This window comes from Capsicum annuum, chromosome 4, assembly GCF_002878395.1.
Source record: "Capsicum annuum cultivar UCD-10X-F1 chromosome 4, UCD10Xv1.1, whole genome shotgun sequence".
Classification (NCBI taxonomy): domain Eukaryota; kingdom Viridiplantae; phylum Streptophyta; class Magnoliopsida; order Solanales; family Solanaceae; genus Capsicum; species Capsicum annuum.
Genome location: NC_061114.1, coordinates 184215522 through 184359700, shown reverse-complemented (window position 1 = coordinate 184359700; position 144179 = coordinate 184215522). Strand labels below are relative to the sequence as shown.

The window sequence follows — 144179 nt, the reverse complement described above, 5'->3', positions numbered from 1 at the left end:
AATACCTCCACTTAAGCAGCACAAAAATCCCATCACAGGGATACGACTGACCTCCATGAGTCACACCCTTTGATACAAGTGGTACCCCCCACTCGTATCCTTGACTCAACCCTTGGATCCAATATGGTCCAGTATATGACTCATCCTACTCGAGTCATATCCACAACATACGATCCATACTTCCCATCCATATCCCTGTAAAAATAGAATACCAATAAACTTAAACACTGTCCCCTATACGAGTCTATGATACAACTCATCTCCAACCATAGGACTCGTATCCCATAAGTCATATCCATTCTAGAAAACCATCCATCCCACTAATCAACACTTGTCGGAAGACGTCAGGTCTATATTACTCGTACCCCAACATACGAATCATACCTAAGAGTTGTATTGGGTCTGTAGAACTAAATTCCAGTAAAAATTCCAAGGTCTAAAACCCAGGATGTTTCAGTCATCCCCACTAAGAACATTCATCCCCAAATGATGAACATGGAAGGTGTGACCCTATTTGCATTATCATGCATATTCCCAATCTTTATCAAAGTTCAAAAATAAAGAGGCAAAGATATTAATCATTCCTTTAACAAACTCAGAAAATAAAGATGTGTTCAAGGACATAAACCTTCAGCATGAATTCTAAGAGAAGAAAACAAGAGTGACTATTTGGACTTTATGTCCTCTTTTGATTCCCAAGTAGCCTCTTCCACCTTGTGGTTCCACCATAGCACCTTGACCGAAGCTACATCTTGGTCCGCAAACTATGAACTTGCCTATCCAATTCTCAATAGGGAACTCTTCAAAAGATAGAGAATCTGAGATACCCAGCTCTTCCAAAGGAACAACGAAAGAAGGATCACCAATACATTTCCTCCACATAGAAACATGAAAGACCGGATGAACTAAATCCAAACTAGCAAAAAACTCTGAATCATAAGAAATATTACCAACCTTTCACAGAATCATATAAGGGTCCATAAATTGAGGACTGAGCTTTCCTATTTTGCTAAACTACACTACTCTCTTTATGGGAGACACCTTTAGAGAGCCCTTATCCCTAAAATCAAAATCCTAGTCTTTACGCCTAATTCAACATAAGATTTTTGGCGACTCTGGGTATCCTTAAGCCTATCCCAAATCACCTTTACCTTCTCCATCGCTTCAAAAACTATAATGCCCCAAATCTGGTACTCGAAATGCTATACAATGCGCATGACCCCGAAGGACCACTAGCTAACCCATGAGTGATATCTATACCCAATAACTGAATAATTTGCTATATAAATGCAGAAATAAAGGATGAAAGGCCATATGGTTCAAATAACAGATAAAAACATAACATCTGAGAGTACGATATATCCATACCAAAAAAAAAAAAACTACAATAAACTGTCTGAACATACTGTAGTCTGAAAGCCCCTAAAACTTAACTGTCTGAATAAGGAGTTAAAGGGATATGTCTCCAACTAACTCCAACTACTAAAATAAACTAAGTAATGAAATAATAAAGTAATGATCATGTCCTCAAAAGATGAGGACTCACTGCTAACTCTGACTACTGAGACTGGAATACTATTGATGCTTTAGAGCTCGTGCTTCTGAACCAATGTTATAAAAACACCATACTGCAAAAACGTCAGTACGATTGAAAGTAATAGTATGCAAGTGAGGTAGTCTGAATACAAAAGATTCAAATACTTGAACAATGCTTCCTGACTATATAACATAAACGTGAGTATGCATGTATGAATAACTGGCTGTAACTGAGTTCATGAGATTACTGACTACTAATTCTGAACACTAATAACATGAGTTACTATTAACTGATACAGAGAGACTGTGTCCAATAGTCTAGGGTCTGACAAAACTAGTTGAGTTTTGTATTGTTCTGTAGAACTATTTGAGTTTTATTACTAAGATTGAGACTGAAATTGTAACTGTGGGAAGTAGTCATGTAACCGAAACGCCCCAAATAAAGAAATATAGCTGAATTAGGGTCTAATTTGTAACCCCAATTAGAAGGGTGTCAATACCGCTCCACTAGTAAAGACAAGTTGTGGGTTACCCTCATCTAACAGTATTCCCAAGAGATAATGGTGGGACCCTCATCTAATAGTGTTTATCCACCTCATCAACCCTTATCTGTAAGTTTTAATGTCTCAACCTATGCTAGCTACATAGTTTTGGATTGCAAGGATAGATTCTAAGGAGCGCACCCTCATCTATCAGTGTGTGTACTCATCCTTGCGTTCACTCGGTGCTAAATCCTACTCCTATCTGAATAGACGTCGAACATGATTAACTGAACTGATCTGGACTTAATTGATTGAGTTTTATTGAATCACAAAATACTATTAAGACTACTAAACTACTGAGCATTCTGAGATTACTGGAACTACCGAGTTTACTGAGTTTTCTTGAGTCATATGACTGATGAGAGTATCTTGAAACCATGATACTGGCTCTAGGCACACAGATAAATTTTTGGGTACAAGTACCCCCAGGACTCCATATAGGAAACTGGCAAGGCATGACATTCTTCAATACATGACGAGCATCCACAATCCATAAGATAATAAGTTGGGGATTTCATGAAGTACATGGTTATCATAATCTTATACATGGTAGGAGTACATATAAGCAATGTCATAATTTCATACTCTAATATCATGAGCATTCCAACAAACATCTACGTTGCACATCAATAGCATGGGAGTCATTTGAACATAATTGAGTCCTAATGCATGATTCTTATTCTCTTGGGAATTTTATCAAACACATTGCATGCATATATTTAGGCATAGGTATGAATATTGAAATATTACATCATGGCAACATTTTACAATCCCAATGCAAGAATTTCTACTATATACTAACATATTTTCATGATATTCATTAAAGACTTCAATTTGGAAATCAACCACAACATAAAGATGGATATATTTTAATTCATACCATGGAATCCAAATTTTATATTTCAAATAGGATTTCTTGAGCTTCATGGGTGAAAGGAACCCATGAATCAACACTTGACATACCTGGGTGGATGATTTTCTTTTAGATTGGTGGAGGAGAGCTTGAATTATTGACTTGAAATTAAGAACCTAGTGTTTCTTGTCCTTGTGGATTGATCTTTGAGAGAAACCCTAATTTGGTGTTTTAGATGAATAATGAGGTTATGAGCTTTAGTCTGGTATAATTAGAGGTTAAAAAGGGTGGAAAAAGACCCAAATAACCTTTTTAAAATGTCTGTAAAATGCTGATCGGAAGTGGTAATGGTTTAAGCGATGGTCCGTTACTGGCTCAACGGTCCGTCGGTCCTGACCGTCGTACTTGGCCAGAACCTGAACTTGCTGCCTCGTCTACGACATTTTGGGTGATGGTCCGTCGCTAGTTCGACGGTCCGTTGGTCTTGACAATCTCACTTGACCAGAAGTGGGGTTCATAACCTTAGTCACGACGGCTAGGGCGACTGACCGCCGCTTCCAGGCAGTTCCGGCAGTTCTCTGTAAAACATCTATAACTTTTTACCTCAACACTGAATTTGGATGAAATTGGTATCGTTGGAAGGCTAATTCAATTTCCCACATAATAAAAAGTCGAAATTGGGGAAATTCCATCTGATTTAAACATTAATCATTTAGGAAGTCATCACTAACTCTTCTTGAGACTAGATTTGACTTAAAGAAAGTTTGGGGTAATACACAAACCATATCCGGGCCAAACATATCTACCTCACAAAACTCAAACCAACCAATATGTGACCTGCACCTCCTACCATACAATACCTCAAATGGGGCCATCTCTATTTTAGAATGATAGCTATTGGTTTAAGCAAACACCACCAAAGGTCGATGATCAACCCAATTGCTACCGTAATCAATCACGCATGCCCGAAGCATATCCTTTAATGTCTAAATAGTTCCCTCTGCTTGCCCATCCAACTGTGGATGAAAAGAAGTACTTAGACTAATGTTAGTCCCTAACCTATTTTGGAAATACCGCTAGAAGTGAGATGGAAATTGCCTGACATGGTAAAAAATATTCCAATCAGGCATGTGCCATGGTGAAAAATAATCCAAACAAGCACCCCATGAAGCTTCACAATCTCCTGAAGATGCAGATTTACATAATCCTCTACTGAAAAGGTAGTCCTCAATGGCAGAAAAATAAGCAGACTTCGTCATCCTATCCATGATTACCCAAATTGAATGAAATTAGTTCCAAGATTGAGGAAGACCGGTAACGAAATCCATATTAATCATCTCTCACTTCCATTCGGGAAATTCAATCAATTGATACAACCCACCAGGCCTCATGTCCTTAAGCCTAACTTGTTGACACACTATATATTTGGCTATAAAATTAGTCACATACCTTTTCATTCCCTTACACCTATAGATCTCCTTGAGATATTGATAACTCTTTGTCAAGTCGGGATGTACCACATAGCACGACTCATGCGCCTCAGCAAAAATCCTTTGCTACAAATGATTGACATAAAAAATACATAACCTCCCTTTGTACCGTAATGTACCATCACTACTTATCCAAAACACCAACACCTTTTACCTACCAATATCACTCTTGTTTTTTATCAACACAAGATCAAGCACTTACTTCTCCTTAATCTCTGTACCAAGAGATGATCTAACCACTTCTTGCACTATCATACTACCATCCTTGGAGTACAAGAGGCAAACTCTAATATTAGCCAAACAGTGATTATCCTTCACAAATTCTTACTTTATTTCTTCCACATTAGGAAAAATACCTATGGATAACCTGCTAAGAGCATTACCAACCATGTTAGCCTTACTTCGATTGTAATAAAGATGCATATCATAGTCCTTGAGAAACTTAAGCTATCTCCTCTTCTTGAGATTAAGATTCTTCTGTTTGAACACGTACTGTAGACTCTTATGATCAGAAAATATATCCATGTGAACACCATACATATAATGCCACTAGATTTTTAAAGCAAACACAACCGCTAGCAACTCCAAATTATGAGTAGGATAGTTCTTCTCATACACCTTTAACTTCCTGGAAGCATAAGAAATTACCTTCCCATGAAGCATTAAAACACAACCAAGCCCTACCCGATATGCGTAACAATAAATCAAAAACCCATCATTGCCTTCTGGCAAAGTTAGAGTTAGAGCCAAAGTTAGCTTATCCCTGAACTTCTCAAAACACCCCTCAAAAGTATCCGACCAAGAAAACTTAACCTTTTTCTAAGTTAATTTAGTTAATGGAGTGACTATCAATGAAAGGCTCTCCACAAATCATCTATAATACCTAGCTAAACCCAAGAAGCTCTAAATATCAGATGGAGTGGTGGGTCTAGGCCAGTCCTTTACCGCAACAACCTTTTGAGGATGAACCATTATCCCTCACTCAAAATAATGTGACCCAAGAAAGTCACAATATTCAACAAATACTCATATTTGGAGAACTTAGTATACAACTTTTGTTCCTTTATGGTTTACAACAACACATGGCAAATGACATCACCAAGAACACAAAATGCCCATACGTACAAAAAGTAATCTTAGGGATATCCACCATCCTAATCATAAGATAATGGTACCCAGACCGAAGGTCTAACTTAGAAAAAACCTTGGCACCTTTCAACTAATCAAACAAATCATCTATCGTTGGGAGAGGATACTTGTTCTTGATCATTACCTTATTCAACTACCTGTAGTCAATGCACATCCGAAAGAAACCATCTTTTTTGTGCACAAATAACACTAGTGCATCCCACAAAGAAATGCTAGGACAAATAAACCCTTTATCCAGTAGATCCTTAAGTTGCTCTTTGATTTTCCTCAAATTAGCTAGAGCCATTCTATAAGGAGGAATAGATATTAGAGGAGCGTCTAGAAGCAAATCAATAACATACTCTATTTCCCTATTCCAAGGAACACCAAGAAGATCATACAAAAAGATCTCCAAAAACTCATTAACCACTAAGACTGACTGCAAAGAAGGACCTTTTTTGCAAGAATATCTAACCCAGACCAAATGATAAAGACACCCCTTAGAGATTAACCTTCGAGCTGTAAGTTAAGAAATATAACTTCCTGTAGGAGCTAGAGAATCACCCTCCCATTCTATGACCACTTTACTAGGAAACCAAAAGATAACCTTTTAGGTTAAACAACCTAAGGATGTGTAACAGGAGTTTAACTAATCCACACCAAAGATAACATTAAATCCACCATACCTAACTCAAATAGATCTACCAGGGTCTTCTTGTCACCAATAAATACCACATTCTCCCATAGAATCTTCTAGCAATAATTGAGTCTTCTAGTGGGGTAGAAATAGAAAATAGATACAAAATCACTTTGGGATAAAAAATACAGTCATATAAGAAGTCACGTAAGAAAGAGTGGACCCCAGATAAAACAAACAATATATGTCATAAGAAAAGGGTTGTAATATTTAAGTAATGACATCAAGTGAAGCCCTAATTCTTGTTGGAACATCAAAGCTTATAACCTGTTTCGACCAACACTAGAATCCAGAGCAGTAAAAGAAGTAGACGCAATAGCACTAGGTTTAGGAGTAGAAGATGAAGCCACATGAACATTATTCGCCCCTGTATCAACCTTATTAACTGGATAATCCCTAAGTCGATGACCTGGATGGCCACATCTGAAGCATTTGTCCCACCCTTCTTCACAAAAACACTGATGGGGTTGACCAAAGAACTAAAAATAAGGGCATGAAGAAATTGATTAACCTACACTCACTGGAGATTCAAAACCATATTCCCAAAAAATATCACTACCTTGATGACACCTATCTTCTCACTATTTTAGGTAAGGGGCACAAGCAGTAGAGATTAACTCATGAGTAACTGAAATAAATACATAAGTTTGAAATAATAATAAGGAAGATAAATCTTTTTTGAATATGATCAATACAAAGCTATATTAAAGTGATACATCTTTGATTATACAAAGAAAAACTTGAATCAACTATATCAACTCTACTGACTGTCTATGAACCCGCTACTATACTGAATATAGATGGTTGGGACGTGACTCCAACTACTACTAATCAATACATATGAGTATGAAAATAAAGTAAATGAATAACATCTAACTGAAATCCCTAAAGTAGGAGGACTCATAATCTGCGGGTTAGAATATACAACTATCTGATAATGATGCGCATGATAAAATTTGTACCAACATTATTAAACAATGTAGCACATAGACGTATATGTGTATCAGTACTTTTGAAATGTACTGGGCATGTCGGGTTGAATACATAAGTAAAACAATAATGCCTTATTCATATAATTGTCAAAAACTACATGCTAATTGTAAGTGATTCATCTTGGCTTGAGTAATCAAAACTATAAAATCATAAATCATGAGGAGTAAAGTGTAAAGGTAATTCTGTGAGCCAACACACTTAGTTCTAAAAAGTTGTAGTCTTATTTTGTTTTTAAATCATGCTGACTAAGTGTAAAAAGGACTCACCTTGATTATATAAAAACTAAAAGCTGAACTCTGATAACTGAAATCTTATGTAAGACAATATCTAAGTAAATTTATGAGCCCTTATATTTAGTTTCTAAAAACTGTTATGTTATTCTTTTTATGTTAGGGAATTCTGTTAAAAACATTTTTATCATTCGTTACTAGTAGGGAGGTTCTTCTAACCGACATAAACCTTGTGAGCTATCATGGAGTTCTAGTCTTATTCCCCTAAGGGGAAAACCTTACTTTGGGAAGAGTTGTCATAATTTTGCAAATGCATATAACCTAAGCTATGTGATCCCAATCTATTTCTGCATCCCTATGAATGGGAATAATTTGAATCTGTACTTTCATTTGCTCGTAGTTTTGGGGAAGTAGGATGCGCTAAACCCAAACTTCCCGCTCGGTGCTAAATACTAATCCCTTTGTTATGTGCTCATTCTTTAGGAAATCCACTATAGAAATAGTATAAGTATTTGTAATGAAAACAAAAGATTGTCTTTATCAAAGTTATGATGAATTGTCTCTTAACCTACTTAAGCATTTAATTACCTAATCCTCTCGGACTTAGGGAATTTATGTTTACTAACCAGACTTCACCTCAGGTTAATCAACCTTGTTACAACGTCAATTATCAAATGAAAGTTTAGTGTTTCCAAGTCCCTGTCAATAATTCACTTCCTACTATATTTGATTTCTTATCTCAAGCAAATCAAAGCAGGTGCTATCTATTGTTTGCAAACAATAGACAATAATTAAAATCTCAAAATTATCAAGAAGTCCTATTACCTTTAGAATCTTAAACACATAGCATCTTACCAATAATTAACCCATAGATCCAATAATTCGGGTTAAAGAGATTTAGCCACTCATAATATAATAAGTGAAACAACTAGATGTATTTATAATTTGAAAGATGAACTTACCACAAGATGAATAGTAACTAGTGATTCTCAGATTAGATCACAGTAGAAATCCCAAAATATTGATGAAAATCTCTTCAAAGTTAATTGTTTTTCAAGCCAAGAAACTAGAGAGAAAAATAACAAAAATACGTGTGTGCCAAAATAGGTTCCCCTCCTAATTAGAATACCCTAAACTATACTTTAAATAGTTCACCCTAATTATGTAAAAAAATCATAAAGTTCAGCAATTTCTCAGATTAAATGATGACATTTATGACACCTTATCAGGAGTCTGACGACTTATCACAAATGTCGTCAGCTTCTTCTTTAGATTTAGTACTTCCTACTTAAGGCTGATGATGACACCTGATGACTTATCAACTCTTTGACGACTTATCAGGAAATATCATCACAACTTTCAACTAAGGTCCATTGTCTGCCTAAGGTTGACAGTGTCTCTGATAACTTATCATAGGGATGACGACTTATGATGAATGTCACCATGAACTCCAGCCAAAAACCAATCTTTGTCTAAGGGTGACGATGAAGCAGATAACTTATCAGAGTGCTGACGACTTATCAAGAATGTCATCAGCCACACTTCTCCTCTATTTGCTTCAAATTTCAACTCTTTTGCTTCCATCCTTGTTGTTTCTCTTGCATCTTGGCTTCTACTGCAAAAAAAAAGATCAAAAATGACAAAAGTCTCTTAAGACATTTAAATTATTCTCAGTTAAAAGCCTCAAATATGTTAGCATCTGCTCACACATAAACACCCTCAACTTAGAACAATTGTTTGTCCTCAAGGAACTAAAACACAATACTATGATGCTTAACCAAGAGACACATAAGATACCTATGATAGTTGATCATCAATTTTAGTTCAACACACATTTACCATCTCCAAGGTCAATCATGTCAAACTCAAATGTGTATATTACTAAAAAGCAATAATGCAACACCAAGGAATCAAGATATGGCATCAACTTAGCAACAACAATCATCCATATATCAATATTACACTACCCAAACAAGTTAGTAACTAACAACATAACCAGTGTGCTCTTACAACAAATAAGTCCCTCCTCACTCATATAAGAAATAACATATGTAATCATGGGGACAATCAGTAGACACTCACTCTCAAAAAGAAGTTCCAGTCAATGTATCCCAAATACCATAAGCTTGCCCTTATTTTCATTATCAATGTTTTCAGACAGGTAAGCTAGGATCATTATAGGTATTTTTCTTCGTCTTGTAACATAGGCTAAGGGCAGGTATGAAACACAAAGATATTTAATGTAACTAAGCCTCCTTGGAACTACACTATTTTTTAGGTCTGACTTATCAACCTTTACCTTATTTCTCCTTTTCTTGATTAAGAAAATTCAGGATGGGTATGGTAATTTAGTCATTCATTTTCTATTTTTTACAATTTTTCTTTTCTCATTTTTTTCTATCACACCCAGCCTTGCACACACACACACACACATATATATATAAATATATATTTTATACCCTTCTTCATACTCACTTTACATCACGCACCCCTATGATAGCCACCCTCAACTTAGGCTATTTGCCTAGGTCAAAGTGCACAATGTCCAAGGAGAACTAGGGCCAAAATAGGTTCATTGATACAAAAATGGGAAGGTGATAGGTATAATAAAAACAATAGGCATTCAGGCTCAAAATTAGGATCAAGGGATATTATTCACACATGGAAGGTCATTTAGGCTAAAAGTGGACTAATATCAACAATGGCCTATGATCCTTTCCTAACCACTATCCTACAACGAAGGCAAGACCAACTAGACAAGTTCTAGATTTAACACACAACGAAAACTAGGTAGTATCTTAGACACATATGGCACAAAGGTACATCATAAGCTACTACTCATTCGGTTCATGCAATTGTTAGCAGTTATTATCATATCACTAGTTCTAATGCCATAACAAGATGCACAGTGGTCACACATAAATGCATATCACACAGTTATAAAATAGAACATTGGAGAGGTTTTCAAAAAATAACAAAAACATGTTAACTGCCTAAGGTACTTGTATTTATCCTAGTAGACTACAACATTTAACAATAAATCACAATACGCCTAAACATGCCGGCTCTACTAGGAACAAGACTTCAGGGAAAAGAGGCACAACAACAAAAACCCCAAGAGGACATCAACACCCTCAAGTAGCCCCACCCTCAACTGAAAATCAGAAAATGTCCCCAATGTATCAAACCAAAAAAATAGAGTTAGAAACATACTTGTGGCACGAATACAAACAACAAAATATGTTAGGTTGACACAGAAGCAGCGCCTGATTTAATAACGTGGCACAACCCAACTCAAGTTTTTCCTCCACCTTGAGGATATGAATTTCACCCCCAACATTGAGTCTATCTTCTTTCCTTGCTCAATGGGGGTTGGTACAAAAATTAAGAAGTTAAGTAATGGATTGAGCATGGTAAAACACTCAGTCTTAAAGTGAGGTGTGTTTTCATGTTGCTTATCAAGTGTAAAATAAATAATATAGGATTTTTGTTCCTCATCTTCACACTCTTCCACTATTTGAGATGATTCCACAGACAAGATATCATATAAACATATTGTGGAAAAATTCTTTGAGTGAGGCCTAACTAAATCTACTTCAAAATTTACACTATCTACTGTACAATCACTTTTATTCACCTTCTTAATGTCAGTCTCATGATCAAGACGACAATCGAGTGGTTGCAATTCTTGAATTTTCTCTTCAATTGGATAATGTCCTCCTCATATTCTTCTTTGTTTAGCCACTATAAACATGGTGGGAGTGGTAACTTCTTTAGCTTTGCCCACAGCTATTCTTAATTCTCTAAAATTTGCTTCATCAATTTGTTTCCTTGAATTGTAACCAAGTTATAGTAAGTAGGACAGTATCCGCATCATATTATGAAGGTCCAATCCATGCACTTCAAGGTAAATCTGGACGGCAAGCCTCAAATTATGGTCCACCACAATAATAACAAGAATTATCACAAGAATCGTCATCACTCAAAAAATCATCTATCCAGGATGACATCTACAGAAAGGTGTGATAAAAATAAAAAAAATAATAAATAAACTAAATAAATATTTGCAAGTTTGAATTCAAGAAAGTAAACTAAAATTCCAAACCAACTCAATAGCCAAATTGTTCCCCAGTAACGTTGCCATTTTTGATAATGCTTAACTTACACGTCAATTTAGTGCACGACAGTCATCGTCAATATATTTACCCAACTTTGGAGCAAGAGTCGAATCCACAGGGAACAATGTGAGTGGTAATTAAACTAGTTGAAAACTAAAGCTACAAGTTAAATTCAAACAAATGATATGAAAAGATAAAATGGGGGTTTTTGATGATCAACAAATAATTGTTGGTCGCTTTAGTTTCAGTGTTTGTAATCAAGAGTTTTTGGAAAACCAAAATTATGTTCAATATGGGTTTTGGTACTTGACAGATGCTAATAGTAATTCAAGATTCTCATGATAGGTAGGAACAACAGATTGTCTTTCTCGAAGTTATGCCTAAATGTCTCTCGACCTACTTAGTCATTTAATTACCTAATCCTCTCAGACTTAGGGAATTTATATTTACTAACCAAACTTTACCTCAGGTTAATCAACTTTGTTACAATGTCAATTATTAAATGGAAGTTTAGTGTTTCCAAGTCCCTATCGAAAATTCACTTCCTACTATATTTGATTTCTTATCTCAAGAAAATCGAAGCAGGTGCTATCTATCGTTTGCAACCAATAGACAATAATTAAAATCTCAAAATTATCAAGGACTCCTATTAACTTTAGAATCTTAAACACATAGCATCTTACCAAGACTTAACCTATAGATCCCATAATTCAGGTTAAAGAGATTTAGCCACTCATAATGTAATAAGCAAAACAACTAAATGTATTTATAATTTGAAAGGTGACCTTACCACAAGATGAATAGTAACTAGTGATTCTCAAATTTGATCACAATAGAAATCCTAAAATATAGATGAAAATCTCTACAAAGTTAATTGTTTTTCAAGCCAAGAAACTAGAGAGAAAAGTAACAAAATTACATGTGTCCCAAAAATGATTCCCCCCTATTTAGAAAAACCTAAAGTACGCTTTAAATAGTTCACCCTAATTATGGAAACAAAATCACAGATTTCAATAATTTCTTGGATTAAATGACGACATTCATGACACCTTATCAGGAGTCTGACGGCTTATCACAAATGTCTTCAGCTCCTACTTTAGTTTTAGCACTTCCTGCTTAAGCCTGATGATGAAACCTGATGACTTATCAACTCTTTGATGACTTATTAGAAAATGTCATCACAACTTTTAGCTAAGGTCCATTCACTATCTAAGGTTGATGGTGTCTTTGATAAATTATCATAGGGCTAACGACTTATTAGGAATGTTGCCATGAACTCAAACCAAAAATCAATATCTTTCTAAGGCTGATGATGAAGCTAATAACTTATCAGAATGCTGACGACTTATCAGGAATGTCGTTAGCCACACTTTTCTTCTATTTGCTTTAGATTTCAACTCTTTTGCTTCCATCTTTATTGGTTTTCTTGAATCTTGGCTTCTACTGCAAAATCAAAGATAAAACGATCAAAAATGAAAAAAATTTGCTTAGTACTTTGCAATTATTCTCTGTTAAAAGCCTTAAATGTGTTAGCATCTACTCACATATCACACACCCCTTTGCAAAACCCTAAATTTTCACTTGGGTGTCAGATTAAGGATAAATTTGTATCGATGGAAAGATAATTCAATTATCTATAATTTGATAGGTTTTGAGATGAAAAATTTTATGTACATCAAAATTTATACACGTTCAAAGTAGACCCTTGTAGAATTGAATATCAAACTTTGGATGAATTGAAGGTTCTTAGCTAAACTTTGTTCTAAGTGATTACTATGATCTTTTTGTACCTCGAAATCACTTCGCACACTAGGATAAAAATAATAAAACTTATATACACATGGGCATAAAGTCACTAAGGATGGAATAAAGTATGCAATTTCTCATTTAGGGATTATCCCTAAATGAGCCACGTATAAAATCAAAGGAGAAAGACGATTCATGGAATCACCAAGTACATTTTCTAAGAATAAATCATGAGGTAACTGTACAAAGGTTGTACAAAGGTACCACAATGTCTTAGATAGAATGTAATACCCCGGGAAATTTTTTGTTGAAATTTTGTGCGTAAACGTGTTGGTTCTATCTTCTAGAATAAATTATAAATTTTTCGTATGGAATGTCTTAGATTATGACCAACCATTGCATAGAGTATCGATCAATACTTCCAAAGATATGCGGATCATCCAAAACGGACACTCGAGCAATGAGTTATGAACATTCAGATCAAACCATGAATAGTAGTGAACAGTAAAACGTGCAAGAAAAAGTACTGAGGCCTGACGTATTTTTTCTCCAAATTTAAATTATCATAACTCCTTGTAAATAATGATCTGGGTGATCTACTATATATCAACGGAAATCTCTGCAAGTCCTCTTTCCAATGAAATTGGTTTCATCCAATTTTTCTATCAAAGCAAAAAGTTATGGTCGATCTACTTCAGCCTATCAAAAGAGAATTTTTAGGTCAACTAGAAACGATCATAACACCTCTTATACAATGAGCTGGGTGAGATACTATATATCAACGAAAATATATGAGAGTGCTCTTTCTAATTAAATTAGTTTCATCCAATTTCGATATCGGAGTAAAACGTTAAGGTTGATCTACCTCAGACAATCAAAACGGTCCACCAAAGGACAAATTCGAGAATTATTTGATTTTTAGGGGCGTTTTGGTCATTTACCCTCACCCAAAAACCATCCAAACCCTATATTAAATCCTATTAGAAGAATTATATGTTATATTTCATCAAATTCCCTCAAAAAGAAAACCCTAAGATCCTACATCCAACTTCAAGAACCTCCAAAGTTCACCATTAATTTGGCAAATTTATTCAAGATTCCAAGTTCCTAGTTCAAGAACTCGAAGAACCATCATTCAAAGGCACGATTAACATCTCAAAAATAAGTATCGATCTAAATTTCATCATTCAAGGTATGTGGGGTCTTTCAACAAGAACTTTCTTTCGTACTTGTGCCCAAAAGTAATTTTCTTTACAAAGGCATGATTTTAATTTTATTTTTACAACTTTGAAGCATGAACCTATATCTTATGATTATTATTATGAAATCTTGATGTTTATAATTTTGAAAGATGAATTTACATGTGTGTCGATATAAAACATGAATCTTGAATGATATTTATCTTGATTTTGATATTTGGGTCGTGAATCCCCATTGGAAATTGTGTTTTTTTGAGAATGTGTCTGTTATAAGCACATTGATGTTAAATATTTTAGATAGTTTGAATGATTTGAGCTTTTGGTCTTAATGGAGTTGTTTTGAACTCGAGTGTAAAAGAAATCCACAATGTGGTTGATTTTGATAGATGGGAAGCATGATGGGTCCTGATGTATATTTATATATTACTAAAATTGTTTTGTTGTGGATTGTCTTTGAAATGATCTGAGCTAAGTCTGGGAGAAATCTTTACCACCGAGTGGGAGGCATAAAGCTACCTTACTTTACTAGAACTACGAATCTCCATAGGAGTGATCCTGAGGCTGAATTATATAGTGATCACTAGTTTGTGTGGATTTGACATCGATAGTCCTACTCCGTTGGAAAGGGTAGGATGGCTTTCCCCAACATGGGTTGTCCGTTGGACTCCATGTATCTCACATGGTTTATATCGGTTATAGGATCTCCCAGTGTGTGTGTGTTTCCTTGTGTCTATGGTGAATGATGAAGTAATTTGAAAGTGGAATTGTGAAAGTTATTCTTTTGAAAGATTTAAATGATATTTACAGTATGAGAGTTGATATTCTTGATGAACAGAAAGTGATTGACAAATTATATGATAACTCACATGTGTTATTGTACTTATTTCCTCCTCTCATGATTATGATGATTTTCTTTAGGCTTTGTGAGTCTTTTATACATCCTGCATATTTCTTATAAATATTTATAATAATGATGTTTAGACAATTGCATACACCCCAATATACTCGGTTTCTTTTCATGGTACTGACCCACATCGTTGGATGTGGGCTGTATTTTCTCGGAATGTAGGTTCAAGTGCTCAGCCCAGGTTCGATAGTGATTCTTTGGGCACACTTTTCTACATCGTCTATTATGATGGGTCCTCATGTTTTGAGGACGTGATGTCTGATATTGGTTTCACGAAATTATTTACATTTGATGAATGAGTATGAGTCACTTAGGGCATCTCTCAATGGCTCGTTGATTTTATTGATTTTCTTAGAGGCTTGTCAGACTAGTATAGATATTGGGAGTTGACTAATAAGTTGTATTTTGTTATATTTCTGAAATTCTTTTATTCTTGGATGATGATTACTCTATTGAAATTTGAGGGTTATTTATGGAAACCCCGTTGATTTGTGTTGAACTAAATAAAAATAGCTCAAAGGGTTAGCTTGGGGCTACTCGTAGCCTCAAGCACCGTGTGATGCTCCGGGACCCATATTTCGGGGCGTTACAAACTTGTTATCAACGACTAAGGTTTTAAGGTGTCCTAGGGAGTCTGACAATCTGCGTTAAGTAGAGTCTTGATCATCGGTGTGTAGCACGCCACATCTATGAGTAAGAGGCTACAAGACATTTTAGGAAAAAGTGTGATTCTTTCTTTCAGAAGCCTATCGTGCTTATAGTGTCTCTCTCCACTATTGATCCGTGCTCTCCTCTTTTAGAAATATGCCTTTACGTTAAGTGAGAAGAAATAATGATGGTCAGCAACCTCAACCCACTGACCCATTGAATGAAAACGTGTCTCATGCTGAATTTTGGGCAGCCTTTCAGGCACTGGCCCAAGGGGGAAATGGTGTATTGAGATCGCAGGGTAGATTGTGTGTCCAGAATATTGATGATCTAAGACAGAGGATTATGGCTATAGCGCATGGGGCGCGATATTCTATTCATCCTGGTGCCACCAAGATGTACTAAGACTTACAAGAAATCTACTGGTGGAGTGGCATGAAGAAAGATGTAGCAGCATTTGTAGCTAAGTGTGCAACATGCCAACAGGTTAAGGTTGAACACCAAAGACCTAGTGATATGATGCAAGAGTTTAGTATTCCCACCTGGAAGTGAGAAAAGATAAATATGGACTTCATGATTGGTTTACCTCCTTCCCGATGCCATCATGATTCTATTTGGGTTGTGGTTGATAGGTTGACTAAGTCTACTCATTTCTTGCTTGTTCATACTTCATATACTGCTGAGGATTATTCTAGATTGTATATTTGAGAGCTAGTTAGACTACATGGAGTTCCCTTGACTATCATTTCGGATAGGGGTACTTAGTTGACTTCGCAATTTTGGAAAGCTTTTCCGAAGGGTCTTGGTACCCAAGTGCTTTTGAGTTCTGATTTTCATCCGCAAACCGATAGTCAGGCTGAGCGGACCATCCAGACCTTAGAGGATATGTTGAGATCTTGTGCACCTGACTTTAAGGGAAGTTGGGATGATCACTTACCATTGATAGAGTTTGCTTAAAATAACAGTTTCCACTCTAGTATTGGCATAACTCCGTTTGAAGCCTTATATGGGAGGAAGTTTAGATCACCCATAGGTCGGTTTGAGGTGGGTAAAACGGGTGTGAGTGCTCCTGATTCGGTATTTGAGGCTATGGAAAAAGTTAAGTTGATTAGGGAAAGGTAGAAAACTATGCAGAGTTGTCAGAAGTCATATGTGGATGTTAGAAGGAGAGACCTTGAGTTTGAAGTTGGTAACCTAGTGTATCTAAAAATTTCACCCATGAGGGGGGTGAAGAGATTCGGAAAGAAGGGGAAGCTTAGTCCCCATTATGTTGGTCCTTACAAAATTCTTAGCCGTGTTGGTAAGGTAGCTTATGAGGTCGAGTTGCCTTCTGATTTGTCCTCTGTTCATCTAATATTCCATGTCTCCATGCTTAGAAAGCATATTAGCGATGTTGTGGTAGTGGATTCCTCTGTGAGTGCTGACATTCAAGAAAATCTTTCTTTTGATAAGATTCCTATTGAGATTCTTGATTTCAGTGTTCGAAGACTAAGGAACAAAGAAGTTCCCTTGGTCAAGGTGTTGTGGCAAAACCAATATGTTGAGGCTGAAACTTGGGAAGCTGAGGTGGATATGCGATCCAAGTACCCACACCTATTTTTTGCGAACTCCGATCAAGTCAAAGGTACCGTTCTTTCCTAAATCATGAACTTTTGATAAAAGTTGCAGCGGTTCAGCTGTCATTTATTATGTGTTCAGCTGTAGTTTCTTGAATTTATGCATTCTATGTTGCATTCGGAGTGAGAAATGATGTGGTGATGAGTGTAACGACTGGTTTCAGCTGTATGCTCTGTTCCCTATCTAATATTTGCATGTCTAGCGTCATTCGAGGATGAATGTTTCCAAGGGGGATGATGTAGTACCCCGGGAAATTTTTCGCTGAAATTTTATGCGTAAATGTGTTGGGTTCTATCTTCTAGAATGAATTATAAATTTTCCATGCAGAATATCTTAGATTATGACTTACCAATGAGTACATTATCGAATAAGCTTTCCAACGATATGTGGATCATCCAAAACAGACACCCGAGCGACAAGTTATGAACATTCCGATCGATCTATTAATAGTAGTGAACAGTAAAACGTGCAAGAAAAAGTACGAAGGCCTGGCGTATTTTTACTCCAACTTTAAATGATCATAACTCCTTGTACATAATGATCTGGGTGCTCTACTATATATTAACGGAAATCTCTGTGAGTCTTCTTTCCAATGAAATTGGTTTAATCCAATTTTTCTATCGGAGCAAAAAGTTATGGTCGATCTACTTCAGTCTATCAAAAGAGAATTTTTGGGTCAACTTCAAACGATCATAACTCCACATACACAATGATCTGGGTGAGATACTATCTATCAACGGAAATATATGAGAGTCCTCTTTCTAATGAAATTGGTTTCATCCATTTTGGATATCGAAGTAAAACGTTATGGTTGATCTACTTCAGACTATCAAAACAGTCCACCAAAGGACAGATTCGAGAATTATTTGATTTTTAGGGGCGTTTTGGTCATTTCCCCTCACCCAAAATCTGTCCAAACCCTATATTAAAGCCTATTAGAAGGATTATATGTTATATGTCATCAAATTCCCTCAAAAAGAAAACCCTAAGCTCTTACATCCAACTTCAAGAACTTCCAAAGTTCACCATTAATTCTGCAAATTTATTCAAGATTCCAAGTTCCTAGTTCATGAACTCCAAAACCATCATTCAAAGGCACGATTAACATCTCAAAAATGAGTATCGATCTAAAGTTCATCATTCAAGGTATGTGGAGTTTTTCAACAAGAATTCTCTTTCGTTCTTGTGTCCAAAAGTAATTTTCTTTACAAAGACATGATTTTAATTTAATTTTTACGAATTTGACGCATGAACTCATATCTTATGATGATTATTATGAAATCTTGATGTTTATGATTTTAAAAGATGAATTTACATGTGTGGAGATATAAAGCATGAATCTTGAATGATATTTATCATTATTTTGATATTTGGGTCGTGAATTCCCATTGAAAATTGTGTTTTTTGAGAAAGTGTGTGTTATAAGCACGTTGATGTTGAATATTTGAGATATTTTGAATGATTTTACCTTTTGGTCTTAATGGAGTTATTTTGAACTCAAGTGTGAAAGAAATCCACAACATGGTTGATTTTGATAGATGGGAAGCATGATGGCTCCCGATGTATATTTATATATTACTGAAATTATTTTATTATGGATTGTCTTTGAAATGATCTGAGCTAAGTCCGGGAGAAATATTTAGCACCGAGTGGGAGGTATAAATAGACCTAACTTTTGTAGAACTACATGTCCCCATAGGAGTGAGCCTGAGGCTGATTTATATAGTGATCACTAGTTTGTGTGGATTTGATATAGATGGTCCTACTCCGATGGCAAGGATAGGATGGCTCTCCCCAATGTGGGTTGTACGTTGGATTCCATGTAGCTAACATGGTTTATGTCGGTTATAGGATCTCCCAGTGTGTGTGTGTTTCCTTGTGTCTATGGTGAATGATGAAGTGATTTGAAAGTGGAATTGTGAAAGTTATTCTTTCGAAATATTTAAATGATATTTACATTATGAGAATTGATATTCTTTATGAACTGAAAGTGATTGACAAATTATATGATGACTCATATGTGTTATTGTACTTATTTCATCCTCTCATGATGATGATGATTTTCTTCGGGCTATGTTAGTCTTTCATACATCCTGCATATTTCTTATAAATATTTATGATGATGATTTTTATACAACTGCATACACCTCCATATACTCGGTTCCTTTCCATGGTACTGATCCACATCTTCGGATGTGGGCTTTATTTTCTCGAAATGTAGGTTCAGGTGATCAGTTCCAGGTTTGATAGTGATTCTTTGGGCACGCTGTTCTACATCCTCTATTTTGGTTAGTCCTCATATTCTGAGGACGTGATGTTTGATGTTGGTTTCACAAAATTGTTGACATTTGATGACTGAGTATGATTCAGTTGGGGCATGTCTCAATGGCTTGCTGGTTTTATTGATTTTCTTAGAGGCTTGTCAGACTAGTATAGATATTGGGAGTTGACTAATAAATTGTATTTTGTTATCTTTATGAAATTATTTTATTCTTGGATGATGATTACTCTGTTGATATTTGAGGGTTATTTGTGGAACCACCGTTGATTTGAGTTGAACTAAATGAAAATGGCTCAAAGGGTTAGCTTGGGGCTACTCGTAGCCTCAAGCACTGTGTGACGCTCCGGGACCCATTTTCCGGGGCATTACATGGAATACATGGAAAACTGAGATAATTCACTGAACACTTATGAACTAAATCATTACTATATATCTAAATCTAAAATTAATGCCTAGTACAGGGACTGAGTTGAATTCATAATTTGCATGAATGTGGACATTTACCTCATGGAATGGCCTTACTTCTGAAAATGTGTAGTACAATAAGATGAAAAGTTGGAAATCTAGAGGAGCTTACCTATTTGATTGGTAGACTGAATTGCAGGCTATATGGATTGGATCATATTGAATGCTCATACCCAAATGGAGTATTTATTCAATACTCTTATATAAAATTCTAATAAAATTTATGTAGCAAAAAATCTTGGGCATGATTTGAATACTATATCTGACTAAGGAATCGAATCATTGATACAACTCTATTATATGGACCATAGTCGTATAACTCATAAGCTAGGATAGAATTACTAGGCCTTAGGAATTGTAACTTCTTACAAGCTTAGCAACACTTCTCAAATACGCCCTCAACAATGTAATTCCCCTTGAATACCATACTCATTTGATCAACCTTATAATTCTTACATGGGAATTTATAAATCCATCTACTAAAGTCTGAACTCAACTAAATCCACTTACCATGATCAAGTCTAACTTGAAATCACAAGGTACAACACGCCACACCCTAATACTAGTCTAAACCATATGATTCAATCTTCTATATCTTTTTAGAGTTCGTATCCTAAGCATAGCATGCCTCACCACTTCACTGACTAACTCTGAACTCTTACTATGGATTCATTAGCACATATTGAATTCCACCACTTATATCCTAACATGACATTCAAGTCTATAATTACAAACACGTATAAAGGCATACTTATCATATGTTGTATACCACTATTAACAATAACTTTCTTGCATCACACATAAGAAGACATACCCAGAATTCCAAACTAACTATGAGATATACTATACCTTAAAATTCCTTCATCCTCTAGCCTTAGATAGAAAATCATAAATAATATTCCTTAATAAGGGTCATCAACTCTCTCTCATCTAATATAGAAAGAGATCACTGAAGGGCTAACACTCAAGGACTTAAAGTAAGAAGGAATACTATACATAACTCTGACATTTAACTGAGGCCTAAAGAATAGAATGTCAAAGTCATGGATCCATTAAAGAGATATAAACTGAGGGCACACATGATATAAATTGGATTTCACTAGGATTATGAGTTTTTGAGAATTGATCATACTCTGAAACATGAGTTCATATTTAGCATAAGCTATTCAACATAAGACTATAGTTCATAGTTTTCTGAGGAATAACTTGAATCATAGAGTGAAGCTATTACTATCTTACTAGAAGCTAAGAACAAATTTGAATACGCATTAAGTGTATAAGCATTGGCCCTTGACATGGTTCTATCATGAATGACATGGATTTCGTGTTAAAATGACTGAAATAAATGAAAAACTCCAAAGTAAGAAGGGATCACTACCTAATCACAACTCTCATTGACTTGAATCACAGTTTAATCCGCTAAAAATTATTTGGTTTTTCACTCTACCATCTCCCCCTTAGATCAAAGCTGAATTTCTAAGCTTATGGGTCTACTCCATATCCTCGAGACTGAGTTAAATTTATTTTCTCTAATGGTCTACACATAAATGCTAAACTCACACGGATAAACTATATTTCAAACATACTGACTTAATTCTTGAACAACCTATTCAAATGCTATCCTTAACTTTCTAGCTTCAATTATCATTATCATTGACTTTTACTCGATCAACTCGACAAACATATCTGCCTTACTAAACACATAATAACAGTCTACCAAGATCACACTTCTATGCTTACATTCTCCCCTAACCATAAGAATCAAATTCATACTTAAAAGACTTAACACCATCTATCCAAAACTCCTCAACTTAGCTATTAAGAACACCATGTACTATATAACTAGCCTTCTTACACTTAATAACTCAGGGGTACTACTAACCACACACAACATTCAATAAAATTTGAAAATAATGCAGTCCCATATCACCTTGCACACGCCTCAACATTATATCAACAACATCACACTTAATCTCAAATCAATAAACTTAAATACTTGCATTCACTATTTCAAGCCTATTGGTTCACCTCCATATAACTAGCATCACTAACAAAGAAATTATTACATCCACCTTGGTGACCATCCACTGTTCAAACTTAGTGTCTAGTGCTAGGCATGATGAAAAACACAACCTTAAAGACTATTCTTTCTTGAAAGCAATATTATCAAGAAACACTAGTCCACTAGAACTTCATGACAATAATAATTCGTCATAATCATGTAATATACCTTATTAAAACATGTTAACACATCCTCCTTCTACATATTATGACTATTTACCCATTTATACACTTAAATTACTTTCATAGCTCTTTAAGTTTCAACTAAACTCCTTTTTCCAACCATAGGGAAGCTAAAATTAACAATACTCAACTACCACTTACTTTCATTAATAACCTATACTTTTCTAACAAAATAAATACCATCCAAAACTCGTTAGATACTTCAAGAAAACAAAGATTCACCTTAACTAATTACTCATTCTCTTCTTTCCACTTAACTAACATATAAGGATATATCACTTCACTACTAACTCAATCGTATGCAAAAGTTCAGCTATTTACATTTAACTAATCGCCCTCACCACCTTTCTAGTCATTACACTTATAAACCCATACTTCTATAATTAAGAAGGTTCTATTACTTATAAATCATAACACTATAGGTTTTCAAAATCTCTTGAATGCAAACTTTATTTAACAATCTAGGTTCATACTATCTTCTCTTATGAGCACTATCTATATTGAAGGCTTAATAAGGAATTTGAATACATATCATACTCTGTCTTAACTGAAGGACTTATGGGGATTAGGAAAAAACTTTTAACTTGAGGAACTTTTAACAGAATAGCGAGCTCCTTTCAAACCCTTTGTGTGACTTCTGAGTTACTGATAGTAAGTATGAGAGCATTATCTTAGAAAGAATTAAAACATTCTAATCATGTTATCTCAAGAAAATAGCATAGATGGAGAAGTATGGATTAACACATAAATCGATAGAATTTTCTAAAGTAACAACTTTAAAGCACAATAGAGAGTATGAAAGAAAGGAAACATTTCTTAAATGCCTTGTATCCTCTCGAAGAAAAGTCAGACATCTCTGTACCATTCCATAAGACTCTACTAGACACGGCTTCACAGACATCTCTATACTCTAATACCATGTTGTAATGACTCGAGACTACCCCCTAGTTATCACACAGTGCTTAGGACCAGAAGTGATCCCAAGCTAACTCTTTCTACTAGCATAACTCATAAACAACTAAAATAAATATATAAGTTTGAAAGAATAATGAGAAAGATAAATCTTTTTTGAATATGATTAAAACAAAGCTCTATTAAAGCAATACATGTCTGATTATATAAATCAAGACTTGAATCAGCTATATCAACTCTAATGACTGTCTATGAGGCCTCTACTATACCAACTATAGATAGCTAGAACGCAAATTCAACTACCACTAATCAATACATATGAGTAAGAAGATAAAGTAAATGAATTGCATCTAACTGAAGTCCACGAAGTAGGAGGACTCATCATTTGTGGCTGGAATCTGTAGCTATCTAATCATGATGTGCATGCTTCAACTGGTACCTACATTATTAAACAATGTAGCACATAGACGTATATGTGGATCAGTACTTTTGGAATGTACTGAGCATATGGGGGTGAACGCATGAGTAAAACAATAATTTACTCTTTATACAATTGTCAAAAACTACATGCTAAGTGTAAGTGACTCACCTTGGCTTGAGTAATCAAACCTGTAAAATCATAAATCATGAGATGTAAAGCATAAAGGTAATTTTGTGATCCACCACACCTAGTTCTAAAAAGTTGTAGTCTTATTCTATTTTCAAATCATGCTTGCTAAGGGGAAAAACACTCACCTTTATCATATTGTAACTAACAATTGAAATCTAAGAACCGAAGTCTTATGTAAGATAATATTTGAGTAACTTTGTGAGCCCTTACACTTAGTTTCTAAAAACTATTATGTTATTCATTTTCTATTAGGGAATTCTTTTAAAAACATTTCTATCATTCTTTACTAGTAGGGAGGTTCTTCAAATCGACATAAGCCATGTGAGCTATCATGGAATCCAACATCTTGTTCCCCTCAGGGGAAAACCTCACGTTGGGAGAGGTGTCATACTCTTGGCAAGGAGTATAACCTAAGCTATGTGATCACAATATTTATTTGTATCCTTATAAATGTGGATAATCTGAATCTGTACCTATGTTGGCTCATAGTTCTGGCGTAATAGGATACGCTAAACCTTCACTTCCCGCTCAGTGCTAATATTACACCCTTACTTATATACTCATTCTGTAGGAAATCCACTTTAAAATAGTATAAGTATTTCTAATAAAAACCAATTATGCTTATCTTTACTTTAAATCATAAATAGTCAGAATAGTGTGGATTTCATAATCTTAGCTTGGGATCAAAAGATCAATCTTTGCTTTTAAAGCACTTTTCTAAACTTATCAATTGAACTTGATATTATAATCTCCTTATAAACTTATTACTTGTACTTGAGGATCAAAATAGCAAGCTTTAATGCATCAATAAACATATTTAAACATCATGTACAATAATCATCTTAAAAGCTTTCAACAATCTCAATTAACATAGTGGAATGAAACTCATAATATGAATCTCATGATTTCAAACATGTATAATTGTAAATCTCTTACAATTGGGTATAAACCCTAACCTGCAAAATATGAAATCATAAATAAAGATCATGTTTTGTGCACAAGGATGAAAGGGTATCCTTCTTAATAAACCTCACATACCTTAATGATGACGAAATTGCAGAAAGATTGAACATTCAAGATTGATTGTGTAAGACCTTGTTATTTCTCTCCTCTTGTGTTGTAGATGATGAACTAATGATGCTAATAGGGTTAAAACATGTTTAGTTCTAATAAATCTTGTGTAGTTATGTGTATGTACATTTAAGAGGTGTTAAATGTCTTAGTTGCCCTCGGAATAACTCAATGAAATGTCTAGGTCATTGTGCAGTGGGGTTTACGTCGTACATGCTATAGCAAAATTTAAGGTTTGTGTTGCGCTCCATATGGAAAACTTTACAGTTTGCATCGCACTCCCTATGGCGAACCCTTTCCAGTGAATGTTTGTGATTGTGAGGTGATGCACACCCCTTTACAAAGCCATAACTTTTCGCTCGGGTGTCGTATTATGGAAAAAAATGTTATTGTTGGAAAGCTAATTTGATTATCTACAATTTGGTGTGTCTTTATATGAAAAATTCCACTTACATCAAAAGTTATACACGTTCTAGACCCTTGTAGAATCAAATACCAAACTTTGGATGAATCAAATATTCTTAGCACAACTTTGTTTTAAGTGATTCTTATGAAAATTTTTCACCTTGAAATCACTTAACACACTAGGATAAAGATAATTAAACTTATATTCACATGGGACTGATTTGTATTAGCGCTTATCTGTGTAAGAACAATGGTTAGAATTTAGCATAAAAATATGGGGTGTTACACTAGGACAGCTCACCTCCCTAATCAGAAAACATGATCATCCTTCCTTGTCTATCTCCAAAATCTTCCTGCCTCTTCTTTCATACTTCACCTACTGTATATGGACAGTCAACCTAGAAATATCCATATCATTAATGAGAAAACCAGTCTTGCTCTGAAAGATTGAATCTCTATTCAACCCAGAAGCAAACTTCCTTATTCTTTTCTACATGTAAAGCACCAATGCAGGAGCATAACTTGATAGCTGATGGAACTTCAAGGCATATTCCTTGACATTCATTCTCACCTTATTACGATTCACAATTTTCTCTATCTTAGCCTCCCTTAGCCCTTGAGGAAATAAATTATCTAAGAAGGAATTAGAAAAGGCCTCCCACAAATTTGATTCATCCACATCACCCCTTTTTGTGTCCCATTCCTCATACCACTAATAAACAACATCTTTGAGATGATAAGATACAAAGTTTACCCCCTCCACATCAATAGTCTGCATCACCCAAAATATCTTTTCTATTTTATACAAGAAGCATTATGCATCCTCCTCTACCTTCACTCCAGTAAAAGTAGAAGGACCCATCTTCATAAATTGGCCAACCCTTGTGGCATCAAGATATCCCACCAGATACATACCTTTCATCCTGAACAATAACAAACTGAGCAATATCATGAATAGATTGATGAAATTCCACATTCATCACATTACCTTAAGGGGCATGAGGAGAACTAGTAGGATTAGGAGGAACCCCAGTACCTTTTGAATGAGGTCCCTGAGATCGAAGATTTACCCCTCCTGCAGGATGTACCCCTTAAGCATTATCCCTAGATAGGATAGAAGAATTTTCTTATTTTCCAGATTTACGAAGGATGATCTTTTAGATGAACGAACAAGGATTAAGGCAGATTCCAAGACTCAGACTCCAAGCTTGACAATAGAATACCGAGAAAGTGAAACATTTCTCAATGTCCTGCAACCTCTCCCTTATTAGTGTGTCGCGCTACATACTACTAAAAGAGACTCTACTCCTTACGGCTTTGTGGACTCCCAGTTGACCATGAACCTAATGCTCTAATACCAATTTGACATGACCCAGACTATGTCCTAAATGTAATGCGCATTGCACGTCCAACCAGGATCGAGAACCTCCCCATGTTACCCTGCCTAACCACCCTGTACAACCTCTGATAGGATGAATTTTGAGTGTATAATAAGATAACATAAATGCTCTCATTAAAACTATTAGATAGGGCTACAACTGTTACCAGCCCGACCGATTCGAACCATACCAAGTCAACCACCCGAACATACCAAAGCTAACCAAAGGCATAACCAGGCCATAACCAAATAAGTTCCAAAACATATGATGTTAATCAATCCTGAAATATAACATGAAGGAACAACCAACATTATTTTCCAATGATGTTAGCTCCAACACCAATACCAATAATAATGCTGACACCAATATCGATCTCTCCAGTACAAAACACAAGAAGTACAACAAAGCCTCTAACCAAAAGAGTAAGACTATCAAATTGGGACATTCCCTTAACCATGGTAAAAACTAATTTCCAAAATAAAATAAAAGTATCATGTCAATAACATAAAATGGAGCCTTCCGAATGGATGAAAGCTCACCACTTTTGTCCAAGTGTTGATACTTATCCATAAACTAGACAAGAGGAGGAAGTAAAACCACAATGCATACGACCATACATACATATATTAGTGTTAGAAAAGTTAACCAGGTTTAGTATGCATTTACGACCTTTATCTGGGTTGTGGGCTGTGTAGCTTTGTTGTCATAAGACACCTACGATTAATATGGGTTTAGCTCCCTCTACTGAAAGGGCCCCAGTGCATGTAGCCGCACGACCAGGGAAGTATCCCAAGGGATGACCAGTACTTCCCCCAATATAAGGTGTGACATCATGCCCACAGTCACCAAGACCAAACCTCATATCGAAAAAAATAAGTTTCCAGTTCTGGTCCCCTCGGGGGCTCCACCTTCCAAGTCTTAGCTACACCTCTCTCTTTAATGCTTAATTAAAACCATTTCTAAATAACACCAACCAATCTTTTTACCATTTGTTTACCAAGGACATTTAGTGGTAGTATCGTCATACCGACCATACTTGCAAGTACTATCCATAGTAAACCAATTGTAGATTAAGGGGAATTTCAAGTGCCCTTCTGTTTACCAAGTTAAACCTCTTGGGGATTATGTACCCCACAAGCATACAATTTAGCCATTTTCATTTCAAAACCATTTAAACCATGTATAAATTCTTTACCAAGTTTAAAACAAGCAAGATTTACATTTAAAAGTAATCAATGCAATGAACATATCTTTAAAAGTATTTTATCCAACACATCGGGTCATAGTATATATCCAAAAGAAATTCCAATTACCAATAACCATTCCACGTATTCCGATTAACCAATAAACCATTAATGCATATAAAAACATAATTGAAACCAAGAGAGACCATAACCAGGTATTTATAAACAAAAACCCAAAGCATATAATAATGAAATCATGAAAAACAATAATAAAATCATGCCTTTAGTTGGAACTAAAAATGAGGGAAGGAGTACATGCGTTATACCGAGGAATTAATGAAAAGAAGCCACAACAGTAAGCCCCAAATTGGTCCTCAAGATGAAACCCTAGTTTTCTTTCCTCAAAACTTCTTGAAAGAATTAAGTGTTTAGGAATATTTTCTAAGTGTTTGTGAATAAAATAATAGGGTAAATACTCTTCCAAGTGAGATAGAAGTCGTGGGGTCCTATTAGGTTAAGTAGAAAAATGTCTAGAATACACCCACTTAAGTTTCACAAAAATCCCATCATAGGGATACAGATGACCCCCAAAAGTCATACCCTTTGATACAAGTGGTACCCACAACTCATATCCTAGCCTCAACCATTGGACCCAACAATGTCCCATATATGAATAATCCTACCCAATTCGTATCCACAACATACTGTATGTATCTCCCATCTGTATCCCTAGAAAAATGGAATACAAAGAAACTTGAACACTATCCCCTATACTAGTGCAAGATACGACTATTATCCAACCATACGACCTATATCCCCTAAGTCATATTCATTCCAATAACCCATCCATCCTACCAATTAACACTTGTCAACATACAACATGTCTATACCACTCGTATCCCAACATATGGCTTGTGTCTATGAGTTATATTGGGTCCAAAGAACGGAATTCTAGGAAAAAAATTAAGATCCAAAACCTAGGATGTTTCAATCCATCACAAGGATTGGGTGAATCCAGACCATATAATAACATAGTGGAAACAATACTAAAAGTTATAACTTAACAATGTCTAAACACTTTATTAGATTCATCAAACTAACAAATATAGCCAAGCCCACTGTGATCCACAACACCTTTATACAAATCGATGTTTAGAAAAGTATATATGTACCCAAACAAAGTCTAAATGAGACTAAGTCTTATCATAAAGGATGAAGGATAAATATCTTCCAAAGTAAGGAAAATCACAAACCCAAAGTCAATGCACGAACTGCTTTGATCTCCTAATCACCTATATAGGAAGAGAAGAATATGCTCTGGCCCCTATGATGCATGGGGAAATAGCATCTGAAGATGGTTAGCTATTGGAGAGCTGGAATATTACTCCGAGAAAAGGATAAGATAGCATCATCATTCAACAAAAAGTAAATATATCATATTTAATAATATTCATAACCTTATCCATAAATATAGGACTATCACATGCTAATCAAGGGGACAAGTCTTACCAAAAATTTGGAAGCACTCATTTATCATACATATAATAGAGGGATCCAACCTTTCACAATTATTGATTCAAGCTTTTCTCATTAGGCATAGGACATTAACCACAGTCATATATCATCAAACAAAGGACTCTAACCATATACAAGCCCATTTAACTAAGGGACGCTGACCACTCACACACATTCATATTACTAAGAGACTTTAACAACTCACACACATTTATTTAAGCAAGTAACTCTAACCATATGCTCACATATTAGGCAAGGGAATCTAACCTCATGCCATATTTGATATGAAACTCTAACCCCTAGCAAATTCATTTGGCGAGGAACTACAACCTCATGAGATTCATTATACTAGGGACTTTAACCACAAGCTATTTCATTAGGCAAGGAACCTTAACCTCATGATATTTCTTTAGGCAAGGGACTTTAATCTTAAGCCATTACAACTATCATTACACTAAATTCCATATATAAGGACCTTAACCCATATAGCTAATTCAACACTATACATAAGCACATGGTTCTCATGGAAGTTTTCATTGCTTAACTCTGTCACGATAAATTCCAGGATAGTAATCAAGAAAGAATTTTTGAAACTCATTAACCACAAGAACAAACTATTAGGAGGGACTTAAAGAATCAAATTCCTTGACTTGAACAAAATGGGACAAACACCTTTTAGATATCAACTTTTGACCTCTAAGAAAAGGAATGAATTTCCCATAAGTTCCTGGAAACTCTCTTTCCACTCTATCACTGGTTCATTAGGAAAATGAAAGGTGGACTTTCTAGTTCTACAATCGAGGTACCATAGCACAAGTAAATATGTAACACCTCGGGTTTGTACCCAGGATGCTACATGATGCTTACGGCCCCAAAGGACCACAAGCTAACCCATAACTGATCTCTGCTGATCCCTGAAATATGATACTATAATAAATATAGAATAATAGGCTGAAATTCCATAAGGTTCAAAAATTGTAAATACTTATAAAGTCTATCGACTGAAATAATAATCTGTAAAACTAAATACTGTCTGAACTCTAGTTTGAAAAGCCTCCAACTGAACTTTCTAAAAATGGAGTACATTGGACAATCCCCTAACTAACTCCAACTAATGAATTACTAAGTCTACTAAAATAATGAAATCAAAAAATATCCTTGATAGATTAGGACTCACTACTAATATGATATGTTGGATGAATCGGAATCTATCTATGCACGATTGGGAACCTACGCATCTGAACCTATGATATTAGACATCATAGCAAAAGAAAGAGTATGCATTAATACATGGAATGTACTGGTAAGATATAAGAGGTAAGGCTGAATGCACAGGTTCATATGCATAAACAATAAATGATTGAATGAAATAGAGTAACTGAACTTGAGAGTACATGGATAATCTAAACTACTGCAAATATTGAGCACACAATATTGTGTGTATATATATATGCTTTAACTGATCTTTCAAAATCTAAGTACTAAGTTTTGATACAGAGTAACTGATAATTAGTTATTTTTGATAACTGACTTACTGATATAAATTGATTGTATCGACAGTTTTGATTTTATAGAACTGAACTTAGTTCTAATCTAAAGACTGAGATTGAAACTGTAGGAGGTAATTATCTAACTGATATGCCCCAAACAAGATATGATAACTGAGTTAGGTTCCGATCTGTAGCCTCAATTGGAAGGGTATCAGTACCACGCCATGGGTAAAGATTACTGAAGAGAGTTGTTGAGGTGTTTTAATCTACAAGATGAGGGTTCCACCATTCTCATAAGAGTACCTTCCAGATAGATAGAGGTACTTGGGGTTTATCCTAAAAAAACTACATGGGCTAAAAACCATTAGAGCATGATTTTTAGATTTTTATTTATGAATTTTGAAGGGGTTTTGGAATCTATGTTCTAAATTACGTACTCCGAATGTTTTAATGTTACTATTATTTTGACCTTGTGGTCCTATCCCCTAAATTGATTTACATGTATATGTATATGCATTGAATTTGAGATTTAAGATCGTTGAGACCATAAATTATGAACTCCCTCTTGTGTATTGAATTAAAGATTATGGTTTTGTGATTTGAAAGATGTTTTCACAATATTATAGCATTTGAGCATGATTTGAAATTGTTGAGAGGATGTTTCTTGATATACATATTTTCTTGTGTTTAAGAGAAAGAATTTCATGTGAATTGAGAACTTTGACATGACCACCTTGTACTGTACTACTGAAATGCTTGACAAAGATGAGTTTCTTGAATGTGTTTACATGAGATTTGAGAAAGAGTTTCTTTAAATTGAATTATTGAAATGCTGGTCCCAAAACTTGTGTTTTAAAAATAGAGATTTATGATAGACTAATAATGGCTCGGAGATGTGACTTGCAAGGTAATGGTATGACGATACCATACGTATTTATGCCATAATAGATTATGTTTTTAGAGCATGTTTTCAAAGTATGTTTTCAGAGACTATATGTTTTGATAGATTTTTAAAAAGGGGCTTAAAGAGAGATAGGTGGTTACCCAAAAAAGGTGTGAGTTCAAGCAACTCTTAGCCTGAAACTGTATATACCGATATGGGTAGATTATTCTTGTACACTGGCGACGACCATGGGTTAGGGGCTTCACTGCTGAGTTAATGGCAGTTTCCATATAGCCTATAGAATTTTTTTGAGTTGTAGGGTATCCCACCTAGCACAGAAGCAACACAGATTTCTCAGAGTTGAGATGATTTTTATAGAGTCTTTAAAATGCCCATGTGAATTCTTACTATATGATACACTTATGAACTATTTTAAATTGCTATCATAGATGTTGAATAATAAATGATTATTTTGGATATGCTCTGCATACCAGTACATCTGTATTTACCCCCCTCCCCCTACCTCTCAAGTTTTGAGACTCAGTCTAGGGTTCTAGATAAGTAGTAGATAATTCAGACAGCTGATCAAATTATGCAGTGGTGAGCCTTCTCTTTACTAGAAGGCCTGTCTTTTCAGATTATGTCACTTATTTCAATTTTGGCCTACTGGGGGCCTTGTCCCAGTTTCAGACAGTTGTATAATTTTCATGTAGTAGAGATTTTACAGACTGAGTCAGATATTATTTAGATGTAGTTGATTACAGTTTCCATACTTGTGTTGAATTCAGAATTGACCATGTTTCTGTAGCAGATTATGTTTCCGCATCTTCTTTTATTATATGAATATTGTGCATGATTACCAGATAGAGAAGGACATTCTGGGCCTTCATGGTTTGGGATGTCCGTCACGACCAGGCCCTCGTTCAGGTGGTGACATATAGTAGACCATCATTAATTCATTATGACTTTCAACTAAATAAATGAGCCTTATACACTAGTTGATGTTACAAAAATATACCAAATCCTACAATAGAGGTACATGTTAGTAACAAATCATCTATTGTCATTAGAAACCTCAAAATAATTAATAGCAAAGTAGAAGATGTAGAACAATGCAGTAACAGAAAACATCTTTTTTGCTTGCTGAGACTTCCATTTACATCTCATCTTAGCCCAGTCAAATTGATGGCAACCGGCATTTGATAAACGTTGGAAAAATCATGCACAAAACTTAGAGATCAAATCACATAGCCAATGCAACAAAAATCAATATTACCCGCTATATGACAAGCTCCCACTAAATTCTAGACAAATAATGAACAAAGGCAAAATATTTTACAATAACAAAAAAGAAAATGTTCGTCAGCTACAAAAAGAAAAGATTAGGCATCCAGCTTAAAACTGATAAATTTCATGACAAGGATATGCCCACGAAAATAGAAATAAGGGCAGTCATCTTCACTTACAAGCCAATTTTACAACTAACAAGTTATAAATGAGCACATCTATCACGACTTGAATCAGTCCCTGGCCGTGAAGAGCATCCCGAGCCACGGAGGCCTGAGCGCCCTTCTACATTTGGTGACCATACAGAATGTCCATATAATAAAAAGAAAGATTCAAAATATTAGTCATCACAAAAAAATGGTCATACCGTGAGTTCAATTTAACAATAAAGAAAGAAATCGAATAACATCTGATTCAGTCTACAAAATCTCTAGTACATACGAAGATAACAAATATCTGAAACTGGGACAAGGCCCCCAGTGGACCTAAACAAAAATAAATAACAAGTATCTAAAAGAAATAAGCCTTCTAGAATAAAGAAGGCTCACCAACTGCACACTTTAGTTCTCCGTGAACTCTCTATAGCTTAACAGGACCTCTACACTGAGCGTCAGACCCTGAAATATAGGGGGTCAATACAATTGTACTAGTACGCTGAGTAATCCAAATAAAATATAACTTTTAAACAACAAAGGTGAGAGATATTGTAAAACGTGTTAACACAAAAATCATTTGGAAATACATGGGTATAGTATAATGAGTTTTCAAACAATACTGCAGCACTATTGAGCTAGATGGTACACCCTACAATTTCATATTTTCAACCGACTACCAAATCTCGGTTGCTGCCAAGATTGGAGTGCTAGTGAGGGAAGAGCAAACAAGATCAAACAACAGGGTGCCACAACCCCAATCAAGTCATTATGTCATGGTTGGGCTCAAGATCACAAAGCAGGGCTCCAAACCATAGGTCCCGATTTGGGAGGACAAAGTACTAGGTACACAAGATCATATAGCCGGGTACCAAATTCTCGTGTCAACAAATCATGATTTCCAGTATAGAGTCATTTGAATCGTTCTTTCTTTGGGGAACCATCTAACTCATATCCGTCTCGCTTTAAGTTTGATATAAGGAAAATCATGCATCAAAACATTCTTTTCTTCTTTTCATTCGAGGTAATTCTTCCGCATTTTTTATGCAAGTCTTTATATGAAAACCAGCAAGACTCCTATACACTAGACACATGCATATAGATTCCCCCACACATAATTATCCAATAAACTTCATAATTTATAAAGTAGTACAACATTAGTCAAACATAATTTTTATGATAAGAAGGATTTTTGAAAAAAATCATGCTCTCAATAGTTTAACATTAATATCATATGGGGCACATAAATCTCATCATGGTGATTAAAGATTCACAACACATGTTCATAACACTTTTTAAAATTTACATCACGTGTCCACAATTCAACAATCAAGAATGATGAGAAAACAACTCCATGATCTTTCAATACTCTTCTCAAAACCATATCATAATGCATGCTTTTTATGGAAAAATGATACCCCATTTAAATCTCATAAGTACATAAGAAACTAGTAAAATACTTTTTAAAATTCGTATCAAAATCATGCCCATGAAATTAGGACAACCCTACGTACCTTAGTGACGATGTAATTGTGAAAAGATCAGACCTTTAAGCTTGAATTTCTTGATTTCTTGTGAAAAGAACATGAATCTTGTTCTTGGGAATCGAAGAGGGCTTTGGATTGTAACTTGGATGATGTAACACCCCGCATTTCGGGCTATAATATAGACCATGATTCCAATGTGTTGATAAATCCCGAAGCTATAAAATCTTATGCCAATACGGCATGTTAATTATTTGTGTAGAATGTGAATCCATTCAAGCTTGAATTTACACCATAGAGGTCCTTCAACTTAAGGACAAGTTGAAACTATTTCAATCGACTAAGTTTTAGTGGATGTTGTAAATTGTGTCAGCTTCCATCGACCATAACTCTTGGTATATATTAAATTAGGGAGCCTACTAAGTTTAAAATGATAAGTCTTTGAGTTAGCTTTCCAGCGATAACAATTTTTCTAAAATCCAACACCCGAGCAAAAAGTTATGGCCTTTCTAAATGATATGAGTCGCCTAACCAATCACCCATGACCACTGGAAAGCATAGGAGATAGCCTAGGCAGCGCCTATGTAAACATAGGTGATAGCCTAGGAGGCATCTATGTAAACATAGGAGATAGCCTAGGCAGCGCCTATGTAAACATAGGCGATGGGATGGGCGACACCTATGAAAAGAATTCAAGTGTCTTAAACACTCCATTTTTGGGACAAAATGGTCCTTTTCCACCCTTACTTAGCCCTAAAATACAGCTCCAAGGACCCCAAAATACACCTTAATTTATCAAAAGTGCTCAAGGATTCTCCTTAGGATTTAAAAATAAAAACCCAAGCAACTCAAGATTCAACCGAGTTTTTAGGAACAAATTGCATAGTTAGAATCCTCTCAACGTAGGCTTTGAGAAGCATCTAATATTTGTAGTAATTGAGGTACGTGGGGTTATCCAAAAATCTCATAGGTGTATTTTTTATGAACATGCATACTTTTAAATGGGGGTTTGCAATCAAATGCTAATAACTTGATTTCAATATGATTTCTAAGTTATTTTTCTTTCTGTCATGGGAATTGTTTGCCTATATACTTCAATGGTTGAAACCATGCATATGTGATTTGAGATTTTCCATGGAAGTTTAATAAATATGAACGATAAATTGCTTTCAAATTCCCATGATAATGTCTTGATACCCTATATCATATTGTGACCAATAAAAGATAGCATGAATTTGAAATAATTATTGTTCACCACTTGTAACTGATGAATCACCTTGGTTTTTACATCATTATGCATATATGGATGTGATATTTATGTCTTGCAATTCAGGTATGATAATACCCTACAGAATATAATATGTGATTGAATCAGATGAAATTTGAATGCATTGATTTTACATGAGATAGGTGGATGCCCGAAGAAGGCATTTGAGTATAAGGGCTCATCACTGGAAACCGTGTTTAGTGACATAGAAATTTTGTACCAGGCTAAGTGATCTTGTGTACTTGACTTTATGTCATTGCCAAATTCAGACTATAGGTAGGAGCCCGGGCAAAGTTTTCTTGGGCACTACCATTCGGTCGAGACACCATGCTTCGTGGTCTTTTGTGTCTCTCCCTCACTTATACTCTAATCTCGAGTACTTTTGTGATGACCCCCTCTCCTCTCCAACCTCTCAGGTTCAGAGGCCTAGTCTAGGGGTCAAGAGAATCAGTAGATCATTCAAACAGAATTGCAGAGACAAGTGGTGAGCCTTCTATGTTTTGAAAGGTCTTATGTCCTATTGTGCTTTTATCTTATATTTATTTTTGGGTTCTACTGGGGGCCTTGTCCCAGTTTATATACAGTTACTTAACTCAGTCATTTGTTAGAGATTTTTGCAGACAGTTCTTTAGAGGTTGATTGATGCTGGGGGAAACTTTATTTCCCCGTTATTTTTTCTTTTCATATATATGACCATGTTTCCAAATTATTATGTTTCTTCAGCATAACTTTGATCCTATGAATTAGGTGCATGATTATTAGACAGATAGGGGTGTTTCGGGCCTCTATGATTTGAAATGCTCGTCACAACCAGGCCCTGGTTCAGGTCGTGACAAACTTGGTATCAAAGCATGGTTCATGGTCCCAGGGTGTCTACAAAATTGCATCAGGTAGAGTCCTATTTATGGGTGTGCAGCGCGCCACACTTTTAAACAGGAGGCTGCTAGGAGTTTAGAAAATATTTCCCTTCTTTGTGATTTAGTTTGTGCTTTAGAGTCTGAACTATCCCCTAATCAATGATCACTTGTATTTCACCATGTTGTATTATTGATCAGAATGCTCAGGCAGATGGGGTCTGTCCTACTCATGGGATGCGGACCTATTACAGAGCTCACACTCCAGAACTTGTTCCTACTCCAGAAGTTCCTCCAGTCCTGACCAGTCCGCCTCGAGCTCCGCAGACTAATGTAAACCCTCCCCCAACTGCTTAGGGAGATATTTCAAATGTAGAATTCAGACGTTCTATTCATATGTTGACACTGTTGGTAGCCAACCAGGTTCAAAGATAGAAAGATATTGGGTCTACATCTGTTACGTCTGAGTCTACTAGGGTCAGACAATTCATGAAGATGAACCCACCTAAGTTCACTGGCACCACGGTAAAGGAAGATCAATAAGAATTCGTGGATGAGATAGAAAAGATTTTTAAGGTAATGCATATGGATGAGGTTGAAGGGGTGGAACTCTAAACCTATCAGCTCAAGGACGTTGCGAATTAGTTGTATACTGACTGGGAAGATGCAAAAGGTGAGTGCTGAGCCCACTGTTTAGGGCAAATTTGTGCAAGCTTTCCTTGATCAATTCTTTCCTCTGGAATTGTGGGAGACCAAAGTGGAAAAGTTTATGAATCTAAAGCAGGGCAGTATGAGTGTCCAGGAGTACACTTTGAAGTTTAATAAACTAGCCCACTATGCACCAGAGTTGACTACTAATATAAGAGCCCGATTGAGAAAATTTTCTTCTGGCCTCGCTGACAACCGAGTACCAGGGGGCTATGTTGTATAAGGATTTAGACATTTCTTGACTGACCATTCATATACAGCAGGTGGAAGAGAAGAAGAAAAAGATTGCTGAATTTAAAGAGAAAGACTGATAGGCTAAGAGAGCTAGATTTGCAGACCAGCACCAGAGTCAGCTGCAGGGTGGTAACTAGGGTAATAAGTGGTTGAAGAAGAAGAAGTTTTGGAATAATGCACAGTCAGCATCCAGCGCCCTAGCACCCAGACCATCGATAGACAGACAAACTCATAGTTTTCAGACTCCTCATGGATCCAAAGCTCTAGGTATACAGTCTCTGGGAAATATGGCCCATCAGCGTCGTACTTATCTATGGTGTGAGGTTTACAGAAGGAATCATCTAGAGAAGTGCTGGTTTAAGGGGAGAAACTGCTATACTTGTGGAAAAGTAGGTCACCTTCAGAGAGATTGTCCTTCTGCTGAAGGCAATATAGGGGGGGTTATGTACTAAGACGCCTCCACAACTTCTCTTCCTAAGGGTGCCCCTTCAGCTGCCGGGAGCGATCGCAACCGGTTATATTCTTTGACTAACCGCTAGGAGGCAGAAGCTTCACCAGATGTTATCACCGGTATGGTACAAATCTTTTCTGTGATGTTTATGTATTACTTGATCCCGGGTCTACTTTATCTTATGTGACCCTCTATGTGGCTGTTGGTTTTGGGTTTGAGCCTGAAGTTATTGTAGAAACCTTCTCTGTTTCTACTCTTGTATGTTATTCTGTTGTTGCTAGAAGTGTATATAGAAATTTTGTCGTGTCTATTCATAGTTATGGTAGACCTTATAGAACTTGATATGATAGATTTTGATGCCATCTTTGGGATAGACTGGCTCTATTCGTGCTCTGCCATACTCGATTGCAGGACCCAAAAGGTCACCTTTTCTTTCCTGAATGAGACACCAATTGTATGGGTAGGGAGTTTGGTAGAACCTAGAGGTCACTTTATCTCTTATATTAGAGCCTGAAAACTCATCTCCAAAGGTTGTATGTACTATCTAGTTTGAGTAAAATATTCAAAAGTTCAAAATCTTCCTCTGTAGTTAGTCCCTGTAGTGAATGAATTCCCAGAAGTCTTTCCCGAGGATCTCCCAGGGATATCCCCTGATAGGGAGATAGATTTTGGCATTGATGTGTTGGTAGACACTCATTTTATTTCTATTCCACCATATAGAATGGCTCCCACGGAACTAAAGGAGTTAAAGGAACAGCTTGTAGACCTCCTAGACAAAGGTTTTATTCGTCCTACTGTTTCCCCATGGGGTGCACCCGTGCTCTTCGTGCGAAAGAAGGATAGGTACCTTCGTATGTGCATAGACTACCACCAGTTGAATAAGGTCACGATTAAAAATAAATATCCTCTTCCTAGGATTAACGACCTTTTTGACCATCTTCAGGGTGCCAAGTGTTTTTCAAAAATATATCTTCATTCGGGCTATCATTAGTTGAATGTTAGGGAGTCAGACGTTCCTAAGACAACCTTCCGAACCTGATATGGTCACTACGAATTTCTAGTCATGTCCTTTGGGTTGACTAACGCCTCTGCAACCTTTATGGATCTTATGAATAGAGTGTTCCATCAGTTTCTTCACTTGTTCATCATTGTATTTATTGATGATATTCTGATCTATTCTAAGAGTAAAGAGGATTATGCCAATCACCTCCGAACTATTCTTCAGACCCTTAAGGTCATCAACTTTATGCAAAATTTTGTAATTATGAATTCTGGTTAGATGCTATTGCCTTCCTGGGGCATATTGTGTTCATTGACGAGATAAGAGTGGATCCCCAGAAAGTTAAAGCAGTGAGAAAATGGCCCAGACCCACGACTCCAACTGATATTTGGAGCTTCTTGGGTTTGGAAAGGTATTACCGAAGGTTCGTAGAGAGTTTTTCTTCCATAGTTTATCCGCTTACTAAACTGACTCAGAAAAAGATGGAGTTTGTATGGTTTGACTTGTGTGAAAACAATTTTGAGAAGTTGAAGCACAAGCTGACTACTGCTCCTATTTTGAACCTTCCCGAGGGTGTAGATTATTTTGTGGTTTATTATGATGCGTCCCGTGTGGGAATTGGTTGTGTATTGATGTAGTGTTGTAAGGTGATAACTTATGCATCTAAGTAGTTAAAGGTGATTGAGCACAATTACCCCACTCATGACTTGGAGTTAGCAGCCGTAGTGTTTGCACTTAGAATCTGGAGGCACTATCTCTATAGAGTGCATGTTGATATTTATACTGACCATAAGAGTTTGAAGTATTTTTTCTTACAGAAAGAATTAAACCTCAGGGAAAGGCGTTGGATGGAGCTTTTGAAAGACTATGACATGAGTCGGCATTACCATCCGGGCATGGCAAATGTTGTAGCCGATGCCCTCAGCACGTTGTCTATGGGTAACCTTTCCCATGTTGGAAAAGAGAAGGAAGAGATGGTGAAGGATGTTCACCACCTTGCAAATCTGGGAGTGCGACTCTTAGATTCCAAAGATGGAGGGCTGATTGTTTATGAGCTAGCTAAGTCATCCCTTTGTGCTGAATTTAAGGAGAAACAGGTTAGAGATCCCATCTTGATGCAAATCAAGAAAGATGTGGGTCAACAAAAGGTTATGTCATTTGAAATTAGTGGTGATGGTATTCTAAGATTTCAGGGTAGGTTATGCATTCCAAATGCTGATGGACTATGGGAAAGAATCCTTGATGCGGTGCACACTTCGAGGTATGTCGTTCACCCAGGCTCTACTAAGATGTACCATGATCTGAAAACCTTGTATTGATGGAATAACATGAAACGTGATATAGCTGATTTTCTGTCCAAGTGTTTGAACTGTCAACAAGTGAAGGTAGAACACATGAGGCTAGATGGTACTTCCCAAGAGATAGCCCTGCCTTTATGGAAGTAGGAGATGATAAACATGGACTTCATTACAGGACTTCTGAGATCCCGAAATCAGTATGATTCTATATGGGTGATTGTAGATCGGTTGAGAAAGTCAGCCCACTTTTTGCCTATGAGGACTAATTATTTGGGAGAGGGTTATGCAAAGATTTACGTTGACGAGATAGTTCGGTTTCATGGGGCACTAGTGTCCATTATATCCGATAGAGGTACGCAGTTTTCATCTCAGTTCTAGAGATCTTTTCAGAAGGGTTTAGGTACACAAGTGAATTTGAGCACAACTTTCCACCCTCAAAGGGATGGGCAAGCTGAGTGTACCATTCAGACCCTCGAGGATATGTTGAGGGCATGCGTCATTGATTTTAAAGGTAGTTGGGTAGATCACCTGCCACTAGTTGAATTTGCTTACAATAATAGCTACCATGCCAGCATCAAGATGGCTCCTTTTAAGGCTTTGTATGGGAGGAGATGTAGGTCTCCGATAGGATGGTATAAAGTGGGTGAGACTCAGTTGTATGGGCCTGATCTTGTTCATCAGGCGATGGAGAAAGTGAAGATCATTAGAGAATGACTCAAGACTGCTCAGAGTCGTCAGAATTCCTATGCTGATGTTTGGAGAAGAGAACTAGGGTTTGAAGTTAGTGATTAGGTATTTCTCAAGGTTTCTCCTATGAAAGGTGTTATGTGGTTTGGAAAAAGGGGTAAATTGAGCCCTCACTACATAGGGCCATATGAGATTCTGAAAAAGATTGGTACAGTTGCTTATGAGCTAGAATTGCCTGTAAGTTTGGGTTCCGTTCATCGGGTATTCTATGTATCCATTTTAAAGAAATGCATTGGAGATCATTCTCTGGTATTGCTAGTAGAGGGTATCAAAGTGACAGACTCCTTGTCTAACGAAGAAGAGCCCATTAAAATTTTAGATCGCCAAGTTCGAAATCTGAGGAGCAAAGAGATAGCCTCAGTAAAAGTACTATGGAGGAATCAGAAAGTCGAAGAAGTAACTTGGGAGTCAGAAGATGACATGAGAATTAGATATCCCAATTTGTTTGCTTTGATGGAGGATGAGCAAAAAGGTACTATTCCTATCTTATCTTTCTGAGTCCTTCATTATGCTTGAAATCGTGTCTATCTGGGTCCCGCATCATCATTCGAGGATGAATGATCCTAAGGTGGGGATAATGTAACGCCCCGCATTTTGGGTTACAATATAGTCCATGATTTCGATGTGTTGATAAATCCCGAAGCCATAAAATCCTATGAAAATATGGCATGTTAATTATTTGTGTATCATGTGAATCCATTCAAGCTTGAATTTAGACCATAGAGGTCCTTCAACTCAAGGATGAGTTGAAACTATTTTGAGCGACTAAGTTTTAGTGGACGTTGTAAATTGTGTCAGCTTCCATCGACCATAACTCTCTGTATATGTCAAATTAGGAAGCCTACTATGTGTCAAATGATATTTCTTCGAGTTAGCTTTCCAATGATACCAATTTTCCTAAAATCCGACACCCGAGCAAGAAGTTATTGCCTTTCAAAGTGATATGCATCACCAAATCAATCGCCCATGGCCACAGGAAAGCATAGGCGATAGCCTAAGCGGCGCCTATGTAAACATAGGTGATAGCCTAGGCGGTGCCTATGTAAACATAGGAGATAGCCTAGGTGGTGCCTATATAAACATAGGCGAGTGGATGGGAGGCGCCTATGTAAAGAATTCAAGTGACTTAAACACTCCGTTTTTGGGGAAAAATGGTCCTTTTCCACCCTTACTTAGCCGTAAAACATGAAAATCAGTTCCAAGGACCCCAAAATACACCTTCATTCATCAAAACTGCTCAAGGATTCTCCTTATGGTTTCAAAATAAAAACCCAAGCAACTCGAGATTCAACCGGGGGTTTTAGGAACAAATTGCATAGTTGGAATCCTCTCAACGTAGGCTTCGAGAAGCAACTAATAGTTATTGTAATCGAGGTACGTAGGGTGATCCAAAAATCTCATGGATGTAGTTTTATGAACATGCATGCTTTTAAATGGGGGTTTTCAATCAAATTCTAATAAATTGTTTTCAATGTGATTTCTATGTCATTTGAATTTTTTGCCTATATACTTCAATGGTTGAAACCATGCATATGTGATTTGAGATTTTCCATGGAAGTTTGATAAATATGTATGATAAATTCATTTCAAATTCCCATGATAATTTCTTGATATCCCATATCATATTATGACCAACAAAAGAGAGCATGAATTTGAAATAATGATTGTTTCCACTTGTAAATGATGAAGCACCTTGGTATTTACATGATTATGCATATGTGGATGTGATATTGATGACTTGTAAGTCGTGTATAATGATACTCTACAGAATATGATATATGATTGAATCAGATGAAATTTGAAGGCATTGAATTTACATGAGATAGGTGGATGCCCGAAGAAGACATTTGAGTGTAAGGGCTCATCGTTGTAAACCGTGTTTGCCAACATGGAAATTTGGTACTAGGCTAAGTGAACTTGTGTACTTGAATTTATGTCATTCCCTAATTGGGACTATAGGTAGGAGCCCGGGCTAAGTGATCTTAGGCCCTACCATTGGGTCGAGACACTATGCTTCATGGTCTTGTGTGTCTCTCCCTCACTTATACTCTAATCTCGACGGCAACCGACGTTTGATAGCTGGTGTAAATTATGTAGGGTATTCCACCTAGCTCAGTTTCATTACATTGTTGTTGAGAAACTATTGCATTATGCCATGTGTTTTCAAATGATTTGATATGAAAATTCATTATAATGACTCTCAACTATATTTTGTAAAAATAATATATTTTGTTTTGATATCTCTACGTGCCAGTAATTTTGTTCTGACCCCCTCCCCTCTCTAACCTCTCAAGTTCAAAGGCCCAGTCTAGGGGTCAAGAGAATCAGTAGATCATTCAGACAATGTTGCAGAGACAAGTGGTGAGCCTTCTATGTTTTGGAAGGTCTTATGTCCTGCATTCCTTTTATCTTATATTTAGTTTTGGGGTCTACTGGGGGCCTTGTCCAAGTTTATATACTGTTACTTGACTTTGTCATTTGTTAGAGATGTTCGCAGACAGTTGTTTAGAGGTTGATTGATGCTGGGGGAAACTTTATTTCCCCGTTATTGTTTCTTTTCATATATGACCATGGTTCTGAATTATTGTGTTTCTTCCACATTACTTTGATCATATGAATTAGGTGCATGATTACTAGACAGATAGGGGTGTTTCGGGCCTCCATGGTTCGAAATGCTCGTCACGGCCAGGCCCTGATTCGGGTCGTGATAGATGAATTAGGGCTTAGGGATTGTAAATAATGTGTTTAAAAATCCCTTAGGGGTGTGAAATGACTTCAACACACTTGATATATGTCAAAACGAAGTGTTTTTGAAACATGGAAATGACTTAGGCGGCGCCCAGTCTATCGTACAAGCCATGGTGGGCGACACCTTGTCAATCACCTAAGTTTGGTTGGGGGACACCTAACCAATCGCACACCATTACTACGTCTCATGAAAATGAGCATAACTTTTTGATTGGGTGTTGAATTAATACAAAATTGGTATCGTTGGAAAGGTATTTCGAAGACCTTTCATTTGATATATAGTAGGACCTCTAATTCAATATATTCAATATTTAATTTTCTATTGAAGTTGACCCATTTTTCAATGCTCACTCAAACTCGAATGATAGGAAAGTTTCCAACTCGTTCTTGGGTTAAGGGACCTCTATATTCTCAATTCATGCTCAGCTAGATTATCACACTACATAATTGATTACCACACCATATTTTAATCGGATTAATGTCTTTTGAAACCTTTACACGAAGGAATAACGATTTACGTTCTAGCCTGAGATATGGGGTGTTACATTATCTCCCCCTTGGGATCATTTGTCCTCGAATGATGAGTTAGGATATCTTGAAACTCTAAAACTATAGAACGAAGAACGTAATATTGATTTTGAAAATCTCTCCTCAACAAAAAAATATGCGAAGGCATCACATGATTTTTATGATAACCCCTAGGGAAATGGGTAAGCACGAAACCCGAGACAAGAAAAGTTGACATCGACATGAATCTTGGCATGTGTTTTATGGAACATGATCCAAACATTGTAAAACATAACTTTTTCTAAGAGTCCTTGGCCTGATTAAGATTGGTACAACAGATGAGATAAGCTTCTCGCAAAACATATGAATATTAGCGTTCTACATATTACAAGATACAGCAAAAAGACTTAAACTTAGCAACACTACTTATCTATACCCCAACATTATCAACATACTTCATCATTTCCAACTTAAAATTCGCCCATAACACATCTAACCCCAATAATTTGTGTCCCTTCGTATAATACTTCTATGTTGAAGCTTAACTCGGAGGAAAGAGATGCTAATTCAAACTACGGGACCCTGTACTTTACATCACATTAAGAAATCATCTCACCTCATCACTATAATCCAAATAATTCAAGTCTTAATTCAAAGAATACTAACCGCATGGCACATTGGTTTGTGTTTTCATCAATCACTAAATTTCAGCCTACCGCTACAACACCAAACTTCATGGACATCTCCACTAAGACCTGCAAATTCAATCATTTTCAATAAGATTCTCGCCACATACTTTTCTCCTAACTATTTCACATAAAGAATATTCATCTCCGTTCTTCCTCTCTCTTCTAACCTTATCTCAAGAACTCGCATCAAAATTTTTCACCTACAATGACATCTAGTCCCCCACCTAACACACTTCTATGCTTCCACAACCACCATCATACTAGCATACAGTGGGTCATTAACGGATTTGAGAAAGAGTATCATGAAAAGGAGTAACACAATTAGATTATGACATAAACTTATTTCCATACTCAAGGTGGGACATGATTTGAAGATATGGTACAATCACAGAGTGTTTCATATATCAAGTGTTTGGATCACAAGTGGAGAGTCATTTTGGCATAAACTCAACATAGCATGAGTTTTTTGGATAAACACAGTGAGAAACATGAGAGCTTGCATCATGAGTCTTATAACATGAACGTGGAGTTCATGAAGTCGACGTTTTAGGCAAGGACATCTACTCGAAGTTGTCACTTCCCATTTTCAGAACTGAAATAGTCATGAGTTCGCACAACTTTATCATTCTGGATAATCCCGACATAAAATGAATTGTTAACATACCAAAACATAGTTCCTTAGAACCAATCATGATTTGGGACACAGATTTATTGTTCATGAGCAACATAACATAGAGCTTGGATACTTAGAATACTGGATCATTGAGGGACATTATTTCTTCTTGTTTGGATGTCGAGACACGTCATAAGTTACATAGAGTGATCAAACATAGGTAGGACTTAGATACATAACATAAGGAATTAGCAAAGTGACCTCGTAGACTGAGTAGGAGGAGTTTGCTTGAATTGTAGTAGATTTATCATGAATCTTACTTGAAAGTTTACACCATAAGAAGATTTGAGAACTACTTTAACTCATCATCCCTCCCTTAGATCAATGTCATAATACTAAACTTGCAGACATAACCTCTCATCAAATATATATCTATAACTCTCAACACAAGAGATATACCACTATACACATTACCGCTGATCTCTACCGGATAAACTATACTCTTTAGGTCTTGTTCTCTGGAAATACTACTCTTACTTTTGCTAGCCTCTATAACCATCACCCTATTACCCATAATCGCGTAAACAAGATGCGCCAACCATTCTAGGAATATGGAGACTAGTTAAAGTACTGAGCCTCCCGATATCCACACACCTAATCACAAAGTGGTACCAACATACACATGAACACAAACTCCCCTCCATAGATTTTTACAAGGATATTAAATTTATTTTTATTCTAGAACATACCCTTTAGGTGCACTAATCCTAACATCCTCCAAACCCCAAAGTCATCTATTTATGGCTAACATTATCATGGGCATAGACAACCACACTTCTAGGTAGACAACACTTCATCTTCAACTCCTTAGAATACTTAGCATTACACCTCTAATGACATAACTTGCATCTTAATAAAATTTGTAAAACTATACCAAAGGAGCATATTGCCCACTCATGTTTTCTCAATTCAACTCTAAATAATGCCATACAACAACTCCCCAAACTTCTCCATACCACAATTTCAAAACACAAACTAGGTACGCAAAACACTTATACACATAAATGCTAAACTTTCCCTTTTTAAATATACTCTAAAGGCATTGCTTTCCAAGAATGCTACTCTGAAATTTTTTTTACTATCCTCTGTCATCATCAACTTACAACTCCCAGTCCCATGAGCATATACAACCTCACTCCTTATCATATAAAAATCAACTCTCCGCTACTTAACCTTCTAACATTAGACCGTTAATCACATAACTTATATCATAAAATCTTACCTAATGCCATACTACCAAAGGGGGTGCAACTCACTATTATATACTTATGCCCTTTTCCACTTAATAACTCACCCACCATTTATCGTTTCAACACTAGTCCTCATATACACATTTACCTCATAATTAAAACTTAAGCTTTTCATAAATTATCAATCTAGGCTCTCCCACAAATCACATCAAGCCTACTAATTTTTTCCCATAAAACATACATCATTAACGTTAAGCTACTATTCTTACCACCACATTCTACATCTAAAGTTCAGGCCTGTAGTCTAGCAACAATAACGTACCACTGATGAAATATGCAGCATATTATATTAGTCTATCAAATTAGGAAGTCAACCGAAAATACTTCATTTCATTTAACTACTACCTACCATCACGTTCCCTCTAGGACACTACTACTATACCTTAAAATCTACTACATACCTTCTCATATTCAGTTCTAGTTTACTGCTACTAAAATAAAGACAATAAAAAAGGGGGTTAAAATCATAATCGGGATAGTCGATCCTAATCTTATAATAGAAACCAATACGGTTTTATCAACATATTCTACCTTGTCACATCAAAATTACCTACCCATGCATACATCACTAATACCTTCAGTATTCCATATACAAAAATGAGTCTATACTTATAACTAATTGGAAAATCTAACCATTGCCATTCACAGCCTATAAAAGATTTCTATAACCCCCATAACTGTCCACTCTAGGCTCTTTGTTTTTTGAATAAATAATAATCAAAGCCAAACACTTCCCCCGCAAACTGCCATACAATCTACAATTATTTCTACTATATTAGTCTATTACTATAAAATGGCAAACCACTTCTCAATCTACAATTATGCAACTAAACTAACTCTGTATGCTAAGGTCCTTCTCATTTAGGCTCTTAAGCTTGTGACTTCAGATCACCAATTTCTGGATCATCTTATTCCCAATAGGTCATGACACTTCAACATACACTACTACTCGAGTGGAAAATACAGTTCTGACATTCTACTACACATCATTCCCCTTATGCATGACATCTGCAATAAGAATTTGTTAAAGGGACTGAATACACTTCATATCTCAGGTTCAAACGCATGATTGATGTAGATAAAGATATAAGCTTGAATCAATACACTTAATAGAACTCATGGGATCCTCTCAAGTCCTTATGAAATTACATAATCGTATATGACTAAATCAGAAAAGACCACATATTTAGATTCTAAGCTTATGCACTTGAATCACCTCAACAATAAGACATATCTAAGAACATCAGAGAAAGAAAAAAATTGATATAACTTTACTTTCGTATGAATGACACCATGGCACGAACTAGAGTATGACAAAGGAATATTTTTACTCTATAACAAGAACTAGAACATGAAGAAAGATAAATATTCCTAAATGCCTTGTAGACCTTACTGATAAGTGTGGAGCGCTATACACCCATAAACAGGACTCTACCTAACGCGATTTCATAGACACCCTGGGACTATGAACCATGCTTTGATACCATGATTGTCATAACCTGAACTAGGCCCTGGCTGTGATGAACATCCCGAGCCATGGAGGCCCGAGTGCCCTTTTACATCTGGTAATTATACACAACACCCATATAATAAAATAAAGATGCTAAATATAAGTCATTACAAAAACATGGTCATACCTTGAGTTCAATTTAACAATAAAGAAAGAAATCCAGCAACATTTGATTCAGTCTGCAAAATCTCTAGTACATACGAAGATAATAACTGTCTAAAATTGGGATAAGACCCCCAGTGGACCTAAACCAAAATAAATAACAAGTATTTGAAAGAAATCAGTGTTTTGGAATAAAAAAGGCTCACCAGCTTTGCACTTCAGTTCTGCCTAAAAACTTTACGGCTTAGCAGAACCTTTAGAATGAGCCTCAAACCTTGAAATAAAGGGGGTCAATACAATTGTACTAGTAAATAGAGTAATCCAACAACTAAATAAAACTTTTATACAACATAGGTGAGAGATACTACAAAACACGTTAACACAAAAAATCATTTGGAAATACATGTGCATAGTACAATGATTTTTCAAATAATACAATAGAACTATTGAGCTAGATGTACACCTTACAATTTCACATTTTCCACCGACTACCAAATCTCGATTAATGCCATGATTGGAGTACTAGTGAGGGAAGAGCACCTAAGATCACATAGTAGGGTGCCACAACCCCCCATCAAGTCATTATGTCGTGGTTGGGCTAAAGATCACAAAATAGGGCTCCAAACCATAAGTCTCAATTTGGGAGGACAAAGTACTAGGTACATAAGATCACATAGCAGGGTACCTAGTTCCCGTGTCATCAAATCACGGTTTCCAGCATAAAGTCATCTGACTTATGCTTTCTTCAAGGAAAATCATGCATCAAAAAATTCTTTTCTTCTTTTCATTCGAGGCAATTCTTCTACACTTTTTATGCAAGTCATTATATGAACAAAAACAAGACTCCCATACACCAAACACATGCATATAGATTCCCCCACACGTAATTATCCAATAAACTTCATAATTTATAAAGTAGTACAACATTAGCCAAACATAATTTTCATGATAAGAAGGATTTTTAAAAAAACTGATGCTCTCAATTGTTTAACATTAATATCATATGGGGCACATAAATCTCGTCCTGGGGATTAAAGATTCAAAACTCATGTTCATAACACTTTTCAAAATTTAGATCACATTTTCACAATTCAACAATGAAGACTGATAAGAAAACAACCCCATGATCTTTCAATACTCTTCTCAAAACCATATCATAGTGCATGCTTTTTGTGTTAAAATGAAACCCTATTTAAATCTCATAAGTACTTAAGAAATTATTAAAATACTTGTTTAAAATTCATATTAAAATCATGCCCATGAAATTAGGACAACCCTACGTACCTTAGTGACGATGAAATTGTGAAAAGATTGGACCTTTAAGCTTGAATTTCTTAATTTCTTGTGAAAAACACTTGAATCTTGTTCTTGTAAATGGAAGAGGGCTTTGTATTGTAAATTGGATAATTTAGGGCTTAGGGATTGTAAATAATGTGTTTAAAAATCCCTTTAACAATTTGGTGTAATTAGGGACTGTTCAGGGGTCTGAAATGACTTAATACCCTTGAAATAAGTCAAAACAGAGTCCTTATAGAACTTGTCAATGACTTAGGTGGCTCCCATTATATCGTACAAGCCATTATGGGCGACACCTTATCAATCGCCTAAGTTTGGTTGGGCAGCGCCTAACCAATCGCACATCCTTACTGCCTCTCACAAAAATGAGCATAAATTTTTGCTCGAGTGTTTGATTAATGAGAAATTGGTATTTTTGGAAAGCTATTTCAAAGACCTTTCATTTGATACATATTAGGACCTCTAATTCAATATATTAAAAATATTATTGTAGATTGAAGTTGACCCAAGTTTTAATGCTCACCATACTCGAACAATAGGAAATTTTCCAACTCGTCCTTGGGTTAATGGACCTCTATGATCTCAATTCATGATCAACTATATTATCAAACTACATAATTGATTAACACACTATATTTGCATTGGATTTATTAATTTTGAAACCTTTACGTGAAAGAATGACGGTTTATGTTCTAGCCCAAAATACGAGGTGTTACAACATCATGTATGCCTAATATTTAACTTGTCCACCAGTGAAGGAACGAGTAAAGAGACCTTCTAAAATGGGAAGCCATCCCTGCTATTGGTATACAGTACTAACTACCAACTTAAAAAAGTTGGTCTAAAATCGAAGGTAAACCTATATCACCTAAATACCAGATACCAGATTCCAAAATATTAGTAAACCTGTTTCACCAGATACCAGATACCAGATACAAAAACATTAGTAAAACTATACAAGACTAGCTATACTAGATACCAAAACATTAGTAAACCTGAACCAAAATACTAGATACCAAAATATTACTAAACCTGTATCACCAAAATATACACCAGATACCCAAATCAACATTAAACAGATATATTAATTTTCCACACATTATCCAATCTCACCATACAGGACTGAAGTTCATCCACTCAATATCTCAACCCTAATAGAGCCCTAGGCAAAAATATGTTCCACCATGCTAGACACGTGAATGGTCCTCCTATCTCAGCTAAGACTTATAAATTGGCTTCAACTAATTATTACATTTAGTAGACTATTATCTATTCAGTGTGACTTTTAACTAAACAAATGGGCTTTATATCCTAACTTATGTTGTAAAAATAAATGATGCATAATGAGATTGACATCATCAGAACAAGAAGCCTCTATTGCGAATCAAATTCAAGAATGTTGATAGTTTTATGTAATACATAAAGAATAGCTAGTGGATTCAATATGCATCAAGGAAATGATCAAACACTAGCTCCAATCATAATGATACACAAAAAATACTGGCTTTAGCATACTCATGAAAAACTAAAACAATAAAAAACAAAACTCTCATAAACTCTTATTCTTATACCAATCAAAAAAAAATGCAACTGAAAATCAAACCCTAGATCAAATCTTGACAAAAATTTAAATATATTCTCCAAATAAAATCTAAAAATAGATTAAAAATTTCAAATTTAATTCTACAAAACTTTTCCCTACATAAAGGAGAAAATGCAACAGGAAACACTCTTTCTTATACCAATCAACCAAAAGACAACAAGAAAGGAGCCCAAGTGTTAAATATAAGCAGGGGTTGAAAGTTGGAGCCTATAAAAATCGGTTGAGAATTATTTTTTTTAAAATATGGAGAAGCAGGAGTATTGAAAATATGATATCTCCATATGTAGTATTTTGATTTTTTTGACCAAAAAATCATCACTAACACCAATTTGGTTGCAACTTTGATTTTGACATAGTCTTCAATCAAAACCATTGAACCATTGGAACACAGTTTCTGTACCACTTGATGGGTTTGAAATTGAGAGGGTTTCATGCGGAAGGTTTGCAAACCATAGAGCCGATAATTCAAATAACACAAAAATAAACAAAAAACATAATATTATTCATGATTTAGTCAAATGTCCTACATATTATACCTAATATTAAAAAGTACAAAACTGATGTGTACTGACCCTCACATTTATTTTTCAGTATTTTCATATATTTTTGGTGTCTAAATATTTTCTATATCCGCCCCAAGTTATTTATGACTTCCTGGGACTGAAAGTTTAATTCTCAAGCAGTTCGTTTGAGAATTTAAGTAATATCTCATATATTGGGGAGTATTTAATGTAAATTGACAATTAGGAGAAATATAATTTACTACCCTTATAGAATATTTTACACTTGTATAAAAATTCTTTAGTTATGATATATTTATATTACTTTATAATAGCTTTTATAGTCTATTAACATTTTAAACGGAGATAGTAAATCTAGAAATGTTAAAATATTTTTGTCATATGATAGATGTTTTATTAGAAATAATTTTTTTATTAATTATGGTATATTCAAAATATTATATTTATTTTACCACAAACCTATGCAATACTAGAGTATATACATAATAGAATTAAAATGATAATTAATAGATAAATATGCGTACGTATGTGTATGTCACATTATTTGTCCTAATGATTGTTAAGTGTCAATATAGAAATTATTAAGGGCAATGGGTAACAAATTGGGATAATCTATCTTATGTTGTCGGCACCTAACCTATATATATGGTCAATTCATTGCATACAAAGAAGATTATTGGTACTTTTAGAACGTATGATTCATTATTTATTCAAAGCTTTTACATACTGATTAAGAGTGGTTTTTGAGAGATATTCACTAACATTATAGGTTGTCATTGAGAGAAATTAATTATCTATGTCAAGTTATTCAAGCTTGGGTTTTAGTGGCACCATTTGGAGATTTCTCGGAGAGGCATTTTAGCTTTGGCTTCTAGGTAGGCTAGGCTTACCTTACCTTTAGATTGGGATTATTTACAATAATTGTGTTGTATTATGCTAGTTTTGGATGAGTACTTATAGTTTGCATACTAATTGATGTATATACTATGTCTTATTTTAGGATCCCATTCTGGTAAATTTTGGTATCTTATCTTTCAGTATGATCTAGCATTTATAACTTTAGGACGTGCAATTGAAACCTAGAATTTGTGCCTTTTTAATTAAGATATGTGATTGGTTAATTAAATGTATTTTAGATTTGGTATAGGTTTAACATGCACTTTATTTCTGTCATTGTTTGTGAATTTTTGTACCACTTTGGAATTGGTTATGGTATGATTATGATTTTAATATTACAATTAGATATGGGTACTATGAGTTTTGGTTTGAGTCCGACATCTGGTTTTGATGATTTAGGAGTTTTGGTACAGATTATGGTTGTTCTGAGAGCTGTAGTTTCTCTGAGTTCTGATTCGAGTTCGGCATCTGATTATGGTTATTTTTTATATTATATATGTGGCCTCCTATTATTACCAACTATTTTTGGTTCTAATCTGGCATGTAGCCTCTACTACTTTTTCAAGCCTGATATCTGGTCTCATGTTACTACCCATTGGTTCCAATTCAAGCTCGATGCCTATCTATATGGCTATTATGATTTATTAGGATGAGGTTTAGTTATAGATTATTGATGTTTATTTTCATTAATTAATTCTTGTTTGTCCCACTGACTTATGGGGGTACGGTTGGGTTGATTGTCTTCTTCAGTCTACCTAGTGGGCTTATAGGCGCCCAGTTAGGTTAAGTTTGAGTTGTGTATTACTACTGCATTATTTATTTTCTATATCACTTGTATTTATTCCTTTTTCCGTATTTCCATAGCCTAGTAGTTGTTTACCTGCTATCCGTATTTGTTGTTAACTTAGATTACACCCTCTATTTTAGTTACACTTTTCTATTTTGAGCTCAGTCGTATAATTATACTTAATGAATACCTATTTTTGTTGTACTCATACTACACTTCTCCATATTTTTCCTAATGCAGATCCGACTATTAGCAATCGACATTGACATGGTTTCTACCTTATCGTATTGATTTAGAGGAGGGTGAGATTACTATCGTCCGAGGTTGGTCCTTCTCTATCTATTCCAATTTACTTTTTTGCACTTGATATTTCTTGTATATGCTATATATTTTAGATTCTAACTAGTAATTTTGATATGTTTTAGTAGTACCTCTAGTACTAACCTTACCAGGTCATGGGACAAATTTATTTGCATATTTTGTCCTTTCATTCTCATGTAGTTTTGATATAATATATATTTTTCGTTCTTGGTTTTTGTTTACTATTATTATTATCAATATATGCAATCTTTTAAAGTTCCTACCTATTAGCTCATTACTTATTATTTTAGGAAATGGCGTGGGTTGCCTACTAGTGAGATAAGGCATGCACCATTATGACTTGAGAAATGGGTCATGATTAGTATCAAAGCCTAGGTTTCACTGGTATTGTTGGTACAGGAGCCAATATTTAGTAGAGTCCCATAGATCAGTACATAGATGTTTGTGTCCTATCTTCGGGAGGCTATGGAGCATTTTTAGGGAAAATCACATTTTCTTAATCCATTTTTGTTCATTAGGTTTGAGTTGGCTTTAATTTTTATTGGTTAAATTTTTACATAGATGGATAGGATACGAGGATTGGGAGTGAGGGATCGAGATCCTAAGCCCATAGCTAGAGTTTTAGCTTGGGGCCACGGTCAACCTAGATGCTGGAAAGGATAGAGAAGCAGCCCCAATTTGATATTAGACTAGGGATCCATCATCTAATTCTGTCATAGCTTTTAAGACTGAAATAGCTCTAGGTATTCTTCCACAGCAGCAAGTAGGCCAGGGGGTCAGCCCAATATCTACCCAATTTTATATCATCTTTAGTTCTTTTGGATGCATTGGTATAGTTATTAGGGTTAGTTGGTGGTCCACTGGCCTCAGTAGCTCATCCAATAGAACAAAATGGTTTTAATTAGGGGCACAACCTATGACAGTACTGCCTAGGGAAGAGCCTCCTCCGATAATAGTAGTCCCATAATCGATAGTAGCCCGACTAGTTATATCTTCAGAGAAGCAGAAGATGTTGTGCCAATATTTTAGATTGACACCACCTAGGTTTGCTAGAACCTTAAGAGAGAATGTTTATGAGTTCCTATCCAGTTGCGAGGAGTGGTTGCAAAGATTGGGGTTGGTTGAGTCGAAATGAGTGTACTTTATTACTTATTAGTTAGACACGACAATGAAGAGGTGGTGGAGAGGTTATCTTTATTGTAGGCTGGCTAGATCTCTTCTAATAACTCAAACTCAGTTCTCCAAGGATTTTTTAGGAAGTTTATGATGTATAGCATGCACAAGCATCTTTAAGATAAGTTTACAATATTGAGATTGGGTTTTATATTTGTGGCTGAGTATGATAAAAGATTCTATGATTTAGCGAGACCTGCCACTATGATTCTACCTACAGAGTGTGAGTGGATTCAATGCTCTAGGGATTGAGATTATCAATTTGTAGGGCTATACAATTTTTTTTAAGATAGCTAAGCATATTTATTTTGTAGAGGAGATAGATTGTGAGGCTCAAGGAGCAGCGATAAGAATCCTCATTTCCAGGGTAGTTACATTGAATGCCTCAATGGTCACATCCCATAGACTAAGGATTTTATGGTAGGTACTCTCAGAAGCAATCTTATAAGCATCATGATTAGCCTAGTCGGCTAGTTTAGGCATCGCTTTAGATATCAGGCAATCATCAGCCTAGTTATAGTAGTACCAATAGTAAGAGCAGCAGTTATCCTTAGAAGGGTGTTCAGTTTGGATCATTGATTCAAAGTGGTCATTCTAAATTCATCAAACCTTCTATAAAGAGCAAGATATCTAAGGAATGTCATTACTTTGGGGTTGTTAATTACTTTGCTCATTCGTATCCTCAGCATAGGATGATTGAGCCTTCAGTTTTGATTGCACAGTTGATCTAATCTATGTTGCCTCAAGTTAGGGGTAGGGTAGAGGGTGCCAAGGTTCTAGAGGTAGTCCATAGGGAGGTAGGACAGGTGGTCAGACAATCACCCAGTCCTGTAGTAGAAAAGGTGATTTATATGCTCTACCAGGTACATCAGAAACTGAGGCTTCAAATATTATGATCACGTGTATGATTTTTGTATGCCATCAGCTAACTTCTGCTTTGTTTGATCTTGATACTATATTCTTATATGTTTCTACTTATTTTGCATCTCGGATAGATTTATATTTTGAGTCCTTATTTATGCCATTACATGTAGCTACCCCCATGGGTGATTCTTTAGTAGTGGATCGAGTATATAGATCTTGCTTGGTGACTATTCAAGAGCTTAATACGTAGATTGACCTTATTGTCATAGATATGGTAGATTTTGATGTAATTCTAGGCATAAATTGGCTATCTCTTTACCATGCGATCTTCTATTATTTTTCTAAGATCATTAACTTAGCCTTTCCTGGCTACCCCCAGTTATATGGTAGGGTTTTATTAGTTGCGCTCTGATAAGGATTATTTCTTGCATTCAGTCCAGGAGACTGATATTAAGGGGATGTGAGTCATTTCTTACATATGTTTGGAATGTTAGTAATGAGAGTCTATCACTTGACTTCATCCTTATTGTTCATAAGTTTTCTAATTTGTTCCCGATTGACCTAGCTAGCATTCTTCCTGAGCGTGATATAGAGTTATTGACCTCGATACAGACACCTAACCTATTTCTATGGTTCCATATTGTATGAATCTTGTTGAGTTGAAGGATCTGAATAGTCAGCTTTAAGATCTTCTCGGTTAGGGTTTTATTAGACTGAGTATATCATCTCGAGGTGGTCCAGTTCTATTGGTGAAGAAGAAAGATGGCTTTAGGTGTGTGTGTATTAACTACAAGAAGTTGAATAACATGATCATGAAAAATAAGTATCCTATGCCTCGTATTGATGATTTATTTGACCAGCTTTAGGGTCCAATAATGTTTTCTAAGATAGATTTGAGGTCTGGTTACCATCAGTTAAGAATTAGGACTGTGGACATCCTTAAGACAGCCTTTAGAACTCAGTATGGTCATAATAAGTTCCTATTGATGTCTTTGGGCTTACCAATGCCTAACAAATTTTATGGATTTGATGAATTATGAGTTAGACCATATTTGGAATCCTTCATGATATTATTTATTGATGACATCCTAGTATATTCGAGTAGTAGAGAGAAGAACAAATAGTATTTCAGGATTGTGCTCCACACTTTCAGAGGAAACTGTATTTTTGTCATTGTTTGTGAATTTTGGTACCGCTTTGACATTGACTATGGTATGGTTTTGATTTTAATATTACAGTTGGGTATGGTTACTTTGAGTTTTAGTTCAAGTCTGGCATTTGGTTATGATGTTTTGGGAGTTCTGGTACTGATTATGGTTGTTCTAAGAGTTACAGTTTCTCAGAGTTCTGATTCGAGTCCGATATCTAATTATGAGTTCTATTGTGCTTTATAAATGTGATCTCTCACTATCACGCATTATTTTTTATTCAAACCCGACATATGGCTTTTTGTTATTATCCATCACTACCGGTTCAAGCCTAATGTCTGGCCTCTCATTACTACCTACTGGTGTCGGATCAAGCCTGATGCACATCTGGATGACTATTTTGATTTTTTGGGAAGAGGTTTAGTTATAGATTACTTATGTTTTTTTTCATTAATTACTTCTTGTGTGTCCCACCAGCTTATGGGGGTACGATTGGGTTAATTGTTTTCTTCAGTATGCCGAGTGAGCTTATGGTGGTCAAGTTAGGATATGATTGATTTGTTTGTTACTATTGCATTATTTATTTTCTATAGCACTTGTATTAATTCTCGTATCACATTTGCATAGCTTGGTAGTTTCTACCTGTCTATCCCTCTTTATTGTTGACTTAGATTACATCTTCGCATTTTAGTTACATGTTTTTGTATTGATCTTAGTCGGCCGATGATGTCTATTGAGTAACCTTGCTTTTGTACTCATACTACACTTCTACATATTTTCCCTAATATAGGTCCGAGTACTAGAAGTCAACACTGACTTGATTCCTACCTTTCCATACTGACTCATAGTAGAGTGAGCTTACTATCATCAGAGGCCGATCCTTCTCTATCTACTCCAGTTTAGTCTTTTACACTTGAGATTCTTGTATATGTTGTGTATATTTTTATCCTGTCTAGTACTCTGGGTATCTTTTAGTAGTGGCTCTAGTACTGACCTTACCAGGTCTTGGGAGGGATCTGTTTGTATATTTAGTCCTTTCTTTCTCCTCTCATTTTGAAATATTATGTATTTTTCCTTTTTGGTTTTTACTTACTTTTGTTATTGCTATTATAATATGCGATCTTTTCTAGTTCCTTCCTGTTATCCCATTACCTATTATTCTAGGCTATGACTTGGCTTTCTTACTAGTAGGATAAGGTAGGTGTCATCATGACTTGAAAAATCTGGTTGTGACATGATAAGAGAGAAAATCTCCCCCAAACAAAATTCCTAAATGACTATATTGTGGATGTTATAGTATTATGTTATGAGAAGAGGGATCTTCCATTTATTAAGGTACAATACCTTTCCTCCAAAAAGAGGTTAGCCAAATATGAAAGAGTTTTATATTTTACTTTTAGAAAAAGTAAAAGTAATTAAGGTATTACCTTTATTTTCCTTTCAAGAAAAGTAAAACATAGATTTTGTAAGAAAATCATGGAAAAACCCTAACAGAAGTATATTTCTATCATCTGCCTAGAAGGGAGCATAGTATGTAGTTTTCTCTGTCTACCTTAAAAAAAGTAGAGTAACAATCAAAGTACTTCCACTGTGAAAACCCGAGATCTTCCATAACATTATTTGACCTCATCCGTTGCTTTAGACAACGCCATCAGGATCATTAAGGCCCATGAAGACATCTCTAATTCACTAGGAAAACACAATACTCATTAGTGTGCTTCTGGTAACTAATTATTCCAGGAGTCCCCTTCTTTTCTGTCATAGTCTACACTACTCCGTCAAAATGGTTGACCTTGCCATCAAGTTGGGTCACTCGATCCTTGTGCATTACCTTAGGGACATCCACTGCACTTGCTCTATCTCTGCATAAACAAAGTGGGAAATAAACATTATATATCAACAAAGTAACTAAGTCAATCAAAGATATTACTCATCCAAAGAGGAGCGAAAAGTGAAGTCCATGAACATAGTGTTACAATGATAATGGTTCTATATGTGACTGCTAACAGGAAACCTGTAACACCCCACACTTTTTGCCTAAAGTTAAACCGTCTTTCCTATGCTTATGGACCCGAACTATAATATCCCATACTATTCTTAGCTTAATTTATCTATTAGTTTTATGCACAAGGGGATTAAGGCTTGAAATTTTTACTAAGTGTTAGGGGCTTAGTTATCTTCAAGACTCCTAAACTTTGAGGATTTCTATTTTGACCATCCTGACCTCGAAATGATAGTTTTTGAGTTAATTCATGTATAGGGATGTAAGAAGTATGTATCGGGGGTGTTTTAAATTTTTTGAAAAGGGTTTGGGTCATGTTTGGATCATGAATCTAGTAAGTCACATTAATAAGGCCGCTTTGCGATGATAATCCCTTTTGCACTACATCGTATTGCGGTGAAGATGTTTTCCTCTAGTTCTTTATTTATAATTTGAATGCATGTGTCATGACCTTTATCCTGGTATGTTGAGTGCTTATTAGGTGAAAAATATGTATAGAAATCACTTAGAGCAAAGTTGAGATAAGAGCCTTTGATTCCTTCAAAGTTTGGTATTCGATTTTACAAGGGTCAACTTTGAACCTATATAAATTTGTATATGTGTAGATTTTTTTCAGCTCAAGACCCACCAAATTGTAGATAATTGAGTCAGATTTCCAATGATACAAATTTTGCCTTTATTCGATACCTGAGTGAAAAGTTAGGATCATTTTCTTTAGAACCAGTAAGCTTCAATGATAAGACCACGTCGTGATGAGGATTAAAAATGCAATTACGAGTTTAAAATTGCCTGAGGGGAAATTGTGTCTTTTCCCCTCAACCCAATTCGTAAATCCATGATGTAAATCACCATTTAGGGCAATAGTTGTCCATCTTCTCCCATTTTCCTCTTAAGTAAACCCTATCTCTTCTCCAAGAACAAGAATCCAATCCTCCTAAGTTCAAGATTCTTAATAAAGGTGTCAAGATTAGGGTTTCACTCTACAAACTAAGAACATAAGGTATGTGGGACTATCCTAAATTGCTTAGGCATACGTTTTATTGTTTTTATCAAATATAAAGATATATAATCATGTTTAGAAAGAGCATTTTTGACATTTCTTTGAATAACATTTATCATGGTTTTGTTTTGATAAAAGTAAATATTTGTCTTGAACCCCTTTCATACAATTAAATTGTTACCATGTATATGTATGTGTTTTCAGTTTGTAAAGTTTGATCGAGGGCATTAATAACGAAATCATGATATTCTTTGATCTTAAAAGTTATGGGTTGTTCCAATGCATGATTTTAAAAGAAAAACATGGGAATGAGTTCTTTACAAATGTTCATGAATTGATATGGTTTATGAAGTGTCAAGGGGGTATTTTTATTATTGAAATCATTCATTGTACTAATTGAAAGATTGTATGGGTCTTAAAGTAAATTCAAGCATGAGATGGCCACCATATGTTTGAAATATAGAGAAGAGAATGATTTGTAAAAACACATTTGATAACTTATAGAAAGACTCTCTCACACGATGTTTACAATTTTGGGTGATCACTAACGTGGTGCTAAATAATAAAGGGCTGTAGATATGTTGTGATAAGAATTGAGTGACTTGTTAGTCCGATTATGATGATACCCTGTGATGATATGACCTAAAAAAAATAGCACTGACAGTTTTTAAGCATAAAGCATGATGTTTAAAGAACTAAAATTAGGATTAAAGAGAGCTGGATGGTTGCCCAAATAAGGCGAGTTGAGATAACTCACAATCTGAAATCATAATTTACCGTTTCTGGACATATGATATTTATCCTATATGGGAGGATAATTAGGAAATCTCACATAGGTGGATTACTACGGTATACTCACATGGGGGTAATTACTAATTTTATGAACTCTAATTACTATGGAAAACTTGAATTGGGGGCTTGGCCGCTGAGTCAATAGAGGATTCCATATATCTTATGAGATTGTAAAAATATAAGGTGTACCATCTAGCTCAGAAGTAAAATAAAGAGCGAGTCATTATTTCCAAGAATTGTTTTGAAGTTCATTAAAGTATACCCATGTGTTTTCACTTATCTTATGTTCACTGTTTTAAGTATGCTATTTTTAATTATTTCACATACCAGTACATTGTGTATTGACCCCTTATATTTTAGGTCTTGAGGCCTAGTCCTATGTCCCTGCTAATCAGTAGATTGTGTCAGACGTATGGAGTTGGTGAGCCTCCCTTATTTCAGAAGGCCTTTATTTGTGTGTTAATTTTTGTTGACTTTAGTTCACGGTCCGACCGGGGGCCTTGTCCTGGTTTTCAAACAGTTTATTATTTTTAGTTAGTAGAGAATTCATAGACTGGTTATAAATGACTATGGATTTTCTTGCTAGATTGTGTCCCGTATTGTCTACATGAAATAATAAAATCACCATTTTCCATCTTACTTCTGCATTATTACAATTGATGAGTTATGCTTATAATTGTAAGCTAAGGGACCTCTCGGGCTTTCATGGTTTTGGATGCTCATCGAGGCCAGGGCCTCGGTTTAGGTCATGACAAACTTGGTTTCAGAGCACGGTTCATGGTCTTAGGGTGTCTATGAAGTAATGGCAAGTAGTGTCCTTTCATGGGTGTGTAGCACACCACACTTATACGGAGTAAGGTACGAAACATTTAGGAGAAATTTCCTATTCTGTCATACTCTAGATCATGCCATTGGGTTGTCTATATGGAAGTTATCCAAATTTCTTCTTCAGTCTAATTTTATTAGTTATGTCTCATTGTTGAGTCGATTCAAGTGCAGGAGCTTAGAGTCTAAATGATGTGGTCCTTTCTAATTGAGTAATAAATGATTATAAAATTGCACAAGGACTTGACTGGAGTCCATAAGTGCTTTAGAATGTATTGAATTAAGCTTATACTCCTATCTGCATCAATCATGCGATTGAGCCTGAAGTATTGAGTGCTTTAAGACCATTTTCTAAAATCCTTGAAGAAGATGTCATGCTTAAGGGTAATTATATCGCTCCAAGTTTGTACCCCGAACGCCACATGGTTCTCATAATCCCGACGGATCAGAAGCTAACCCATGACTAGTACCTACTATAATATCTAAATAATAATACTGTAAATGTGAGGAAATTAGGAGGAAACTTCTATAAGGTTCAAAGCTTTAAATAGATGCTGAGTACGGTATATTTGTACAAAAACTAAACATCTGTCTATAAATACTCTAGAACGAAAAGCCTTTACTATTTAAACAAGGAGTTGATGGGAAAAGTCCCCAATGAACTCCGACTACTAAAATAAACTGAGTACTAAAATACTAGAATAATAAATCTATCCTTGAACTATGAAGACTCACCACTAAGTCTACTGTTGATGGATCGGGCTTCTATGTATGATTTCGAGCCCGTGCGTCAGAAGCTGTGATATAAGATATCAAAGTGCAAAAGAAAAGTATACGTCAGTACTTTGAATGTATGGTATACTAAGTGAGGTAGGCTGAGATGCATGTGTTCATATATATGAAGAATACTGATTGACTAACATGAGTATAACTATATGAGAGTACATGCATGAATGCTTAAACTATAACTGAGGTCATGGTAACATTGAATACTGAGTTTTGAATCACTGGTTTACTGATATCTGAGTTTACTGATACTATATTACTGTTAACTCAGTGACTGTATCTGACAGTCCTAATTCTGTGGAACTATTCTGAGTTTCGTACTGAATTGAGTAACTGACTGAGATAACTACTACTCGTGACATAGCTAAGATTATTCTGTAACTGACAGTGGCTTTATGTAAATAGCTAAATTATCATGTATTAAATACACCCAGAACTCGATAGCCTAAAAAGTAAAGAATTACATGACCTTGCATAGCATAGAAATGCACACTGGTTCATAATACATCTATAGAGGCCTTTTATCAAATACTTGAATGGCATGAACTAGTATACATGCTAACATGATATATTCTCACTATTTAATTCACATGAATGACTCATAAAACACGTAGAAGGAATTGCATATGAACTTAGTACTAATCAACATATGAGCATCATAATTTCAAGGCTTTAACATGAATTCACATGGTACTACATACATAATAATTGGTTTTACATAAATCTTGCACTTAATCAAGGAATAGAAACCAATCAACATTATAATCATGATTACACTTGAATCCAAATCATGAAAATCATGAAATCAATTTACTTAAAGTTAAAAAAAGTTTCTTGGACTCCAAGGGTGGAAGGGACCCTTGGATGAACACTTGACATACCTTGGTATTCAAATTTACGAAGAATGATGGAGTGTTCCTCAAGGATGAATCCTGAATTGAAGATCCTAGGGTTTGCTCCTTGAGAAATCTTGAGAAAGATGAATGGATTTTGCCTTTAAAATTGATTAATATAGTGTTTCAGGGGATGGCATATGGTGAGAAAAGACCCAATTACCCCTAAGGATACGTCTTTTTAATGACAGAAAACTAATTTAATGATGCACAGACCGACGCGCTACATCATTGGCATCAATGCGATAGCCAATGCAATGCATCAAGTCCATATCAGTTCACTAGAATGTGCACTAGGAGCTAGGGAAAAATACTCATCGACACGATGGGTGATGCGGAGCGTAGAAATCACGTCGATCCACTGGTTTTAGCTTTCAAATGTGTTTCAAACGAAGTCCAAAAAATCCAAAACTTATCTATGAACACCTACTAACATTCTTGATCATATTTCAACCTAAAATTATCACTTAAAGGTCATGAGGTTCATGAAATAGATTTTCCAATTTACGAAGTCTAAAATAACACTAAGTCTGAATACTTAGCTAGAATTTCTAAGTATGGGACCCCTTAATAAGATTTAAAGGACTGAGTTAAGCTTAGGATTTTGCGGGGTCATACAATAGCTCGCCCTTGGGAACATTCATCCTTGAATGAGACTGACTAAGCTGAGAATACTGATAGACTAAATTTGGATACTGGACCTGTACAACTATAACATGATTTCGTAACTGACACTATTGATATGTTGAAATTTTATACTGAACATGCATATCTGATGCATGAGTACATAGATGGGATTGCTGATAAGCTAAGTCTCTTGTACTGAACATGCATATCTAATGCATGAATATCTGACTAAACGGATTCATGAATGTATGACTAGATATGCAATGGAAACTGCTACCAAGTTTATAAATAAACTATGAGCATGAAACTGAGTAAGTTCAAAGAGAATCATTACCTTAGGCTGAGTCTGAGTTTGCAAAAAAGAGGTAAGGATACTTGGTTCGCATATCTGCTTCTGTTTCCCAAGTATCTCCATCAGCAGACTAATGTTACCAAAGAACTTTGACTAGAGGGACTTCTTTGTTCCTCAGTCTACGAATCTGATAGTCAAGGATTTCGACTGGGACCTCTTAGTAAGAGAGACTGTTCTGAATATCTTGGACCACAATAGGGACTACAATTGCTAGGTTTCCTATGCACTTCTTAAGCAAGGATACATGGAACAATGGATGCACTGAAGCTAAGTCTAATGGTAACTCAAGCTTGTAAGCTACCTTTTCGAAATGGCTGAGAATTTGATAAGGACTAATATATCAGGGACTGAGCTTCTCTTTTTTTCCAAACCTCTTCACTCCTTTCATGGAAGAGATTTTCAAATACACATAATCACCAATCCCAAACTCAAGATCCTTTCTGTGCATATCTGTGTACAATTTCTATCGGCTTTGAGCTATCTTAAGCCTTTCCTTGATCAGCTGAACCTTTTCTAAGATATCAAACATCAAGTTAGACCCTAACACTACGACCTCACCCACTTTAAACCAACCAATGGGAGATCTACATCTCCTCCTATAGAGCACCTCAAACGGAGCCATCTGAATGCTGGAATAATAGTTGTTGTTATATGAGAACTTAATCAAAGGTAAGTGATCATCCCAACTACCTTTAAATTCTATCGTGCACGCTTACAGCATATCCTCTAAAGTCTGAATAGTTCTTTCTACTTGACCATCTGTCTGAGGGTGAAAAGCTGAACTAAGGTGGACTTGAGTACCAAGAACCTTATGGAAGGATTTCCAGAAATGAGAGGTAAACTAGGTACCTCTATTTGACATTATAGATAACAGAACTCCGTGCAATCTGACCAAATCCCTGACATAGAGCTTGGCATAGTCCTTGGCTAAATAAGAGATATGAACTAGTAGGAAAGGAGATAATTTGGCCATTCTGTCTATAATGACCCATACTGAGTCATGCTGACGTCGAGTGTGAGGTAAACCCGTCACAAAATCCATGTTCACCACTTCCCACTTCTAAGTGGGAATACTAAAATCCTGCATAGACCCACTAGGTTTCTGATGCTCAATCTTAACCTGCTAACATGTAGAGCAGTTAGCTACAAACTCGGCAATGTCTCTCTTCATCCCACTCCACCAATAGATCTCCAGCAAATCACGGTACATCTTAGTGGCCCATGGATAAATAGAGTAACATGCAGCATATGCTTTCGCAAGAATCCACAGTCTTAGGTCATCTACACCTAGCATACGTAGTCGTCCCTAACAATATAATACACCATCTGCCACTTAGGAGAAAACCTCTATCTTCGGATCTCTGACTGATTCTTTCAACTTAACTAGGCTGGGATCCCTATCCTGCTTTTCCATCACCTCAAAAACCAGAGATGATTCTAAACTACTATGCATCCATACACTACATTCTGCTGAATCGACTAAGCAGAAACCTAGTGGAGCAAGCTGATTAACTTCCTGAGCTAACTGCTTCTTACCATTTTCCATATGAGAGGCACTACCCATAGACATCCTACTAAGAGCATTATCTACTACATTGTCTTCACCCAGATGATGTAGGATATTTATGTCATAGTCTTTTAACAACTCCAACCACCTTTTCTGACGGAGGTTTAGGTCTTTTTGAGAGAATACATACTACTAAATCGTGCCACCAAATCTTTAAGTCAAATACTACTACTGCTAACTCAAGGTCATGAGTAGGATAGTTCTTTTCACAGTTCTTAAGTTGTCTAGAGTTATAGGATATAACCTTACCTATCTACATTAAAAAACACCCAAAACCAACCCTGGAGGCATCACAATATACCATAAATCTGTCTAAACCATCTGGTAGAGTAAAAAGTAGCGCTGAGTTGAGTCCGAGTCTTTGGCTCCTGAAAACTCTTCTCACAAGAATTTGACCACTGGAACTTGACTTTATTCTGAGTCAATATAGACATGAGGGATATAATATATGAAAATCCCTTAGCAAACCATTGGTTATAGCCCGCCAAGCCCAAGAAGCTCCTGATATCTAATGGAGAGATGGGTTTAGGCTAGTTTCTCACTGCTTCGGTCTTTTGGGGATCAACTCTAATATCATCACTGGAAATGATATAGCCAAGAAAAGCTACTAACCTTAGAGAAAATTTTCACTTACTGAATTTAGCAAACAAATGATAGTTTCTGAGTGTCTGTAATATTCTGAGATGGTTGACATAATCATTTTCACTGTAGAAGTAGAAAAGGATGTCATCTATGAAGACTATGATGAATATATTCAAGTATTGCTTGAACACATAGTCATCAAGTCCATAAAAGCTGCTAAAGAATTGGTAAGACCAAATGTCATGACTAAGAATTTAAAGTGACCATACTGAGTTCTGAAAGCTATTTTCAGAATGTCATATGCTCTAACTCTAAGCTGATGATAGCCTGATTTGAGGTCTAGCTTATAAAAATAACTGGCACCCTGAAGTTTGTCAAACAAGTCATTTATTAGAGGAAGTGGATACTTGTTCTTGACCATGACTTTATTTAACTGATGGTAGTCTATATACATTCTGAGAGAACCATCTTTATTACGCACGAATAAAATTGGTGCACCCCACGGGGACATACTGGGTCTGATGAATCCCTTATATAGTAGATCTTTTAACAGTTCTTTTAATTCTTTGAGTTCTGCTGGAGCCATTAAATATGGAGAAATAGAGATAGGTTGAGTATCTGGAAGAAGATTAATTCCAAAGTTAATTTCCCTTTCGGGTGGAACTCCGAGAAGATTTTCGAGAAACATGTCATGGAATTCACATGCTACTGAAACTGATTCAAAATTAGGGGTTTCTAAAATAGAGTCTTAGACTCGAATGAGATGGTAGACATATCCCTTAGATATTATTTTCCTTTCCCTAAGGTAAGAGATAAGCGTACCCCTAAGTGTTAAAGTACTACCCCTCCTCTCTAGGATAGGTTCATTAGGGAACTGAAACTGGATAATTCTATTTTTCCAGTCGACTGAGACATAGAAGGAATAAAGCTAATCCATGCTGATAATGACATCAAAATTGGTCAGCTCTAATTTAACTAAGTCTACTGATATGACTTTCTGAGATACCTTAATCGGACAGTTCCTGTATACCCGTTAGGCTATGATATATTTACCCACTAGGGTAAAAACTGAGAAAGGCTCTACTAGAATTTTGGAACTAACTCCAAAGTCAACAGCTATAGAAGGAATTACGGAAGACAAAGAAGCTCCTGGATCTAGGAAAGCATAAATATGTAAATGACTAACTTGTTACATACTAGTGACCATATTAGCGGAAATTTCCCGATCCCGTCGAGACTAACGTGCATAGAGTCTATTTGGGCGTGCCCACTAGTGGCACTAGAAGTAGCACCTTACTAATTTGGCTGATCAGACTGAGTTGAGGGATGGTTATGCTGACTCTGTGAAACCACCTGAGGACAATATCTAGCTTAGTGTCCTGGCTTGCCATATCCGAAACATATGTCATTGCTAGCTCCGTGGACACCCTGATGGTTTCTACCACACTTTTAGCAGAAAGGATTTATTTAGGCACTACTAACACTACCCCAGGGTTTAGGGCCTAATGCCCTACCTCTATTGACTTTTTTGAATTTCATCACGGGAGCACTAGCTGAGGATGGAGCTAGAAATAAGGATTTCAAGAAGAATTAAGAATGATTACCACCCTCTAACTTAGGTTGGGTGAAGTTAAAGCTACCTATTCTAGCTCACTTTTTCTTCTTCTCCTTTTTATTATTCTTAGCCTCCTCTAACTACTGAGCATGGACCATGAGGCTGGATATGTCCATCTCCTTAATCAGCATTGTGGTCCTATACTCTTTGACCACACTGCTAGACATGTCTGACACAGACTTACTCATCTTAGATCTGTTATCTGCTACCATATGAGGGGCATATCTAGCTAATTGAGTAAACTTAAGAGAATACTCTTGTAATGTGATGTTTCTTTGTCTCAGAGTTATAATCTCCAAAACATTTGCTTCCCTTAACTCTAGCAGGAAGAACCTATCCAGAAAAACAATAGCAAACTCCTCCCATTCTAATAGGCCCTGCATCTATAGCCCTCTTGGATTTCTACTATTTGAACCATGAGTGAGCCACATCCTATAACTGATATGCAGCTAACTCGGCACCCTCACTAGTTGTCATGCCAATAATATCTGTAACCTTCTGCACCTGGTCAAGAAATTCCTGTGGATTCTCATCTAACTTTGACCCTATAAAAGATGGAGGTTTCCTTTGGGTAAAGTCTCGAATCCTAGATGCAACAGTATTAGCCACTGGGTTGGCCGAAATGGCAGCTAGGCATTCATTTTGGGTTTCCACAGAATGAGCTAGAGTGGTAAAAACTACTCTAAATTCAATGTGGGAGACATATTCATCCAGGGGATCTGGTCAAATGGTTTGGGGTGCTGGCTGGTTACTTATTTCTCTTCCCTTAGCCTTCTTTAGCGATATATTCTATAAAAAACAACTTAGATTAGACAGAGAGTTTAACTTGAGCTTATGCTTGCCTACATGACATGATTAGTGAAAGAAGGGAACCTTTCCTAAACATCTAATATCCTTCTACCCATAAGTGTGGTGCACATCACACCCATGTGCAAGACTCTACTTGATTCAACTTTCAAACTTCCCAGGACTCTATTGAACCTTAGACTTTGATACTAAGTTTGTAATATCTCGAGTCTATACCCTGAATGCCACACGATGCTCATAATCCCGAGGGACCACAAGCTAACCCAGACTGGTACCTGCTGTAATAACTAAATAATAATACTATAAATATGCAAAAATTAGGTGGAAACTTTCCATAAGTTTCAACACTATAAATAGATATTGGGTACGATACATCAATACCAAAACTAAACATCTATCTATAAATACTCTAGTCTGAAAAACCTCTACTATCTAAACAAGGAGTTGATAGGACAAGCCCCCAACTAACTCTAACTACTGAAATAAATTAAGTATTGAAATACTATAATAATAAATGTATCCTCAAACTAGGAGGACTTAACACTAAGTCTGTTGCTGATGGATTGGGCTGCTAAGTATGATCGGGAGCCCGTGCATCTGAACCTATGATATAAGACATCATACTGCAAAAAAAAAGGTATCTATCATTACTTTGAATATTCTGGTATGCTAAGTGAGGTAGGTTAAGATGCATCGGTTCATATATATGAACAATATTGACTGACTAACATGAGTATAACTTAATAAGAGTACATGTATGAATGTTTAAACTGTAACTCATGTCATGGTAACACTGACTACTGAGTTTTGAATCACGAGTTTACTGATATCTGAGTTTACTGATACTGTATTACTATTAACTGAGTGACTGTATCTAATAGTCCTGATTCTGTGGAACTATTCTGAGTTCCATACTGAACTGAGTGACTTTGTCTGACAGTTTTAATTTTTATAAAACTGAACTGAGTTCTATTCTGAAGACTGAAACTAAGATTGTGGGAGGGAATTATCTAATTGACATGCCTCTTTATGAATATTTTAGGGTCCAACCTATAACCTTAGTTTGAAGGGTGTCAGTACCTTGCCACAGGTAAACATAACTGTAAGTTAACCCTCTCTGACAGGAAGCTCTTTCATTAATCCTCGCTGGCAGAAAACCTCATATGAGATATATCAACCCAAGTATGCTAGGAAGATATATAAAACCTATGTTGGGTATGTAGTTCTATAATGCAGGTATTAATACTAAGTGTCAAAACCTCAGTTGGTAGGAATGCCCCCATCCCTAGGTTCGGTCAATGTTGAATCCTACTCCCAACTGAATAGATACTGAACTAATTCCTAGATCATACTAGGCCTGACTGAACTATTACTAATTATACTGTCTAACTAAACTGAATTGAGTTCACTGAGTTTCATTGACTGGCATAATACTACTAAATTTTATTAACTGACTGAATTTACTGAGGTATGAACTGAATACTGAACTGTACTAGCACTACTGACTGAGAGTACTATTGATCGTGACATGACTAAGATTAATCTGTAATTGACACTGGCTCTAGGCAAACATCTAAATTATTGGGTATTGAATACCCCTAGGACTCGATAGCATGAAAAGTAAAGAATCACATGACCTTGCATAGCATAAAAATGCACACTTGTTCATAATGCATCTATAGAGGAATTTTATCAAACACTTGAATGGCATGAACTACTATACATGCTAACATGATATAATCTCACTATTTAATTCACATGAACAACTCATCAAACACTTGGAAGGCATTGTATATGCACATAGTATTAATCAACACATGAGCATCACAATTTAAAGGCTTTAACATGAATTCACATGGTACTATATGCATAATAATTGTTTTTACATAAATCTTGCACTTAATCATGGAATAAAAACCCAATCAACATTATAATCATCAATACACTTAAATCCAAATCATAGAAATCATGAAATAAATTTGCTTAAAGTTAAAAAGTTTATTGGACTCCAAGGGTTGAAGGGACCCTTGGATGAAAACTTGACATACCTTGGTATTCAAATTTACGAAGAATGATGGAGTGTTCTTGAAGGTTGAATCTTGAATTGGAGATCCTAGGGTTTGCTTCTTAAGAAATTTTGAGAAATATGATGGATTTTGCCTATAAAGGGTCTTAATCTCATTTTTTGGTGGATGACATGAGGTGTGAAAAGACCAATTACCCCTGAGGATGCGAATTTTTAATAACTAAAAATTGATTTAGGAATGCACAGACCGATGCACCGTGTCATTGGCATCAATGCGATAGAAAATGCATAGTGTAGAGTCCACGTCAGTTCACTAGAATTTGTACTAGGAGTTAGGGAAAAATATTCATCGACGTGATAGGCGACATAGTGCATCGAGATTGCATCGATCCACTGGTTTGAGCTTTCAAATATGTTCCAAATGAAGTCCAAAAAATCTAAAACTTGTCCGAGAATACCTACTGATATTCCTAATCATGATTTAACCTAAAAATCATCACTTTAAAGTCATGAGGGTCATGAAATAAAGTCGCCAACTTATGAAGGCTAAAATAACTCTAAGTCTAAATACTTCGCTAGAATTTCTAAGTCTGGGACCCCTTAAGAAGCTTTAAAGGACTGAGTTAAGCCTATGATTTTGCATGGTCTTACAGTAATGATGTGCGGTAGAGTGTTGGAACATTATTTCCACCGAAATAGTAGTATATGATAAAGTGTCATAACCTATAAGCTGTAAGATGGTCCAGAAGTTAGTGATATGAAGTCACTAGTCTAGGAGCCAGAGTGAGGGTGACGTTTACATAAATAAGTGGTTTAGTTGTATATCCCTTAAGGGTTGGATTGTTATTTTATAATGATTGGCTAATATTATAGAACGTTTATTAGAATGTATGGTTGTCTGTGTAGGAAGTGTTTTGTTATTACTTTTATTTATTCAAAATAGGGAAAGGTCTCACGATGGATAATTATTGTTGTTGTAGGAATTATTTAAAGGTTATGAATGGAAAGGGGTAGATTATCCAATAGGTTATGGGTAGAGACTCATTAGTGTAAATGGAATTTAAAGGCAGTTTAAATGTATGCATGGATAATAAGATAATGTTAGAAAGTAGAATTTATAGATAAGATCGTAAGGGATTGTATTATAAGATTAAGATCGTCTATCCTTATTATGTGACTTTACCCCCTTGATTGTTTTTTCTCTTGGTAGCTGCAAACTAGTATTGCACGTGATAAGGTATGTAGTAGATTTTGGGGTGTAGTATTAATGTCATGGAGGGGATGTAACTGTTGGTCGTAGCAAACTGTTGGGGTGGTAGTTGGGTTTCTTTCCCTATTTGATGGTCTAGTATAAAATGTAGCATGCTTTATCCTTGGTACATTATTGATGCTACACTATAGGCTTGAACTTTAGATGTGGATTATGGCGATAAGAATAGTAGTTTAAGATTAATGATATGTGTTTTATAGGAGTTAGTAGTAGGCTTGATTTGATGTGTACAACAGCTTAGGCTGGCAATTTGTGGAGAAAGGAGTGAATAATTATGATATATATATATACACACACACATGAAACTAGTGTTAAAATAATGAATTATGATTGAGTCATTAAGCAGATAAGAGCATGGGTATATAAAGAATAAGTTGAACCCCGAGGTAGTATGATTTTTGGTAAGGTTTTATGGTTTAAGTGTCATGTGTACCTACTTCATGTTCTTGAATTTTGTAGTATGGGAAAAACTAAGAAGTTGCTGTGTGATATTCGTTAGAGCTGAATTGAGGAAATATAGGTAGGGTGTATGTTCCTTTGGTATAGTTGTAAAAATTTTGTTAAGTTGTAAGTTATACAATTAAAGGTTTAATGTGAGTATGTTAAGTGATGGAGAATAAATTGTTGCATGATAAGGGGTGTAGATATGTATGCTTATAAGAGTGTGTATTGTAGGCAATGGTTATAGAGGCTAGAGAAAGTTTAGAGTAGCATTTGCAGAAAGCAAGGCCTTCAGAGTATTGTTCATCAGGGAGAGTTTAATGTTTATGCATATGGTGATATCTCTTTTGAGTTGAGAGTTATGGATATAAATTTGATGTGAGGCTATGTCTGCAAGTCTAGGATTATGCCTTTAATCTAAGAGGGAGATGATGAATTAAGGTAGTTCCCAAATATTTTTGTGGTGTCAAGTTTCAAGTAAGAATCATGATAAATCAATTTCCATTAAAGAAACTCATCATACTTCAATTGGAATGGACATCTACCAATGTCTTATGCATTCAAGTCCTACCAATGTCTAACGTTTGAGCTCTCTTTTTAATTCATGTCATGTTTTGACCTCCAAGCTAGAAGAAATAATCTCGTTCAGTGATCAAATATTCCAAGTATCCAAGCTCTATGTTATATTGCTCGTGATCCATAAAAATCTATATCTCATATAATGCTTGGTTCAAAGAATCTATGTTTTCTATATATTACCGATTCATTTTACATCGGAATTAGCCAAAGTGATAATGTTTATGCAAATTCATGACTATCTCGTCTCTGAAAATGAGAAACAATAGCCTCAAGTATCAATCATTGTCTCAATCATTGACTTCATGAATTCTGATATTATGTTATACAACTCATGATGTAAGCTCTCATGTTTCTTCATGTGGTCTATCCCGAGAATTCATGTTGTGTTATGTTTATGCCTGAACTACCCTCTATTTATTATCTAGACATCTAATGTATGAAGCACTTTGAGTCTATTATATTTTATCTTCGTCTCACATCCCACATTGAGTAGTACAATAGGCCTATGTTATAATCAAATAATGTTACTCCCTTTTATAATGCTTATGCTTGGGTCCTCGTAATGTCCCAATTTTTTGAATCGGAATGCTACACGGTGTTCATGACCCTGAGGGATCACAAGCTAACCCATGACTGATATCTGTACCTGTACACTGCATATATAATGTAATAATGCGGAAAACATTAACATGTAGGCCATAAGGTTTAACTGAATAAAGAATCAATCAAAACATAATATCCATATGGGTGAAAGATACCTAAAACAACTGAAAACTGAATCAAATCTGAACATAAGTTTGAATACTGAATCTGAAAGCCTCTAAGTACTATCTAAATAAGGAGTTGAAGGAACATGTCTCCAACTAACTCCGTAAATTGATAAAGGACTAAAATAATAATGAATATATCAATCATATTATCCTCGAATAAAGAGGACTCACTGAATCTCTACGACTAAAAATATTACTGCTACTGCTGATCTGGATCTCGTATGTTTGAACCTATGGTGTAACATGAAAAGAAAGCACCATATCGTAAATACACCAGTACGAGGGATGTACTGAGTATATGAGTGAGGTAGGATAAATATAAACAGGGTTTACATGCATGAAAAGGTGGTTAGAGCTCTTAGTGGAGTGGAATAAAGAGATATGTTGTAGAGTTTGTGGCTAAGTGCTCTACATGTCAGTAGGTTAAGATAGAGCATTAGAAACCTAGTGGTTCCATGCAGGAGTTCACCATTCCTCCTTGGAAGTGGGAAGAAGTGAAAATGGACTTCATGAAAGGTTTTCCTTGCACTCGTCATCCACATGATTCAGTTTGGGTCATTGTAGATAGAATGATCAAGTTATTCTAAGAGCTCTAACAACTACACTCATGTAATAATCCTTCAAGAGCTCTAACCACCTTTTCTTATGAAGATTGAGATCTTTCTGGGAAAAGACATACTGAAGGTTCTTATGATTTGCAAAGAAGTCTACATGAACACCGTATAGATAATGCCTCCAAATCTTTAAGGCAAAGACAACTGTTTCTAACACATGGTCATGAGTAGGATAATTCTTATCATGGGGCTTTAACTGTCTGGAGGTGTAGGTTATGACTCTACCATGCTTAATGAGGACACAACCAAAAGCTACTCTGGATGTATCACAATATACTACGAATCCATCGGTCCCGTCGGGAAGTGCTAAAATAGGAGTTGAGGTGAGTCGAGTCTTCAACTCCTGAAAATTTTCTCGCAAGGTTCTTACCACTAAAACTTGACCTTCTTCTGATTCAATCTGGACATAGGAGATGCAATATAAGAATATCCCTCAATAAACCATCGGTAATAGCCAGCCAAACCCAAGAAACTCCTGATATCTGATAGAGAGACAGGGCGAGGCTAGTTTCTTACCGCTTCAGTTTTCTGAGGATCTACTCTAATGTCATCACCGAAAACAATGTGGCCAATGAATGCTACTGATCTTAGCCAAAATTTGCACTTACTAAACATGGCAAACAACTGGTGATCACTGAGAGTCTGAAGAACAATTATGAGATGGTCTAAATGATCATGCTCTATGCGAGAATAGACCAGAATATCATCTATGAAAACTATGACAAATGTTTCCAAGTACTGATCGAACACCTGGTTCATCAAGTCCATGAAAGATGCAGGGGGATTGGTAAGACCAAAGGAGATGACTAGAAATTCAAAGTAACCATACCGAGTACAAAAAACTTTCTTTGAAATGTCACATTCTCTAACTCTGAGCTGATGATAGCCTGATCTAAGGTCTATCTTGGAGAAATAACTAGCACCCTGAAGTTGGTCAAACAATTCGTCTATCCTAGGTAACGAATACCTATTCTTGACCGTGACTTTGTTAAGCTGGTGGTAATTAATACACATTCTAAGAGAACCATCTTTCTTGCACACAAATAAGACTGGCGCACCCCATGGGGATACACAGGGCTTGATTAATCCCTTATCTAAGAGATCCTTTAACTGATCTTTCATTTTCTTGAGTTCTACTGGTGCAATTCTGTATGGCGGAATAGAAATAGGCTGAGTATCTGGGAGAAGGTCTATACCGAAGTCTATTCCCTTTTTAGAGGGATGCCTGGAAGATCTTCGAGAAAGACATCTGAATATTCATTAACCACTAGGACTGATTTGAGACTGGGAGATTGAAAACTGGAATCCTTAACATGCATGAGATGATACACACACCACTTAGAAATTATTTTTCTTTCCTGAAGGTAGGAAATAAGCTGACCCCTGAAAGATAAAGTGCTACCCTTCCAATCTAGGACAGGATCATTTGGGAATTGAAACTGAACTCTTCTATTTCTGCAGTCGATTGTGGCATAGCAGGAATGAAGCCAATCCATGACGAGAATGACATCAAAATCAGTCATCTCTAAATTGACTAAATCTATAGATATGGATTAGACAGAGAGACTGACTTGAAATTATGCTTACTAGCACGACATGAATACTGAAGAAAGGGAATTATTCCGAAAACATCCCATAGCCTCCGGTACATAAATATGGCGTGTAACACACCCATGTACAAGACTCTACTAGATGCGAATTTCAAACTTCCTAGGACTCAATTGAACCTTAGGCTCTAATACCAAGTTTGTAACATCCTAATTTTTTGAATCAGAATGCTACACGGTGCTCATGACCCCGAGGGAGCACAAGCTAACCCATTATTGATATTTGTACCTGTACACTGTATATTTAATGTAATAATGCAGAAAACATGAACATTTAAGCCATAAGGTTCAACTGAATAAAGAATCAGTCAAAACATAATATCCATATGGGTGAAAGATACCCAAAATAGCTGAAAACTGAATCAAATCTGAACATTAGTCTGAATATTAAATCTAAAAGCCTCTAAGTACTGTCTGAATAAGGAGTTGAAGGAACATGTCTCTAACTAACTCCATAAACTGATAATGGACTAAAATAATAATGAATAAATCAAATCATATTGTCCTCAAATAAAGAGGACTCACTGAATCTCTACAACTAGAAATGCTACTGCTACTGCAGATTTGGAGCTTGTGTCTCTGAACCTATGGTGTAACATGAAAAGAAAGCACCATAGCGTAAATACGTCAGTACGAGGGAATGTACTTGGTATACGAGTGAGGTAGGCTAAATATAAATAATGTTTACATGCATGAATAATGCTAACTGTCTAACTGACATGAACGTAAGAGTACAAACATGCGTACATAGTAACTGAAATCGTGGGTGCATAATAGCTAGTTCTGTATGCTAATACATGGTTTACTGATAGATAACTTGACTAATACTGAAATTTTGATAACATAGGCGACTATATCTGACAATCATGAATCTGATAAAACTATCTGAGTTATGTACTGTAACTGAGTCTGACCGTATTTGACAGAACTGATATACTAAAATCTAAAGACCTATCTAAGTTCTTTTACTATGACTAATTTTGAAACTGTGGGAGGTAGTTGTTTAACCGACATGTCCCAATAACTTATATAGCTAAGTTGGGGTCCAATCTCTGCACCGACTGGAGGGGTGTCAATACTACATCACTGGTAAGGACAGTTGTGGGTGACCCTTAGCTGGCAGGTACTCAAAAAGAGAACGGTAGGATCCCTAAATTTATAGGTTAAGCCACCTCATCAACCCTAATCTGACAGGCTAAGATGTCTCAACCTACGCTGGCTACGTAGTTCTAAAACACAAGGATAACTGCGAAGAACCACACCCTAAACTAGTATGTGAGTCCCCATCCTTGGGTTCACTCGGTGCTAACTTCTACTCCCATCTGAAGAGACTAAACATGATTCAACTGACTGTACATTGAAAAATTAACTGACTTCCATTGACTGATGGAGTATTACTATTATCTGAGAGGTAAATGAGATCATGAGATTGCTGAGGTCTCCTGAGTCACATGATTGACTGCGTTCTACATATTCCAACTTGATTGAGATTATCGTGGCAACATGACATGGCTCTAGGCACACACCTATGTTTTTTTGGGTACGAATACCCCCAGGACTCGATAGAAGGAAACTGACAAACATGACATAACTTGATCAGAAGATTTGAGTCCACAATTCATAATATCATAAGTAGGGGATATCATATTTCATATAGTTATTCAACATCTTAAACATTGTAGGGAATGAATGGATATACTTTATGTACATATTGTATATTTCCATTATCTTACATGCTTCATACCACCACAAAAGCAACACATGAAAAGCATGGGATTCATATTAAAGTATATAGCTAACATGGACTTGTCCTTTAGACATCATAGAACCATACAAACATGAATTTCTAGCAGCCTAAGCATTTTATCAAATACTTTGCATGCATTCTTTAAGGCATGGGTGAGTTTCATACTTTCACCATATTAAACCACCTAAAGTTCATGGTTTTCAATTAACAAACATATATATTCTATGAAAACATCTTTAGACATCATATTGAAACTTAAGCAACAATTGTCAACATGTACATACTCATATCACCATAAAAAGTTTACAAAATAATATTTAAAACATCATTCTTGAGCTCTATGAATGGATTGGATCCATAGATGAACACTACGTATATCTTAGAGAGGAAACCATGATGATTTGCTAGAGTGTTCTTAGATTTGGGTAACTAAATTCTCAATTTTATTGGAAAAAGGCTTGAATATTGCTTTTGAGAGATGAGTTTGATGGAAACCATAATTTTGTGGTTGAGAGCGAAAGAGAGGGCTTCTGAGATGCTTAACTAAATAAACAAATGGGAAAAATTATACCTCTTTAGGGTTACGAGTAATGGAAGGTGAAGAAAATAACCAAAATACCCTTATAAAATAAATTCCCAGTTGCTTAAAATCATGGCTGACGACATTTGTGACAAGGCATCAAAAAATATGACAAGCCATCAAACAGGAGCTGGAATTGATGTTTTCTGCCTAAGCCTGACTACATTTATGACAAGGCGGAAAAAATGTGACAGGCCGTCAAAAATGTCGTCACACAAAAGCTAGATTCTGCCTAAGGCTAATGATATTTTTGATAAGGCATCACAAATATGGTAAGCTATCTCGAATTTCATAACTTAGGAGCTGGTTTCTGCCTATGGTAGACGACCTTCATGATAGGGCATCACAAATGTGGTAAACTACAAAGAATTTTGCCACTTAGGAGTTGGTTTCTGCCTGATGGTAAGCTACCATGAATTTCATCACTTAGGAGCTGGTTTCTACCTAAGGCTGACGACCTTCATGATAGGGCATCCCAAATGTGGTAAGCTACCATGAATGTCGTCACACTATTTTTAGGCTGACATGCTGGAGTAAAATAGGAATAACTTTTTGATCCGATATTGAATTTAGGTAAAATTTGTATCATTGGAAAGATAATTCAATTATATATCTCTTAATAGTTCATAACCTCAAAAATACCAAGTATAATGAAAGATATGCTCATTTGAAGTTGACTATACCAATATCCTTCTCAAGAATTCAATCGGTAAGGAATATTTTGATTCTTCTGATAGATGGAAATTATTTGAAGCCTTAATATACATCTAAATTACTCCTAAAGCTATAAAATAATCATGATGTACTATGCATTACCTTGGTACATGGCTCTAATATTGGTTTAGATTTTTCAGGGTATTATAGTCCTTAATGACCCTTCTTATGTTAGTATGATGGTGGTTGTAGAAGCGTACTAATGTTTTAGGTAAGGGAGTAAATTTCTTGAAGGTGAGAATTTTTATGTGATTTTCTTAGCTAAGGTTATAGGAGAAAGAGGTGAAGGAGATAAGTAGATGAACATTCGTTCATGAGATACTTAGGAAGGAGATCTGTGGCAAAAATCTTTGTGAGAGTTATTGAATTTGCTGGTCTTAGTGGGGAGATACATAAAGTGGGTGTATTAATGATAGGCTTGAAAGTTGTGATTGATGAAAATGCAAAACAATGTGTTGTGTGGTTGGTACTCCTTGATTTTAAAACTCAAGCGTGTTTGATGGTAGTGATAAGGTGAAGTAATTTTCTTAATGGGATGAAGAGTACAGGGTCCCATAGCTTAAGGTAGAAACTTTTTGCTTTGAGTTAGGATTTAACATAGTAGTACTATGTAGTGGAGCTCAAATTATTGTGGTTAGGTATGTTACGGGAGAATTTTAGTTGCAAATGGTGTAGTTTGTTATTTGTTGTTTGGGGCATAGTTGAGTAGTGTCTCGAGGTTTTAGGTGTATTCATTATATCTTGTAAGGTAGAGAACGCTTCTATTTCTTATCTATTGTGAAATCTTATTTCATGATTTGTACCAATGTAAATCAAGCCTTTGATCACCAAATAAACTCATACCATATGATGTGATGATTATGACCCCTGGAACTCATGTACAAGCTCATCTCTATGTCAGTTCTTATTATGTCACACTTCGCGCTTACAGTTTTCACTAGAGGTTATCATGAAGCTCTTTCATGTCTTTGCATAATTTGTTAAGGAAAAAAGTTCAATGCGAGGTTACTTTCCTTATTCCATACTTTTAGAGCTACAATAATTCCTTACCCGTTATTCGCGGATGAATGATCCCAAGGGGGAGATAATGTAATACCCCATACTTTCAAGATAAAGTTAAACCATCTTTCCAATGCTTAAGGACCCGGACTGTAATACCCCATACTATTCTTATCTTAATTTATATTTTAGTTGAATGCTTAAGGGGCTTCAGGCTTGAAATTTCACCAAGTATTGGGAGCTTAGTCATCTTCAAGACCACTAAACTTCAAGGATTTCTATTTTGACCTTCCTGACCCCGAGATGATAGTTCTTGAGTTAATTCATGTTGAAAGGTGTAATAAGTATGTCTCGAAGGAGTTTTGGATTTTTCATACAAGGTTTGGGTCATGTTTGGATCACAAATCCAGCAAGTCACCATGATAGGGCTGCGTCACGGTGACATTCCCATTGGCATGTACATCACATCGCGGTGAAGGTGTTTTAGTCTAGTTTTTAATTTATAATTTGAATGCATGTGTCATGATATTTATCCTAGTGTGTGGACTGCTTATTAGGTGGAAAATTTTCATAGAAATCGCTTAGAGCAAAGTTGAGCTATGATCCTTTGATTCGTCAAAAGTTTGGTAGTCGATTCTACAAGGGTCAAATTTTAACATGTATAACTTTTGATATATGTGGAATTTTTAAGTTCAAGACCCACCAAATTGTAGATAATTGAGTCATCTTTCCTACGATACCAATTTTTCCTTCTTTCGGTACCTAAAAATTTATGATTATTTTCGTCAAGACCATTTAGCTACAACAATAAGACCGCATCGTGGTGAGCCTGAAAAATGCAGTTACAAGTTTAAAATTGCCTAACGGGCAATGGTGTCTTCCCCCTCAATCCAGTTTGTAAATCCACAACTTAAATCACCAGTTAGGGCATTATGCCCATCTTCTCCCATTTTTCTCTCAAGCAAACCCTATCTTCTCCTCAAGAACAAGAATCCAATCCTCCAAACTTAAAGATTCTCAAGAAAGGTGTAAAGATTAGATTCTCACTCTTCAAACTAAGAACTTGAGGTATGTGGGACTATCCTAAATTCCATGAGCATAAGTTTTATGGATTTTATCAAATCTAAAGATATATAATCATGTTTACAAAGGGTTTTTTTTACATTGTTTTGAATAGCATGTACCATGGTTTTGTTTTGATGAAAGTAAATGTTTGTCTTAAACCCCTTTCATACAATTGAATTGTTACCACATATATATATGTGTTTTCAGTTTGTAAAGTTTGATTGAAAGAATGAATAACAAAACTCCCTCTCTCATCATGATATTGTTTGATTTCAAATGTTATGGGTTGTTCCAATGCATGATTTTAAAAGAAAAACTTGGGAATGAGTTCCTTACAAATGTTCATGAATTGATATGGTTTATGACGTGTCGAGGGGATATTTTTATTACTAAAATCGTTCATTATACTAATTGAAGTATTATATGAGTGTTAAAGTAAATGCAAGCATGAGATGGCCACCATATGTCTAAAATATTAAGAAGAGAATGATTTGTGAAAACTCATTTGATAACCAATAGAAAGAATCTTTCTCGCATAATGTTTAAAGTCTTGGGTGGTCATTAATGTGGTGCTAAATAAGAAAGGGCTACAGATATATTATGATAAGAATTTAGTGACTTGAATGTCTGGGTATGAAGATACCCCATTATGATATGCCCTAAAAAATAGCACGGGCTATTTTTAAGCATGAAGAATGATGTTTAAAGAACTAAAATTGGGTTGAATGAGAGCAGTATTATTACTCGAACAAGGCTCGAGTTTAGATAACTCACATCCTGAAATTGTAATTTGTCGATACGAGACATATGATATGTTATCCTACATGGGAGGATAATTATGACATCTCATAAGGGGAGATTCCTATGGTATTCTCACATGGGGGAATTACCAATTTCATGAACTCCAATCCTTACAGTAAACTTTGATTAGGGTCTTGGCTGCCGAGTCAAGGGCGGATTCCATATATCACATGGGATTGTCGAAATATAGCATGTACCATCTATCTCAGAAGTAAATTAAAGAGTAAGTCATGATTTCCAAGAATTTTTTTGAACTTCATTAACGTATGCCCATGTGTTTTCACTTATCTTATGTTCACTATTTTAAGAAACACTCTCACCTATGTTGTATAAAAGTACGCTATTTTGGATTATTTCACATATCAGTACATTATGTATTAACCCCCTATATTTCAGGTATTGAGGCCCATCCCCGTAGCCCCTATAATCAATAGATCATGTCAGAAGTCTAGAGTTGGTGAGCCTCTTTTATTTTGGAAGGCCTTTATTTATGTGTCAATTTCAGTTGATTTTAGTTTATGGTCCAACCGAGGGCCTTGTCTCGGTTTGCAGAAAGTTTATTATTTTCAGCTAGTAGAGACTTTGCAAATTGGTTATAGATGGCTATGGATTTTCTTATGGGCTTGTGTCTAGTATTGTCTAGTTGAAATAATAAAACCACCATGTTTCCATTTTACTTCCCCATTTTACAATTGATGAATTATGCTTTTGATTGCATGCTAAGGGGTCTCTCAAACCTTCATGGTTCAGAATGCCTGCTACGGCTAGGGCCTCGGTTTGGGTCGTGATAGAAATGAAATTCATCTATGAGTTAACTTCATTGGTTGCAGATGATTCCATAGACAAGCAACAGTTTAATACATGTACCTGTGTGGTTCTTCCACATTCCACAACAATTCTTCTTATTTCACAATGAATTTGTCTACTGGATTAGCCACTATGGTGATTTCTTTAAGTCAATTAAATATCTAAAGATGTCTTTTATAATATATAGTTTCATCCAAGTATCTTTCAAACTTTCTTGACTACCATAGAGCTCGTGTAGAGTAAGAAAATCTATAACATTAGAATATTTTTCACCAAAAAGCATCTTTGATATCTTTTTGCGTAATCACGCATAAAACAGACTGGGCTAGATATGGAGGATAACAATTCCTTGTAGGCCGTGAAGTACGATGAAAGTTGGAGTAGCTAAGGATTAAATAATCCAGAGGAGCATGCAAAGAAATTTAAGAAAGAACTAACACCAATAAAGAATACAACTATTCAAAAAAATTGATTTTATACCTCCGTAAAATTAGAACATCTCACTGCAATTCTTCAAACCTCACAATGAACCTTTCAAATGGATCTGTCGCTATCAAGCATACTTTGACTCGATTCCTTGTCTAAGTCAATCTTTTATCATATGGTGCAATAATCAATTTGTTTTTTAAAAATTTCTTCCCTTCCAAAGAAATGGACTAGTGCATTATTATCTTCAATATCTTAAAGGATTCCAAAATGAGACCATCACATTTTTCAGGATTGATACTGTGACATATGTAATAGTTATGGGCAGTTGTAGTTGTGGGATCCATGGTGGCCATGATTTGAAGTCGAGATGGAAGTGTGTATTGTTCTAAGTTTGAGAAGAAGAATATTAAGATGGCCTTTTAATTTAGTTGTGCGGGTTCTTATAACGTGATAGAAAATGAGCAGAAATAAAGCAAACCACAAGCAGAAAGAAAACAAGAACACCCAGATTTACATGGAAACTCTTGCAGGAAAAAACACATACAGAGGCAGAGGAGGTTTCCCTATGAAAGTAGAGGAGTACAATATGGACTGATGTAATTTCTAAATAACCAAAATCGACCCACTAGATGAACTTATATAATATGTACATACAAATAAGTTCTAGGCCCAAAAACATAAAGGTCCATTGACCCTATTGAAAATCACAATGTCTTATGCACAAACATAAGACCCCATTAAAAATCACAAACATGGGTTGCACCGCAAAATTTTCTGGGCTGGATCAATAATATTTGGGTCAAAACTCTAAAAATCTCCACCTTGACATGAAGGCTAATTCAAAACTGAAATCCATTTCAAGTCAAACTCTCCATCTCTTCCACAAAATCCCCTAAGAACACATCTTAACAGACAACACTAACTAAGTCCAAGCAATTCTCAAACTTGACACTTGGTAGTGTCTTTGTCATCATATAAATAGGATTATCATGAGCACTAATTTTGCTCACCACAATATCACCACAAGAAATAATTTTATGCATAAAATGATACTGAACATTGATGTGCTTTGTCCTCTTGTGAAACATCTGATCTTTCATAAGAAAGATAGCACCATAACTATTGTAAAAAAATATAGTAATCTGTATGTCTTTGCTACGTTCACCAAACAGACCTTTCAACAAAATAGCTTCCTTGAAAGCCTCTATAATAGCAGTGTACTCTGCCTTAGTAGTTGACAAAGCAAGCAGTCTGTAAGGTAGCTTTCCAACTAATAGCACAACCACCAATGGTGAAAATATATCCTATAAGGGACCTCCTTTTATCATGATCTCCTGCATAATCAGAATCAACATACCCAATTAATCCAACTCTCTTTTCGAAAACGGCAAACAAACATCAGTAGATCCATGCAAGTATCTGAAAATCCACTAAACTGCTTTCTAGTGTTCTTTGCTGGGATTTTCCATATATCTACAAACTGCACTAATGGAATAAGATAAATCTGGTTGGGAACACACCATCATATACAAAAGAGACCCGATGACACTAGAGTATGGAACTCGAGATATATAGTCACGCTCATTATCTGCCTTTGGAGAAAAAGTGGCCGAGAGTTTGAAGTGAGCTACCAATGGAGTACATACAAGTCTGGCATTTTGCATTATGAACTTGGGAAGCACTTTATCAATATACTTTTTTTGACTCAATTATAACTTACAGTTCTATCTATCCCTCATAATTTCCATGCCACGAATCTTGTTTGTTTCTCGTAGATCCTTCATCTCAAACTCCTTGCTGAGCTGGACTTTGACTTTTATTGTATCTCTCATATCCTTTGCTGCAATCAATATATCATCAATATTTATTAGAAGATACACGAATGAACAATCACTTACCTTGTTGATATAGACACTATTATCATAACTACTACTACGAAATGTATAAGAGGTTATAAAAGAGTCAAACCTCTTATACCACAGCCTGGGAGACTATTTTAAGCAATAAAGATACTTTTTCAGCAAGCATACGTAGTCCTCCTTTTTCGAGACTACAAAACCCTTTGGTTATTGGATATAGATATCCTCCTCAAGTTCTCTATATAAGAATGCAGTTTTGACATCCAACTGCTCAATCTCAAGATCATGCATGACCACAATACAAAGCAAGGACCTTATTGAACTATGCTTTTGAGCTAGACAAAACACATTTGTGAAGTCAACACCTGGAACCTAACTGTAACCTTTAGCAACTAGTCTTGCTTTTTACCTAGCATATTCAAATCCCAATGCTTCTTTTCTCCTTTTCAATACCCACTTACAATGGACAACTTTCTTATATTTAGGAAAACTCACCAAATCCCATGTTCCACTCTTATGAAGTGATTCCATCTTCTCCTACATAGCTATCATCCACCATTTGGAATCATTACAACTAACTGCATCTGAGTAAGGACAAGGATCTTTACCAAAATCATTACCTTCTGCTATATTTAATGCATAGCAACCAAATAAACTTCAGTATATTCTGAAGAGGTAGAATATCTTCTTTAGGCTTGTCTTTAGCAATAGAATATTGTGTCACCATTTGTGGTGAATAAAAAATAGTACCACTCTGTATCTCCGAGCTAGACTGAGAAGTAGGCACTAGTGTAGACTCTGCTCCAATCTGCAATTCAATATGTGTGCTTGAGTATTGCTAATTCATGTCACTAAGCTCATCTGGATATGAAGCACTAGATTTGGAGGGAGCTCAAAGCATGGCAAGTTCATCAAACACAACATCTCTGCTAATTATAACCTTTCTACTTTCTAGAAACCAATGCTTATAACCTTTAACACTAGGCTTATAACCCATAAATAAGCACTTGATAGATCTAGGCTCCAAATTTCCATTATTAATATAAGCATATGCAGGACATCTAAATATCCTCAAATCATAATAACTAGCAGGAGTACCAGACCATACCTCTTATAGAGTATTATTATTAATCACGACTGAGGGAGAGTGGTTAATAAGAATACAAGTTGTGGAAGCAACTTCTTCCCCAAAAGACTTGGGTAAACCATCATTAGAGAGCATACAATGCACCTTCTCTATTATAGTCTTATTCATTCATTGAACCACACTATTCTGCTGTGGAGTATGGTGAACTGTCAAGTGCCTCAAAATTCCTTCTAACTTCCACAGAGGATTAAATTCATTAAAGTAGAACTCTAAACCATTATCAGTCCAAAGTTGTTTTACCTGCTTCCCTATTTGCTTTTAAATCATAATTTTCCACTTATTGAAAGTAGGAAACAGATCAATCTTTTGCTTCAGGAAGAACACACAAAGTTTTCTATGTCCCAAAAATATAAGCTCATAGAACACTAGTTTAGCAATACACTACATATCAAAAAGTCCTCTCCTGCTTAGTTTATCCATCCTATTTTAACTCTTATGCCCAGGCACATATGTTCAAGTTTAGCAATGTCACTTTTTGATAGAGAGGAGGTAGAAGAAGATGCATCACCTATAACCGTAGAGCCTTTCAAGACATACAAATTTGTAGACATTCTCTATCCCTTTATCACAACAAAAGTGCCTTTATTAACATTCAGGACACCACCTTCACCAGTTTACCAATATCCGTTAGAATCAAGAGTACTTAAGGAAATAAGGTTTCTCATCAAGTTTGGGACATACCACACAACACCAAGTGTCCTCCTAACGCCATCAAATATCTTAATTTTGATTGATCCATTACTAGCTATCTTACAAGATATGCTGTTTCCCATAAACACAACACCTTTAGATACTGCTTCATATGTTGTCAACCAATCTCAATTACGACACATATGAAACGTGCAAGCTGAATCTAGAATCCAATCCTCACAGTGTGTGGAGTTACCATAAAAAATAACCATGAGTTCTCCATCTCTAACATCATCTTTAACATAACTGCCTTCACCAGACTTTTCTGGTTGGTTTCCCTTTGGTTTTGGAGCTTCTCTTTTCTCTCTATTCTGTAACTTCCAACACTCAAATTTGATATGGCCCTTCTTCTTATATTAATAACAGGTTTTATTTCTATTTTTGGATTTTGACCTAAACCAATAATTAACCCCAGAGTTCCTTTCATGAGTCCTTCCTCAAATAATACCATCTAAATAATTCTGTGACACATTGATAAGATACTTTATCTTCTCCTTAGAGAACAATGCATCATACACTTCATCTTTTGTCAGGGTATCATGACTATATAAAATAATATCCCTAAAGGTTGAGTATGATGTAGGCAGGGAAAACAAAAGAATCAACCCTAAATCTTCCTCATCGTACTTAACCTGCAGAGTCTCTAAATCAGAGACGATTCCCTTAAAGATAGATAAATGATCCTCCTAGGATGTACCCTCACACATGTGATAGGAATAAAGTCATTATTTGAGATGAAAGTTACTAGTTAGGCTCTTCGTAATGCAAAAAGATTCCATTTTCAACCACAATGCAATGACAATGCTCTCCTTCAAAACATCCTACAAAATTTGATTGGATAAATGAAGGTGGATATGAGATAGAGCCTTCCGATACTTATGACGTTTATCATTATCTTTCAAAGATGAGGGCATGAGATCAATCCCTAACAGCATATCGTCTAAATCCATCCACACGAGCATAACCCGTATCTTAACCTTCCATAACAAAAATTTGGTATTGCAATCCAACAGTAAAATATCATACTTCATGGTTTCCATCCCTGAGAGAACAATTGACCAATCTCTGATACCAGTTTGCTAGAAAATGGATAGATATAAAGCAAACCACAAACAAAAAAGAAAATAAGAACACATAAATTTACGTGAAAACCCTTGCGGGAAAAATTACATACAGACGTAGAGGAGTTTTCACTATGAAAGAAAACGAGTACAATGTAGAGTAACATAATTTCTGAATAATCAAAATCGACCCACAAATTGTACTTATATAATACATACATACAATAAGTCCTAGGCCCAAAAATATAAAGGTACATACCAAACATCAATGTGCTTTGTCCTCTCGTGAAACATTTGATCTTTCATAAGGATGATATCACTATGACTGTCGTAAAAGATCATAGTAATTTTGAAGTCTTTGCTAAGTTCTCCAAATAGAACCTTCAACCAAATAGCTTCCTTAAAAGACTCTATAATAGCTATGTACTCGGCCTTAGTAGTTGACAAAGCAACCGTAGTCTATAAGGTAGCATTCCAACTAATAGCACAAACACCAATGGTAAAAATATAGCCTATAAAGGACCTCTTTTTATCATGATCTTTTGCAAAATCAACATCGAGATACCCGATTACTCTATCTCTATTTCACCCAAACTGTAAATAAACATCAGTAGATCCATGCAAGTATATGAAAATCCACTAAACTACTTTCCAGTGTTCTTTGCCAGGATTTGCAATGTATCTGCCAACTGCATTGATGACATAAGAAAAATCTGATCGGGAACACACCATCACATACATAAGTGACCCGACTGCACTAGAGTAGGGAACTCGAGACATATAGTCACGCTTATCATCTATCTTTGGAGATAAAGTGGCCAAGATTTTGAAGTGAGCTACCAATGGAGTACTTACAAGTTTGGCATTTTGCATATTGAACCTATGAAGCACTTTCTTAATATACCTTTTCTGACTTAAGTATAACTTACAGTTCTTTCTATCCCTCATAATTTCCATGCCAAGAATCTTCTTTGCTGCTCCTAGATCCTTCATCTCAAACTTCTTGCTGATCTGGGCTTTGACTTTGATTATCTCTCATATCCTTTGCTGCTATCAACATATCTTCAACATACAAAAAAAGATACACAAATGAGCCATCACTTACCTACTTGATATAGACACAGCTATCAAAACTATTCTCCGAAATATATGAGAGGTCATAAAAAAGTCAAACCTCTTATACCAAAGCCTGGGAGACTTTATTTAGCAATAAAGAGACTTTTTCTGCAAGCATATATAGTCCTTCTTTCCTGAGGCTACAAAACCCTCTGGTTGCTGCATATAGATGTACTTCTCAAGTTCTCCATGTAAGAACGCAGTTTTGACATCCAACTAACCAATCTTAAGATCATGCACACCATAATACAAAGAAAGGCTTTTATTGAACTATGCTTTACAACTGGAGAAAACACATCTGTGTAGTGAACACCTGGAACGTAACTGTAACCTTTAGCAACAAGTCTTGATTTGTACCTTGCATCTTCAACTCCCGATGTTCCTTATTTCTTTTTTAATACCTACTTAAAATGGACAACTTTCTTAAATATACGCAAACTCACCAGATGCCATGCAACATTTTTATAAAGTTATTCTACCTCCTCCTGCATAGCAATCATCTACCAGTTGGAGTTATCACAACTAATTGCATCTAAGTAAGAAAAGAGATCTTTATTGGAATTAATACCTTCTGCTACATTCAATGCATAAGAAACCAAATTAGCTTCATCATATTTCTAAGTAGGTCTAATATCTCTTCCTGGCCTATATTTAGCAATAGAATAGTATACAGTCACTAGTGATGAAGAAGAAATAGTACCACTTTGTATCTCCAAGCTATACTGAGAAGTAGGCACTGGTGTAAACTCTACTTCAATCTGCAATTTAATGTGGGTGCTTGACTGTTGCTAATTCACATCACTAGGCTTATCTAGAGACGAAGTACTAGATTAGAAGGGAGCCTGAAGCATGACAGTTTCATTGCACACAACATCCCTACTAATTATAACCTTTCTACTTTTTGGACACAAAATCTTATAACCTTTAACACCAAGCTTATAACCCATAAATAAGCACTTGATAGATCTAGGCTCAAACATTCCGTTATCAACATGAGCATATAGAGGAAATCAAAATATCCTTAAATTAGAATAACTAGTAGGAGTACCAAACCATACCTCTTATGGAGTTTTTTATCAATCGTGACTTAGGAAGAGCGGTTAATAAGAAGACAGGTTGTGGAAGCAACTTCGGCCCCAAAAGACTTCAGTAAAACAACAGAATACAATGCATTTTCTCCATTATAGTCCTATTTATTCATTCAGCTAGACCATTCTGGTTTGGAGTATGACGAACTATCAAGTGCCTCACACTCTTTTCTGACTTGCAAGAGCATTAAATTCATTAGAATAGAACTTTAAACCATTATCAGTACAAAGGAATTTTACCTGCTTCCTTGTTTGCTTTTCAATCATAATCTTCTACTCCTTCAAAGTAGGTAACACATGATTCTCTTGCTTCCAAAAGAACACCCAAACTTTTTTTTAATAGTCATCAATAATAGTCAATAAGTAATTCGCACCTCCTTTAGAAGGTATCTAGAAGGAGCCCAGAGATCAGAATGAATGTAATCAAGTGTACCTTTAGTGAAGTGGATGCCTTTAATGAATTTGACTATCTTATGCTTCCCAAAAGTGCAATGCTCATAGAACTCTAGTTTGGTAATACTCTGCCCATCAAGAAGCCCTAACCTACAGTAATGCCACAAAACCTGGTCCCTAGATATCACACGGTGCTCAAGACTATGAGTAGTCTCAAGATAACCCTGTAAATATGCTACTAAGTCTGTAACTCATATTAAAGTAACTTAGTCAGATAGAAATGCTTAAATACTGAATATTATCAAAACTGTTTGAGATCAACTAAATATACTATCTAAATAATTGATACTCAAAAGTCTAAATATAGTAACTAGTAGTCCGATAAGCCTCTTCTACTAAGAAACTAGAGATCCATAGGGACAAACCCCCAATTGACTCAGAATAAACTGAAAGTAACTAATAAAATACGAGAAATCTGGAAATCTAAATAAATGGGACCTCAAACCATGAGGACTCACCAATTGTCGGGATGAAGATAGAGATACTTGAAATCACTCACGCTGCTGAGACTAAGCACTTGAACTTACATTATGAGAAAATGTAGCACATAGACGTATATGTGGATTAGTACTTTGAGGATGTACTGAGTATAATGGGGTGAATGCACAAGTAAAAGTAACATCTCAATGTTATCAAAACTCATAGAATATGCATATTGTATGTAATGACTCACATAGCATGAATAACCGAAAGTTGTAAATCATAAATCATGCACAATAAAACATGCTACATAAATCTGGTGAGCCATCACATTTAAAGTCTAAAAATTGAACTGTTCTCTGACATTCTTTTCTATGAGGTTGTAGGAAATTCTAGTAAAAGCATTTCTCTTAGGATTACCCTTTTCTGTAGGGAAAATACTTTTAAAACTATTCTGACAATCTTTAATGATAGGGAGGTTCTCATCATGACCCGAACGAGGGCCTGGCCTTGACGGACATCCCAAACCATGAAGGCCCGAAAAGCCCTTCTCTCTCTAGTAATCATGCACAACATTCATATAATAAAAGAAGATGCGGAAACATAATCTGCTATGGAAACATGGTCAATTCTGAATTCAACACAAGTATGGAAACTGTAAAATCAACTATATCTAAATAACATCTGACTCAGTCTACAAAATCTCTACTACATAAAAATTTGACAACTGTCAGAAACTGAGACAAGGCCCCCAGTAGACCAAAACTGAAATAACTAACATAATCTCAAAAGACAGGCCTTCTGGAATAGAGAAGGCTCACCACTGCACAATCTGATCAGCTATCTGAATTATCTACTACTTATCTTGACCCCTAGACTGAGTCTCAAAACTTGAGAGGTAGAGGGAGGAGGGGTCAATACAGATGTACTGGTATGCAGGTTATATCTAAAATAATTATTTATTATTCAACATATATGAGAGAAATTTAAAATAGTTCATAAGTATATCATATAGTAAGAATTCACATGGGCATTTTAAAGACTCTGCAAAAAATCATATCAACTTTGAGAAATCTTTGTTACTTCTGCGATAGGTGGTATACGCTATAACTCTGAAAAATTCCATGGGCTACATGGAAATTTCCATTAACTCGGCAGCGAAGCCCCCAACCCAAATGTGCCACAAGGGTCAGAGTCTCTAAATCTACTATGCCACATGGTTGTCGCCAGCGTACAATAATAATCTACCCGTATCGGTAAATACGGTTTTATGATAAGAGTTTCTTGAACTTGCGCCTTCTTCTGGTAACTGCCTAACCCTCTTTAAGACCCTTTTTAAAACTCTATCAAAACATACAAGCAGTGAAACCAAACTCTAAAAGCATGCTTTGAAAACATAATCTGTTATGTCATAAATGCATATAGTATCGTCATACCATTGACTTATAAGTCACATCTCTGAGCTATTACTAGTCTATCGTAAATGTCTAATTTCAAAACACAAGTTTTGGGACTACCATTTCAATAATTCAATTCAAAGAACTCTTTCTCAAAGCTCATGTAAAAACACTCAAGGAACTCACCTTTGTCAAGCATTTCAGTAATACAGTACAAGGTGGTCATGTCAAAGTTCTCAATTCATATACCACTCTTTCTCTTAAACAAAGAACATATTTATATCAAGAAACACCCTCTCCACAATTTCAAATCATGCTCAAATGCTAAAATATTACGAAAATATCTTTCAAATCACAAAACCATAAACTTTAATTCAATACGCGAGAAGGAGTTCATAATTTATGTTCTCAACGATCTTAAATCTTAAATTCCATACATATACATATACATGTAAATCAATTTAGGGGAAAGGACCACAAGGTAAAAACAATAGTAATATTAAAACTTTTGGAGTAAGTAATTTAGAACATAGATTCCAAACCCCTTTGAAAATTCATGCATAAAAAATCTAAAAATATGCTCTAATGGTTTTAAGGCCATGTGGTTTTATTTAGGATAAACCCCACGCACCTCTATCTAGAAATTTAAAGGATGCTTCTTGATCCCCACGGATTGGGGATTCCAAATCTTCAATTTATTTTGAAAACCCACGGTTGAATCTTTATTTATTTGGATTATGACTATGAAACCCTAGAGTGTGTTCTTGAATATTTTTAAAATCTCGTGTTTGGACTAATAAGGGTTTGGGAAAATAACCAATATACCCTTAATGAGATCGGTATTAAAATATAACTGGTAGCCCAATTTCATAGGCCACCTCAACATGCCACTATTGTAGTGGCTCACTGGAAATTGATAAATAGGAATTTGGCCCACTCCATGATGCGCCACCTTCACGGAGTCCCACTGGAAATTGACCATCATCATTTATACCCTTTCCACGATGCGCCATGGATAGGAATGATGGTGTTTTATGGCTAGGACTTAAATTAACCATAACTCCTTCACCGAGTGTCCGTTTTGGATGCATTTTATGTCGACGGAAAACTTATTCAATCATTTACAAAATGAAAAGTTGAAATCTAAGGGATTCCGCTATGAAAAATGTATAAATCATTATAAAAGCCAATGCTTGATATTTTAGGGACAAAATTTAGGTAAGAAAAACTTCGGGACGTTACAATATCCCCCCTTAGGAACATTCGTCCCCGAATGTTGACACGGGATACAGACAAGTATAATTTCAATCATACTAAGGCATAGAAAGAATAAGGCAAGGATTGTACCTTCCACTTCGTCATCCATTGATCAATAAGGTTTGGGTATCTAACTCTCATGTCAACTTCTGATTCCCAAGTCGCTTCATTAATTTTCTGGTTTCTCTATAACACTTTAACTGAGGCTATCTCTTTGTTCCTCAATCTTCTAACTTGGTGATCCAAAATCTCTATAGGATCTTCTATCTGTCACTTTGATTTCTTTAACAGTAAATACTAAAGAATGGTCTCCAATACATTTCTTCATCATAGATATATGAAATACCAGATGAACTGAACCCAAACTAACTGGCAATTCTAACTCATATGCAACTACACCTATCCTTCTCACAATCTTATATGGTCCTATATTGCGAGGACTCAGCTTACCTTTCTTCCCAAATTGTATGACTCCCTTTATGGGAGAAACCTTGAGAAACACCCAATCTCCAACCTCAAACTCTAGATCTCTTCTCCTAACATCGACATAGGACTTCTGATGACTCTAAGTTGTCTTAAGTCATTCTCCAATGACTTTCACATCCTCTATTGCCTGATGAACAATATCAGGCCCAAATATCTATGTCTTACCTATTTCATACCATTCTATCGGGGACCTACATCTTCTCCCATACAATGCCTCAAAAGGTGTCATCTTAATATTGGTATGGAAACTATTATTATATGCGAACTCTATCAATGGAAAGTGCTCTACCCAACAACCTTTAAAATCAATCACGCAGGCCTTCAACATATTTGGATGGTGCGCTTAGCTTACCCAACTCTCTGAGGGTGGAAAGTCGTGCTCAAATTCACTTGGCTACCTAAACCATTTTGAAACGATCTCTAAAACTATAAAGAAAACTGTGTACCTCAATAAGATATGATGGACACAGGTGCCCCATGAAAATGAACTATTTCTACAATGAACAGCTTGGCATAATCCTCTCCCGAATAATATGTCCTGCCAGGTAGAAAGTGAGCTGACTTGATCAACCTATCTACAATCATCCAAATGGAATCATACTGGTTTCGAGACCTCGAAAATCCTATAATGAAGTCCATATTAATCATATTCCACTTCCACAAAGGCAAAGCTATCTCTTAAGAAGAACCACCTGGCCTCAAATGTTCCACTTTAAGTTGTTGACAGTTCAAACACTTGGCAACATAGTTAGCCATATCATGCTTCATATTATTCCACCAATAAATGGTTTTCAAATCCTAATATATCTTAGTAGAGCCAGGGTGAACAATATACCTTGACATGTGAGCTTTGTCAAGGATTCCCTTCCTCAGATCATCTACATCTGGCACACACAATCTACCCTGGTATCTCAAAACACCATCACCACTAATTTCAAAAGACAATACCTTTTATTGACCCAGATCTTTCTTGATCTGCATCAAGATGGGATCTTCAACCTACTTCTCTTTGACTTCTTCACAAAGGGAAGATTTAGCTTTCTCATGAACAACCACTCCTCTAACCTTGAAACCCAAAAGTCGTATTCCTAGATTTGTAAGTCGGTGAATATCCTTCACCATCTCCCTCTTTTCTTTCCCCACATGAGAAATACTGCCCATAGATAACTTGCTGAGGGCATCGACTACCACATTCGCATTGCCCGAATAATAGTGCAGGCTCATATCATAGTCTTTTAAAACATCTAACCACCACCTCTACTTGAGATTCAATTCTTTCTGCGGGAAAACATACTGTAAACTCTTATGGTTAGTAAATATATCAACGTGTACCCCATACAAATAGAGCCGCCAAATCTTAAGTGCAAAACCCACAGCCACTAACTCCAAGTCATGAGTAGGGTAGTTCTGCACATGCACCTTCAACTGCCTAGATGCATAATCAAATACCTTACCATGCTGCATAGGAACACACGTAAGTCCCACTCAGGACGCATCATAGTATACAACAAAACCTTTTGTACCCTCTGGAAGAGTCAATACAGGAGCAGTAGTCAACTTATCTTTCAACTTCTCAAAACTATTCTCATAAGAATCAGACCATAAAAACTTTACCTTTTTCTGAGTCAACTTAGTAAGTGGTATAGATATGGAAGAAAAAACCTCCACGAATCTTCTGTAATAACCCGCCAAACCCAGAAAGATCCAAATATCTGTTGGAGTCGTGGGTCTGGGCCATTCTCTCACTACCTCAATCTTTTGGGGATCAACCTTAATCTGCTCACTAGACATAATATGCCCCAAGAACACAATAGCATTTAACCAAAATTCATACTTGGAAAATTTTGCATACAACTTATGATCTTTCAGGATCTAAAGGATGATTCGGAGGTGATTGGCATGGTCCTCCTCACTCTTAGAATATACAAAAATGTCATCAATAAATACAATGACAAACAAATCCAAAAATTGATAGAAATCCCTATTCATTATATCCATGAAAGCTGCAGGGGAATTAGTTAACCCGAAGGACATGACTAAGAATTCATAATGGCCATATCTAGTTCGAAAAGCTATTTTTGGAATATTTGACTCTCTAACTTTTATCTGGTGATATCCCAAACAAAGATCTATCTTTACAAAAAATTTAGCACCCTGAAGTTGATAAAAAAGATCATCAATCCTAGGAAGAAGATATTTATTTTTAATCGTGACCTTATTCTACTAGTGGTAATCTATGCATATACGAAAGGAACTATCTTTCTTTCTCATGAAAAGTATAGGTGCACTCCTGGGAGACACACTGGTTCGGATAAAACCTTTATCTTGAAGATATGCTAGTTGTTCTTTCAACTCTTTTAGCTTTGCAAGAGCTATCCTATATGGCAGAATAGAAATAGGATGGGTATCTGATAATAAATCAATACAAAAATTTGTCTCCCTATCAGGTGGTATTCTTGGGAGATCAACTGGAAAGACTTCTGAGAACTTATTCACTATGGGGATAGATGGAAGAGGGAGACTATCGGCACTAGAATCTTTAACCCAAATAAGATGATACAAGAAACTTTTGGAAATAAGTTTATGGATGAGATAAGATATGAAGTACCCTCTAGGTGCTAAAGAATGTCCCTCCCATTCTATCACAGACTCATTTGGTAAAGAAAAGGTGACTCTTTGGGTCCTACAATTCAAAGTGGAATAGCATGAATGGAGCCAGTCCATCCCTAAGATGGCATCAAAATCAACCATATCTAGTTCTATGAGATCTGCCTCAGTATCCCAGCTGAAAATAGACAGAATACAACTTTTATACACCCTCTTAGCCACAACAGAATATCCTACCAAAGTGGAAACCAAAAAAGGTTCAGCAACCACATCAGGCTCAAATCCAAAACCAACAGCCATGTACGAGGTCACATAAGACAAGGTAGACTCAGGATAAAGTAATACATACACATCACGAGAAAAGATTTGCAACATACAAGTGACAACATCTGGTGAGGCCTCTGCCTCCTGGCGGTTAGTCAAAGCATACAACTAGTTTTAACCATATTCGCTGGCTGAAGTGGCACCCTTCTGAGGTGGTCATGTAGATGAATTCGCCTGCAACTTGTCTCTTCCAACATTACTCTTTGCTGCCGAACACTCTCTCTAGATATGGCCTAGCTGGCTGCATGAATAGAACACCAAAGTGCCAAACTACCATCTACTTGGATAATTCCTACCGTATATCCCACAGCATAGATAGGACTAAGAGTTTTGGGATACACTTCCCTACGACTACATACCCTACATTCTTAGCCTCTAACTAGACTGAAAATTCTGGGTGCGCTGCTCAGCTGTGGGTATGGACATTGGAGAACTAGCTGTTACTGTGCATTACCCTAATTCTTTTTCTTTGACCATTTTTCGCCCAAATTACCGCTCTGATGCTGAATATAATTCTGGTCTATCGCCCTGGCTCTCTTTGCTTACCTGTCCTTTTTCCTAGATTCGACTATTATTTTCTTCTTCTCTTCAACTTGCTGTATATGGACTGATAGTCTAGCAAATTCCATATCCCAGTTTAGCATAGCTCCCTAACACTTAAGAACCAGATCATCTGAAAGGCCAAAAGCAAACTTCCTCATTTAGGCCCTCATACTACTCGTCATCTCAGAAGCATAACGGGCCAATTGGTTAAACTTTAAAGCATACTCCTGAACACTCATCTTACCTTACTTAAGGTTCAAGAACTCCTTTTCTTTATCTTTCCTCAGCCCCAGAGGAAACAAATGGTCAAGAAAAGCTTCTACGAACTCATCCCAAACTGTGGGCTCAGCACTGTCACCCTTCGCATCTTGCCACTCATTGTACCATTTGTTCGCTACATCCTTTAGCTAGTATGCTGCTAGCTCAACACCCTCCAGTTGATTAACATGCATTAATTTAAAAATCTTCTCCATTTTTCTATGAAATCCTACGGTCCTCTTATACCTTAGTTCCAGAGAACTTGGGTGGGTTCATTCTCATGAACTAGCCTACTCTAGTAGTAACATCAGAAGTAACAGACACACACCTATTATCCTTCAACCTCTAAGTTTGTGTGGCTACCAACTGTGCCAACATATGAATAGACTGTCTGAATTCAGTATTAGAAACCTCTTCTTCACGAGGCTGAATGTGATTGACCCCCATTCGAGGAGATCTAGGAGGACTGGTTAGTATAGGGCTACTCCTAGAGTAGGTACAGGTTCTTGGGTGTGATCTCTGTTATACGTCCACATCCCATTGGTGGGATGGACTTCATCATCCTTAGCATTAACGTTGGTGCGATGGGGAGCCATCACTATTTTTTCTAAAAAGCAAAAGGTCATTGATTATGGGACAGATTAGACTCTGAAGCATGAACTAAATCACAAAGAAGAGAATCATTCTTAAATGCCTAGTAGCCTCCTGCTTATAAGTATGGCGTGATACCCACCCATAAATATGACTCGACCCAATGCGATTTCGAAAACACCCTGGGACCATGAACCGTGCTCTTATACCAAGTTTTTCATGACCCGAACGAGGGCCTAGCCGTGATAGACATCTCAAACCATGAAGGCCTAAAACACCCTTCTCTATTTGGTAATCACGCACAATATTCATATAATAAAAGAAGATGCAGAAATATAATTTGCTACGGAAACATAGTCAATTCTGAATTCAACACAAGTATGGAAACTATAAATCAACTATATCTAAATAACATCTGAATCAGTCTGCGAAATCTCTACTACATAAAAATCTGACAACTGTCTAAAATTGGGACAAGGCCCCAGTAGACCAAAACTGAAATAAGTGACATAATCTGAAAAGATAGGCCTTCTGGAATAGAGAAGGATCACCATTGCACAATCTAATCAGCTATCTAAATTATCTACTGCTTATCTGGACCACTAGACTGAGCCTTAGAACCTGAGAGATTAGGGGAGGAAGGATCAATATTGATGTACTGGAACGCAGAGCATATCCAAAATAATCATTTATTATTCAACATATATGAGAGAAATTTAAAATAGTTCATAAGTATATCATATAGTAATAATTCAAAAGGGCATTTTAAAGACTCTGTGAAAATCATCTCAACTTTAAGAAATTTGTGTTACTTCTGCACTAGGTGGTATACCCTATAACTCTAAAATATTCCATGGGCTATATGGAAATTGCTATTAACATGGCAGCGAAGCCCCCAACCCAATTGTGTTACAACGATCGGAGTCTCTGAATCAACTACGCCACACAGTCATCGCCAGTGTACAATAATAATCTACCTGTATCAGCAAATACAGTTTTAGGATAAGAGTTGCTTGAACTCGCACCTTTTTCAGGTAACCACCTAACCCTCTTTAAGCCCCTTTTTAAAAATCTATCAAAATATACAGTCTCTAAAAGCATACTCTGAAAACATGCTCTGACAACATAATCTGTTATGGTATAAATACATATGGTATCATCATACCATTGACTTAAAAGTCAGATCTCTAAGCCATTATTAGTATATCATAAATATCTATTTTCAAAACACAAGTTTTGGGACCACCATTTCAATAATTCAATTCAAAGAAACTCTTTCTCAAACCTTATATAAACACATGCAAGGAACTCATATTTGTCAAGCATTTCAGTAGTACAATACAAGGTGGTCATGTCGAAGTTCTCAATTCATTTGCAATTCTTTCTCTTAAACACAAGAACACATTTATATCAAGAAACATCCTCTCCATGATTTCAAATCATGCTTAAATGCTATAATATTATGAAAACATCTTTCAAATCACAAAACCATACATATAAGTATACATGTAAATCAATTTAGGGGATAGGACCATAAGGTCAAAACAATAGTAACATTAAAATATTCGGAGTATGTAGAACATAGATTCCAAAACCCCTTTGAAATTCATGCATAAAAATTTAAAAATCATGCTCTAATGGTTTTAAGCCCATGTAGTTTTCTTTTATGGATAAACCCCACGTACCTCTATCTAGAAATTTGAAGGATGCTTATGATGCCCACGGCATGGGGATTCCAAATCTTTAATTTGTTTTAAAAATTCACGGTTGAATTATGATTTATTTGGATTATCAATATGATGCCCTAGAGAGTGTTCTTGAATATTTTTGGTGAATGTATGAGTAATATGCTCAATTGGGGTTGAAATCTCATGTCTGGACTGATAAGGGTGTGGGAAAATACCCAAAATACCATTAATGAGACTGGTAATAAAATATAACTGGGAGACCAATTTCATGGGCCACCGCGATGCGCCACTATCACGGTGGCTCACTGGAAATTGAAGAATAGGAATTTGGCCCACTCCGTGATGCGCCACCATCGCAGAATCCTACTGGATATTGACCATCATCATTTACACCCTCTCTGCAATGCGCCAAGGATAGGAATGATGGTGTTTTATGACTAGGACTTAAATTAACCATAAGTCCTTCACCAAGAGTCCATTTTAGACGCATCTTATGTTGATGGAAAACTTATTCAATCATCTATGAAATGAAAAGTTGAAATATAAGGGATTCAACCAAGAAAAAAAATATAAATCATTCTAAAAGCCAATGGTTGATATTTTAGGGATAAAATTTAGCAAAAAAAAACTTTGGGGTGTTACAGTTTTCTTAACTGACATAAACAATGTGAGCTGTCATGGAGTCTAATATCTTGTTCCCCTAAGGGGAAAACCTCACGTTGGGGAGAGATGTCATACTCTTGCCAAGAAGTATAACCTGAGCTAAGTGATCACATGTGTAACTATCATTCATATAGAAATGAGAATACTGAATCTGTACCTATATTGGCTCATAGTTATAGGAAATTAATATGTGCTAAACCCATATTTTCTGCTCGATGCTAAATACTACTCCCTTTATTCTATATGCCCATTCTGTAGGAAATCCACTTTTAAAAGTCATAATATTTCTTACTGAAAACTAACTGTGTATCTGGTCATTTAAAACTGAATTTATGCTATAAAATAGATTTCATATCTTAGCTAAAGATCAAAAGATCAATTCTTTATTCAAAGCTATCTATAAGCATATCATAAGATGCGTAAAAACATAATCATTCTTGAAATTACATCATTCAACTATGTCGTGATAGCCCATGCATCAATTTCTTGTTAAACCATCATAAAGTTCATGCTTGATAATGAAAACATTTATAATTCAACTTAAAATCTGGAAAATACGGTCATATGCATAAATTTATGAAAATAGACATGTAATTAAACACCAAATTTACTTGAAATCTCAAAATTTTCCATCAACAATAAATGGGTATGGACCCTATATTGAAATTCATGTAAAATCATATGAATTTATAATTAAAAGCTAGTTTTGGGCACAAGGATGAAAGATTTATCCTTGTTCAAAACCCCACATACCTTAATTGGTGATTAGATGAAGAAACCTGAACTTTGAGTTCTTATTGATGCTTTTGCAGATGAAATCTTGAAGATTTTAAATTGAAAATCCTTAATTTTGAACTATCTTGGAAGAATAATGGAGGAAATTGAATTTCTTGGTGATTAAGTTTTGAGTTCTAGGGTTTTCTTGGAGAGTAATTTGATGAAAAGTGATCAAAGAATGCTTATAATAGGATTAATACTGTGTTTTACACAATCTAGGGGCTTGGTAAAAGACCAAACTACTCTTTTAAAATTAATTTTGGAAATTGAAATCCTAATTTGGCCACCCACCATGATGCACCACAATTACGGTGGATCACTAGATAAGGGACCATTGGGAACTAGAAAATCAACGCAATCCGGAGCTATCACGGTAAGGCACTGAAATGCTATTTAGGTTGTCACCGTGATGTGCCATTATCGCGGTGAGCCATTGGAAATTGAAAATTGGGAAATGGTGCCTCAGGGTGACGCGAGCCAATCACGAAGGTCCACTGGAATCTGACAATTGCGAAATCGTCCTTCACCACGATGTCGTGTCTATCAAAATGTCATACTATTTTATTAAAAATGACATAACTTCTCAACCGAGATCATATAAAAGTGAAATTGGTATCCTTAGAAAGCTGAGGTAATTTTTGATACATTGGTGGGTCTAGAGATTGAAAATTCTATACGTATCAAGATTTATTCATTTTTGAATCTAATCCTTGACATTCTAGGAGCTAAATTTAGCTAGGAAAAGTATGGAGTATTACATTATCTCCCCCTTGGGAACATTCTTACTCGAATGAGAATAGTTAAGTTGAAAAATACTAAGGAATAGAGGTTATATGCAGGCATACACAAATGAAACAAGTTGTATGACTGAATCTAAAATATACTAAGCGACTGTTCTAATTTATGAGTGCATGAATTCACATGAAGATAGCTATATGGTTGAATCTGAGACCTGAAAAGAGCTGAATTAAGGAAAACTGTTACCTTCGCCTGAATTTGAATTTGTGGAGAAGAGCTAAGGATATTTTGTATGCATGTCTGCTTTTGTTTCCCAAGTAGAGTCCTCAACGTACTAATTTTGCCATAGAACTTTGACCAAGGGAACTTCTTTGTTCCTTAGTCTACGAATCTGATGATCAAGGATCTCTATTGGAACTTCTTCATATGAAAGGCTATTCTGAATATCTGTCTTTTCTAGAGGAACTACAATAGCTGAATCATCCATGCACTTCTGGAATAAGAATACATGAACACTGGATGAACCGAGGACAAGTCTGCGGGTAGCTAAAGCTTATATGCTACCTTCCCAATATGATTCAAAATCTTGTAGAGACCTATATATTGGGGACTAAGATTCCCCGTTTTGACAAATCTCTTTACCCTTTTCATGGGTGAAATGTTCAAATACACAAGTTCATCTACTTCAAACTTAAGATCTCTCCTTCTCACGTCTGCATATGATTTCTGACGACTCTGGGTTGCTTTCAATCTCTCTCAAATCAATTGAAATTTCTCCATAGCTTCAAACACCATATCTAGTCCAATCAAAGCAGCCTCACCCACTTTGAACCAACCTACTGGAGAACTATATCTCCGCCCATAAAGAGCCTCAAATAGAGCAATCTAAATGCTAGCATGGTCACTGTTATTATAGGAGATCTCAATCAATGGAAAATGCTCATCCCAACTACCTTTCAAATCAATAACATAAGACCTCAACATATCCTCTAAGGTTTGAACTATCCTTTCTGCCTGACCATCTGTCTGTGGATGAAAAGATAAACTGAGATGAACTTGGGTACCAAGACCTTCCTAAAAGGTTTGCAAAAACTTAGAGGTAAACTGAATAACCCTATCTAAAAAGATAGACAAAGGAACTCCCTGCAATCTAACTAACTCTCTGATATATAACATAGCATAATCTTTATTGTGTAAGAAGTTTAAACTGGAAAGAAATGAGCTAATTTGGTCAATCTGTCTACTATAACCCAAATCAAATCATGTTGATGACGTAAATGGGGTAATCTAGTTACAAAGTTCATATTCACCTCTTCTAACTTCCAAGTGGTAATACAAAACTCCTACAACATGACACTAGGTCTTTGGTGCTCTACTTTAACTTGTTGACAAATTGAACACTTAGTTATGAGCTCTGTAATGTTCTTCTTAATACCACTCCACCAGTAGACTTCCCACAAGTTGCAGTGCATCTTGGTCGCTCTCGGATGGTTGGAATTATGCGCACCATGTTCTTCTGCCATAATCCGCTTCCTCAAATCATCACACATGAAACACACAACCTACTCTGGTATTGCAACACACCATCTCCCCCTTGGGAGAAAACCTCTACCTTTTGCTCTTTAATTAAACCCTTCACTTTGACCAAACTAGGATCCCTATAGTGTTTCTCTTTCACTTCAGAAACTAGATAAGATTCTGAACTACTCTGAACCCAAACATTCCCTTCAGCTGAGTCAACCAACCTCACACATATTCTAGCAAACTTGTGAACTTTCCAAACTAGTTTTTTTTTATCATTTTCCACGTGAGCAACACTACCTATAGACAATTTACTAAGGGCATTTGTCACTACATTGTCCTTGCCAGGATGATACAACACACTCATATCATAATCCTTCAACAATTCTAACCACCTTCTCTGACAAATATTTAACTCCCTCTAAGTGAACGCATACTGCAAATTTTTGTGATCTGTAAATACATCAACATGCACCTCATAAAGATAGTGCCTCCAGATTTTCAATGTAAACACAACATCAGTTAACTCAAGATCATGGGTAAGGTAGTTCTTTTCAAAAGGCTTATGTTGTCTAGAGGCATAGGCTATGATCTTACCTCTCTGCATCAACACACAATCCAAACCAACTCTAGAGGCATCAAAATACACAATGAATCCATCTATTCCGTTAGGTAGTGCTAAAACTGGGCTGAAGTTAGTAGAGTCTTAATTCTTGAAAAATCTTCTCACAGAAATCTGACCACTGAAACTTAACTTTCTTCTGAGTCAATTTGGTCATAGGAGAAATAAAGAGAGGATGAGTACCTGGGAGACGGTCAATACCAAATTTTATTTAACAATCGGGAGGTACCTCTGGCAAATCTTCATGAAAGACATCAGGAAAATCATTAACTAATCTCACATACTAAACTGTTGGAGTCTAAGACTTGGTGTCTTTGACTCGAACGAAATGATTGATACACCCTTTTGAGATCAACTTTCTAGTTTTAAGGTAGGATATGAAATGACTCTTTGGAGACCCTGAATTTCCTTCCCACTCAAAGACTGGCTCATCGAGAAACTCAAACTTCACCACTCGGGTGCGACAATCTATGGATGCATGAAAAGAATTGAGCCAATCCATATCAAGAATAAGTTCAAAATCAACTATGTCTAACTCTATAAAGTTTGCTAACATAATCTTATAAAGGGCAATGAGAGGACACTTTTTATCGATCTATTTGGTAACAACTGACTCACCCACTAGGGTAGAAACCATGAAGGGATCAAGGATCTTTTTAGGACCTATGCCAAAATTTACTGCAACTAATGAAGTCACATATGAGAAACTCGACCCGGGGTCCAACAACACATAAACATCAAGATAAAAGACACAAAGAATACCAGTAACAACATATGGGGAGCTCTTCTGCCCCTGATAGGATAGTAAAGCATAGAACCGATTTTGGTACTAACCACCACTGGTATTGTATGATGCGCCTTAAGAAGGGATTGGGCGAGCTATGGGAGCTAGTGCAATATTATTCTGAGTCTGGGAACGAACATCCCTGGTTTCTTGCTTAGCATACGGGCACTCCTTGATACCATAGCCTAAATGACCATATCCAAAGCAACTTTTCTGACCCAACAAGCACTCACCAGGATGATTCTTACCATATCTAGCACATAAAGAATAACTAGGTCTTCTACCCACACTATTCTACGATATGGACATAGAAGTCTTACTCTACTATTCCTACTTGGTTCTGGGTATGGGGACACTAGCTGAAGATGGCACTAGAAAGGTGGATGATAGCACTGGAAAGGTGGATGAATCTGAAACTACAAATGATTTTTACCTATAGACCTTGTCTGGCCATACTCAAACTACCCAGTTCTAGCCTTCTTATTACTTCTATCTCTTCTCTTCAACTTTTTTTCCTCAATCTATTAGGCAAGAGTCATCAATATAGAACAATCAATGTCTCTAATAAGCATGGTATTCCTACACTTCCTGACTACCAATCCAGACACACCGTTAACAAATTTAGTCATACTAGATCTAGTGTCAACTATCAACTCAGGAGCATCCATAGATAACTAGTTGAACTTACGGCAGTACTCCTTTACTATCATTGAGCCCTACCTCAAGTTTATGAACTCATCAATATTTTCTTCCCATAACTCACACAAAAATAAACTGCATAGAAAAGCATCTTGAAATACCTGTCAACCAATGGGAGGTGCATTCTCACCCCTACCTTTCTTCCACATGACAACCCAATCATAAAAAATATCCTTTAGCCTATAAAAAGCCAATTCTACACTCTCCACTTTTGTAACATGCATAACTTGACTAATCTTTTTCACCCCATAAAGATACAACTATGGGTCCTCACCTAACTTTGACCTAAAAATTTAGGCTGATTCATTCTCATAAAGTTATGAATTCTTGATGTAGCTAAATCACCCTCTTGCTGACGTGAAACTATAGCCTAATTATTGGGCTGAACATTACCAGTCATATCTTAAGCTAACCATTGAAAGGTAACCCAAGATTCAACATAAGACACATTATCATTCATAGGATCAATAGGCTGGGGTGGCTGGTTATCATTCCTATGAGCATTAGATCTACAAAGAGGCATGTTCTATCACAAAAGAACATGAGTTATTAGCAGATAGATATAGCTGTAAGCATGATGGATTATGAAAGAAAGAGATGATTTCCTAAAAACATCCCGTAGTCTCTTGCTCATAAATGTGGCATGTTTCACACCCATGATCATGATTCTACGTAACGTGGCTTGTCTGACTCCCTAGGACTCTCTAAACCTTAGGCTCTAACACCAAGTTTGTAACACCTTAAAACATGGTCCCGATATGTCGCACAGTTCTCAAGACTACGAGCACTCTCAAGCTAACTCTGTAGGCCTGCTACTAAGTCTATAACTCATATTACAGTAATTTAATTAGATAGAAATGCTAAAATACTAAATATTATCAATACTGTCTGAGATTAATTGAATATTCTGTCTGGATAACTGATACTCAAAGTCTAAATATAGTAACTAGTAGTCCAACAATCCTCTACTACAAAGAACCTAGAGATCCATTGGGACAAAACCCCCAACCGACTTGGAATAAACTAAAAGTAACTAAACAAATACTAGAAAGCTGGAAATTTGGATAAATGGTCCTTCAAACCATGAGGACTCATAAACTATTGGGATGTAGATAGAGATGCCCGAAATCACTCACGCTGCTGAGACTGAGCACCTGAACCTACATAATGAGACAATGTAGCACATAGATGCATATGTACATCAGTACTTTAAGGATATACAGAGTATATAGGGGTGAATGCATAAGTAAAAGTAATGTGTTAATGTTATTAAAACTCATAGAATATGCACGTTGTGTGTAATGACTCATATAGCTGGAAAAACTGAAAAATGGAAATCATAAATCATGCACAATAAAACATGCTATATATCTCGGTCGAGCCATCATATTTATAGTCTAAAAACTAAATTGTTGTCTGAAATTCTTTTCTATTAGGTTGTAGGAAATTCTAGTAAAAGTATTTCTCTTGGGATTACTCTTTCGTATAGCGAAAATACTTTTAAAAATATTCTAAAAATATTTACTTTCTCTTAATCGACATAAACTATGTGATCTATCATGGAGTCCAACGTCTTGTTCCCCTCAGGGGACAACCTCATGTTGGGGAGAGATGTCATACTATTGATAGGGAGTATAACTTGAGCAAAGTGATCACACCTGTAACTATCATTCAAATAGAAATTACAATACTAAATTTGTACCTACATAGTCTCGTAGTTCTAGAAATGTAGGATGCGCTAAACCCACACTTTTTGCTCGATGCTAAATACTACTCCCTTTAATCTATTTGCTCATTCGGTAGGAAATCCACTTTTAAAAGTCATAATATTTCATAATGAAAGCTAACTGTGTATATGTTCATTCAAAACTAAATTTAAGCTATAAAGTGGATTTCATATCTTAGCTAAAGATTAAAAGATCAAGTCTTTATTCAAATTTGTCTATAAGCATATCATAAGATGCATAAAAGCATAATAATTCTTGAAATAGCATCATTCAACTAGGTCTTGACAACGCATGCATACATTTCATGTTAAATCATTATAAAGTTCATTCTATATAATGAAAACATTCAGAATTCAACTTAAAATCTGGAAAATACGGTCATACGCAAGTATTTATGAAAATAGACAAGTACTTCAACACCCCATTTACTTGAAATCTCAAAATCTTCAATCAACAATAGGTATGGATCCTAAATTGAAATTCATGTAAAATCATGTCAATTTATAATTAAAATCTAGTTTTGGGTACAAGGTTGAAAGATTTATCCTTGTTCAAAACCCCACATAACTTAATTGGTGATTAAATGAAGAAACTTGAACTTTGAGTTCCCGTTGAAGATGAATTCTTGAAGATCTTGAATTGGAAATCCTTAATTTTGAACTATCTTTGAAGAATAATAGAGGAAATTAGAATTCTTTTAGATTAAGTTTTGATTTATAGGGTTTTCTTGGAAAGTAATTTGATGAAAAGTAAGCATAGAATGCTTAGAATAGGATTAATCTTGTGTTTTACATGATCTGGGGGCTTGAAAAAATACCAACCTACCGTTTTAAAACTAATTTTTGAAACTAAAATCCCAATTTGGCCACCCACTGTGATGCGCCACAATCGCGGTGGCTCACTGGATAAGGGACCATTGGGAATTGGAAAATCAACGTGATGCAAAGCTATTGCAGTGATCCACTGAAATGCCATTTAGGCCATCACTGCGATTAGCCACTATTGTGGTGGGCCATAGGAGCTGGACAACTGGGAATCAGGACCTCACCGCAATGTGGGCCAATTCTGGAGGTCCATTGCAATTTGATAATTTCGAAATCGTCCTTCACCGTAATGTGGTGCCTGTCAAAATGCCATACTATTTTTCTAAAAATGCGATAACTTCTCAATCGAGTATCAGATTAAGGCAAAATTGGTGTTGTTGGAAAGATGAGGCAATTTTCTACATATTTGTTGGTCGAAAGCTTAAAATTTCTACACATATCAAGAATCATTTATTTTTTAATCAATTTCTTGAGATTCTAGGAGGTAAATTTAGCTAGGAAAAGTATGGGGTATTACACCTGTTTAGTTCAGCCATCCAGTTTTCACTCATATGTCCAGGTATATATGCCAAGGTTTAACAATGTCACTTTCTAAGAGAGAAGAGGTAGAAAATCTACATCACCTGTAACCGTAGATCCTTGTAAGAGATAAAAATTTACATTCTTTCTCTGTCCCTTAATCAAAACAAGAGCGCCTTTAGTAACCTTCAGGACTCTGCCTTCACCAGTGTACCAATAACCGTTTGAATTAAGAGTACTCACGAAAATAAGATATCTCTTCAGGTCTAGGACGGCCCATCACCAAGTGTCCTCACAAACCCATCAAATATCTTAATTCTTATTGTTCCTATACCAGCTATCTTACAAGGTATGTTATTTACCATCAACACAACACCATTATATACTGTATCATATGTTGTAAACCAATCTCGATTGTGACACATATGAAACATGTAAGTTGAATCAAGAATCCAATCCTCACAAAGTTTGGAGTTACCTTTAAAAAAAACCAAGAGCTCTTCATTACTACTGCCACCTTTAATAAAACTGGAGCTTCTCTTTTCTCTCTATTCTGTAACTACCAACACTCAGATTTGTCATCACCCTTCTTCCTGCAGTAATTACAGGTTTTGTTTCTATTTTTGGATTTCAACCTAAACCTATCATCACCCCCCAGAGTACCTATCACAAGTCCTTACTCAAATAATGAGACCATCTCCATGAGTCTTTGACCCATTCACAAGATTCTTCATCTTCTCCATAGAGAACAATGCATCATATACTTTATCTATGGTCAGGGTATCATGACTATTTAAAATGATATCCCTAAAGATCAAGTATGATGTAGGCAGTGAACACAAAAGAATCGGCCCTAATCTTCCTCATCATACTTAACCTCAAGAGTCTCTAAATTAGGGATGATTTCCTTAAAAATGGATAGTTGATCCTCTAAGGATGCACCTTCAAATATTCGATGGAAGTAAATTCATTGTTTGAGAAGCAACTTACTAGTTAGGCTCTTCGTCATGCATACAGATTCAAGTTTCAACCACAATGCAGTGACAGTGGCCTCCTTCAAAATATCCTACAAAATCTAATTGGATAAATGAATCTTGATCTGAGATAGGGCCTTTCAATCCTTATGCCATTTATAATCATCGGTCCACAATAAGGGCATATGATCAAACCCTAATAGCGCATCATCTAAATCCATCAGCGCGAGTACAAACCACATCTTAACCTGCCCTAATGAAAATCTGGTGTTGCGATCCAACAACGGAATATCGTACTTCGTTGTTACCATACCCAACAAAACAATCGACCAAGCACTAATACCAGTTTGTTAGAAAATGAGCAAAACTAAAAAATACCACAAGTAGAATGAAAATAGAAACACATAGATTTATGTGGAAACCATTGTGCAAAAAACCACGTAAAGAGGCAGAAAAGGTTTTACTATGAAAGAAGAGGAGTACAATATGGAGAGATGTAATTTCTGAATAATCAAAACTGACCCACTAATTGAACTTATATAATACGTGCATACAAATAAGTCCTAGGCCCAAAAATATAAAGGCCCATATCAAAAATCGATGTGCTTTGTCCTCTCGTGAAATATCTGATCTTTTATAAGGAAGATAGTACTCTAACTATTGTAAAAGACTGTAGTAATCTATAAGTCTTTGCTAAGTTCACCAAATAGACCCTTCAACCAAATAGCTTCCTTTAAAGCCTCTAAAATATCTATGTACTCTTCCTCAGTAGTTGACAAAGCAACCGTAGTCTATAAGGTAGCTTTCCAACTAATAGCACAACCACCAACGGTGAAAAAAAGATCTTGTAATGGACCTCCTTTTATCATGATCTCCTGCAAAATCAGAATCAACATTCCCGATTACTCCATCAATATTTTGCCAAAACTAGAAACAAACATTAGCAGATCCATGCAAGTATATGAAAATCCACTAAACTGCTTTCCAGTGTTCTTTGCCAATATTTGCAATGTATCTTCCTACTGCATTGATGACATAAGATAAATCTGGTTGGGAACACACCATCACATACATAAGAGACCTGACGGCACTAGAGTAAGGAACTTGAGACATATAGTCACGCTCATCAGTTGTCTTTGGAGATAAAGTGGCTGAGAGTTTGAAGTGATCTACCAATAGAGTACTTACAGATTTGGGATTTTGCATATTATACCTGTGAATCACTTTCTCAATATACCTTTTTTGACTTAAGTATAAATTACAGTTCTCTCTATCCCTCATAATATCCATGCATAGAATCTTCTTTGTTGTTTCTAGATCCTTCATCTCAAACTCCTTGCTGATCTTGGCTTTGACTTTTATTATCTCTCTCATATCCTTTAATGCAATCAATATATCATCAACATACAAAAGAAGATACACAAATGAACCATAACTTACTTTCTCGAAGTAAACACAACTATCATAACTACTCCTCTGAAACATATGTAAGGTCATCAAAGTTTCAAACGACTTATACCACTGGTTGGGAGACTATTTTAAGCCAAAAGGGACTTTTTCAGTAAGAATACATAGTCCTCCTTTCCTGAGTCTACAAAACCATCTGGTTGCTGCATATAGATGTCCTCCTCAAGTTCTCCATGTAAGAATAGATTTTTGACATACAACTACTCAATCTAAAGATCATGCATAACCACAACACTAACCAAGGATCTTAACGAACTATGGTTTACAGATGGAGAAAACACATTTGTGTAGTCAACACCTGGAACATGATTGTAACCTTTAGCAAATAGTCTTGATTTATATCTAGCATCTTCAACTACCGATGTTCCTTCTATAGTTTTTAATACCCACTTGCAATGAACGGCTTTCTTATCTTTAGGCATACTCACCAGATCCTATGTGCCATTATTATTAAATAATTCTATCTTCTCCTGCATAGTAATCATCCACTGGTCGGAATCATTACAACTAACTGCATCTGAGTAAGAAAAAGGATCTTCATCAGAATCAATTTCTTCAACTAAATTCAATGTATAAGCAACAAAATAAGCTTTAGCATACTTCTGAGATGGTCTAATATATCTTCTATGCCTGTCTTTAGCAATAGAATATTATGGCATCATAGGTGGTGAAGAAGAAATAGTACCACTCTGTATCTCCGGGATAGAATGAGAAGTAGGCACTGGCGTAGACTTTGCTCCAATCTATAATTCAATGTGGGTTCTTAACTATTACTGTTTCATGTCACTAGGCTCATCTGGAGGCAAAGCACTAGATTAGGAAGGAGCTCGAAGCATGGCAGTTTCATCAATCATAACATTCCTTTTAATTATAACCTTTTCTCTTTTTAGACACCAAAGCTTATAACTTTAACACCAGGCTTATAACCCATAAATAAGGACTTGACAAATCGAGGCTCTAAATTTCCCAATATCAACATGAGCATACACAAGACATCCAAATATTCTAAAATTATAATAACTAGTAGGATTACAAGACCATACCTCTTATGGAGTCTTATTATTAATCACGACTGAGAGAGAGCGGTTAATAAGAAGACAATCCGTGAAAGCAGCTTCAATCCTAAAAGACTTGGGTAAACCAACATTAGCGGGCATAAAATTCACCTTCTCCATTATAATTCTATTCATTCGTTCAGTGACACCATTCTGCTGTAGAGTATGACAAACTGCCAAGGGCCTCAAAATTCTTCCTGACTTGCACAAGGCATTAAACTCATTAGAACAGAACTCTAATCCATTATCAGTATGGAGGAATTTTACCTGCTTCCCTATTTGATTTTCAATCATAATCTTCCACTTCTTGAAAGTAGGAAACACATTATTATTTTGCTTCTAGAAGAACACCCAAGATTTTTGGGAATAGTCATCAGTAATAGTCAACAAGTAATTCACACCTCCTCTAGAAGGTACTCTAGAAGGATTCTAGAGATCAGAATTAATATAATTAAGTGAGCCTTTAGTTGAGTGGATGCCTTTAGTGAATCTAACTCTCTTTTGCTTCCCAAAAATGTAATTCTCACCAAACTCCTATTTAGTAATATCTACCCATCAAAAAGTCCTCTTCTACTTAGTTTAGCCATCCTGTTTTCACTCATATGACCCAGGTGCATATTCCAAGGTATAGCAATGTCACTTTTTGATAGAGAGGAGGTAAAAATAGCTAGATCACCTATAATTGTAGAGCCTTGCAAAAGATACAAATTTGCAGACTTTGTTTATCCCTTCATCATAACAAGAGCACCTATTGTAACCTTCAGGATTCTACCTTCACCAGTGTACCTATATCCGTTCAAATCAGGAGTACTCAAGGAAATAAGATTTCTCTTCAGGTTTGGGACATACTACAATTAACCAAGTGTCCTCAAAACCCCATCAAATATCTTAATTCTAATTATTCCAATTCCAGCTATCTTATAAGGTATATTATTTCCCATCCACACAGCACCTTTAGAGACTATTTCTTATGTTGTAAACAAATCTCGATTGCAATACAGATAAAATATGCAAGCTGAACCAAGAATACAATCCTCACAAAGTTTAAAGTTACTATCATAAAAAACCAAGAGTTCTCCATCACTACCACAGTCTTCAACAAAACTAGATTCACCGAACTTTTTTGGTTAGTTTCCCTTTGATTTTGGAGCTTCTCTTCTCTCTCTATTCTGTAACTTCCAACTCTTAAATTTGCTATGGTCCTTCTTCCAGTAGTAATTATAGGTTTTATTTCTATTTCTGGATTTATACTTAAACATATCATCACCCCTAGAGTTCCTCTCATGAGTCCTTCCTCGAACAATGAGACCATCTCCATAAATCTCTGAACCATTCACAAGATGCTTCATCTTCTCCTTAGAGAACAATGCATCACATACTTCATCTATGGTTAGGGTATCATGACTATATAAAATTATATCCCTAAAGGTTGAGTATGACTAGGCTGCGAACCCAATAGAATCAACCCTAAATCTTCCTCGTCGTACTTAACTTCTAATGTCTCTAAATCAGAGATAATTTCCTTAAAGACAGATAGGTGATCCTCCAAGGATGAATCCTCAGACATGCGATGTGAATAAAGTCTTTATTTGAGATGCAACTTACTAGTTAGGCTCTTCGTTATGCATAAACATTCTGGTTTTAACCAAAATACAATGATAGTGGTGTCCTTCAAAACATCCTGAAAAACTGACTGGATAATTGAAGGTGGATCTGAGATAGAGCCTTTCGATCCTTAGGTAGTTTATCATCATCTGTCCATGATGAAGGCATATGATCAAACCCTAGTAATGCATTTTCCAAATCCATCTGTGCTCGCACAGTCCACATCTTAACCTACCATAATGAAAATTTAGTATTGCGATCCAATAGTAGAATATCATACTTCATGGTTGCCATCCCCGAGAAAATAATTGACCAATATCTGATACTAGTTTGTTCGAAAATGAGCAAAACTAAAGAAAATCACAACTAGAAAGAAAACAATAACACAAAGATTTACGTAGAAACCCTTTCGGGAAAAACCATATAAAGAGGCAAAAGAGGTTTCACTATGAAAGGAGAGTAGTACAATATGGAGAGACGTAATTTCTAAACAATAAAAATCAACCCACTAATTATACTTATATAGTACGTGTATTGAAATAAGTCCTAGGCCTAAAAACATAAAGGTCCATACCGAACATCAATATGCTATGTCCTCTCATGAAACATCTGATCTTTCATAAGGAAGATAGCACTCTGACTATTGCAAAAAATCGTAGTAATCTGTAAGTCTTTGCTAAGTTCATCAAACAGAACCTTCAACAAAATAGCATCCTTGAAAGCATCTATAATAGCTATGTACTCTACCTCAGTAGTTGACAAAGAAATCGTAGTTTGTAAGGTAGCTTTCTAACTAATAGCACAACCATCAATGGTGAAAACGTAGCCTGTAAGGGACCTCCTTTTATCATGATTCCCTATAAATTCAAAATCAATTTACCCAATAACTCCATCTGTATTTCACCAATACTGCAAACAAAAATCAGCAGATCCAAGCAAGTATCTGAAAATCCATTGAACTACTTTCCAGTGTTCTTTGCTAGGACATTCCATGTATCTGCTAAATGTATTGATGACATAAGATAAATCTCGTTGGGAACACACCATCGCATAAATAAGAGACATGATGGCACATAAGTATGGAACTCGAGACATATAGTCACACGTATCATCTTTATTTAGAGAAAGTGTCCAACAGCTTGAAGTGAACTGTTAATGGAGTACTTACAGATTTGGCATTTTTCTTTATGAATCTTTGAAGAAATTTCTTAGTATAACTTTTTTGACTCAAGTATAACTTACAGTTCTCTCAATCTTTCATAATTTCCATGCCGACAATCGTTTTTGCTGCTCTTAGATCCACATCTCAAACTCCATGCTGAGATGGCCTTTGACTTTTATTTCTCTCTCATAGCCTTTGCTGCAATCAACATATTATCAACATAAAAAATAATATACATGAATGAACCATCACTTACCTCATTAAAGTATACACAACTATCATAACTACTCCTCCAAAATATATGGTATGTCATAAAAGAGTCAAACCTCTTATACCACTGCCTGGGAGATTATTTTAAGCCGTAAAGGGAATTTTTTAGCAAGCATACATGGTTATCCTTTCCTAAGACTACAAAACCATTTAGTTTTTGCATATAGATGTCCACCTCAAGTTCTCCGAATAAGAATGCAGTTTTTACATCAAACTGCTCAATCTTAAGATCATGCATGGCTACAATACCAAGCATGGCTCTTATCGAACTATGTTTTACAGATGGAGAAAACACAACTTTAAAGTCAATACCTGGAATCGGACTGTAACTTTAGCAACTAGTCTTGCTTTGTACCTAGCATCTTCAACTCCCGATGTTCCTTCTTTTTTTTTAATACCCACCTGCAACTGACAACTTTCTTATCTATATGCAAACTCACTAGATCCCATGTGCCATTATAATGAAGTGATTCCATCTCCTCATACATAACAATCATCCACTAGTCGAATCATCACAACTAACTATATCTGAGTAACAAAAAAGATCTTTATTGGAATCAATACCTTCTGCTACATTCATTGCATAAGCAACCAAATCAGCAACAACATACTTCTGAGGAGGTCTAATATCTCTTCTAGGCCTGTCTTTAGAAATTAAATATTGTCGCATCACTGGTGGTGATAAATAAATAGTACCACTATATATCTCTAGGCTAGAATAATAAGTAGGTACTGGTGTAGACTTTGCTCCAATCTGCAACTCAACGTGGGTGCTTGACTATTGCTGATTTATGTTACTAAGCTCATCTAGAGGCGAAGCACTAGATTATGAGGGAGCCTGAATCAAGGTAGTTTCATCAAACACAACATCTCTACTAATTATAACCTTTCTGCTTTTTGGATAGAGAATTTTATAACCTTTAACACCAGGCTTATAACCCATAAATAAGCAATTGACAGATCTAGCCTCCAACTTTCCATTATCAATATGAGCATACGCAGGACATCCAAATATCCTCATATCATAATAACTAGAAAGAGTACCACACCATATCTTTTATGGAGTCTTTTTATCAATCGTGACTAAGGGAGAGTGGTTAATAAGAAGACAAGCTATGGAAGCAGCTTCAGCCAAAAAAGACTTGGGTAAACTAGCATTAGAGAGCATACAACACACCTTCTCCATTATAGTCCTATTCATTCATTCAGCCACACCATTTTGCTGTGGAGTATGATGAACTGTCAAGTGCCTCACAATTCCTCCTAACTTTAAAGAGCATTAAATTTATTAGAACAGAACCCTAAACATTATCAGTACAAAGGTATTTTATATGCTTCTCTGTTTGCTTTTCAATCATAATCTTTCACTCCTTGAAAGTAGGCTACATATCATTCCTTTACTTTTGGAAGAACATCCAAACTTTTCTGGCATAGTCATCAATAATAGTTAACAAGTAATTCGTACCTCCTCTAGAAGGTACTCTAGAAGGACCCCAGAGATCAGAATGAATGTAAAGTGTACCTTTAGTTGAGTGGATGCCTTTAGTGAATCTGACTCTCTTCTGCTTCCCCAAAATGCAATGATCATAAAACTCCAATTTGATAATACTCTGCCTATTAAGAAGTCCCCTCCTGCTTAGTTCAGCCATCCTATTTTTGCTCATATACCTCAAGCGTATATGCAAGGTAAGCGACGCCACTTTCGGATAGAGAGGAAGTAGAAATAGCTTCATCACTGGTAATCGTAGACCCTTGCAAGAAATAAAAATTTTCATACTTTCTTTGTCCCTAAATCATAACAAGAGTGTCTATAGTAACCTTTAGGGCTCCACCTTCACCAGTGTACCTATATCCATTCAAATCAAGAGTACTTAAGGAAATATCATTTCTCTTAAGGTTTGGGACATACCACACATCATCAAGTTTCCTCACAACCCCAAAAAATATCCTAATTTTTATTATTCCAATAATAACTATCTTACATGATGTGTTATTCCCCATCAACACAACACTTTTCAAGACTGCTTTATATGTTGTAAACCAATCTTAATAGCGACACATATGAAATGTGCAGGATGAATCAAGAATTCATTCCACACAGAGTTTGGAGTTACCCTCAGAAACAACTAAGATTTCTCCATCACTACCGTCATCTTTAAAAAAACTTGCTTCACCGAACTTCTTTGGTTGGTTTCCCTTTGGTTTTGGAGCATTTTTTTCTCTCTATTCTGTAACTTCCAATGCTCAAATTTTCTATGGCCCTTGTTCCTACAGTAATTACAGGTTTTGGTTCTATTTTTGGATTTCTACCTAAACCTATCATCACCCTTAGAGTTCCTCTCATATGTCCTTCCTCGAACAATGAGACAATCTCCATAAGTTTCCAAATCATTCATAAGATGCTTCATCTTTTCCTTAGAGAAAAATGCATCATATACTTCAATCATGGTCAGGGTATCAAGACAATATAAAATAATATCCCTAACGGTCGAGTATGAGGTAGGCAACAAACAAAAAAGAATCAAGCTTAAATCTTCCTTATAGTACTTAACCTCGAGAGTCTCTAAATCAGAGACGATTTTCTTAAAGACAGATAAGTAATCTTCCAAGGACGTACCCTCAGAAATATGATGGGAATAAAGTCATTATTTAAGATGAGAATTACTAGTTAGGCTCTTCTTCATGCATAAAGATTCCAATTTCAACCACAACACAGCGATAGTGGTTTCCTTAAAAAAATCTTGCCAAATCTAACAGGATAGATAAAGGTAGATCTGAGATAGAGACTTTTAATCCTTATGTAGTTTATCATCATCTGTCCACAATGAGGGCATGTGATCAAACCCTCACAGTACATCATCCAAAACATCTGTGTAAGCATAACCTGCATCTTAACTTGCCATAAAAAAATCTTGTGTTGCGATCCAACAATGAAATATCATACTTTATGGTTTCCATCCCCGAGAAAACAATATACCAAGATCTGGTACTATTTTTTTAGAAAATGAGAAAAAATAAAGTAAACCATAAGTAGAAAGAAAATAAGAACACACAAACTTATATGAAAATCCTTGCGTGAAAAACCAGGTACAGAGGCAGAGGAGGTTTCACTATGAAAGAAAAGGATTATAATGTAGAGCGACATAATTTTTGAATAATCAAAATCGACCCACTAATTAAACTTATATAATACGTGCATACATATAAGCCCTAGGCCCAAAAACATAAAGGTCCATACCGAACATCGATGTGCTTTGTCCTCTAATGAAACATCAGATCTTTAATAAGGAAGATAGAACTCTGACTGTTGCAAAATACCGTAGTAATATGTAAGTCTTTGCTAATTTTACCAAATAAACCCTTAAACCAAATATCTTCCTTAAATGCATCTATAGTAGCTATGTATTCTGCCTCAGCAGTTGATAATGCAACTGTAGTATGTAAGGTAGTATTCTAACTAATAGAACAACCACAAAAGGTGAAAACATAGCCTGTAAGGTTCCTCCTTTTATCATGATCTCCTACAAAATCAGAATCAACATACTTGATTAATCAATCTCTATTCCCAAGCTACAAACAAACATCAATAGATCCATACAAGTATATGAAAATCCACTGAACTACTTTCCAGTGTTCTTTGTTAGGATTTGCCATGTATTTCCTAACTACACTGACGGCATAAGATAAATGTAGTCGGGAACACACCTTCGCATACATAAGAGACCCCAAGGTACTAGATTATGGAACTCAAAACATATAGCCACACTCATCATATATCTTTGGAGATAAAGTAGCCAAGAGTTTGAAGAGAGCTTCCAATGGAGTACTTAAAGGTTTGGAATTTCGCATATTAAACCTACAAAGAACTTTTGCAATATACCTTTTTTGACTCAAGTATAACTTACAATTCTCTTTATCTCTCACAATTTCCATGCCAAGAATTTTCTTTGCTGATTCTAGATTTTTTATCTCAAACTCTTTGTTGAGCTAGGCTTTGACTTTAATTATCTCTCTTATATCCTTTGATACAATTAACATAACATCAATATACAAAAGAAGATAGATAAAGTAACCATCACTACATCCTTGAAGTATGCACTCTGTATCTCTAGGCTAGATTGAGAAGTAGGCACTAGTGTAGACTCTGCTCTAATCTGCAATTCAACTGGGTGCTTACTTATTGCTGCTTCATGTCACTAAGCTCATCTGGAAGAGAAGCACTAGATTAGGAGTGAGCCCGAAGCATGGCAATTTTATCAAACACATCCCTGCTAATTATAATCTTTCTGCTTTCTGGACACCAAAGCTTATAACCTTTAACACCAGGATTATAACCCATAATTAAGCACTTGATAGATCTAGGATCCAACTTTCTGAATATAAACATTAGCATACCCAGGAGATTCAAATATCCTCAAATCAAAATAACTAGCAGGAGTACTAGACCATACCTTTTATTAAGTTTTTTTATCAATTACAACTTAGGGAGAGTGGTTAATAAGAAGACAAGTTGTGAAAGCAGCTTTTACCCAAAAAGACTTGGGTAAACCAGCATTAGAGAGCGTATAACTCACCTTCTTCATTATAGTCCTATTTATTCATTCAACCACACTATTCTGTAGTGGAGTATTATGAGCTGTCAAGTGCCTCATAATTTTTCTTAACTTGCACAGACCATTAAATTCATTAGAACATAACTCAAAACCGTTATCAGTATGAAGGCATTTTACCTTCTTTCCTATTTACTTTTCAGTCATAGTATTCCACTCCTTAAACGTAGGCAACACACCATACTTTTACTTCAGGAAGAATACTCAAACTTCTCTAGAATAGTAATCAATAATAGTCAACAAGTAATTTGCACCTTCTCTAAAAGGAACTCTAGAAGAAACCCATATATAAGAACGAATATAATCAAGTGTGACTTTAGTTGATTAGATGCCTTTAGTGAATCTGACTTTCTTCTGCTTCCCAAAAATGAAATGTTCATAGAACTTTAGTTTTGTTATACTTTGCCTATCAGGAAGTCCTCTCCTTCTTAGTCCAACCATCCTATCCTTACTCATATACCCTAGGCGCATATGCCAATGTTTAGCCATGTTATTTTTTGATAGAGAGGAGGTAGAAATGGTTGTATCACCTGTAACCGTAGAGCCTTGCAAGACATACAAATTTGTATACTTTTTTTGTCCCTTCATTACATTAAGAATTCCTTTAGTAACCTTCAATAATCCACCTTTACTAGTGTACCCATATCCGTTCGAATTAAGAGTACTCAAGGAAATAATATTTCTCTTCAGGTTTGGGACATACCGCACATCACCAAGTGACCTCCCCATCAAATATCTTAATTATAATTTTTCCAATACCAGCTATCTTACAAGGTGTATTATTTCCCATCAACACAACACATTTAGAGACTACTTCATATGTTGTAAACCAATCTCAATTGCGATACATATGAAATATGAAAGCTGAATTAAGAATTCAATCCTTAGAGAGTTTGGAGTTACCACCAAAAAAAATCAAAATTTCTCTAGCACTCCGCCATCTTTAATAACACTGGCTTTATCGGACTTCTCGATTTGGTTTCCCTTCAATTTTGGAGCTTATTTTTTCTCTCTATTCTGTAACTTCTAACAGTCAGATTTTCTATGGCCCTTCTTCCTGTAGTAAATATAGGTTTTGTTTCTGTTTTGGGATTTCTACTTAAACCTATTATCACCACCAAAGTTCCTCTCATGATTCCTTTCTCGAACAATGAGACCATCTCTATGAGTTTCTGAACCATTTATAAAATGCTTCATCTTCTTCTTAGAGAACAACACATTATATACTTCATCTATGGTCAGGGTATCACGACTATATAAAATTATATCCCTAAAGGTGGAGTATGATGTAGGCAGGAAACACAACAGAATCAACCCTAAATCTTTCTCATCGTACTTGACCTCCAAAGTCTCTAAATCAGAGATGATATCCTTAAAGAATGATAGGTGATGATAGGCGAAATTACGCGCCTATATCAATATATTTTGCCCATATTTTAGCCTAGTTTCGAGAACTAATTATCTATTTCGTACACTTTTAGTCCTTTTTCCTGTAAATGAGCTAACAAATGTGATTAGGAAAGTTTCAGGTATAAATGATGCAAAATACAGCAATTTATGGCTTACTTGACGCAAAAGAAAGCTCACAAACGAGATGGAAAGGAGCTGGACGCATAAAGGACTAAATCTGCTGCATGGAAAATCTGTCCCGGGCTAAAACAGCATTTCTGAAGACTTTGGGACTTACAGACACAAAGCTGGATTTTTGCCATAATACATTAACCTAGTGCAATTAGGTTATGTGTTTCATCATTCTATTTGGATTATAATTTTGTAACCTTACCCTAGTACAATTGGGTCAAGGATTTCATTAGTATATTAGGATTTGGTTATTTATTTTATTAGTTGAGTAGGAGTAGGATAGGAGTATTATAAATACCCTATCATGTTAGAGATTTTAAAAAAGGGGAGGAGACATTCTGACAATTCATTCATCTCCTTACAATTAAGACATCTTCCTACAACCCATTCTCAATTCTTCATTCTTCTACTCTTAAATTCCACAACAAGAGAATCGTTACTTGCTACGGAATCACTAAAACCACACGCCAAACACCTACTATTCACGCCATCCACCATGCAAAACGTGATATCCTTCGCATTCATGGGTAACTAAATCTCTTAGTTGGGGTTATGGAAGCCGAATGAGTTACTATCTATAGCTATGAGTTTGTGAGTTCAAGACAAGTATATTGCTTATATCATTATTCTCTTCATCTTAAATCTACATTCTTTGCGGTTCAAACACAAGAACACGCCATTCTAACATCTAACCTGTTCGAGAGAAAGGTTATTTGTCTAGAAAAGAAGACGCATAGACCAACGCCAGTCTAACATCTGACTTGTTCGAGAGAAAAGTTATTTGTCTGGAAAAGAGATAATGTCAAGGTAGTAGGACACCCTTTCCTATTAAAAAGCTAGTGCCGTACCTGGACTAACTTCTTGGAGAATTCGTACCGTTAGTCACGCTTTAAGCTCGAGAGAGTTAAAGTGAAATAGTCCTTGTTTAGGTCGAGAGACGCTTGGATTTACCATCGACTACAATTCTCTATAAGCAATTACATGTCAAGACTCTACACACTCATAGCCAATAGAGACGTATACCTCAGAAGGTGGACATAACCCCAACGCCTCAATTCTCATTGTTTACAACACACGTGACAATCTCTCTTTATTTTGCTATTTTCAGTTCTTACATTCTTGTTTTGGTTACATACTACAATCCCCCCTTTCCTACGAGACTTGCACTAAAAGTCTAGTAATTTCTCTTGCTTGTTGGCCAAGCTATTCTCTGTGGGATCGATACCCAACCCAGGTTGGGTTCTATATTTGCTAACGACCGCTTTACACTCCCACGAGAGCTGTAGATTGAGCGTTATCAATAGGTGATCCTCCTAGGATGAACCCTTATACATGAAATGGAAATAAAGTCATTGTTTGAGATGCAATTTACTAGTTAGGCTCTCCTTATGCATAAAGATCCAGTTTTAACCATAATGCAGCGACAGTGGTCTCTTTCAAAATATCCTACAAAGTCTAACTGGATAAATGAAGGTGGATTTGAGATAGAGTCTTTCAATCCTTATGTCTATGATTAGGGAATGTGGTCAAACCCTAGCAGCGTATTGTCCAAATCCATCTTCGTGAGCACAACCCGTATCTTAACCTACCATAGTAAAAATCTCGTATTGCGATCTAACAATTGAATATCATACTTTATGGTTGCCATCCTTGAGTAAACAATCAACCAAGCTATGATACCAGTTTGTTAGAAAATGGGTAGAAAATCATAACCAGAAAGAAAATAAGAGCACATAATTTTTTGTGGAAACCCTTGCGGGAAAAACCACATACAGAGGCAGAGGAGATTTCACTATGAAAGAAAGGAGTACAATGTTGAGCTAAGTTATTTTGAATAATGAAAATCGACCCACTAATTTAACTTATATAATACATGCATACAAATATGTTTTAGGAAAAAAACATAAAGGTCCATACCAAACATTGATGTGCTTTGTCCTCTCCTGAAACATCTGATCTTTCATAGGAAAGATAGCACTCTGACTGGTGCAAAAGTGTGTAGTATTCTATAAGTCTTTGCTAAGTTCACGAAAAAGACCCTTCAACCAAATAGCTTCCTTGAAATCCCATTATGATAAGGCCCCGTGTCAGATCATGTCATCTCATGTACCCCACAGGGTTTTAATAAATTATTCACTTTGGGGATTCCATTGGACCTTCACAAGGTTTTTAAAACTATCCTTAACTATTTAACCATTTATACCATGCACTATTTTCAAGAAACAAGCCAAGCCATGTGATAATGCATAAAAAAATCAATTATGCAAGTGGATTGGGGTTATTGCAAATTTCCATACCAAACTAATTGATTTGGGGATTCCTTTGTACCCCTATTTCCATGATTTATCAATATAAGGATTCCATTGTACCTATGTCTAACCACCATTCCTATTCACCCCAAAGCATTTACCAACCATCAATTTAAGCAAAATAATTTCATAAATACCATAGAAGAAGCACTTTTAAACAATTTATATTCCAAACCCTTAACCCATAGTTTAAAACACAACATCAAAAGAAAATTTAACCTTTTACAAATCATTCCATTAATAAAATACAATTATTAGGAAGAGTAATATTTCTTAAACAACACAAAATATGGAGAGAAATCACCCTTGAAAGCCCTAATTAATCAACCTCTTGGAAACCCTAGCTTGACTTGCTTGAGGGAATAAAGAGAACCTTTTAGGGTGTTTGAGAAGTTGCTTTGATGTGTCTTTAATGTATAATAATACCATAAATAGGTTATAAGACATGGGTTTTAATTTGGGTAAGAGGGAAAATTTCTAGAATGCCCTTAACTTAAAAGTTGGAAAAGGGCCGCCTTTGACTACGAGTCAAGTGTTGACTCGTAACCATACCTTATGACTCATCCCCATGAGTTGTAACCAAGACAATTACTAGGACCACCATACATTTTTGACCTTACAACTCAACCAACCCATTTATGATGAGACTTTACGACTTGTAGGGTCCAACCTTAGTCAACACAGAACCCAAATGGGTTAAACACTAGACATCCTACGATTTTATCCTACGACTCATTACAAGTCCTTACAACTCACAGTGATTCACTCGTAATTAGAGAAGAATTATGCCACCAACTTACATGATTTTGTTACGACTCATTCTAATTACTCATCACGGGTCATTGTGACTCATGTCCCCAAGTCGTACCTAGGATAGAAACTCAAATACTATTCACTGGACACCTTATGGCTAAGGTCAAATGACCTATCAAGACACCCTACTACTCGTGGAGTCAAGTCCTAACTAAAGAAATGAGCTTAAAGCTCAAGAAATTTTCAATGGCCAAAATTTGAGGTGTTTCAATTCTCCCTACTGGGATCATTTGTCCTTGAAGGATGGGTAAAGGTATACACAACCATGATTTAACACAACTAACAACAAAACTTCCTTTTAACAAAGTCAAAAAATAAATATGTTAAGAATACACACATACCTTATGCATGATTTATTGGGAACGGTAAGACAAAATAGATATTTTAATTTTATGTCCTCTCTAGCTTCCCACATAGCTCCTACCTCCCAAACAATACATCTAGTGACCCCAAAGTATTACCACACTCTCTACTTATCTTTCAACTATAAATACAACACTCGATAATTTTATCCTTCCAACTCTCTTGTTAAATACATAACTATAAGACCTAAGCATTTGCCGCATTTCCTTCCCATGATAAGGCTAAACACAGAGCTAAAAGTGTTAGTGTGAGCCATGGGACCCTATACTCTAATCCACTCCAATATTCAATCCTTTCTTTCTACCCTCATTTTATAGATCTACCACCTAAAAGCTAGAAACTTCAATCACTATCGCAATGGATTTCACTGTATCACCCCCTCTTAATTATTCATATAACCTAGGTTTACCTTACTCTTCTATCTTTATCTATAACTTTAGCCTGAGTATTCACCCTAAGATCTTTAGAACAAAGACAATCTACTCCCTCATCCAATGCATTATAATGCTTCTAAATCTACTACCCCTAACATAAGAAGGGTCTTATTTATTCGGATTAGGACATTTTTCTAATAAATTTTGGTAATTTATCTTTCAATATAATATAGTATCTACCACTTTAGGACATGGAATTAAATTGCAAAACATTGAATTTCTCCTTTATAATTAAGACATTCGTATGATTAACAGATGTATTTTAGCTTCTGTTCAAGTTCAGCATATACTTTAATTCTGTTATTGATTGTGAACTTTTGTACCATATTGACATTGTTATGGTATGGTATGGATTTTAATATTACAGTTGGGTATGGTTACAATTAGTTCTGGTTTAAGTCCGATATTTGATTATTATGGTTACTATGAGTTCTGGTTTGAGTATGGCAATTGATTACTATGGTTCCTATGAGTTCCAATTCGAGTTCAGCATTTTATTATGATTGTGGTTTCTTTGAGTTCCTGTTTGAGTGCAATATCATATTAGGAGTTCTGGTGTAGATTATATACGTGGCCTATCATTATTACCCGCTATTTTAGATTCGAATCTGGCATATGTCCTCTTGTTATTATCCATTACTACTAGTTTGAGTTCGGTATCAGGCCTCTCATTATTACCCATTAGTTCCAGTTCAAGTATAGTGCACATATGGATGACTATCATGATTTCCTAGGATTCTCTCAGTATAGATTATTTATGTTTATTTTTTTTAATTGTAACTTGTGTGTCCCACCAGCTTATGGGGATACGGTTTGCTTAATTGTCTTCTTCAGTGTTCCTAGTGGGCTTATAGGGCCCAGTTAGGATATTTTTATGTGCCTAATGGACTTATGGGGCCCAGTTAGGTTATGTTTGATTTTTCTATAATTAATACATTATTTATCTTCTGTACTACTTACATTTATTCTTTTATCCCATTTGCATAGCTTGGCATTTTTACGTTTCTATCCCTTTTTTCTATTAACTTAGATTACATCTTGGCATTGATTTATACTGTTTCTATATTGAGCTCAGCTGGTCAATAATTCCTACTGAGTACCTGTTGCTTTGGTACTCATACTACACTTCTGCATCTTTTCCCTGATGCAGATCCGAGTAGTAGTAGCCGATATTAACGTGATTTCTACCTTCCAGTGTTGATTCAGAGAAGGGTGAGCTTACTGTCATCCGAGGATAATCCTTCTCTATATACTCTAGTTTAGTCTTTATTACTCGAGACTGCTTGTATATATTGGGTGTATTTTGGATTCTATCTAGTACTCTAGCTATATTTCTATATCGGCTCTAATACCGACCTTACCATGTCTTGGGAGGGATTCTTTTATGTATTTGGTCATTTTTCTTCCATTATTTTATTATATCAGACATGTTTACTTTCTATTTATTACTTGTTATTACTATTGCTATCATCATAAGTAATTTTTTCTGAATTCTCCTATTAGCCTATTACACATTATTTCAGGCTATGGCTTAGCTTGCCTACTGGGGGGATAAGGTAGATGCCATCAAGACTTAAGAAATTGAGTTATGACAGCTTGGTATAAGAGCTTAGGTTTCATTAGTAAGGTTAGTACTGGAGCTGATATTTAGAAGAGTCTTACGAGTCAGTACAAAGATGCTTGTATCCTATCTTCAGGAGGTAATGGAGCATATTTAGGAAAAATCTCATTTTCTTAATCCATTATCTTAGGTATGGTCTAAGTTGTTTATAACTTTTATTAGTGCACTCTTTACGGAGATGTCTAGGATGCGAGGTTTGAGAGTTGGGGATGCAACCCCGGGTCAACTTTTAGATTTTCAATTATGAGTCGAGGTCGACCTAGAGGTAGGGGCAGGATAGAGAAAAGTGCCTGGGATATGTTATGACTGAGGAATTGTTAGTCACCTCAATCGTGATTGTCCTAAGCATAGAATGGTCGAACCTTCTGTTTTAACTGGACAGTCGATTAGATCTGTATCATCATTAGGTAGGGGTGGTGTACAAGGTTGTTGGGATGGTTTTGAGGGTTTTAGAGATGGCCCACCGAGAGGTAGGATAGGAGGTTGGGAAGGTACCCGGTCCAGTAATGGACAGGGTCATTTGTGTGTTGTAACCGGTAGATTTGAGGCTGAGGCTTTGGATGTTGTGATGATAGGTATGATTTCTGTACCCCATTCAACAGCTTCTGCTTTGATTGATTTCAATTCCACATTTTCATATGTTTCTGTTCATTTTGCATCGTAGTTGGGTTCATATTTGGAGTCTTTATCTGTTCCATTGTATATAGCCATCCCTGTGGGTGATACTTTAGTAGTCGATAAGGTATATAAATCATGTTTGGTGACCATTCAAAAGTTTCACACTCAGGTTTATCTCATTGTCCTAGATATGGTAGATTTCGATGTGATTGTATGCATTGATTAGTTATCTCCTTATCATTTAATCTTCGATTGTTTAGTTAGGATCGTTATTTCAGCCTAGCCTGGCATACCCCCGGTGGTGTTGCAAGTTCTGTTAGCCGCGCACCGATGGGAATTATTTCCTACAATCAAGCTAGGAGGCTGATATCGAGGGGTTACAAGTCATTTTTTACTTATGTTTCTATGTCAGTGTTGAGAGTCTATTAGTTGACTCCATCCTTTTGGTTTGAGAGTTTTCTTATGTTATTTTGATCGACCTACCTGGCCTGCCCCCCCCCCCCCCAAGCTTGATATGCGTGATCAGTATCCCTATTAGTTTGTGCCATTAGGTATGCCTTTATGCTTTACTTTTGCAGATGAAAGTCCTTTTAGTAGTAGATGTTGTAATGACTCTCACGGAAATTTTTCTATATTTTGATACATTTTTCGTATCCAAAGATTTTCTATAACTGCCCCAAGTTATTTATGACTTGCTAGGACTGATAGTTCGGTTCCCAAATAGTCCGTTTCAGAATTTTAGTAATATTTGATATATTGTGGAATATTTGATTTAAATTGTCATTTGGTAAAAAATATAACTTAGTACCCTTCTAAAATATTTTTTATATTGATAAAGTTTATTACTTTATGCTATATTTATATTATTATAATCGCTCTTTAGTAGTCTATTAATATTTTAAGCAAAGATAATAAATATAAAAATGTTAAAATATTATTATTATAAAATAAAGGTTTATTAAAAATAATTTTTTATTAATTATGGTATATTCAAAATATTGTAATTATTTTAGCACAAACTTATGCAATATTTGAATGTGAATATAACGGAGAGAAGAGGTGGTGTTTGATAACGCTCAAACTACACCTCTCAACGAGAATGTAAGCGATCGTTGTCAATATAAAACGCAACTAGGTTGGGGTCGAATCCCAAAGGGAATATGGTGTGAACATAAGTCGTTTGCGATTTAATCAATGATAGTTGGATATTTCCAGAAAACAGGGGGGCTTTAGTTAACAAGTAATTATTGATCACTTTAGTTTAAATGTTTGTAATCAGGAATTTATAAAAAAACCAGAATTATGTTCACTATGGGTTTTCGTACTTGACATATGCTACTAGTGGTTCAAGATTCTCACGGTAAGTAGGACAACAAGTTATCTTTAGCGAAGTTATGCTTAAATGTCTCTCAGCCTACTTAAGCATTTAATTACCTAATCCTCTCGAACTTAGGGAATTTATGTTCACTGCCCACGTTTTACCTCAGGTTAACCAACCTTGTTACAGCGCTGATTATTAAATGGAAGTTTAGTGTTTCTAAGTCCCTGTTGATAATTCACTTCCTACTATATTTGATTTCTTTCTGAGGCAAATCAAAGCAGGTGTTATCTATCGTTTACAACCAACAGACAATAATTAAAATATCAGAATTATCAAGGAGTCCTGCCACCTTTCAAATCTTGAACACTCAACACCTACCCTTAGATCCCATAATTTAGGTTAGAGGAATTTAGTTACTCATAACGTAATAATCAAAGAAACTAGATGAATTCATGCTTTGAAAGATAAACTGACCAAAAGATGAATAGAAGCTAGAGTTTCTCAGATTAAATCACCAAATAAAATTCCAATATAATGATGATAGTCTCTTTAAAGTAATTGTTTTCTCAAGACAAAAGAAGAGGGAGAAAAATATCAAAGTATCGTGTATCAAAACTCAAGGTTTGTAAACCTTAAGAAAACCCTAAACAAGGCTTTAAATAGTTCACCCTAATTATGGAAACAAAATAATAAAATTCAAAAATTCCTCGGATTAGGTGATGCCATTTGTGATAGCCTATCAGGAGGCTGACGACTTATCACAAATGCCGTCATCTTCCTTTATGCTTTTGGTACTCACTACCTAATGCTGATGACAAATGGTGATGCCCTATCACCTCCTTGACGACCTATTACAAATGTCATCAAGGCTTTTCCTTAGATCTTATATTCTATCTCAAGCTGACGGTAATCTTGATGACTTATCAGCTCCTTAAAGTCCTATCACAAAATGTCATCATAGCTTTCAACTTAGGCCAATTCTCTATCTACTGCTGATGATGAAGCTGATAGCTTATCACAGGGCTGATGACTTATCACAAATGTCTTCATCCATACTTTGCCTTTATTTACTTCAGATTTCAGCTCATTTGCTTCCATTCTTGTTGGTTCTCTAGCATCTTAGCTTCTACTACAAAATCAAACATAAAGAAACCAAAAATGAAAAAAGTTGCTTAAGAATTCACAATTATTCTTAGTTAAAAGCCTCAAATGGGTTAGCATTAGCTCACACATCAATACCCTCAACTTAAAACAATTGCTTGTCCTCAAGCAACTCAGCACAACTAAGAGAATACAAAGCACATTTGGCAGTCAATCATCCATATCATCTCAAAAGACTTTCACCATCTCCAAAGTCAGTCAATTTAAGTACAATGAAGAAGACCAATGCAACACACAAGAATCAAGATATGGCATCAATTCATCTATAACAACCATACATAAACCAGTATTACACTACCCGAACAAGTTAGTAACTAGAAATGTAACCAGTGTGCCCTCACAGTAAAGAAATACCCCTCATCTCATATCAGGAATTATATATGTAACCATGGGGACAATCAAAATTCTCACTCTCAGAACAAAGTTCCAATCAGTGTATGCCAAGTACCATAGGCTTGCCGTTATTTTCATTACCAAGATCATCAGATAGGTTAGCTAGGATCACTATAGGACTTCTCTTAGGCTTGTAATGTAGGCTAGGGGCTGGTATGATACTCGATGATATTTAAAGTGACTAAGCCTCCTTGACACTACACTAGCTTTTTGGGGTTTCACTTATTAGCCTTTTTTGCTCTTCTCTTTTCATGATCACAATTATTTAGTATGGGTGCATTCTTTTCTCAATTACTTATTCTTTTTCCTAATTCTTCTTTCTCTTTCTCTTTTTCTCTGCACCCATCTTTTTATTCTTTTCTGTTATCCTACCTTTCTTCATACTCATTCTATATCACGCACCCCTATGATAGCCTCCCATAACTTAGGTCATTTGCCTAAGTCAAGGTGCACAGTGTTTAAGGAGCACCAGGGCTAAAATAGTTTCATTATGATCTAAATGAGAAGGTGACAGGTGTCATACAAAGAAATAGGCTAATTAGGCTCAATATAGGGATCAAGGGATATGATACACATAGGGAAGGTTATTTAGGCTAAAATGAGCTAATATTAAAACATTTTATGATCCTTTCCTAACCCCTATCCTTCAACCTAGGTAAGACTAACTGGGCAAGTTTTGGCTTCCGCATACAGAGGGAACTGAGTAACATCTCACACACACACTTGGCGTACAGGTATATCGCACTTGACTACTCATTTAGTTCGTGTAGCTGTTTAGCAATGATTGATATATTACTAGAACAAATGTTATACAAAGATGCACGGTGGTCACACTTAAATGCAAATCACTTAGTTTAAAGTAGTAGACCACTTGAAGAGGTGTACAAAAGTAACAAAAACAATTCAACTGCCACAAGTACAAGTATTTCTCCTAGTTGACTACAAAATTTTACAACAAAAAATTTACCCTACACCCTCAAATTACAATCAAAGAAAATTTAAACTAAGGGTTAGAATATACCTGGAATAGATCAATCCCGCGGGTCATGGGTTGCTGACCCTACTGCCAAATCTCTATTAGAAGCCTCTCTTTGTTCTGATGCAGCTGGTCTATCAGTCTCTGAAGGCCTACAAGTAGAGGTACCTACGACTCTCGCTCGGATGGCTGCCTCCCATCTCTCATTGTCCACTAAGGACTCAATTCTTGCCTTTTGCATCTCTTTCTTTTTAGACTTCTTTCTTGCCTTCTTTTCCACTTTTCTTTCTTCATCACTATTGGGCCTCTCTCTCTTTCCATTTTCTTTCTTCTTCTTTTTCTTCTTCTTTTTCTTTACTGGCTCCTCCGTGTGATCAAGCATTGAGATATCTCCCTCAAACTTCTCAGCTACTGGATCTACTGCACCATAAAGTGGTGCTGCTATAGTTTTCCAACCTTTGCCTTTACTTTGTCTAGGTCTGATCTGAATAATGCCATCTTTAGAGCTGACCTCCCTCTCGACTATGCATTGAAGCAGTTCTCCAATTCATCAATCCAACCCGCTAGATCCTTGTAAGGCACTTGAAGCCTTAACTCTTTTGTCAACTGCATCTGCAAATTGCTTGGCAAAGAGTTTAAGCTGAGCCTCGCACCACTTGGACTGCTTTTCTACTCTTCTAAAATTTATAGGGTTGAAGGAAAATTCTATTGTAGGAACTGCAGCTGGAGAAATTGTCTTAGTTCTGGGAACTGATGATTCTTCCATTGATGTGAATGTTGGTGGTACAACTTTAGAATCAAGCACCTCTATATTAGGTACTGAACTAGTACCTGTAACTGGTGGATCGTTGGAATCTCTGTTCCCCTATCAAGCATTAGCCTTTGATGATTTTCCTCATTTCGGATCGGATTGCGGGTCTTCCTGGAAAAGAGTATTTCTTCTAACCCTACAATCTTTGGCATATTTACTACCCTACACAACCTTATAACTAAACAAGGGAAGGGATATGCTGTATCAGATCTCTAGACCTGAATTTTTATCCCTTCAGCGATAATCTCTCCAAAATTCAATTTAAGGTTAGCCACAAAACTTTCAATTATTATTTCTCTATCATCCCCAAAGATAGTATACCATTGGTGGGCATCAACCACATATGTACAATACCCCACCAAAATCTTACCTCTAAAGTCAGGGAGGCCTTGAAGATCCTTTCACTCGGATTTGTTATCCATTCCGGCTCTCCATTAGCTATGAGTGTGGCTAACCAATTCCACTAATTTTCCCGATACTTCAACTGAGCATATAAAGTAGGTTAAGTGGCCTGAGGAGTGAAGTTCAAGCCATGAAGGAACCTGTTGATTGTTGCTTCAGAAACATCTACCATTACGCCCCATACCAGAACTTTATCCAACAAAGGTTGGTCAGCTGCTTTCTCTCCTTCTCTATATATATTTTTGTTAGAGAGACTTTGAAAAGCGAAGAAAATAAATCAAATATTTAACGAGAATAACTTAAAAAAAACTAAGCGAGAAGGTGGAAAGGCCAAGCTATGGGTCAGGTTGGGTCTTTTTAATTTGGCCTACAGTTTCAGCTAATGTTGGTCTTTTTGTAACGACATTTCTAAGAAGTCATCACAATTTTGATAGCTTATCACAAATGTCGTTAGCCTTAATAGAAATTGCCTCAGAGCTATTGTTTCTAACGATAAAGCTGATGGCTTATCACAATTCTGACAACCCATCAAAAATATCATCAGGAGCACTTGGGTGGATATATCGATTCCACCTTTTTTGAACTAGAACCTAACTACAAAAATAAATAATTTGCTGGAATATAAAAATCTTGGGTTGCCTCCCAATAGAGCCTAATTTATTGTCGCGACACGACTTGGTTATCTTGACTACTCAGCCTTCGCCAAGACAACATGTTGATACCCCTTTACCATCTTCATAGAATATGTCCATGATTGAGAAAACACTCATCTCCTTTGATGGTGTCATAGATGAATGTATTTTGAATCTTACTTCCTTGTCATTGAACCTAAACTTTAGCTCATTCAGTTTTATATCCACTATCACTCTTCCAGTTACAAAGAATGGTCTACCCAAAATAATGGGTACTTTGAAGTCCACCTCACAGTCCAAGACTACAAAATTAGCAGGCATAATAAAGTCAAACACCTTTACCAGTACATCGTGTAATATACCCACTGGCCGCTTTACAGACCTATCTACCATCACCAATTGCATGTTCGTCAGGGTAGGATCTCTCAAACCCAAGTTCTTGTACAAAGCGAATGGTATTAGGTTTATACTTGCTCCCAAATTACATAGTGCTTTTGTGAAATTTAGGGACCTAATAGTACATGGGATGGTAAACGCTCCCGAATCTTATTATTTCTACACTAAAGACCTTGTAGATATAGCGCCACAATGAAAAAGATTGTCCTCCAGCTCATGGATAACCTTCCATTTCTTAGTTACAATGTCTTTTATTAACTTCTCATATCCTGGCATTTGCTCAAGTGCCTCAACCAAAGGCACATTTATTGTTAATTACTTCAGCATTGCCATGAATTTGCTGAATTTTGCATCATCAACCTTTTTCTTCACCGCTGAGGAAATGGAGGTGGTGGTCTCGGGATAGTTTTCAGCAGTACCTCCTTCTCCTTCTTTTTGTCTTTATCCAGACCATCATCAGAATTATCTAGCTTCTCAGACTCCACTAGACTACTTTCTTCCGATTCAACATCAACTACCTCATTAACTACAGGTTTGCCCACAAAAGGGCCAAGTAATATCTTACCACTTCTAGTTATAATAGCAATGCATGAGCAATCATTCCATAGATTTTAAACCATATCACTTGGTAACATTTCTCCCTTCCTCTGGTTAAATACTGCAGAGAGTTGGCTCATCTGCTGCTCCAACTATTTGATTATGGTGGAGTGTGAGTACACTAATTGACAGATGAATGTCAGATCGGTCTTCATGGTGGTCACACCAGATTTGGTATCCTCCACTCCCTTCAACAAATTAGCCATCATGTCCTCCATGGATATCTTTTCAGAACTTATTAAAGCAATCTCATAATTTCCAGGAGGAACTTATAACCCGCTCATGTCATTGTTATTTCTCTAATTTCCTTGATCCCTATCTTTATAACTAGGATTATCATAGTAAGTTCGACCTTGATTCCCTTGGATAGTTCCTCAAATAACCCCTGATTATTAACATTGTTAGCCTCTTCGTCTGCATCAGCCTCACTTTTATCTTGAGATCCCACAGCCTTCACCTTTTCAATCTTTCTTGATAGCAAGTGCTTGGTTAGTAAGTCCATCTAAATTTTAAGGTGAGTTATGTCTTAGTCACACTCCTCTTCTCTTTTGTGTTGTTCTATAGTAATACCTATAGAATCTGTGGGGCTGGCCACCACAGATTCTTTGGTATGCCATGCCCAACTCTGTTTAGTCATTCTGTCCAGTATCTCTGAAGCCTCTGAAATGTAAGATCATCAAATGAACCACTAGTAGCATTATGTACAATTGGATTTGTAATAGAGTTAATGGCTCTGTACAAAAGTCTCCATCAAATGTATTTCTGTCATGTTTTGGTTTGGACACTGTGTCAGCTTCTTCTTGAATCTTTCCCAGGTTTTATGTAAGTCTTCAGTCGGAAGCTGCCTAAAGTTGTTGATTTCGTCCCTTAACTGTACCCTCTTGGAAGTCGAAAAGAACCTTTCTAGAAATGCTCCTTTCAACTACCTCGAGTTAGTTATAGAATTGGATGCCAGCTCATTTAGCCACAATGTTGCCTCCCCATACAGAGACAACAGAAAAAATCTCAACCAGATAGCATTCTGGCCCACTCTTAGGTTATCAAAATATTTGAAAATGGTGACAAAATTCACCAGATGCAAGTTTGGGTCATCCCCAGGAAATCCAACAAACAACCCCTTCAGATTTAGGAGTTGACTTATAGTACTCGTAATCTTGAATTTTTTCCCTGTTTCCAATGGTGGAGGAATAATTGCACCTATTGCACCTGCTTCATCCATTCTATCATCATCATCATCATTATGATCATACTGGACCGGTTATTACTTTTCCCTTTCTCAAAACAGATGGTTCCTATTAACATTATGCCTTACTGGTACAGCTATGTGCTTTGCACGCCTTGGGTTACCAGGATTCAGCAACTCCTCATGTTCCAAATATTTTTTCTTAGGATTTGGATGTCGTGCTTGTTTCCCAACATTTTGTATATTCACCTTAGCTCCAGCTAAGGCTGCCAATCTGTCAGCCTCTTGTTGTTCTGCCATTCTTTCAATCCGTTGTGGTTCTGGATTAGGTGGTAATAATGGTTCTCCGGAACTTCTAGTTCTTGGTATGCACTATAAAGATCCTGAAAATAAACAAAAAATAACAAATAAATGTAAAACTAGGAAACTTGACTAACAGTCAATTAGCGCACACAAACTTCATTTTTCAACCATATTTCCCAAGCAACGACGCCATTTTTTATAATGCTCAAACTACACCTGTCAATAAGAATGTAAGTGATCATTGTCAATATAAAACCCAACTAGGTTGGGGTCAAATCCCAAAGGGAATATGGTATAAACGTAAGACATTTATTATTTAATCAACTGATAGTTGGATGTTTCTAGAAAATAGGGGGTTTTAGTTAACAAGTAATTGTTGATCACTTTAGTTTAAATGTTTGTAATTAGGAGTTTATGAAAAACCAGAATTATGTTCACTAGGGGTTTTGGTACTTGACAGATGCTACTAGTGGTTCAAGATTCTAACGGTAGGTAGGACAACAAGTTATCTTTAGCAAAGATATGCACAAATGTCTCTCGACCTACATAAGGATTTAATTACCTAATCCTCTCGAACTTAGGGAATTTATGATCACTGCCTAGATTTTACCTCAGGTTAACCAACCTTGTTACAGCGTTGATTATTAAATGGAAGTTTAGTATTTCCAGGTCCCTGTTGATAATTCACTTCCCACTATATTTGATTTCTTTCTCATGAAAATCAAAGCCGGTGTTATCTATCGTTTGCAAACAACAGACAATAATTAAAACATCAGAATTATAAAGGAGTCCTACCACCTTTAGAATCTTGAACACGCAACACCTTATCAACAGCTACCCCTAGATCCCTTAATTTAGGTTAGAGGAATTTAGTTGCTCATTACATAATAATCGAAGCAACTAGATGAATTCATACTTTGAAAGATAAATTTACAAAAGAGGAATAGAAACTAGAGATTCTCAGATTAAATCACCAAAGAAAATCCCAATATAATGATGATAGTCTCTTTAAAGTAATTGCTTTCTCAATCCAAAAGAAGAGGGAGAAAAATATCAAAGTATCGTGTCTCAAAACCCAAGGTTCGGAAACCTTAAGAAAACCCTAAACAAGGCTTTAAATAGTTCACCCTAATTATGGAAACAAAATAATAAAATTTAGAAATTCCTCGAATTAGGTGATGCCATTTGTGAAAGCCTATCAGGAGGCTGACGACTTATCACAAATGTCGTCAGCTTGCTTTATACTTTTGGTACTCTCTTCCTAACGCTGACGATAAATGGTGATGCCCTATCAGCTCCTTTTTGACCTATCACAAATGTCATCAAGGCTTTTCCTCAACTCTCATGTTCTTTGTTAGGCTGACGGCAATATTGATGACTTATCAGCTCCTTTACGTCCTATCACGAAATGTTATTACAACTTTCAACTTAGGCCAATTGTATGTCTACTGCTAATGATAAATCTGATAGCTTATCACAAGGCTGACGACTTATCACAAATGTCGTCAGCCATACTTCACTTTTATTTACTTCAGATTTTAGCTCATTTGCTTCCATTCTTGTTGGTTCTCTAGCATCTTAGCTTCTACTACAAAATCAAACATAAAGAAATCAAAAGCGACAAAAGTTGCTTAAGACATCACAATTATTCTTAGTTAAAAGGCTCAAATCTGTTAGCATTAGCTCACACATCAGTGTTGCCACACCCGCCCTAAGTGGAATCCATGAAAGGACACCATATTAAGTGGGGTCATTAATCTTGTTAGTATATTTCCAATTCGTTCCAAAGGATAAGTATTAATAAATATGATAATCCTTTATAAATGCAAATTTGAATCAGCACTAAGTCTTGAAAAAATTCTATTTTGTGGCTTTCTTTTAAAAATTTGTTATTAATAAATTTCACCATGCTTAACTGAATCACAAAGAAATTTTAGAGATACTGCTATATTTATTCAATTTGGGATCTAGCAAGACACTATTTGGATACTTTTTGGAGGGACATTTTTAGATTGGTATCCAGGTAAGCTAGGCTTACCCTACCTTCAGATTGAGCTTACTTACTGAAATTGTGCACTATTATGCTAGTTCTAGATAAGTACTTTTAGTTACGTACCCTTTGATATATATATATATATATATATATATATTACTAGAACGTAGTCCTAATACGGATAAATATATATATAGCATCTATCACGTTAGGAGATCGAATTAAATTGCAAAACTTTGAATTTCCCCCTTTAGAATTAAGACATGCGTATGATAATTAGACATATTTTAACCTCATTCTAGTAAATTTTGATATTTTGTTTTTCAATATAATATAACATCTATCACTTTAGGATGTAGAATAAAATTGCAAAACCTTGAATTTCCCCTTTAGAATTTAGTCATCTGTATGGTAATTAAACGTATTTTAGCTTCTGTTCAGGTTTAGCATATACTTTATTTCTTTCATTGAATGTGAACTTTTGTACCACATTGAGATTGTTATTGTATGGTATGGATTTTAATGTTAAAGTTGGGTATGGATTCTAGTTCGAGTCCAGAATTTGATTATTGTGGTTACTATGAGTTTCGGTTTGATTTCGGTATCTGATTATGGTTATGGTTCCTTTGAGTTTCGGTTTGAGTCCATCATTTGATTAGGAGTTCTATTTCATAATATATATATGGCCTATCGTTATTACCCACTATATTTTGTTCAAATACAACATGTAACCTCTTGTTATTAGCTATTACTACAGGTTTGAGTCCAGTATCTGGCCTCTCGTTACTACTCATTGGTGTCAATTCAAGTCTGGTGATCATCTGGATGACTATCATGATTTCTTGGGATTGTCTTAGTTACAGATTATTTATGCTTATTTTCTTTAATTGCTACTTGTGTGTCCCACCAGTTTATGGGAATGCGGTTGGGTAAATTGTTTTCTTCAATGTGCCTAGCGGGCTAATGGGCACCCAGTTAGGTTATGTTTGTTTGCCAAGCAAGCTTATGGGGGCCAGTTAGGTTATGTTTGATTTTTCTATAATTATTGCATTATTTATTTTCTATATCACTTACATTTATTCTTTTATCTCATTGGCGTAGCTTGGCAGTTGTTTACCTTTATGTCCCTTTTTACTGTTGACTTTGATTACATCCTTGCATTGTAGTTCTACCATTTTTGTTTTGAGCTCAGTAGTCGATGATGCCTACTGAGTACCCGTTGCTTTGGTACTCATACTATACTTCTACATTTTTTCCCTAATGCAGATCTGAGTAGTAGCAGTCGACAAGGTCATGATTCCTACCTTCCAGTACTGATTCAGAGTAGGGTGAGCTTACTGTCATCCGAGGCTAATCCTCCCTCTATCTACTCTAGTTTAGTCTTTTGTACTCGAGATTGCTTGTACATATTGGGTGTATTTTGGATACTGTCTAGTATTCTGGGTATATTTTAATATTGACTCTAGTACCGACCTTACCAGGTCTTAGGAGTGATTCATTTGTGTATTTGGTCATTTTCCTTCCCCCGTTTTAGTATAAGAGACATGCTTACTGTCTGACAATTACTTGTTATTACTATTGCTATCATTATAAGTGATCTTTTCTAATTTTTGCCTATTATCCCATTACATATTATTCTGAGCTATGGCTTGGCTTACCTACTGGGGGATAAGGTAGACGCCATCACAACTTGACTAATAGGGTCATGACAAGAACATTTTTTTCTTTGTCAATAGAACATATATCAAAAACCCAATTTCTTTTTCATCAAAAACCCTATCTCAAAATCCGTTTAGATCAAAAACCTTTGGTAATTGATAGGAGGCGGATGAGATTCCCAAAATCTCAAGTCAAATTAAAGTGGCTCATCAACTTACACTTACTCAAGATAATTCTTAAACCAGAGACGGTCTAAGAAGGGAAGATTTCCATTTACAATTTGATCTAATTCCATAGTTGTAAGAAGTTATGGAAGAATTCCATTGAAGGTATGGTTTTGTTTGTAAAAAAGGGTCGGAGTCTGCGATGCTCCTTTTTCCCTCTCTATTCTCTGAATTGAATCTTCAAGAGGTAACAAATTTAGTGGTTTCCACTAAGCAAGAGCTCACTAATTATTCATAAGTTATCTTAGATTTATTTTTTAGTATTTGGTAATATACTGAAACCAAGATCATTTCAATTACATTTACTTGTAGTAGCTAAACTATGTGCTAACCAGTTATAGTTCATTTTTTCTAGGTCTAGCAACCATAAATTCTATTTGCATTATATGTCTTCTTTTATTTAGCTTAGATTTTTGGTCCGATTTTGTCATGCCATATTCCTTTTTCCCCAAAAAATTATATGATCCTCAATCTAATATAATGATTTTCTACTGTGATTTATTTCCCTTGATGTATTTCCAAAGTTACGGTTCATAAATCAGAATATTTTCACCATAGCACTATTTTAGATATGTACTTGTAAGTGAAAACAACTTTTCTTTTGTGTTTTTCAACTTCATGAAACAACAAATATAGTTGAATTTCGAAATTTTCAGAAATTTATGTCGAACATGTTTCGTGGAGTTCAACTACGAGAAATGGTAAAAAAACATCATGGACAAATTTTCCCTTAAAATTTGTGATATATTTAGTATGTTTCTTAACACATATAAAACTTAAATCAAAACTACTAAATTAGACCCAGATCCAACTCTCTAGACTACTTATATTATTCATCTTCAGCTATTAGTTAATGGAAATTTTTCTTGTGCTTGTACTTGCCATAGATGTTAGATGAACTACTTTTAAATCCCAACCACTGGTCCTCTATTCTCAAATGGTGAAACTCCATTTCCACGAGTGTAAGAATTTGTTTAGCACGACAGTAACTATACTTTCCATATATGCATGTCGTATTTGTCAATTGTCCATGTGCTACCACTTTTCTCAATCCCTAAATAAGGAAGACCACGGGAGGGATTTATTTTGTCCAAATTTTATAGTTTGGACCATGTATCATAAATTATAAGACCACAGGAAATGTGGTGTTATTGTTCCAAAAGAGGATGTTCAATAACGCGGACACAAGTAACATTTCTGGGTCTTGACTATCAAATATTTTTAAGAACTATGGTAGTAATGACAGTAGTCAAGAGGTGTATGCATCACAATAATCAACATAAACAAAGATCGTAGGAGATCAATTCAGGCAACTAACAAAATTCACCACCCAGGACCAAAAAAATCAAGCCAAAAAAGAAAAGTGAATACATGACGAGCAGCAAGATAGTCATAAACAAGTTTGATTGAATACGGTATAATCTAGTGCCTAAGTCATAGTAATATGTTACAACCTAGTATGGCTAGATAACCCCCAAAGTTTTTTGAAAATACACCTATCAGATATAAGTTGCTCAATGCAAAAACTTTTCTTTGCTTTTATCACTTGTATTTGCATATTCATCTTGTTCAAAGTAATTAAAACTCTACAATAATTTGTTTTTTCTGTTGTTTTCCAACAATACAAAGTGATCGTCAGCTAATTCTTAGGATCATTGAGATCATCAACCTACTGTAGATGTTATCTGTTATCCGTGCTTGAGACCAATGATGTGTGAATTAGTATGACTACCTAAAATCCTTTTAATTTTTTAAGTTAATAAAGCTTTTTTCCAGTGTTACGATTTTATTCCTTAGGATTCATAATGAATAATGTTTGTTTTTATACCTCTTTATTTCTGGAGATGTTTTTTGATACTATGAATCGATGTGTTTTGTATTGCATTCTTTATTTTTGTGCATTTACATTTTCATGATATGGATTTGTAAACTATGTAAGTGATGTTTCGCTAATATTTTGTTTTCTTCAAAAGTACAGTTCTGGATATTCAAGTAACCAGTTTCAAAATAACAAAACATTTCTTAATTTTTTTTGTGTTTGAGATAATCAATTGATGTGTCTATACAAAGCATGTACGACATAATTTTAGAGTCGCTGACACATTGAACTTTTATGCACGCCAATATTGCACAGTTTAATATAATTTTCCATGGCATTAGCTATTCCATTTGATTTAGCCTTATTTATATTTCTAGTTCCTTTATACTTTTCACTTGGTGTATTTTGTGATTTAGTCTTTCATAATGCAGATCAAACCATACTTTTTCCTTTCCTATGGTAAAATCTGAAGAAGTATCAGGCTCTCAACATGCCAAAGTCCACAACTTAGGTATGTAAATGTACATTATGACTAGTTACTGAAAATGGCCATAGATATGCAATTTTTGCTCTGTTTTCTTATCTAGACTAAACATACATACTGAATACACCATCTTCTCTGCAGGAAAAACTTCTTGAACCTGTATCTAAGAAGACTAAAGGTATGTATGATTCCTTAAAAAAATATTGGATATTTTTGTTCCTTAAGCTGTTGGTTCTTTCCTTAGTTTCCTCAAGTTATTTGTAGAAAGGTAGCTCAATGCAATATCCAGTGTTTTTATTTTGCTTCCTTGTAAAGGCGTTCATTTCAATACATTAAAATGCTACGTTCTAACTTCTAACACAATTTACATCTTTATATTTTGATAGTTTTTGGCTAAGAATATTGTTTTATATTACTTAAACAAATTTCAAGATTTTTTCAATTAACTATTCAAATTAAAATTTGATATGATGTTTTTTCTATTAAGTTCATTTTTCACTATCCATATTGATGTTGTTTGCACCAATAGTAATATAAACTCAAATTAATATCTTTGAGTCTCTACCTTACCACAGTTACATAAGATGAAATAGAGAGAGTGTCTCTTCCTCTAATCTTCCCACTTGACATGCTTAAGGTCATTTCACATCTTTGTGTTTTTGTTAGTAAGGACCTTGATATAGGAGTATTAGTTGATATTTGATAAATTTTCAATAAAAGTTGTCTTTGATGGGTATGCCATAGATTCTTTGTCTTTTCTTATGTTGTCTTTGATGGCTGCTTTAGACTATTTTTCCTTTATCTGAGGGTCTATCAGAACCCTTTTTTAGGTAGGGATAGATCTGCGTACACTCTATTCTCTACGGTACCCACTTTGTGGGACTACACTAGGTATGTTGTTGTGTTTTAAGATAGTCGTTTCCTTTTTCTTGATGTAGCAAGCATGTGTTGTGATTAGATTCCAGTAAAATAACTTAACTTGTTAAAGTAAATGTATCCATACGATTAACTATTTGGTGAATCTTTTTTTGACAGTTCTATTACTCATTAATAAATGTGTGTTAATCTAGTGA

At 35.8% G+C, this 144179-nt stretch overlaps 1 long non-coding RNA gene across 1 annotated transcript in view; it reads left to right on the top strand.

Moving 5' to 3' along the window:
• The first annotated feature begins 140717 nt into the window (after positions 1 to 140717).
• LOC107856408 overlaps positions 140718 to 144179 on the top strand; it is a 4167-nt gene continuing 705 nt past the window's right edge. The window contains exons 1-3 of the long non-coding RNA XR_001670551.2: positions 140718 to 140908; positions 143054 to 143133; positions 143248 to 143284. This is a non-coding gene — a long non-coding RNA (uncharacterized LOC107856408). The remainder of the gene's footprint in view (positions 140909 to 143053; positions 143134 to 143247; positions 143285 to 144179) is intronic.